The 144,179-nt window shown below is 32.1% G+C and overlaps 1 protein-coding gene across 4 annotated transcripts; it reads left to right on the forward strand.

The window, feature by feature from the left end:
* The first annotated feature begins 11,125 nt into the window (after nucleotides 1–11,125).
* LOC143225276 (nephrin-like) lies at nucleotides 11,126–101,266 on the forward strand. Of its 4 annotated transcripts, XM_076454375.1 has the most exons (16): nucleotides 11,126–11,370; nucleotides 43,650–43,772; nucleotides 45,956–46,164; nucleotides 52,052–52,175; nucleotides 53,079–53,417; nucleotides 68,954–69,064; nucleotides 69,241–69,444; nucleotides 71,936–72,229; nucleotides 75,673–75,963; nucleotides 79,819–80,106; nucleotides 81,916–82,215; nucleotides 87,840–87,965; nucleotides 91,985–92,012; nucleotides 98,478–98,566; nucleotides 99,625–99,746; nucleotides 100,739–101,266. In XM_076454375.1, the coding sequence occupies exons 4-16, from the start codon at nucleotides 52,091–52,093 to the stop codon at nucleotides 100,787–100,789; spliced, it is 2,328 nt and encodes a 775-aa protein (XP_076310490.1). In that variant the 5' UTR covers nucleotides 11,126–11,370; nucleotides 43,650–43,772; nucleotides 45,956–46,164; nucleotides 52,052–52,090; the 3' UTR covers nucleotides 100,790–101,266. The 4 variants fall into 4 exon arrangements, with proteins under 4 accessions (XP_076310490.1, XP_076310491.1, XP_076310488.1 ...); XM_076454376.1 differs by lacking the exons at nucleotides 43,650–43,772; nucleotides 45,956–46,164 and adding an exon at nucleotides 19,780–19,948 and having other exon boundaries at nucleotides 11,146–11,370; XM_076454373.1 differs by lacking the exon at nucleotides 45,956–46,164 and having other exon boundaries at nucleotides 11,146–11,370.
* The last annotated feature ends 42,913 nt before the right edge of the window (nucleotides 101,267–144,179 follow it).

The following is a 144,179-nucleotide window of genomic DNA, read 5'->3' on the forward strand; positions in this document are numbered from 1 at the left end:
GCTTGTATGAAATAACTTGGAATTGCACCTGTATTTGTGTATATATACATATTACACTATAGTTCCCAGAAATTACATGTTATTATAAACCTAAAAGTTTATTTGTTCTTATTTCAAGAACTTATATGTGCAGTACTGTGCAAAAGTGTTAAGACAGAGCCAAAAATTAGATTTCAGGCTACTCTCAAAGAATAATTGAATGTAAATCACAGGTGAAACACAAAAAAATATTAGCCTTCATATATTGTACAATAGAAACTCAGAAGAAATGCTTGAGTTCAGCAAACAGTTAATTTTTGTGTGTCCTACTTTTGCTTTAATAACTTCATCATTTAACAAAGCATATTTTGGGATTTTTCTCTACATGTCTTTAAGACATTCCCACAAACTTTCTTTGAATGCAACTTTTGATTTGTCAAGTTCTGATCTGTTGAATCCAGATCTGTTCAGTTGAGTTGAGATCGGGGCTCTGTTGGGAACATTGCATTATTTAAATAACCCAAGAAGCTTTTTTCTTAGCTAAGTAATTTTTACATAGGCTGGACGAATGTTTCGGATCATTATGTTTTTGGTAGTAGAGTCCTATACTAATAATAAGAAAATTACTGGGTACGCCATGACGGATTAGTATCTGATGATACTTACTGTATGTCGGTACATCATTCAATCTATTTTGTAAATACTTCCTGTGGTCTCAGTAGAAAAACATCCCCAAACCATTACACTTTCTCCATCATGCTTTATGGTAGGTCTTCTATATTAAAATAAGTATCTTTCATCTTTCTTCTACCAGGATGTACAATATACGCTTTGAACCAAATATTTCAAACTCGGACTCATCCGTCTATAACACTTTTTTTCAGTCATCAACAGCCGAATTTTAAACTTTTTAGCAAATTTCAGTCTCTTGACAATATTTGGATACTGAAATAAAAGTTTTCTAACTGCTACATAACCAAATATTCTATTCTGGTTGAGTCTTCTTGATAGTGTACATGTGGATACTTTTCTGTCATTTCGTACACGGTTATTTATCTCATACTTGAGATCAGTGTCAGTCTTCCTTCTATCCTGAAGGCTGCATAAACAAAGATACTTAATATCAGTATCATTGATTTTAGGTGTTCCGCTCCTTCCTTTTATATCTGACAGTGTTTGGAAAGCACTTTAAATTTGTAACAATTTGTTAGAGAGTACAACCAGCATCACGTAAAGCTTTTATGAAAACTCTTTACTTGACTAACATCACCTTACCAGCATCCGATTTTTTCAAGGTTTATTTGTGGAGTGGTATTAAAATGATTTATTCTTACATGTACTGATACCATATGATAGTTCATTGCTATCTTCTTCTTATATAGTTAAAACACTGCAGCGGTACCAAAACGGTTATTTCATTCCCTAAATTTGATCAGTATGTTTATTCAATCAGAACCTTTATGACATGTTTATAGCACAAATATATGGGAGTTCTAAATAGTGATAAGTATTCTCACCCTGGCTCAATTAATTGTCAACAGGGATCAGTGAAGTATTACCATAGTGTTGAAAATTTTCAATCTGCAATTGCATGGAATAATTAGCCTTATAAAATGGAAAGAATGACAAAAATATTATCTTGTCCTAACAGTACTGGAATGCTACAATATCGGATTAATAACGATTTTGAGAAAATAATGCTTGTGGTTTCGTTATAACATGTTTATCTTAAAATGAAACCTCGAATTGCAGTTTAGATATACATGTAAGTATGCTATATTATGAGTAAGAACAAAACCATTGTAAAAATCTCTATTAATATATAACAAATAACATTAAGGATATATATATATATTCATGCAAATTATACTACAGAAAGTGCAGTCGCAAACGCATTTGTTCATGGTCAGATGTTTACCAGTTTGTTTGTTTTAAGCAGTGTCGAAGGGATAAGTCTCACAAAACGTGCTCTTCTTGCAACATGGTTCATTAAATAACGTCTAAATGATTTAAAATTGAATAGCGAATTTGATACGATTGTACGCAACGCTTTCAACTAAATAAAATACAATGCATTTGTTTCGTTATCTACAGTACCATGTAAAGGAAGGAACTGTTCTTGACATGGTGTGGTATATTATGATGTTTTCCACCTGAAGAAGGTATCTTACGTCAAACATGGACCTAAAGTTCATGCATAGCTATCCCTAATTTCAACTTGCAATTTCCGCCTGCATAGCCGTTTCTAATCGAATAGAGGAATTTTAACTTGCACTTTTCAGTCTGTCCCTTGGTTTTCTAAAAGTCTAGACAACGCCACAAGGGAGATTTTACTAAACGAACTAATAATAATATAAATTGCATTATTGAATCTATGAACTATTCACTTGCATGTTTTTTATAACATCACAATGGTACTTTTCGTATATTGTTATAAATTTCTATTATTGTCTGTTTTATTCCATCAACAATTCAGTAAAACCGAACGACATATATATTCTAATAGGATAAATATAGGCATAAATATTTACCATTAAGGTCTTTAGGTCACACCGAACACTGACATCCACTTTTATAATTGCAATTCGCGGTACACTGTGCTAATTACGGATACACTTACAGAAAGGGCATTTGTGGTTGCTCTAATTTACATGATAATTAATTAAGGAAAATTCATTCAGATGTTGTTACACAGCTAGTGAGGCTTCTCATATAGATATATTCAGTATACACGTGCGAAAGTTCGTTTATGGTGGTTACATTAAGTGACTGTTCTGTTAAAATAGTGTCTAACCTTCAACTCAAGCTCACCAAACACGTATACATCTAACCATCAACTTAAAGCTCACCAAACACGTATATATCTAACCATCAACTTAAAGCAGTATCACAACATTTTACTTCCTGTCATTTTACTGCTGACGTATGACCGCCGCCACATTTCATTGTAGACAAATAATTAAGTTATCAAAATAAAACATTTCCAAAACACAATAAGCGACTTTATTTCCAGAAACGATTGTGACATTTTAAACTATTTCACTAATCTTGATTAAAAATAAAACAGAATGATAAAGTAATTGAATAATTAGCAAGGGGAAAAAAAGGCTATTACTATATATCAGTTACACTTATCATTGTTTATGTTTTCGTGGAAACAAATCTTATGATGTAATTGTTGTGTTCAAGATTTTTGACACAATAATATGTGCTTTTATAATATCCTGTTTTCTAGTGGAAAGCGGTATGTTTGCAGACCCACACCGCTAAAATCCGGGCTTCGATACCTGTAACGCCCCCGTTAGTACAGCGGATTTACAATGCTAAAATCAGGGGTTCGATTCTCCTCGGTGGGCTCAGCAGATAGCCCGATGTGGCTTTGCTATAAGAAAACACACACACACTCGATACCCGTAGTGTAGCTTTGTGCTTAATTCCAAACAAACAAATTATAATATTCCGACAGTATAATTTTTATGCAAGCAGAAATCCTTAAAATGAAATAATTTATTAATTACTGCATCTCTTCATCGTCAGTAACATGACACACAGCGAAGAAGGCGCTTGCACTCTCTAAGTTGGAATGACACTCAGAAATGAAATTCTATTCAAATACCAATATTTCGATAGACCAACTGGGGAAGCTAGTAATTAAGGAAGTATTTTATTCTCCATATAAGGTCCAGAAGATTTAGTCAGCTGTGTAATCATTAACCGGATTAAGTGATATGTCTACTTCCATTTCTATCTTGTTTGTTTCATTTTCTCAAGCTTTCATTTGTCGATATTTATTTTCTTATACATGTAGTTTTTATCCACAGATCACGCTATTGTAATGGGGAAATCCACAATATGGAATATAATAAATCCAATTCACATGATGTTTTACTAAATTTGGATGGCCCTTATATTTTCTTTTAAGAATTTTGTACGGTTCTTTTCAGTTGAACATGAATTTTATTAGTTAATTGAATATTAAAGACTGAGGATCGCGGGTTCGAATCCTCTCACACCAAACATGCCCGTCCTTTCAGCCGTGGGGGCGTTATAATGTTATGGTCAATTTCACTATTCGTTGATAAAAGAGTAGCCTAAGTGTTGGCGGTGAATGGTGATGACTAGATGTTTTCCCTCTAGTCTTAAACTGCTAAATTAGGGACGAAAAGCATAGAGAAACGAGCGTGGCCTAGTATTTAGTTAACTATTTGTTAGTGAACCAAGCGTGGCCTATTGTTTAGTTAACTATTTGTGAGTGAACCAAGCGTGGCCTAGTGTTTAATTAACTATTTGTTAGTGAACCAAGCGTGGCCTAGTGTTTAGTTAACTATTTGTTAGTGAACCAAGCGTGGTCTAGTGTTTAGTTAAATATTTGTTACAGAATCGATTATTGTCTAGCTTTTAGTTAACTATGTTAAAGAACCGATTAGGGCCTACTTTTTAGGTAATTATTTGCTAAAGAACTAATTGTGACCTAGTTTTTAGTTAACTATTTGTTAGAGAACCGATTATGATTTAGTGTTTAGTTAATTATTTGTTAGAGAACCAATTGTAGCCTAGTTCTTAATTCGCTATTTATTAGGGAAGCGGGTGTGGAAAGTGTTTAGGATTTACAATTTACATCCAGTTCCCGCAAAAACACGCTACAAACTTTAGAACTGCAAATGCTGTGTGAGAGCATTGATTCGATCCACCTTTGTCAGACTGAAATAGTCAAGGAGTCTTTGTGGTGTCCATGACCAGCTGTCTTCCCACTAGTGCATCACTTCAAAATTATAAACAGCTATGTGGATGCCTTTCTGCACTTTTTGCACATAAACTGTGAAACACAGAAACTACAGTAACAATTCGTTCGTGAGTAGAGACAATAACATTCTTCAACAAACGTATATACCTCAGTTGTTTCTAAAAGTCACGCGGATAATTTTATTAATTACGAGTTTGTTTGTTTCATGATGAAGCTACAATGGGCTGTCTTAGCTGTGTCCACGTATGAATACAAAACCCGAATTTTAGGGCTATGAGCCCTTTAGCTTATTATCATTGTACCATGAAGGATATATTATAACTATGGTGCGGAACTCTACATATTACACATCAGGATGAATGTTTAGAATAACAGTATCTAAATATTATAATTAATAAATTTACATACATCGTTCCACATATGTCTGTTACTAGAGGTGACCTCTATAAGTTAATTCTAAGAAGAAGAAAAACAGTTTTAGTTTACAACGACAACCGATCATTTGAAAACTTATATTCTCTACGTAGTTTATAAATAAATGTATGAATGTATTTTTTCTCCAGAAATAAATAACTATTAAAAAGTTTTCTATAACAGTATAAATAACCTTAGATTATTTTGTTTTACTTTTATACTTTCACGTAATTATAGATTGAGTTTCCGAATAATCCAATAATATTTTACACAAATATGTTCTCTTGCGCTGTTCCATATGTTTATCTTTTCTCTCGTGAATTCTGATATGAAAGCAAACATTATGCAGAATATTTGAATTTAGTTTTGACATTTGTGGCTGTGAACTCATGCATTTCATTGGCAGGACGTAACGTAGCACAGTTGCGTGACGACTGTCTTCTCTTTTAGATTTCGTAATATATTTTTTTCTTACTTGTAGAGCAGAACACGAAAAACTAATGACACATTGTGAAGTACAAAATGTGGTTTTATTGCAGAAATGAAAACGTCAACACGATTTATCAAATGTTATTTCACAGCTTGCATGAACTGATTTTTCAGATTAGTGTGATGCTAAAGTGTAAGTTACCATAAAAAGGTACGGATTGCTCACAAAAATTGCTATACATCCGATTTTAATATCTGGTGGAGCTCTTTCATTGTATGATTAGAATACCAGATAGGTTTTTTAACATAGAATATAGATGAAATGCATTACATTACTCCTAGTCGTTTTCATACAATTTTTAATAATGGCTGAACAAAATACATATCCGTGTATTTCCGTTTGAAAATTATATGAATAATTTCTACGCATGTATATTTTCGTACGCTTTTATGGTAGCGTCGTAGTTTCCTACTTAGAAGGAGAGAAAATTGTATGAAACATCAGAGTAAAATTTTCTTCTTCTATTATTATTTTTTTATTCACCATTCAGCATTTTTTGATATTTGTTTTAAATTTGTTTCATTTGCTGAGGTCCACAGAAGCCATAGAACCTTCAATTCTATACTCAGTTGGAGACGGAGAAACAGCCCGAGATAGGATATTTTTTTATAGCTCGAAATCCAAACATGTACATATATTTACTATGGCAATGTACTATGTTCCATTGTCATGTTTTTATCAGTGTAATTAAATAAAACAGGATAAAACTAAAGATTTTATTGGTTGATCGTGGTTTGATTGTTTCTTATGAACTATGAATAATTCCTTCATATTATTTTTGCGAATTAGTAAATACATTAATTATACTAAATTAATGACCCCTTATAAATAAAAATAAGTCTTCAGAACTGAATAATTTACGTATATATTGTATATTTCCACTGAATTAACTTATGATTCTTTTGAATTATTATGAAAAAATGCGTGTTATATTTCACGCATAAAATTGTACTGTAATTTATTTTAGTAATATACAATACTGGAGAAATATAGTTCTTAAGGTTTTTTAGTCTATACTTCTGTATACATCTATAGCAAATGAAGGTTTGTTCCTACAAAGGCTTTGGGTCTAGAATCAGAGGTATCATAGCTCTACACTCACTCATAAAGAGATCTAAAATTAGTAAGTATGGAAATGGCAGATATCTGCTTATAAAGCATTACGGATTTCATAATAATAAAAACTCTTGACATATCTTTGGTCATAACATATATTTAATAATGATGAAAACATGATACATCTTTCCTTATAGATATTGAATAGTATGTTGAATTAGTAATGATGGAATATCTCTACTTATATATACTTATTCATTTAAGATAATAGGGATGGTAAGGTATATTAACGTATATTGATTTAGTAATGATAGAGAAGTATGGTAAACTAATGTTCATATATGGATAATGATTTAGTAATGATAGGGAGGTATGGTAAACTAATGTTCATATATGGATAATGATTTAGTAATGATAGGGAGGTATGGTAAACTAATGTTCATAAACTGGATATTGATTTAATAATGATAGGTAGGTATAGTAAACTGCTGTTCATAAATAAATTTTAATCTACATGGCAAATTTTAGTAAAATAAATATAAAGCCTGTCGAGAGTTTTGTTTATTACCTGGGAATACATCAAACTACAATACTTGCTTATCTACAAATCGTTACGAACAACTGGCGAAAGAATTTATCTTAATATTGTTTAACATATTATCAAATTATGCAGTGCCTTTAGGGCCGGCATGACCAGGTTGTTAGGGCGCTCGACTCGTAATTTGAGGGTCGCGGGGTCAAATCCCTGTCACACTAAACATGCTTACCATTTCAGCCATAGGGGCGTCATAATTGTACGGTCAATCCCACTATTCGTTGGTAAAAGAGTACACCAAGAGTTAGCAGTGGGTCGTGATGACTAGCTACCTTACATCTAGTCTTGCACTGCTAAATTAGGGACGACTATTGTAAATAGCTCTCGTGTAGCTTTAGGCGAAATTTAAAAAAATAAACAAACAAACATGCACTACTCCACTCTCTTTACGGAACATTCTTGGGATTCTTCAGTTTCGAGAGTAACATGAATTTTTTTGGCAGATTCCATTACGTTATGTACATATTACGTATTGGCTGCACATTATAAACGACAATTTGTATTCGAAATCATGAATTTCACCGTAACTAAGTAATTCAATCTTAACACAGCTTCAGAAATGTTACAAAGTTATGGACTTTACTTGTGCTAATATAAAAAAAGTTTAATAAGTTGTTGGGTTTTTTGTATTATCCATATCTTAAGTTTTCAGCTGTAGTAATTTTAATAGTCTCGTCTTTTATCTGTATGAAATGTTGTGATAATGATTTAAACATATCGACTTGTGTAAGTTTGAACGAAAGTTGATTTTCTTTATGTATGATGTATTTAGTTAATTCTTCGTTTCGTTTGTTCAAGCAGAACTTGACACAGAAACGTTTCAATAAGAAAACATTAAAAACCAAAAGTGATTTGCATTAACTCAGCTTTTGAAAACTAATTATATTTACCAACGCATGTAGTGTTTTAAAACAAGTGGCATTTTTTGTCTTGGTTGTTTTCAAGCTCAGAACTGCATGATGGGTCATCTATACTCTGTCCAGCACAGATATTAAAACCCTTTTTGAACGCCGTAAGCCTATAGATTTATCACTACGCCGATGAAGGACAGGTGCACTCTAAAATAGAAGTAAAACTCATTTCTGACTGTTTGTACCTCAAAACTCACTAAAAATCGATAAATTATTGAAAAAAATTCACGATTTTCGTAAGTAAACTTCTAAACATCTCCATCTTTTATGCAATGGTAGAATCAAACAAAAATATTGTAAAAAAATGAAGAAAATGCCTTTCTTGAAGTATCAGTTTCATACACGCCTTTATAGAGTTCAAAACCTCTAGATTCACAAATGTTTGTGGCGTCGCAATTTTAAGTTTGTATATATATATATTTTTATTATTTTCAGTTACTTATTTTTTCTTTTACTTTCTTATGATTCTGAGAAGGCAACTCTATTGGTTGCTTTTGGGAAATATTTATTGTAAATAATTTTGTTCTCTGAAAACCTAAATAATATTAAACAAATAAAAAAATTATTACTCATAAAATTAAAATATTATATTTAAGTTCTAAATTGTGCTACAACTATCTATCTGTTTTATTTTATTAACATTTTAACATATTATGTGATGTGAGGCGTGGTAAAGGTCACGAATTATTTCTAAGTAATTCTCTAATCTTCTTCAAATACTCCATAAAATATTTAATTCCTTATTTCGTGGTTCAAACTCAAAGTATAAACTTTACATCTTATAAGCCTTAATTTGAACCTACATGAAATAAGCTCACGTCCTATTGTTCACTTACTTTCTATAGTGCGTCAAATTAAATTTCAAACTTCTCTGTAGGCAAATAGTTTGAATATTTCAATGGTGGATTATTGTTTAAAAAGGAACGGCATTACACATTTTATAACTGTAAACGAAGGTTCCATCAGGGTATGAAAAATTGGTTACTATGAAATAAGAAGGTATACAAGAATTGCAATATTGTTTCCCCGTGTATATCGTTATATTTTCCTAAATTAAAGACAATTTATTTCAGTTTCCAGGACGTACGAAACGATTTTCTACTTTAATATTGAAAAGAGATACAACGTTTGTAAGGACAAAGAATCTTTCATTCAATTTGTATTTGTACCTTTTGGAAAATACGAACAAAGTAATAAGTCATCTCGGTTGTTTAAGTACTACATTCAGTTTAATAAATAATAAAAACTAACGTTTTATATTTATACAATTTTAGAAATGTCATTAAAGCCGTCAATAGCTTCCAGTTTAGAAATAAACTCTACGTGTACAATGTTTGCACGTTGTCTGCAAGATTTATTTATATATATATATATTTTTTGTCACATGATACTACATAATATTTTCTTGTATTTACATAATTCCTTAGTCAGTTTCTTACAACACGCCAAATATCAATGCTTTGACTTGATCGCTATTCACTTCTGTTTAATACTTCAATTTATTTCTAAATAATATTATTTCTAGTGTTTTTTTAACATTTAAAACTGTAATATTACGAGGTTGAGCTAAAATTGCAGTTTGACAACCAAGAGGTTTTGTGATATGTTGCTTTGACATGTTCTTGTAATCTGTAGTTTAAATTCTTTTTAGTTTGACCAATAGAAATATTCCCACATTAACATTCCTTTCTATAAATCTCAGTTTTATCTTCTAATTTTATTTTATCTTTAATAATCCCAACGTTTCTTTAATGTTATTCACAGCTCTAAACTATGCATTAATAGGATGAAAGTTTTAAAAACTGAGTAAATATGAAACGTTGACTTTAATAATTTATTAACTTTTAGACGATACCCAAGTGCCGATCATTCCTATTTAATACAGTTAGTGTTTCTTTCTCAAAGACTAATCAATTTCATTTTCATGGTCTGAAAGTAATTTGGAACATAAAATTATAAAATGTACATATACATTTTTTTTCATGTATCGAATGTATAAATCTTTAATATTACCACGCGTACAATTCACTAATCAGCCAAAGTTCCAAGAAAGTTACGGTCTCGCAATTCACGAGTCAATACCACGTACTAAAGCTTTGGTGTTGGTGGAATTCCTAGAAACAAGACATAAAGCATGCTTTCTACATGTAACACAACTATGTATAGAATACTCATAACCGATATACTTTAATTTTGTATTATAACAATTTAACTTAATAATAATAAAGTTGCTGTGGTTTTTTCATCTAAATTGTATGATTTTGTAGGCGTAGCAGGTAAAATTTTTACATATATATATATGTGTGTGTTTGTATGTGTAAGTCATGTACTAGAAGAGAAAACACAGTTAAAACACAGACACATTATTTTGTATTATAATTAGGATAATACAACTTTATCAGCCTATCATGAAACGGAAATTACCGTGTTTCTATTATCGTTCGCTATAACATGGTTTCATTGTTGTTAAGCACAAAACTACTCAACAGATCATATGTGTTCTGCCAATCCGCTGTTTTCCTTTTAACAAAGAAGCTGTGACTCTTCTAAAGCGCTTATGATTTAGGATTATTGTTTCATTCAAGTATTCTACTGGTTGAAATGGTTGTAGATATACAAAATTATAGGTTTGTTGTGTCTTTGATATAAATAATATTCTAAAACTATTTTTCATTTCTAAATGACTCTATATACCTTATCCTTCTTAAAACATTTGAAAGACGAATTAATATTTTTTTCATATAAGCATTTAAACAACTTTTATTTTGCTTGTGATTTAAAGTACATATAGATGTAACCAAACCGTTAATAAGTTTCCACGTATCTGGGTATATTTCTTTCCCCGCCTTATTCCCCAAACCTGGAATATGACTAACATTATATGGCTGCGCCACCTACTGGTCACTACAATGAATGACGTACTCAAGGATCTGTAAGAAACAGGCTTCCATTCTGCCTCCGTACAGTCGATACAGCGCGTCGCTTCATGCAGGACGACCGGGACTTGATTAATTCAAAGAGGAAAATGTCAGCGTTATGTTTCTTTTTATCTGCTTCTTTTTTTAATATGATAAAATTGTGAATCAACTTCTACAGAATCGCAAAAGCACCTACCAACGATTTCATTGAATCACACAGTGTGAGTTTTTCGTTGATATCCAGTTTTTGCCAAATCTTTCAAGTAAGTTTTATGCCATGTTATTTTCAATCTCAATCTTGTAAAATGTGAAAGTTGAGTTTTCATTCAGTGACTTCGCGATATTATTAATTTCAACCGATAAATTAAGATAACTAAAGCTACGTTTCTGCTTGATTAATCTAATGAGATTGAGGTCAAGTCAAAAATATTATTACAAAAAACACCAACAACTGAAAATTACTTTGCTTGATTGAAACATGCTCACACTTTTGATGTGATAAAAATATATGCATTTTAAGGGTGAGCACTGTACTCAGTCAATATTTTTCAAGGATCTGCTATGTTGTCCGTCTCTGTGTAATATATCCAATACATTTTAAACACTTAACTTTAGATCTCAGCAATCAAGTCTTGGGTTTATTACGCTTATCAGACGTTAATGAGAAAATCTATACACGTGTTGGGGGGTATATTTAAACCAAGAATATACCGCTGAATTCTCGAATGATTAGCTATTAAAAGTCTTGGATGATGGTTACACTTGACGAAATTTCTTAATTCATATCTTTCTGTGTTGTATACTTAGACTTTCTTACGTCAGAAAGTGTCGCACTCTAAAGCAGTCACATTTTCACACTCACGTATGTACATATACAAACTGAGTCGAATACACAAGAACCATAAGTATTATGAATATCAGTTAACCATTCTCATAAAACTAAAAGAAGTGTTAGAATATTCATCACTAAATACATGCACGTCGACGGGAATTATTTTCAGAATATGAATTGAAGCAAACAACAGAAGACCTGTAAAATTAAACTACAGTAAATGATACAAAAACATATTCAATCAGAAAGGTTGAAACATGCCACTAATCCCTCGCTTTGGTGACACAAGTAGAATAAAAATTACAAATTTTATTGAACTGGATGTTTCGCATTATTAGTTGGAAATATCAGTTGGTGTTTAAGACTGTCAGTGAAGATGTGTGAATAATTACTATACAATACCTCTTAATGTGTATTAGATTGTATGCTTCTCATTAGCTCTATATATTGGTAGTTCTTCATGATTGGCAGTGAAGATGTACATACCAATGCATATAGTGAGAGGTAGCAGTTTCTACGAGTTAAATAATAATGATGATTTGAGCAGCTAACTTGGAAACATGAATTACAAGTAACGACGTGTGAATAGCTGCAGCGAAACATTGATGTATTGAAAGAAATTATTTCAAAGGAATTTTGCTGAGTTTGCTTTAAAATATTCACAATAACCGTTTTAGTTTGAAAAACGAAACGTACAGATACAGTTTCGTTGCCGATTTCATGGCATATTTTTCAAGTTTGAAGTGACTTTTTTGTTGATATATCCTTGTTATACGTTTACTATTTCCTGTTGATAGACGTTCGTATATATGCATGTACTAGATATTATACTTAGTTAGTCAAAGCCTTTTCTCTCAAATGCTAAGTGTAGTAAAGTAATTACACTTAGCCTAAGTTTATAAACCTAGTGCTACAGCTTTTCTTTTTTAGAATTTTTTTTTTACCTTACTCATGAGAGCGTAACAAAAATCTTAACTCTCTCTCATGTAAGAAGGTTCTGATGGTAAACAAACTCAGAATATTTTACAGATATTCAGTAACGTTGTCGCTAGTTGCTACACTGGTAATAAACTGTTTTTCAACACACTGTTAGGGAAGAGTTATTTTTACTGTTTTTTCTAATGTTTTCTTTGATCCTCGATTTGAAAACTTTCAGTATTCAGTTATTGTAGTGTTTTAGTTATTTGGTACAATGTTTCAAGTATAATGTATAATCTAGCTTACATTTATAAAAGACTAGTGATGCACATTGGTTTAAAATTCTTTGACCCCTTACTGGTTTAAAATTCGGTTATACTGGTTATTGGTATAAAATAATTTTCACTTTACTAACTGTATTCTTTGCCTTGCTGCAACCTATTGGAAAGACCATGCAAATTTAGTTTTACTTCATTACATGCAATGCCATTAAACTAGAAGTTGTTTGAATAATGTACTTTATACACGTATTACAATCGTATATTTCTTTGGAATTTCTAATGATCTAAATTCGCCATAATATGTGAGTCGTACAAAGTTTCAGTCTCTGGGCTGAAGATTTTTCATCAAGGTAGAACCAGTTCATTAGAAATTCTAGTGCTATAATATTCACGTTTCCTAAAACTTCAATGAAATATAAAAAAAAATATCTCTTATATGGGAAAATATAAAGAAATAGATCTTCCCTTCCTGTCCGCACTAATATGCAAACCGAGCATATTTAGTTCACTTCTATTTAATTCATTTCGTTTTTATCTGGTATGACTTAAATTATTATTCAACCACAGTAAAAATTATACTCACTTCATTTTACAAAGTTTGATCAATATATTAATTTCCCTTTTTAAAGAAAAACTAGTCCATTTCATTAACCGAAGAGTTTGATTTAAAAAAGGCCCATATAACCATAAGGTTCAATCCCCAGTTCTACACTTGTGGTTGACGTGAGAACGATTTTTTTTTCTGACCTTATTTGTCTTCATGCGAGTAATTCTCTTCTGTCTTCTTCCAGTTACCACTGTAATTGTCCCCAAAGGCGACCACCTACATGCACGGAAACCAATTCTCGAAATTTGCTTTTTTTACAGCAGATAATTACGGTTTGCCGTAGTTTCCTTGATTTTGGGAGAGAAAACAACAACAACAAAACAAACCTATGTTGTTTTAGTCAATAGAAATGCTTTTGGACAAGGTAAAGAAATATTTCAGTTGTTTACACAGCTTTCACGAAATCGGAGTTTAATTGTGGCTCTGACCAAAATCCCCGATTATGGAACATTGTTTATACCATATGGTAATTAAGAGTGTAGATATGTTTCGAGAAACAGATTCTGGTTTGTAATTATACGTTAAGTTTGAGTTCTCACTACTATTTGCCTTGAAGAAAGTTTTTTTTTTTCGTAGATGGTGATGATGATAAGAGAGAAATAAATCGCCTGAAGGCCAAAACTTCATATTTCTAAGTTAAACGTAGATCAGTGAATAATACACATTTAGTGAAGATTCAGAATCTATGCTTAACATCTAACAAGCTTAATTTATGTAGAAAAAACTATACGTAGCGCTCTAAACAAATCTTGAAGGAATAATTATGTTTTCCAAAGTAACCACTAATCGATCAATGGTGCGTATATACACCTCTTACCTTTATATTGGAATTAGAAGGAAGGAAAGAAATACAAATACAATTTGATGAACATACAGCTTTGTTATTTTCTGGTTCGTTTTTTATGTATATGATTTCTTCCATTTTGTTTTGCAAATTTCTAGTAGCTTTCAAGCGTCAATATTAAAATATGTATATATTTTTGAAATACGAAGAAAATTATTCAGATTTATGCAAAAGTATGCCATAAAAATTCTGCAGCGTTAAATATGAGATCTTTAATTAGAGAAAAGCACATTGTGCCCCTTGTTCATGCACTGCGAGAGATATTTATCTTACACACCTTGTACCTAGAGTTCCCTTTTTAAAACTTGATGTTGTTAGGTTTTTGGCATTTATAACGCATTTATACACTGAGTGCTAGCACGTTATCTATAAATGCAAGTTTTTACGACTTTTTTAAAAAGCGAAACTAACATTTTTTGTTTCACCATAAATATACAGACTTGGAAAGTAGAATATGACTCGTGTTGGAGCGGAATTATCAGCTGAAGTTGCTGTTATGACGCTCAAGTCTCAAAAATATGCTACATACATCTCAGAGAGATATTTCTTTTCTCACAAAACCAGTGGTTCTTTATTTTTCCAAGTACATTTGGTTTTAATCTCACTATTGAGCAAAGTCTATTATTAGCAGATAATTGGAAAATGAAATGCGTGATTTTGTGAAAAACTAAAATAAAAAACAGAGGTCTCTCTGTTATAAAACGATCAATCATTCGCAAAGTAAAATTCCTTTCCCTTATAACTATAGCTCGGAATATCTTAAATGAGGCCATCTAAAGTTATATTTCAGCGAGATATCATTCATTCCTCCTCTAATATGGAAAGCAGAGTAATCTATCTGTTGCTCCTAGAAACTTGGAAATGTTTCTTACAATTTAGCGAAGTTGAAATCTGTTACGAAATAATATCACATCGCTCTTAATGTGTAGATTCATATAACCTCGAAAACATTAAAATTCAAGGCGTCTAAAAATGTCAAATAATTCATACTTTCAATTGTATTAATTATTATATTACTTATTACCTAAAATGCGTATAATAGGTTGTAATAAATCTGTTACTAACAATCATTTTTTTATAGTTTTGTTTTAGTATAAACGTGATAAGAAGAACTAATAGAAACGAAACGTGTAAAAATGTTAAGACGATTGCGTTCCTCAATTCATAATTTTAATATCTAAAGGAAGCTAAAAGACATTTTATATTTCCCTGTACATTTAATACAGGAATTTACTACACCCCGCATAAGTTAGAGGTAAGTTTACGAATTTGTAAGTGAAAACCCGAGATTGGAGTCCTCGCTGTAGAAAAAGTGCAGGTGGCCTATTGTGCATTTTTATCACTAAGAAAACAACATTTGCACTATCCACTACTTAGTGTTTTTTTCCAGTTATTTCATGTTTCAAAATATTTATATGGAAAGAATAGAAAAAATCATTTGCTTGATTCATTTGGCATTACTTCTTAATATGTTGAGTAACATTGAACTATATTTTTAAGTTTTATATTATCCTACAAACTATACCAAAAATTATCCTTATCTACGACCAGAAGTCGTACATACACACAAACATGTATATATGTGTGTTATAATTTAATTAAAACAAAAGCACTCGGAAAAATACCTTTTAATTATTTATTCTCTCATTTACCACTTCATTATATTGGTATCTGCTTTCAGTATTAATTAAGATATTGTTTTTCTATGTTCTTAGAAGTGTTATGCTACCCATAACTAATCAACAATGATATCTAGATATATCAGGTTTTCGTTATAACAACAGTTCTTAATGAGAAGTTGAGTCATAGTCTACAATGTTCCAACAAGTTTGGGATATTTTACCCATTTCTTATTCTGGAATATATTTCAGAACGTTTTTTATTATTAATGTGTTTACCTACACTGAATAAAACACCTTTCATGTTCAAATAATTAACATATTTTACTACATTTTCCTATTCTTAACAGCAGGAACAAAACAAAAGCTCCAGGTGTAAGATATCTATATTCTACTTAATTTTTTTATGTAAGCCACCCTCGTGCACCTTTAACGTGTTTTGTGACCAAACTTGGTACCTATGAAGACTTCAAGCAAAGGGTGGAATAATAGTTTTACCTTTTAGACGTTTGTCGTTTCTTTTCAGTAAGGTGAGTCACAAAATAACAGCTTCCGCCTTGTAACCCCGAAAAGATAGCTTCTTTATTCTACTTGTATCATGTTACAAAACCCATTATTTCGTGAAAACGCTGTGAATTTTCAGTAAAATAAAACTTAAGGTAAAAATATATGTGTGTGTGTAATACTTACGTATGTTTTTCTAAGATTATATACAAGTAGAAAACATGAGATATTAAAGCAACTGGATGTAATTAATCATTCATAATATTATAAACAGAATAAACTTGTTTTCATTTTGTCATTGATTCGTTTTAATTATAATTCAGTAAGTTACACTTTTTAAAATTATTTTTATAAGTTATTCTTGATACAAAAATAACACAGAAATTGCATTTATTTTAGCATATAAGAAAATAGAGGCGTGTACAGAGTTGGGACTAACTCGACAGTGAATATACACCGTATAACTATCATATAATTGTAACCCTATTTGATTTGAACTAGTTATGAATGAAATTAATATGGTTTAATTAATACCAATTAAACATTATTTTACACTTAAATATTTGTATACCGAACTAGTTATATCTTTCATTACATCACTATAATTTTATATTGGCTGTAGTTAAGCGCACAGCTACACACTGGGCTTCCTTTACTTTGCCCACCATAGGTATTAAACCCTGGTTTTAAGCGTCATAAGCCACCAGACTTAAAATTGAACTGCTAGGGAGGAACATTTGATTTTTTATCTTCCGAAAAGAGAAAATATGCATATATTACTAACAATCTGCTTATAGTTACTTTTCTATACATTTCTATCGTATAGATCTTCTTAAGAATATCTTAATTGTTATCATTATTAAGTGTACGTTAGGGTACAAAATGCAAAATTAAAGATACATGTTCCTTCTATGTAGTAAAATTCTTATTTAAAACAGTTTTGAAGATGCTGGTTCCTACTATATACCTAAATCTTTGTTTTGGCTAGTAAATAACTGAAAATTTGAATTACATCATTTCAGCAAATTCAGTTCTAAGAAATTACAACAGCAGAAGTTTGTTCATCATTCCTACTATGGAATAGAATAATAAAATCTCGGTCAACGTATCTTTTAAACCTGATGATAAATAGAGCACATCTAAGCTACAGCTGAGTTGGACGCTGCCTAGACAAGTAGCAGTTGATGAATTAAGTTAGTTCTAATAAGTATAACAGGTACGAGATATGTCTAAATGTTTATTTTTCAGGTTGTTTAGTGTTTTTTTTGCATAAAGCAACTGGGCTATCTGCGCTAAAAGTTGATAAGCATGTCTATATACAAGTATAACCATGAATAAATAGAGAAGTAAGGAGTTAGGTATATTTAAAAAAAAATCACAGAAATTGCACTTATTTTAGCATATAAGAAAATAGAGGCGTGTATAGAGTTGGGACTAACTCGACAGTGAATATACACCGTATAACTATCATAAAATTGTAACCCTCTTTCATTTGAACTAGTTATGAATGAAATTAATGTGGTTTAATTAATACCAATTAAAACAATAAAACATTTATAAGGTTGAGGAAGGCCATGGTTAGGGCACTCGGGTTTGAATCTCCTTCAAACCTAAAAATACTTGCTCTTTCAGCTGCAGGGACGCTATAATGCGTTTCCATGTAAATCATCTTGGAAAGAAAAGAATCGATTCGTTTCGCTCAACAACATAAACTAAGCGTTTATATCACAAATCATTTTGCTATATTTTTCTTTAATGTTTCCAGCTATAGAAATATATAAAACAATGAAACAAGCGAAAAATGTTTTAAACAGTAAATTATTTTCAAAAAAATATTAATGTTTTTTAAAGTGATACCATATCTTAAGAAAAAAACGTGAACAGGACAGAGCTCTGACTGAAGAAAATATTCAAAATACTAGTTCGAATTCCTGTCGCACCAAACATATTCCCCCTTTCAGCCGTAAGGACTGTATAATGTTCAGTTAATATCACTACATGTTGATAAAAAAGAGCAACCTAAGAGTTGGAAGTGGGTGGTGATGACTAGCTGCCTTCTTTCTAATATTACACTGCAAAATTAAGGTAGGCTAGTGTAGATAACACTGGTGTAACTTAGCGCGAAAATAAAAAAAAAAAAAAACAAAACTGAGGTTGAAGTTTAAGTTGCAAATCATTACGAATAGTTTGTTAGTTTTTTGAATTTCGCAAAAAGCTACACGAGAGCTATCTGTGCTAGCCTTCTCTAATTTAACAATGTAATACTAAAGGAAAGGCAGCTAGCCATCACCACGCGCTGCCAGCTATTTTACCAACGAATAGCGGGATTTATCGATAACATCATAACGCCCATACGGCTGAAAAGGCGAATATGTTTGGTGCAACAGGAATTCGAACTAGTATTTTGAATATTTTCTTCAGTCAGAGCTCTGTCCTGTTCACGTTTTTTTCTTAAGCTATGGTATCACTTTACAAAAACATTACTATTTTTTTAAAAATAATTTACTGTTTAAAACATTTTTCGTTTGTTTCATTTTTTATATATTTATATAGCTGGCTACATTAAAGAAAAATATATCAAAATAATTTGTGATATAAACGCTCAGTGTATGTTGTTGAGCGAAACGAATCGATTCTTTTATTTCCAGGGTGATTTACATGGAAACGCATAAAGAATAAAAATTAGCACAATAAAACTTTTCTGCACGTTTTAAAAATTCAGCAGAACAACAAGTCTGGATTTTTCTAGCTTTAAAGGTACTATTGCTTCAATTTTGAATTTTATGTCTAATATAAATAAATATAGGTGTATTTGAAATAAAAATATTACCTTCTTGCATGTTGAAATATGGTCTACTAATAAAAACTGCGATTCATGAACCTTATAAAGTTAACGTGTGATGTCCTTATCATCTGAACTTCAAGCACATTTATTAAATCATAAATTCCAACGTGTTCTCTCACTGACAAAAAACGGTAAATTTAATTATTCCTGCTTTGTTTGTTTGCTTTTGAATTTTGCGCAAAGCTACACGAGGGATATCTACACTAGCTCTCTCTAATTTAGCAGTGTAATACAAGAGAGAAGGCAGCTAGTCATCACCACCCATTGTCTACTATTGGACTACTTATTTACCAACGAGTAGTGGGATTGTCCGTACTATTATTACGCTCCTTCGGCTGAGAAGGCGGGTATACTTGGTGTGACGGGGATTCGATCCTGTGACCCTAAGCTGGTAAGTCGAGCGCCCTAAACACCTGGCCATGCCGGGCCATTTTTTCCAACACTAGTAGGTAAACTTTATGACATTTCAATGTTAATTTCAACACATGGGTTGATTTTCAAAATAGAAATACTAGTACACATTTTGTTTCATGTTCGTTTATCTTCGTTTTTAGGTAAGAGTTAAAGATGATTTTATTTAGCACTAATGCCCGAAACAATTTCAAAGTTTCATTGCTAAAAAGTAATAGTAAAACGATTAACATTAGTCCCAAGGCAATTTCTTATAAATATAATCAAAACTTATGACTTTGAGATGGAAAACCATTCATTACATCTGGTAGATGTATATATTGATGTGCTTCTGGTTCAAAAGTAAATGTATGGCCTATAACGGTAAAATTGTGGCTTTCATACCCACAATAGGCAGGTAGTCCATTGTGTAGGTTTGTATTAAAATTAACCTTCATGAATTACAAGCTAAGGTGTAATTTTAGTTTAGTTGTTTGCGTATCTTTGTTACTAGTGAGGATATTTATTTAAAAGTAGATACCTTCTTTCTAAGAGCAAGCAAATTTTGAAAAAGAAAAGTTAAATGTTGATGTTGTCTGAGAAAAAGCTATGCACCTAATTATAAATGTTCACTTACGTTCACATAAACAATTCTCTGAACGTTCTCGAGTTAAGAAATTTCAATAGAAGCATATTAAGATACTTGATAAGTTTTATAAATCATTGATAAATACATTTACGACAAAATAATGAACATGAAATGACCTCTAACCCCGGGAATTCAAAGGTAAACATGAAGGCTTATCTATAATCCTAAATATCGATTTTCAATATCCGTGGTGAGCAAAAGAAAGATAGTCCATTGTGTAGCTTTGTACTTAATTTAAAGCAAAGGTACCTCTAACACAACTAACTTTAATCATAAGGAGAGACAATTTTACCCTGTGTATAGTTCACAGTTGAGCTTTAGCAATAACATAGTGAATAAAAATCCTACCATTCAACATAAATTAAAATATAAATAAATGTACTAAAATCATTGTATATATATATATTTTTTTTTTCCCAAAGGAACACTCGACACCTTGTCAGTTAATGTTCTAAGAATCTAAGCGCCTGCTTTTATGTGTTTATCATAGTATTACTATGATTCAGCGCTCATGAGCATTTTTCGTTGTTTTTATTCTTGTCTTGGTGATGCTTGTCTCTATGATTTGCCAAGGCAGTTAGTAACACAAGATTGCTGGATACTGAACACTGCATTACCTCTTATAACTTTGGTTGTTTAGTATCAAACAGACCATACTCTTAAAGTGCATATTTCCTGTTCCACAAAACCGGTTTTCTACAGGTGTTTTGATTTTAATATCCTTAATTTAACACACGTTTCCTTCATTATTTTTTTTCGTATTTGTGAAAAACCACGTTTTACGCACCTAATAATTCTCACCTGAACCAAACTGTTTTTTTTTTCCTAGAAACAAAACATCCAAAACTGAACGTGTCCGAGCGTTTCTTTTGTGTATATGTTTGTATGTGTGCGCGTATGTAACTGTGTGATTTTATACATGTGTGTGTTTTACTTATAACAAAGCCACATAAGACTATCTACTGTCCACCGAGGGGAATTAAACCTCTGATTTTATACATATGGAATTAATAAGAATAAGAAGATACAGAGTGTTCACCAGTTTTGTTATGTGTGCAATTTTATCTTGGTGCAACTTATGACCGGCACTTATAACGCCTCCATGGCTAAAAAGCCAAGCATGTTCAGTGCGACGATGATTTGAACCTGCGACCCTTAGATTAGGAGTCGAGCACCATACCCACCTGGCCATAACGGGCCGTTGTAAAAAGATAATTTTCAATCAATAAGTGTATATGCATATAGCATTATCGCATCTGTAGGTTAACTAAAACGTTCAATACTGAATTTCCTTGTGTTATGAAAAAAATGCCCAATGGCACAAATGTTTATCTTCGAACTTACAATGCTAGAATTTGGCTTTCGATACCCGTGGTAGTCAATCCACAGATAGCCCATTGTGTTACTTTGTGATTTACTTCAGACAAACAAAGAGTGTTGCGAAAAATGAAATTTTAAGATCCTACGTATCATAATTTTACGTAAATAACAGCACGAAAATTAGATTGAAGGTATCAAAAAATCCAAAATAACAGATAGTTGTAGACAAAACTCCATTTCCACCTCTTACTTAATATGCATTTCCGCTAAAAACAAAGGTGACTAAAACCTAATTTATTAGGGTCCTTTGGGAATTGAAGAACAAGAAAATTTTATGTGGTCATTGGAGGAAGGAACAGTTTAAGAAGCATATTTGAATGATGTGGCCACTTACGTATCATTTGTTGCTTCACAACAGTAACAAATATTATATAAACAATGCAAAAGATTATCCCGTATGATTTTTCTACGAAATGTCAATAGTGTTGGTTCATATATTTCGTTTGTTAAGGATCAGAAAGCTTAAACAAGGTTTCATTTTTAACAGCTTTACTATGTTTTATTTCTTTATCATTTAATTTAAGTATTATTCTGATGAAACGTAGCTTTGGGTGTGAGAGGGATTCATAGTTCCAGGGAAGTGTGGTTTGTTTTGAATTTCGCAAAAAACTATACGAGGGCTATCTGGTCTAGGTTTGGTTTACTTTGTTTTGAATTTCGCGCAAAGCTACACGAGAGCTATCTCCGCGAGCCGTCCATAATTTAGCAGTGTAAGACTAGAGAGAAGGCATCTAGTCATCATCACCCACCGCCAACTCTTGGGCTACTCTTTCACCAAATAATAGTGGGATTGACCGTCACATTATAATACCTACAAAGGTGAACGGACGACACTTTTGTAGGAATAATGTTCTGAAATCTAATGAGATTCTACGGCTTTTCTTCAATTTTTATCTTCTCGAGCAAGTTTCAACTGGATTTTGATCGTTTTGCTCTTATGTTAAGAGAGCTATGTTGATTAGGTTCCCGATGGACGTTCCTAATTTTGTTCGTGATTTCTCATTTCATTTTGAACCATTGAAACGAAAACAGTCTTTAGTTTTTGTTTACTAACACTGGTTTTCAGTGTTAACTTAGACGTCAATCCCAATGTTAATAACTTAAATTTATTATTTAAAGTTAATCGCAGATGAGATTATAGAATTTTAGGATCTATAATTATTGTAACTATATACAGTGTGTACTTTATTATCAGTGTATAATTAACATCTGTTTCATTTTCCTTTTTATAATAAAAGAAAGATTTATTGTTGTAAAGATAAGAGTAAGACTGGAGAATCACTTTCAGCTTTGGTTATCTGTAATAAGGAACGACAGTTTATGTTTTAATATTGTGTTTTCCTTAAAGCTGTTGCTTTTTGTTTATTTGTTTTCTGAAATTCGCGCAAAATAAACGAGGGTTAGCCGTCCCTAATTTAGCAGTGTAGGACAAAAGGGAAGGCAACTAGTCGTCACCACCCACTGTCAACTTTTGGGCTACTCTTTTACCAACTAATAATGGGATTAATGGAAACATTATATCGCCTCCACGGCTTAAAGAGCGAACATGTTTAGTGTAACGGGAATTCAAACCAGCGACTATCAGAATGCGAGTCGAGCGCTCTGACCACCCAGCCATGCTAGGCACTCCAGAGAAGAGAATCTATATTTTTAGGAGGCACTAAAATTCTCTAACATTTAAATAATATTCAAGACAAACAATTGAACAGAGGTAAATATTTTGCATGCTGTAATCTTAAAGCAAAGAATAATAACAATAATTTATTGCAATTTTGGTAGCTTTTAAAGATCGGAATTTTCAAATTTCGTCTCTTTGATTCTCTTAATTCATTTTCATGAAGAAGGTTTAAAAATGTTGGTCGTTAAGTCTTCAAACGTAGTATTTGTCTAGCCCTAAGAAACAAAGATTTCACCAACATATTTCGAATGGGACTAACTGCGATACTTTTAGTTTAAATGGAAGATTTTCTTTGTTTGTCTATCATACATGTTCGACTTTGGTGGTGATGTATTTTTTACTTATAATAAATCCTGTTGATTGAATTTGTTATTTTTTGTTTCACTTTTCATTACCCTCTTTTCAAGAGGCATACATATCTAAATTGACAAAAAAAGTTGACAAAGCACCGACTTTCACTGTTTCTATTCAATATCTCTCTTCTGAAACTTATTATCTTTCACTGATGTACTCTTTCACTCTTAAAATAATATCCTTATTTTTAAGTATATGTGTAGTAATAATTTATAAAGAAGTTTTTCATATAAATATGTCAGTTTCTCTCCAGACTGGTTTTGAAAAGTTTGAGATCAACGTGATTGTGTTCATTGTTCATAGTTTTCAAAGAACAAGAAATGATATTCAAAGACTGTTCAGGTGTGATAAATCGATAAGTTACTATTCGTTAGTACATTTTGAAGTAAAGGCAAAGTAGCCTTTTGATTACTTTCTTAATAAGAATATAATTAACAAATATCATTAAAGCTACGGGCAATACGTATAAATAACAGCCTGACTGCAGTAATGTTGTTATAAGTTATAAACGTATGGCTTATTTGGTCGTTGGTTAAGCACACAGCTACCTAATAGGCGATTTATCCAGTACCCACCACAATACCATTTTCTTGTATGTTACTAATTTACATTCAAAATGGTGCGAAAGCGGAACATATAGTTTATAAGGTATAGCAAATTACTTTTCCTTAGTTAAGGATAACTTGTTTCACCGTTTCTAATTATCAAGTTATGTGTTTAGCTTACATAAAACAGTTAAAAATACTTGGAATTTATAAATCAAGATGAGAAACAATGTTGCAAAATAATACATGTTACCTGCGAACGAGGGTTTTCTCAGGATACTCCTGTTCTCCCTTCCCCTACCACTGAAGCTTATTTTGAGGCACTGGATTTATAGATTTCGCTAATATATTGACCCTAAAGACGGACCATTACCGTATTTTTCGGTGTATAAGACGCACTATTTTCTCAAAAAAACAGGGTCTCAACCCCTCCCCCCCTGCATCCTATAAACCGAAGGTCAAAAATTTTATGCCTCCCTTTATGGAGGGTAATCAGATTTTTGTTTCCTTAATGCTTAAAAGTACCAAACCTTTTATATTCCCAAAGTGTGGAAACTGTAATAAAGGTGCTTAAAAATGTGATGTTAACAATTGCATTAATGACACCAAAGATAATATTGATTGACGACAAGTGACATCAAACTTTCAGAACTTGTTTCCAGTGAATTCAGTGATGCAAAAAAGATTTTGAAAGTTTTTATAATGAATGAACAATCTTTTGATGTAAACGTATGAAACAGCCATATGATATTTTATTATGGACACTACTTTTAAAGTATTCTAAAGAATAATAAAACCTTATGCTGATGTTGAACAACTAAATAAATGATAACTGCGAATAATATTTTACCCTGAAGATAGCCTTGAAAATATGGGTGAGTCTTATACACCGAAAAATAAGGTACTTTATAGTCGAATATCGTTATCTGTCAAACTTTGCCTTCTTGCTACCAACCATTCGGCTCGGCATGGCCAGGTGGGTTAAGGCGTGCGACTCGTAATCTGAGGGTCGCGAGTTCGCATCCCCATTGCACCAAACATACTCGCCTTTTCAGCCGTGGGGTGTTATAATGTTACGGTCAATCTCACTATTTGTTGGTAAACAAGTAGTCTAAGAGTACACTGCTAAATTAGGGACGGCTAGCGCAGATAGCCCTCGAGTAGCTTTGCGCGAAATTCAAAGACAAAAAAACAAACCACCAACCAATTCTTTTTTCTGACTCCATTTCCAAAATTCTAAAATTAACTTGCATTCCAAAGTAAGTAACTTAATACAAAACTTAAAGTTCCATGATAATATTATTATACTCATTCGCGAGTGTAGCTGTATCAACAATCTATGTCGATTGAAAATGTTTAAACACATATTACTGTTTTTATCCAAATCAAAATGTGATATGAGAAGATTTTTTTTTTACCTTTAATCGAGATGTAGTGACCACAAATCTTTCTAAGGTCTGCAGGTTTTTGCATAACCTTTTTCTTATATCATTGTCGAATAAATTTTATTAACTTCTAAAATTAGGCTTGAAGCTAAGAATCTTGAGCATCAAAACCCGGTTTCTTGCAGTATAAGTTCACAGATATATTGCTGTGTCACTGGGGAAGAGGACTTGAGAAAGGGAACATATTATACGAATATAATAAGAGGTAGGTAGGCACATCTGAAAAAAGCAGGCCAATGTTTGTGGAAACTTTTGGGTATGTTCCACCATAAATAAAACTTATTTGTACTTGTAAATCATTGTTTATCTACCGGTTACTATTTCCTCTTTCTATTATGGATATCAGAACTCAATTTTAGCATTATAAGCTCTCAAACATACAAGTATGCTACTGGAAAGCAATATCAAAAATACGAACCTAATTCTAATTGTAGTCGCATATTTCTGGAAAGATACCACAGACGAATTTCTTGTAATAAGTATGTTTTCATGAGTATAAATAAAAATACGTATACGAGGATATAATTCTGAGTTACGTGAATGCTATGAGAATGTTTGAAGTATTTTTGGTCATATATATATATATATGCTTAATATTTATGAAGATAGGAACGTACTATATCAAAGTTATCAAAGTTCGATGTGTTGCAGAGTATGAACATTGATTTGTCTTAAGTTTTCTAAATTTTTTTATCGATCTGACATGTTATTTCGGCAGGGCCAGTTATGAACAACTAAGTGAATCTCTAAGGTACTAATATAACATAAAACCCCCAATGGTTTTCTATCAGTTTCGTATAAAAAGTTTGTTTGTCGTGCAACTCTGCACGGCTCGTTCTTACTGAGAGATGATTAATGGGAAAGATAAAATCAAAAGTCACATGTGAAACGAAAACACCCAATTCAAAGTCACAGACTCGACAGTAACGAAGCAGGAATCTACTGGAGTCAGAAGGTTTCTCATATATAGCAGTTAGAGCTTGCAATGAACTGAGTTCGAATGCGTAATGTGCACTAATTTTACCCTAGAAGTATAGAATAATTTAAATTTAGTCATCATTTTACCTTACATCATTTACACAAAGAAAATAATTTTTCTAGTCATCATCACATCTAACATTTCACAAACAAAATAATTTGTTTATTCATTATTATTTCTAACATTGCACAAAAAATAATTTATTTTGTCATTTTTACACTTAATATTACACACACAAAACAAATAACTTGTTACCATTACAGCCTAGTATTACAAACACAAAAAAATAACTTGTTACCATTATCCCCTAATATTACACAAATACAATAACTTATCCAATTATTATTACACTTAACATTCCATCAACTAAATAATTTATCTTGTCACCATTCACCTGGCATTACACAAACAAAATAATTCATCTTGTCATCATTACAGCTAATATTACAAAAAAAAGTAATTTATCTAGTCATCAGTGCACCTAACGTTGCACCAACACAACGGTTCACTAGCCAGCGTTCTACCTAACATTATATCAAAACACAATTTACCCAGCAATCATTCCACTTAACACTCCACCAAGAAAATACTTTAGTCATCAGTGCACCTAATATTACACAAACAAATTATTTTATCTTACCATCGTCACGCCAACATAATAGCTTATCTGTATATCGCAAAAATATAACAACATCCATCCTAAATATGTGACGAAATATTTTTTCTTCTGTGCTCAGTTTTTTTCGAAGAAAGATCGACACTGGAAACGTTTGGAAATCGGTTTCTTTATGAAAGTTTATAAGATTTTTGTAAACATTTTCAAAAAGACGTTGACTTAAATAGCTTGGCAGCGAATGTTGTTTCATGTGACATTAAGTTTCATTTTGTGTCTTGTTTAATTACATTTAGTACATCACTGCCGAGGAATATCCAAGTTAAAATATATCGTAAATCATATTTCATTCGTTAACAAACCTGAAGATCATTTATTTCGCAACTACTTGGACTCGGAGTTTATTGAAATATTTACATTGCACAAAAAATTAAAGAATGAATGAAATCTATAGCAAGTCAAAAGCACCTTGTGTAATAATGTTAAAAATTTCCTAGTTCCGTTTTATGCAAATAAAGCATATAACGTGAGCTGCAAATCATTGGTCGTACGGCCAATGTATAAGTAGCTTACTTATTGATATCATCATAACAAAATTGCTTTAGGGACAAATGACATTGTATTCAGCCATTATCACGTTTGAAATTATTAGAGAAAGGTCATTATTTTAAACAAAACTATTTCAGTTTTATCGAAATATCTTAATTAGCTTACGAAACCTGACGCTAAACCTCTGTACATAAAAACAACACTTCTTGACACAGAAAAAAATGTATTTTGATTTATAACCAAATCTAAACACATACAGTTCAGATATGTTATTATTTTTTAACGACAGCTACAAAGGATGTGCCAAATAAATAGAATTGTGAAAATAACTTGGTTAAAAATTACTATGTGACATATTTTTGTATACATGTATAAAGGTTGGCTAACTGTAGTATAGAAAGGGAAAGTATTTACAAATCAACGTTATAAAAAATATTAATACCTTTTCTTTCCCAACAAATTATATATTATTATGCAGATTCTGTTGTTCTTACCAAGTTCCTTGAAAACCTTTGTGTGTAAGAATTTCGATCAAACAGGTAATATTTTTTCGTCAATTTTTTAGAGGGGAAATTGCGCAAAGTACCCGCGCTAGCTAGTTTACCCGGTTCCCAGTGATTATGTGGTGGTGACATTTCAAGCAATTCCTTGTGAATCTGAAGTGCTTGTGCCTGATTACAGATATGTCACACTCAGACCTATTATTTGATGAGGATCCAGACATGACTCTGGGAAAATAACTGCTTGTGTGCTCAAGTACTTAAATTATTTTTGTTTAGTTTCCAGTGTGATTGTGTTATTTTCGAGAAACTTTTTGATTGTAACTAATTACTTCTCAATGTTACTTAAAGGTGAAATAAAAACTATTTTTTATGTGTATTAATTCAGGATAAATGTTCCAGGTTTAAGTTACAGTACCTGAAATAATTCGCAGCACTAATGAATTTGATGTCCGTTATTGTATGTACTACTAAATTCCTAGTTCTCTTGTATAACGATGAAGTTAAAACTCGCTAACACACATAACCATATGCTGTCCATCAGCTTTAAACAAATCGATAAATGTAAGGTACCAGAATAAAACTGTTTAGTTTAATGCTTTTTCAAACCGAACTAGATAACACTAAGTTCTAAATTTCTTTACCAACAAGAAATACTTACATCTTTGATTTTCGTAATTTTAGGTAATTATTTCGTTAAAAGATACAATCATGTTTCGTCATGTTCAACTTTGGGCTGAAGTTTAAAATATTGATTGTGACAAACATTGTTATACCTTCTCTTGTTTCGTTTAAATGATCACTTCATTTTGAATGTCACTTTTGGATCAAAATTATATTTGATATGTTTAACAATTACGTCTTCCTGTAGTCATTAATTAATTAATGACTTTAATCGGTTTTCAATTCTTCAATGGATTAAGTAAGAAAAACGTTCTTATGTTTCCACTAATCAATGTTCAATAATGAAGCACAAAATCAAATAACTAATATAGATTTGTTTTAATGCCTGAAGCTTCACAAGTACTTTTTTTGTGCTAATTGTCCCTAATATTAAACTGACAGATGAGAGGATACCTACTGCCAACTCTACTGAAATAATTGGAGCTGACATATTCTTTTACAACTCAGTCATGGCTTTAAATAACAACACGAGGTTTATAGCAGTAAAGGGATTTGAATTATGAACTAATGTATTCACACTCTGTAACCCTAACCACCAATATACGGCCTGTCTGTTGATGTAATAGGCAACAAATGACTGAAGCTAAAACAGTACGTTCTTATCAAAATTTTATAAAAAGGAAATCGTACCCAAGCCACGATCAGAACGTCAGAGATCGAAGAATTGCTACGAATATCAACAAACAATGACGTATATAGTCTATCGGACTAGCCAGATAACGATAGTACGAAAGAATTTGGTGTTTGGGACGACGAGAAAATGTATTTGATTCTTTTAGTGTATTTATTATCCAAAACCATTCCACCAAAGGGTAATTGATAAAGTCACGGAAATATCCAATATTTGGTTCTTTGCAATGGATAGAATACTTAATTCATTATATGGCTTTGCACTAAAATCAAATGAAAAGTCAAGTACGTAATGGCAAAAAAAATTTAAGAACCGAAATAGCTAGTCCTGGCCCAACAGTAAAATACACAAACCAGAACATATGAATCGGCAGGTCTTCAGACTACTGAGTCAACATTCTTAATAAATCAGTACTAGTTAAATTTAAAATTAATTTAAGCTTGTTGATATTTAAATATAAAAGCGATCGATCAAAATATGTCAAACATTTCTAAACCGTTTAGAATTCATGAAAAATATATCGAGTGGGTCCTCGTATTTTGCAACATCTAGACATGTTTTTGGTATGAAAACACTATTGTTCGATAATTTAGGTAACTTTATACGATGGAAATAGGAAATCAAGTGGGTAACCTTTTACTTTGAACATTTATTTATAAACTTACGCTTTTCCACTATTGTGTGTGTGTGTGTGTGTATTCGATGTTTTTTTATAGCAAAACCACATGGGGCTCTCTGCTGAGTGTACCGAGGAGAAATGAACCCCTGATTTTAACGTTGTAAGTCCGTAGACTTACTGCTGTACCAGTGGGGAACTCTAATGTTGTGTGTTGTGACCGCTTGATACATTGTTTGAAGAACAAAGAGCGACATGTTTTTTTTTTTTTTCAAGATATATAATTGAAACAGTTGTGATTAAGTTAAAATTCATTTTCTTTTCATTTCAACCTTTCCTGTAGTAAATTATTATATGGAATCAAGCGAGTCATATAATATGAAATAACTGTTTTCCTGATTCCAGTGTAATGTGAGATAAATAAAATTGATAACATTTTTCACCATATAAATTGAATCCAAATCATGACTGTTATCAGGAAAGCCGATTTTTAGAGTCGTGGCATTTGCGAAAAACCGCTTTGGCACTGGATGGAATAGTTATAGTGTGGGTGATATATTATTATAGATGTTTATGTAATTTCAGGTACCAATTCTTAGTAATGATATAAAATAAAATTCTGAATTAAGTAGTAATACAGTGTATAATAATACAATCAACGAGTTTCGAACCGGTATATTATTTCAGTTAAATAGAAAGCATGTTTTCGAGATTATGAAAAGTTTACCATTTTCAGACATCTCTTTAAATATTTTGTCTATTTTTGACAGTCTGCTTATTTGTTGAATTTCGCGCAAAGCTACACGATAGCTATCTGCGCTAGCCGTCTCTAATTTAACAGTGTAAGACTAGAGGAAAACCATATAATCATCACCACCCACCGACAACTCTTGGGCTACTTTTTTACCAAGTAATAGTGGGATTGACCGTAACATTATATCGCCCTCACGGCTTAAAGAGCGAGCATGTTTGGTGTGACGGGGATTTGAGCCAGGGACCATCAGATTACGAGTCGAGTGCTTTAACCACTTGGTCCTTTTTTATCTGACAGTCTTCCAATTCATTATTTCTTTATCACTGCATTGTAATATTCAAAACAATTTTATATAAAGTACATTTTTGCAGGAAAGTCTATGCTATAGATTTACTAACTAATATATTACCATGTTTCCTATGAGAATGTTGAATGCTGAAAAAGACTAAAGACCTTAAATAATTTGTCAACTATGTTGAGGTAAAAAGAACCTCCTAGTTTCAGGATAAACAACACAGTTGGATTAATTATTATATATCACGTCAAAAATCATGTGGTATTTATTTAAAAAAATAATCATATCCAAAGCACGAGACTGATTTTCATCATACCATTTTAGCGATATTTCAAGTGTATTGACAGTTTGGAGTTTATGAAATATATTTTACAGTGAGACAGCCAACAATTTATAATTCTCAATGGTAATAATATTATCATAGCTCGTCAGAGGGTAAGTAACTATATAATAAGTTGTATTTACGTTTTCACATTAATAGAGTGAATATTGTATCTGACGGTTTTCATAGCGACTAGATGGGATCAGACGAATGAGAAAGTAAAGTATTACATTCTGAATAGTTATATAGTGTTGATTTTATTCAATAAATCTTATAATATTTATCTCACTGAATATATTTCAGGTTTTTTTTTAAATAAAGCACGGTTTTATTATTCGTAGATACTAAATAATGTAAGGCTAATGATACTAATGATCTAGATGTCTTTGTTCTTACCTGTTGTTTTTCCAATTTAATTATGTCTGTACATGACTTCAGCAAACTCGACAAATAATCTATAAATAATTGTAAAGTCTCAACAATTAATTATTTCTTCTTGATTTAAAAAGCTTTTTTTTTACATACTTACGTGGAATTAGGCCCATGAGAGGTAATCACAAACACTTTTAATCAGTACCATTTACATTTTTCATGACGTGTTAACTTGAAACCTGTTTGTTCGTCGAAGATATATAACACTAAACACCACATGTAAAAGACAGGGAATCTATGAGTATGAAAAATTTAAATACGATTCCATCAACCTTATACAAAAACTGTTATCTTTTCAGAAAGTTTTTTTTTTCTGATTAACTAAGCTGAGCATCATGTTTCTTGTAGCTGAGAGTTAAGCTCAGAATCACGCTTCATGTGGTGGAATATTAATCTGGGCATTATATTTCTTGAGGTAGAATTTGAGTTAGATGTATAAGATATCTTAGCAAATGAGTCATCGACAGTAGAGATAAATGTATGATTGTTTGTTTTTGAATTTTGCACAAAGCTAATCGAGGGCTATCTGTGCTAGCCGTCCCTAATTTAGCAGTGTAAGACTAGAGGGAAGGCAGCTAGTCATCACCACCCACCGCCAACTCTTGGGATACTTTTTTACCAAAGAATAATGAGATTGACCGTCACATTATAACGCCCCCACGGCTGGGAGGGCGAGCATGTTTGGCGCGACGGGGATGCGAACGACCCTCAGATTACGAGTCGCACGCCTTAACACGCTTGGCCATGCCGGGCCTTAAACGTATGAAAAACTGTTGATAAAATAACACTTAATAATTTCGAAGGTATCAGAACAAGAAATTATCGGCTTTATGATCTAGCATTACAAGACACATTATAGAACATTGTCGAAAATGTTCACCTCATGTTCTGAATTTAATATGGATACAGCGAGAGAGGGAGGGAAATGTTTTATTTCCAGGTATAAATTTAATGACACACAAGATTTGGTAACAAAAAATCATAACTTTTTGCATCTAGGAGTGTTTAAAGTGAAAGAGATCTCTAACTCGGTCTTTAAGATGCATGTTTCCAAACAGTGTAATATTGGTAAATTCGTGTCTTTAGAGAGAAAGCTTAGTGATTATTAGAAGATGGTATACTCTGTACCACATATAGTGCTGCATGTAATGGGATTGTATCGTGTTCTAGTTCATTAAAGTGGAACGGATATGTAATTTACTAAGTAACAAACGATAGAGTAACTTTAAGTTCGCTTCAAACGTACGAAACGATATGTTAAGAAACAAAAATCTTTATCCAATGGTTATGAACCTAAACCGTAAAGTACGTTCACATAATGTGAAAACCTTTTCATCATCAAACACTTTGATCCACGTTTAAGAGTGTAATGCAAATCGTCCCAAGGTATGTAATTTTATCTTGTATAAACCAAAGGCTTCACTGTACTTCTTGTGCATTAAACAGAGAAATGTTAATAACGTGACAGATTTTTCTGTGTTTAATAAATTAAAGCGTGGATTTTATTTGCCTATGAATATTTCAGCAACTTCACGCAAAAATATTAGTACTAATCAGTAAGGAACTCAGAAAATAAGTGTAAGAGATACTCCTATTTAAAATCCTGAATGTGACAAAACATATTCGATGTTTTAGTTGCTCAGAAAACAAATCCAGTGGAAAATTATTTCCGATGTTTTAATTTTTTTTAGAAAAGAAAATCAAACACAAATATGATTTTGATGTTTTGGTTATTTAGAAAAGAATTACAATAAAAATACTTTTTTATGTCTTTTATTAATTAGAAAAGGAAAACCGGAAGTTTTAGTTGTCCAGAAAAGAAAAATCTATTGATCAAAATATTTCCAATGTTTGGATTATTTCAAAAAGAAAAACTGTCATAAAATACTTCAGATGTTTTGGTTTCTTGGAAAAAAAAATCCAATAACGAGAATACTTTCGACGTTTTTGCTACTTATAAGCCCCCCGCTAGTACAGCGGTATGTCTCCGGATTTACAACGCTAAAATCAGGTGTTCGATTCCCCGTGGTGGGCTGAGCAGATAGCCTTTGTGGCTTTGCTAACAGAAAACACACACACAGAGCTACGTATAAAAGGAAATCCAGTGATAGAAGTACTTCTTATAAGGTTATTCAATAAAATGGAATATGTGGTAAAAAATACTCCTGATTGTTTAGTTAATATAAAAAGTAGAACCTACGCCACAATATACAGATATTTTGGTTAATTATAAAACTAAAATCTTAATATAAATAAAATTTATTTGATCAATACTTGAATAAATAAAAGATATAACAAAAATCCTACCGATGTTATTCAATAAAATGGAATATGTGGTAAAAAATACTCCTGATTGTTTAGTTAATATAAAAAGTAGAACCTACGCCACAATATACAGATATTTTGGTTAATTATAAAACTAAAATCTTAATATAAATACAGTTTATTTGATCAATACTTGAATAAATAAAAGATATAACAAAAATCCTACCGATGTTTTAGTTAATTAGAGAACTAAAGTCTGTAACACGCATATTCTCAATGTTTTGTTTACTTATAAGGCTAAAAGGTACAACAGGAATACTATTAGTATATTGCTTTTTAAGAGAATAAATCAAGTTATCGGATAGCAACAATGATTAAGTTCGACCACTATTAGATAAAATCATTACCTAAGAAAATGAGTAATAATTGTTAGTAATCACAGTCAACAAATCCAAAGATTTTAATACAAATCATATTGCGAAATTGTTACTTTAGAAAGGCAAAAAAAACTTCTGAAAAGGTTTAATTTACTTCGCGAACGTTTTGGGCACACAATTCTCTCCAAATAAATAACAACATAAAACGTTCTAAAGATAACACAAAATTGTGTTAAATGCCTAAAAGAAGCTAATATTCGTTGTATACTTATAACTCAGAGTTAGAAAAAATTATTATTTATGAATAGTATCCACAAAAACCATATTTACTTATCTCATTATAAATCTGAATTAACGAATTCAGCGGGTTAAATGGAGATATAAAATATCATTCTCACAAACTTATAACTAATTTACTCAGTATTATAAAAAAACCACGAAAAACGATGCCTCAAGTAAACACCAGACAATACTTTCCAGAGGTGCAAATTACTGTTAATGGAATGTCAGTTTAAGCAACGTATCAAATGTAGAGTTATAAACTTGCCATCCTTTCCTAAAAATACACTGCCATCAATAGGTAAAAATTGAAACCCATGTAGCACAGGATATCTGGAAACGCTGGGATTACTTTTCCATCTTAACGTTATAATGAAAATTTTCGTTATGTAATGATGATTATATACGTCGCCTGCAGCCTTTACGGATCTGGAAAGACATTTTGTGACACAACTTTCCTGTTGTATGGAGATAAAAAAAACCTCAGTAAGCATTAAAACGTTTTTGATGCGCCGTTCCATTAAAATATTAATAGAGCGGAGGTACAGTTTAATAGAATATCGATTAAATAGTGCTAATATTACAAAGGAGAGAATTAATGGCGGCTTTATACATTCACGAGACAGTTTTTGTTATAGAATGTTTCTGATATCTATTTACCTTTAAATAAAATCCATATGAAGTGTTGTTTTCCTAATATCCAAGCCTTACATTTTTACAGGAATGACTACCAAAGAAGTATTTTAGCAGAATTTCTCGTCTCTAATTTTGAAATGATAGAAGGAATGCAGTTAACTCATGAACTGCAGGGTTATTTGTGCTACTCGTCCCTAGTTTTGAAGTAATAGAACGAATCTAGTTAACCCAAGAACTATACTATTCGTTCCTAATTTTAGACTGTGGGTTTATCTGTGCTATTCGTCCCTAATGTTGAATTGATAGAGAAAGAGAAGCTAGTCAACAGTCTACCTTTATCGTGACTGATTTTACGCACCCAGGCCTTAAAATCCGGAGCGTAATTATTATAATTATTAAGGCACTGTAATGTGAACAAGGGGTTTGCGTTCCATAATTTGGCATGCTAACCATAAGACCATCTCAGATCAAAATGACAAGAAATAATGCTGTATAGCTTACATATGACTTCAAGGAATTCCTAGTTAAAGATTCATTACGCATTTTAGATTTAATAGTTCAAAGTTATATCTACTATACTTCTTAGTCTAATAATTTATAAAATCGGGTAAATTTCTATCATTCCCTGAGAGAGTATGTCAAGCACTTTTCACTGTGACTGAATATTGTTTTCTGTTACTTGTTTTCCAAAAGTTCTATTTTAGAGACACTCCGAACTAAAGAGAAGATTGTTGATCATGATCAAATAAAAAAAAAAAAAAAAACTAAAAGCAATTGGAAGATAAAATTTCTGAGTAAATAAAAGTTGAAAAAAGTACCAGACTTAATGATAGCTGTTATCAATAACGAATAGAGAGCGTTAAGTAAGTTGAATGAAAGGACTAGGCCTAAAGCAAGACGTCATCAATGATGATAATAGAGTTGAGAAAAAGGACTAGGCTTAATGATAGTACCAGTGGTAGTTTGACCTGTTTTTGAACGTTATTACTTAGGCAAATTGAAATGTAGGATGGTTTTATTTATCTTAAAAAATTAATCTACCTTGATAAACAGTAGATTCCTTATACCTTTCCGCCTATCAATTAATTTAATTATTTAACAAAAAAAACTAGGTTTAATTTTGTTGTTGTTTCATAGTAACCGAAACATTTCTATTGCATTGAGAAATAGAACGAATTTATTTTGCAAAAAAAATATTTTCTTTACAATGAAGAAAAATAACTATTATCTTATTTTTTGAGCTTCAAAGAAATAGGTTAAACATTCCATCACTTTAAAATCTAGCTCATTGATCGGTATTTATAATTATATATTATATTCTGACATATAAACCCAAGAAACTGCCGGGTTTAGCATTTGTTCCTATTGTACTTTTAATTGATATATGTGAAATAATGCAGAGGTTTCATTATCGTTTGTACAAATGTAACATTTTAAGAAGTTCTCAGCGTACATAATGCAGTGTAATCCGAAGATAATTAAACAGATAAATGTGCTCCCTATTATTGAAACTTACAAGTGAGGAAACATAAACAAAAAGAAATACTTCAGAGAACTTAATCAACGTAATAAATAGATTCGCATAATATGTAGAGTCAATTAAGGAGTTGCGTCTTATTGTGTGTATAAATGTCTGAACTAAACTCTCCTTCGAATAGATTTGTTTTGGACTGAAAAAAATGACGTTAATGATATATCAGAGTAAAGTGACGACATGCTCTAAAATATATGGTACTCAGGTGAATACGGGAAAACATTACAGTGAAGCAAATCTAATATCCCTATAACATGTGTCAGTTATAATTGATAACCCGGATCTCATCACATAGATAGTCATTGCCTTGGAGATTTCATCCAGTTAACAACTTAATTCCAGATTTAATTAGAAGTTTGAACATTTTTCTTGGAAGTATGAAAATAAAGTTGGAGACATGATGAAATCATTCAAAACGTTCTTTTTTTTTCTTACAAACTATTTTCATTTTCTGTGTGTAAGCTTGTTTCGTAATCATGATGGCAGTATACCTTCACTAAAGTTACATTCACAAGGTAATATATATATATATATATATAAGAAAAGTGGCACATCATCTATATGTAACACCAACAAAGTAAAACAATTTCATGAGTTTTTGCTCGAAATGTTCTTAACGTCCATACCACGCTACTTATGTTTAGTTATTTTTAAGTTTTGCTTGAAACTGTGGTAAAAGAACTATTCTACTAAACGTGCAGGACCTATACTTTGTTGCAAAATAATTTGATACAGTAAATTTGCACGATGGGCTATCTATCTGTTCTGTATCCACCACAGACATCGACAACCAGATTTTAGAAATAGAAGTATGCGTAATCACCGCTGAACCATACACGATTTTATTTGCCTTTAATATTACTTTTAAAATATAAGATACGACTACACAACTTTCTCTTTGAAGATGATCTTGGAAGGTCGAAACGTTATTCTCTGCTATATTAGTAAAATTTTTAATACCCATAGCAATCGTTCTGAGATACATTTTTACTTCCAGAAGGTTTTTTGTCATTAAGAATAGAAGCTATCGATATTTCCAGTATACCAGTATTAACTTTCACATCTGATGATAAGGAACACTCCGGGGAAAATTAAATCTTTGTGTCTATGTTTTTATTGGAATGCTAAGTAATTTGTGAAAATGTCAAAATCTAATAGCTTTTCTAGTTATTCTTCTTACTTTGTTACATTTGAAACAAATACAACGTTTATTAATGCAGAAAACGTTTATGGAATCGATAGAAATGTAATCACTGCTTACGTTTCCACAGCAATACTTTGTGTATTTCACTCAACTGATAATTAGCAAAAACAGTTTTACTTCTTGTTCATTAAAGTTTGATGACGAAGTTAATTTACTACAGAAACTACACTTGTTTACGAATAAAATGTTTATGCACATGTATACAGTAATATAGTTTTATATAAAATATGCAGTTCAGTGTTTAAATTTTAAAGTAAAGGACATTCTTATAGTTTTAACTTTGAAAAACATCAACACTTTCTATGATATTGCTTGTATATTATGCACCTTTTTTTTCTACAAATGTGAATGACATTTTGCATTTAACATAAAATAGCATTAACACTTTGAAAGAGTTTGCCTCTTGGTAAGTTACAAACCAGGTCTTAGAAAATAGAAAACCTAAAATATCAATTTATTTCTGTTGACCTGCTCGTATAATATGATTTGTGAAATACAATCGCCTAATTCGTTGCTTGTACAGGTGACCACGTTTAGTTAACTGTTTTAGAGGAACAAGCACATGATGTATGAAGTTGCTGTGTATCAAAGCATGGTTATTTAATTATTCAAACTTGAGATAATATACACACTTGTCGTTTATAAAAATAAAATAGAATAATCTACTTGTAAATAGAGAGGTCAATATTCTACCTCTAGAACAGTACGAAACGAAATTACTTCAAAGATACGTAGCTGCTCAGAAATCACTAGTTTGGGGAAATATCCAAACTAAACAACTGATAGATGTTAAAAAGTAGGCTGAATGAAGCTGAAGGTGATTGATTTTTACAGAAGAATCAAAACTGTTTGTTAAAATCAACGATAGTTTATTCTATGGCAGAGAGGAGTAATACCTGTCAAATAACAGATACTATGAATCCTGCTAGGTATCTAATATAAGAGTGTGCTGAACCTGAGTCAATGGTGTTGTAGTTCCACACAAAATTGATGGAACCCTAATGCTAACAGGTGAAACCAGTTTATTTTTTATTCATCATGTGATTCCATCAGAAATAAAATTTGTTATGCATCATGTGAAAATACATTGATCCAAAACATACAAGCAAATTGTAAAACGATATCTGACAGAATAAGAAAGACAGATGGAACATTTACTACCATGGTTTGGCCTAAAATGTTCTGATGATAATATTGAGAGTGTGTGTATTGATATGGATTATTAATAGGTCTAGCATTAGCTAAACACCTTAGTTAAGCTATGAGGAATAACACAAGATTTTTAGAGCTATATTTCTAAACTTTACGTTTACGAACTTGTGAAGGAAGGAAAGCAAATTTGATAGTTTCCTTATACGGAGACTAGAGAGATAGCAGATTTTGAGCTATCCTTGTGTGATCAATGAGAAGGATTTGACCCCATAAGAATAATCCCGAAGATCGATAGTACGATACGCTGACATTTCACCCTGAAGTAATCTGTTATATTTTTAAAGATAAACAACTGTACAATTTATTCGCTTCTATTATGTAATTTCTGTAACAATACATTAAACGAAAGGTAGGTTAATCGTATACTTGCAATTATTCATTGTTTGCACCTCATTTGTAAATATTATCTGTTTGTTTCTATAAGTATTTACAAAAACTCGATAGATATATAATTGAGAAAAAGAATTTGTACATTCTTTGGTCGCGTGGAAGTAATATTATAATTAAATGTTATAATACACTAAGACTAATACTATGCTAGTCTTTTAAATTAAATCACGATTATATAATATTAAATATAAACTTATTTTCTAAATAAATTGCAATAATCTAAGACTAAACTACATTAATCTTGTAAAGGAAAGTTACAAAGTTACAATAAACTAAAACTAACACAACACTAGTCTGTACATATAAAGTACAATAATTTGTGTTTCTGTTTGTTTGTCAGGTATTTAATCACTCCTGGGCAGCTAGGTAAATCTCAACCAAACTTTATAGAATAATAGTTTGATACAGGGGGCGTGTTACTGGGGGCTTACAACACCCTCTAAACTCCATAATTGCTATTATTGAGTACTTATTAATCTTGGCAGAAGCTAACTTTAATTACATTCATATATAACGCCACATCTTTAGAGAAAATCAAGAAAAACATATATTTTAAATAACACAGCAAACACACACACACACACACACACATACAATGTGGATGATAGCATACAAACATCTTATATATCTCAGAGAATGTGTTAGCCCTCTCTGGAAAAGTGGAATAAAAATGGTCGCCGCTATTGCAATGTCACATAAACTCAGCTAAAGTTTCTACTCCAACAAACACCATAAGGTTGATAAGAAGAATCGTTATTGTGTTATACCAACTTTCTACTCTGACCCACGACCTTTTAACTTTGGCCTAGGAAAACACTTCTGCAGCCAATAACCGTCAATTATATAATTAGGTGAAAAAATCTGGAAGGACATCAAAGGGTAGGAATTGAAAGTCGGTACCAGAAAGCACATCTACCACCTCTATTTTAGTCGATACTTCTTCCTGCAAGGTCACCCTAATCATCGCACAATGTGTACCATGCTTCAAGTATATTTCATATATATTGAGTTATTAAAGATTGTACAAAACTTTGGTTGTGGTAATACTTAATAGTTTAATAATATGCTATGTTATAAATAAATTGTTTGATAGTTAGAATTCTTATGTTGTGTATTATAGTACCTTTTTTAAAGTTCAGTATCTGGACAAAGAAGAGTTTTCTCAGTTTGTTATTCTAAGTAAAACTCATAATAAAGTAAAAACAAAAACTGTATTAATCTTGTAAATGAATGTTACAATAGACTAAAAATAACACTACACTAATTTTCTAAATAAAAGTTTAAATAACTTGAAACCAACACTACACTAATTTATAAATTAATTATACAAAATTAAAGACAATGGTGATGGTACGTTTTCGTACACTTTGGTAGTATATGTCTTTTTACGGTCATTTTCATCAATAAAACTCACGAAACCACAAAGAAAACTAATATAAGAGCTGAAAAACCAGATATTGTATCAATCAAAATTGGCTAGCACATTGTGGTATTGTTTTACTCTAGCAAAACCTGAAAACTTGAATGAATTTGACTATGGTTGAGCAATTCGGATTTTAGATGTTGTGAGAAGTTCAAATCGCTATTATGAATTCAAGTTAACGAAAGTACCAAAAAACTTATTTATGTGTGCTCATTTGATCAATTAAATATGTTGTGTATCAAAACCTTACCAGTAGGTAGTGCTGATAAGTAAAAATGCCATAATATAAACGATTGGTTTGTTTTGAATTTCGCGCAAAGCTACACGAGGGCTAACTGCGCTATCCGTTCCTAATTTAGCAATGTAAGACTAGAGGAAAAGCAACTAGTTATCACCACCCACCGCCAACTCTTGGGCTACTCTTTTTACCAATGAATAGTGGGATTGACCGTCACATTATAACGTCTTCATGGCTGAAAAGGCGATCATGTTAGGTGCGACGGGGATTCAAACTCGCGCCCTTCACATTGCGAGTCGAGTGCCTTATCCACCTGGCAATGACGGGCCTTAATATAAAAAAAAATGCATTTGTTCACACATTCATTAGTGTGTGGAATATGCGTATTTTCATGAATTATACCCGAAACATATTAATACTTATTGCGAAATTAGTAACAACAATAAAAACCTATAATATTTTTATAATTCCATTCCTTTGATCTGTGGTTATATTAGATATATTTCTTTAAACGAATATATCAAAGTCAGGGACCTCTATTAGAGAAAATATAATTAGAAATGTCATCCAACCATCGATTTTTAAAGAGTCCACTTTGATCATCTTTACGAAATTAACACTTATTCTTTGAATTAAAAAGTTTACTTTGGTTGTATAAAAAAAGAATGGAAGCCGTGTTCCATTACTTCTTTTATTATTAATTAACACGTATTGTGTTTTCTAATTTAAAAGAGGATTTACTTTATTAACAACGTGAAGAAAAATTTTTTATGCAGGTTATTGGGGCCTGGCATGGCCTAGCGCGTTAAGGCGTGCGCTTCGTAACTGAGGGTCGCGGGTTCGCGCCCGAGTTCGCGACAAACATGCTCGCCCTCCCAGCCGTGGGGCCGTTATAATGTTTCGGTTAATCCCACTATTCGTTGGTGAAAGAGTAGCCCAAGAGATGGCGGTGGGTGGTGATGACTAGCTGCCTTCCCTCTAGTCTTACACTGCTAAATTAGGGACGGCTAGCACAGATAGCCCTCGAATAGCTTTGTGCGAAATTTCAAAATAAACAAACAAAATGCAGGTGATTTTAATATTTTATGTGAATAGCTTCAACACATGTGAGTTAAATGCTTTCAAGTATCTTCTGTGTTAACTTCAATTCAGTGTTTTACACTGTAATTATGTATATATATATATATATATATAATAACGTATTTTAAATGAATATACTATTTCAAAACTCAGAAACAATCTTCAGTTTCACTGGTTACAGAGATAAGTCAAAGCGACCACGTTTGTAAACTAAGTTTAGCTATGTTTAAGTAATTCATTCTTGTTGTTGTTTTTGAAATTCGCGCAAAACTACTCGAGGGTTATCTGCGATAGCCATTCCTAATTTAGCAGTGTAAAGCTAGAGGGAAGGCAGTTAGTCATCACCACCCACCGCCAACTCTTTGGGCTACCTTTCATCAACGAATAGTGGAATTGACCGTCACATTATAACGCCCCCACAGCTGAAAAGGCGAGCATGTTTGATGCAACGGATCTGCGCACCCATGATGCTCAGATTACGAGTCGCATGCCTTAACCAACCTGACCATGCCGGGCCCTATGTTTAAGAAACATGATGTAAGCTGACACGTTGTATGAACGAACTATAATTTATTTAGATCATATGAAGTCTTCTAACAAACTCTGACACTGCTTATGCTTTTATGTTTTACTTTCAGATGTATTCAACAAAAGAATAAAATGGGATTTTTCTAAAACAGAAAATAAACTATTAATGTGTTAAGATACACATAAACAGATGCCGGAAGAAACACATCGATCCTTTGACTCCTCTTCTGAAGGTAAACAAAAGTTCAACGTTAAATAAATCGTATATACATTTTAAGATTTACATTCAATTTTTTTCTTTTATATTCTGGATATAAAAGATCTGGATGCAAAGCTAACGCACGCGATTCATCGTCAACTGCTGCTTCAGTAATGTATTTTATCACGTGCTTTTCAGCTGTTTTTATTTTTGTGTTTTTCCATTAGATTCGATCACACGTATATCAGTCAGCTGCTGTATGGTAATGTATCTTTTGGTGATTGAGGCATTGAGATGAAAAAAAAAAAAAATCGTACTAAAATGACAACAAAGCAGTAGTTAGTTTGTTTGTTTTTTTTCCATAGGAAAAACACAAGTTTCATTAAAACCATGGTATTTTTTTAAAACACTTGAAATACTTTATACCGAGGTTTAAAATGTCGCCATAATTTATACTCAAGGAAGCAAAACATATTACAATATCTGATACCAGTATTAATAATTTAGTAGTATGTCGGTTTAATCTCACTCTATACTCTCAGAAGACACAGTGTACATAACCAATTATGTAGTTTGAAACTTACCAGAAAAAATAAAACTACACCTTACAGCGATAGTGTAGCATATCGAAGCGACAACATAGAATAGCAATACACTTAGACTAAGTTACTTGCTGTTAGATAATAGGTGTTTAAATAAATAAACAATTTTTTTATTAATTTATAACCGAATCCTGTAAGTATATCACATATTTAAAATAGACAAAAGTAACACTTGACCACTTAAATTTACTTTACACAGTAACAGTTGTTCTTCATGCTGTTTCATACTATATCTGTCTCAACCATAAGTATGACTGTCATATCATTGACGACTCTGCTAATTTATGACATTTAAGGATACATCGGTACAGGATATAACAAATATAATATGGCTGACGTGTTGTTATACGGACTTCTTTATTTTTTGCAGAACATCTTATAATTTTTATAACATTTACAAAGTATAATTTTGGTATGTTATTTTAATCATATAATATACTGCCCTCGGTGGGAAACTAATTAAAAACCTGAGAACTTACAATTTGAAAAAAAAAATCGGTGGGCAAACAACAAATAGCTAGTTATTGTTAAAACTAGTTAAAAACGAACATCTATGTAATATATGACGTTTAATAAAATAAACTTGATCATTAAGACATCTTAGAATGAACTAAGATCTATCTAAAAGTCTGTCATTAAATTTTATAATTTATATTTAAATTATAGTTTACATTTTATCAATATATTTTGTCACATAAGCCCAAGTATTGAGTTTTCCGAGGTCATCAATGTAGTAAAACTATATGGATATGAATTTCGCTCTTATGATGTGGTTGAACTGAATGCTATAATATAATAATGTTTCTTAAGTGGGTCAGAAACGTTTTTAGGATGTTATTGTATTTTCAAGACCTATTCAAGTTAATCAAGCTTCAAATATAATTTTAGAATACGACTGAATTGTGATTGGTTCGAGAATAAGTAGTTATAATAAATCTCCATATTTTAAACATAATATGTCAAGGTATTAAATAGAATGGGAGAAAACATCAATCATAAAGAAAAATATTCAATTGAAATTTTATCGATGCACATTAATTTAATTAATTTATATCATTAAACGACTACCTCTTCTTAAGTAAACTGAAATATAAAAATTTCAGTTTGGGAAACCAGCCATAAACATTTGAAGCCATCGTTTCCTGTTTCATAGAAGCTACCAATTGTGAACAGTTATTATTTCTCGAATGACTTTATTGTTCAAGGTTTGGACAGTATGATCTATACAAGTACGTTTTAGTATTGTAAGGCAAGGAAAGCTTGGCTGGAAAAAAAAAATTCTTTTGTAATGATATTGTGCTATTTGTTCTTCCACCAGTGGCTCAGTCTGAAGACTTATAATGCTACAAATCAGGGTTTGATACCCGTTGTAGGCAGAGCACAGGTAATGCATTTTGTGGTTTTGCGATTAACAACAAATAAACAGATAAATTCTTTTCTTACTAAGGAAGCTTAGTTTCAAAATCACAACTTGTATGTGTGAAACAATAGCACCAGTTGTGTGTAATGTGTTTTGCAAAAATTATATTAGAATCGTGCCTAGTTATATTTGAAGGTATGTATGTTATATAAAGATATCTTCCTGGTTTATCGTTTTTATTTATTTATTTATCAGGTTACGAGAGTGAACACGTTACGGACTCCATACAGAAAAGTTTTATTATTCTCTAAAGTGACTCTTCATACGTATTGTAGGCTAAATGCCCTAGTCAAGAACACTTATCATTTATGTACATCTATTCCTAATTTTGAGCTGCGGCCAGAGATAAGGCAATCAGTTAACAACTACACCACATAAAGTGGGTATTCGTTACCACAACCAAGGTAAAAATCTGAAGCAATGTATTTAGTATTATGTATCAGACCCTGTATTATAGTGGTAGTGTCTTATGTCAGTTTCAGATTAGCGATTCACCACTCCAAATTCCAAGTCACTAGTCCACTGCCTGATCATTAGAGGGCGTATTGTTAACATTCTTGCATAAAACATGGATAATGAAGGTTTTATTTTCTCGCAATTAAATTAAAGAAAATCTAATTACACGATTCAGATAATAAGATATATTTTGAGTAGTTGGAACGTAAAACAAGTATAAAATATCTTAACAGAGCTAAGCAGTAAAAATATTTCAGTTTATGGTTAGTAATAAATGCTAATTGCTACAAACCTCGTTAGCAAGAGACATGCATTAGAATATTGAGAACAATAATTTTGTAAGCGCTCAGTATGGGAATCTTATTGTGAGAAAACTAAATATGATAGGAAAGGTCTTATCACTCTAATTATGAGCTACCTACAGCTATTTAATTTTTGAAAAAGTATTCAACTCAGAGATATCAAACTTACTGGGAACAATGAACATGAACTGCATAAATGTTAAAATTGATAATATATTATTTTTATATATTATTTAGGCAAACGATGTTACAATATCTTCTATTCGAGTTAAGGAACTTTTGTATCAGCAAAATAATGTGTGATGTTTCTTTTTTCTATTTTGTATAGGTATAGATTATTTTAACATGAGAAGAAATCCTAAACGCTGAATTGATTTATCTGCCTTTAGGTATGAGCTTAAGATTCCGAGATAATTAACAATAAATATGAAATACATTCGAGACGTAAATATAACAATTTGAAACGTCTGTTGATATACTTAGTTGGATAATTGTAATCTGTCATACGTATAAGTATTAAGAAATGTTGGCTGTTTTCAAATTGAAAAGAAAGCAGAAAATATTTTGACATCTCTCACTTCAGAATACAAGATAAAAGAATCACATTAAGAAGTGATTGTTTACATCAGGTAAGGTAATTTTTGAACGATGAATGATGCAATTACTACTTTCTTAAGAACTAAAGGTTACGGACCCGGCCTGGTCAGGTTGTTAAGTTACTCGACTCGTAAGCTGAGGGGCGCGGGTTCGAATACCCGTCACACGACACATGCTCACCATTTTAGCCTTGGGGGTGATATTACTGGACGGTCAATCCCACTATTCGTTAGTAAAAGAGTAGCCCGACAGTTGACAGTGGATGATGATGACGAGCTGCCTTCCCTCTAGTCTTACGCTGCTAAATTAGGGACGGCTAGCACAGATAGCCCTCGTGTAGCTTTGCGCGAAATTATAAAGAACCAAATCAAACTAAAGGTTATACCATCTTTGTTGATAGCTGAACGTAGGTAAGGTTATGCAAGATTGTTTTTTTTTTTCCTTGAGCGTAAAGTTGCACAGTGCTGTGACCACCACGGGTATTGGGCTCCGATTGTTAGCGTATGAGCTTTTAAGTTTCTGGGGTAGGGGAGAGATAAATAAGATAAAGTACTTTTAATGTCTGTGACAGGTGAGTACGAGTACAGTGTTGTTTATTCAAACAACTGTGAGTTAGGTTTAACTCAAACTCAAAATATATGACTTTATGCTGTTTGTTAGACACGTTTTCTAGCTTGTCCAGAAATAATTATTTTAGTATCAAGCTTATAAACGTTATTAACAGGGTATAAAAATAAATTAGAATACAATCTGTATACGAACATACTGGTATTTGAAAATGACTAAGTTGCATAAATTATGTATATATTACAGTATCTTCTCCTTAAGCATTAAAACTAGAATACATAGCATTGTTGTTTATCGCGATAATAGTAAATTCTATTTAAGACAAGTTAAGGAGTTTTACCCAGATTAATATAATATGGATGTGTTCAATGCTTGCACATATAGACAATCATATGCATGAGCTGAAAAACAATTAAAAGTGTAAGATCCCGCCCGGCCAATACTGATCAGCGCGTTCTTGCAACTCGACTGACCACCCGTCAAAATATTGTATCGTAATTGTTTCATTGTAAATTACTTTATTATCAGAATTGATTGTAAAATTTTATCAGTTTGGATAAGTTCTGAATAAAATACAAAAATACAGAAATACTATAATTTAAAATATGGATTATTGACAAACATAGAACAGTAATAAAGTTAGTATTCGACATTTCAATATATCCTCAGAGACATGTACCACTGAAGTGCTGTATAGTTCCACTTTAAAGCATTATTTGTCATCACAGTTGTACATTGTATGGATTAATCTATTTATCCACAGTTGTATATTGTATAGATTAATCATTTTATTGACAATTGTACATTGTATGAATTAGTCTATTTATCGAGGCTTTAATGAGTTCCTAAGTACCAGGTCATCCCATAAGTAATGTCTGAAAATTTAATACATAAAGGGCATCATCATTTCTATCTTTGTAGAAGACTTTAATGACTGAAATATGTAGTAAGACGTGTATAAAAATGTTCAGACAAATAAAAGAAACAAACACAACTTCACTTTTTCAGATCAGTAATCAAATGAACACTTATGTAGATGGATGTGTATGAGGAACACATTAGGCATATAATGCTTTATGAGTATAAGAAAGGCAATAGTGCAGCAGAAACTACACGAAACATTCAAGGTGTTTATGGACGGAGTCTCTCAATAAAAAAAAATGTCGAATGTGGTTTCAAAAGATCAGACCAGGTGACTACACCTTAAGTGATACGACAAGTTTAGGTCGTCCTGTTGAGTTTAATAATGACTTGCTGCTGGCTGCACTTGATGAAGATTGTTCTGTAATGGTTAAAGAACTAGCGCAGAAGCTTAATTCAATCCATTCAACAGTTCATCGTCATCTGCAACAGCTTAGAAAGGTGTCAAAACACGGAATATGTGGTCCCCCATGACAGACACAAGCCAACCTTAGAGTAAAAGTGGACATTTGCACTTCTCTTCACTCTAGTGAACGTAACTCATCTTTTTTTGAACAGGTTAGTGACTAGAGATTAAAAATGGATATTTTATAAGAATGGTAAGCGCTGCAGACAATGGCTTAGTGCGAGTAAAGTGGCTAAAGCACAGCTCAAAATTGACCTCCACCCTAGGAAATTCTAGCATTTGGTGTGGATATTGTTGGTGTGGTCCACTTTGAGTTGCTGCCACTCAATGTAATGATTACGTCAGACTTCCATTGCCAACAGTTAGAGCTCTTGAATGTTGCCCTGAAAGAAAAGAGGCCTGCTTTGATCAATTGTAAAGATGTTGTGTTACATCAGGGTAATGTATGGCCCCATACAGCAAGAATCACATCTACAAAGATTGAAGAGCTAGACTGGAAGAACCTTCCACATCCCCCTTATTTTCCAGACCTTGCCCCATCTGATTATCATCTATTCTAAAGTTTGCAGAACTATCTTGATGGGAAAGAGCCTGAACCTGGAACACATGAAGATGTCAAAACTACCCTCTCTACATTCTTTTCCTTTAAACCCTAATAATTTTATAGAAGTGGCATTCAAAAACTTGTGAATCGTTGGCAGGAAGTAATTAATAATAAAGGAACATACGTTATTAATTAAATAACATTAAAATTGTTTTAAATAATTTCTCTTTTTCTGAACCTGGTACTTTATTTTTTTTTACTGAATACATATTTTATCAATTCTCTCACGATAGAGAAAGGATTTTGTTTCTTAGAAACCACCAATTCTTCTAAAATAATTTATATGTTGTTTTTATCATCAGTAGCATGAAATAAAGAATAGAAGCATACTGTTTAATTAGAGATATTGGTTAAAATGTTTAGCATAAGGTATTTATTTCGTTGGTTCTCGTTTCTAATTATATATATATATTTATTATGATAATTACTTTACATTGTTAGTTTAGTATATGGATATAAGACCAACCTAGATTCCTTAAACTTTTAAAAAATTGTGATATTATTGGAATTATAGCTGGAAATTATGATAGCGGAAAGAGTAACCAACCTATAAATCAATACATTTTAATCGTTGCAAGTAAGGGCGATATACTGACTTAGCTATTTCCATTACTGGCTTAATTTTTATGTCAGGTTACGGAGCTAGCTTGCTTTAATCAGACATTTGATTAACACGTTTCTATCTTACTTTAATCAGAAGTTAATATAAACATGTATATATCTTACTTCAACCAGAAGTTAGATTAACACTTTTCTAGCTTACCTTAATCAAAAGTTAATATTAATCTTTTGTCATTATGTACATTAACATAAATATTGGTTTCTTCCATAAGTTCCAAAGAAGTTCAAATGACCCGCTCAAGCTCTTGTATAATTTTTAATCACTTCTCTAGCTACCATAGACGGAGAAAGGAGTATTAATGGTTGAATATAAACCCTCTTAACTGATGCATGAGAACTTGTGCTGTATTTGTTTACTCTTACCTGTAAGTTATGAGTAGAGATATAAACATATTTTAAAACATTTCGCCATCGGGATTAAGCTCTCACGAATATTTTCTCCTAGACTCCATCATGTCTAAGTATCCTTCCAGGCAGGTTTTACTGCTATCTAGTGCCTCTTAATGATGGGCTATAGCTACCCAAAGAAGATCTTTAACCTCAAAAGAAACAAGTCAGGATACCTGTCTAAGAAAACTCTGTATGGGTAACAAATTTGGTTTAGCTAGCATGTGAGAGGGGATAGGAAAAACACAGTAGCAACATCAAAATTCTAAGGGAATCCAGGAATGCAAATTTCGATCGATATTTAAGCTCAGCAACCTTAATATCTTTTCATTTCGCGCCATCATGCCTGGATGACTTTCAAGGTGCGTTTTAGCACCATTGATAGAAGTTAACACCAAATAAATAAGGAAAATTGCCGGGCGACATCAGATTCATCCGCCGCCTTTGATCATACTAAATCCAAAATTAAAGGGATGAGTTTGCGAAAAACAAAAACAAATTCACACAAAACGTGAAATAATATAGAATGTGTATACCTCATGAACATGAAATTTTTGAAGTGAGTAGTGTTATAGTTGACTGAAGTAAGAAGAGTGACCATTAGTAATTAAATAGTTTACAAAAGTAGTCAATGTCGTAATGTCATAAATGGTAATGAAAGGTACAGATGTACAACAGGACATCAAGGTGTGATAAAAATATTAATTTTAGTATCGTAGTATTATATGAAGAAGTGATGTTTGGATTAATTTCCTTAAATTTAGTGTAGAATGTTTGTAAAAGAAAAAAGTTCTATTGTTTACTTTCCTTCAGTAATTAGTGCATAAATATTCAGAAACACGATCTAAAGTTATATAAAATATTACAATCATATAGCTTGGCCGCCATATACGTTTGAGTTATAAATTACTTTTCACAATGACACAGGGGATCACCTGAAAATAATCTTACATGCAGGAGGGACCGCTGTAATCTTTGATATATCATAGTAGGTGATCTATGTCAGCAAAGGGAAAAGAAAAAAAAATAACAGAAAAGACCAGTGATGTGTTTGCTTCTCTTGTTTTGGTGAGAATACTTGATGACTAGGCTTACAGACCTTAAGTACAAAACAGCATTAATGCAATGTGTATTCTGAACTAGAACAGCAAGAATATATATATATATATAAGTATAAAAAAAAAACAAGTTTGAACCGTGTCTGGAATGAAATGGATCCTGTTAGAATAATTACGCTATCCTTCAACAGAGTGTATTATATGTCCAAGCAGAAATATCCATTCATTATGTAGATTATTTTTCAAGTATTTTCTAATAAATTACATTATATGCAATATTCCAGTAACGTAATGCATGAGAACAGTATAACAAGGATGTCTGAATGGGTATTAGTAAAGAATGGTGTATATATATTATTTTTTCCACATTAGATTGCTGATTAGGACGTCTTCCTACATCTACGTTTAATAATGGACATCTTCGAAATGAAATTTATGGCTACAACATCTGTCTTTTGTGCTTTAACAAGTATTCTTAGTACTTTCTGTGCAGAAGGTGAGTTTTGTAAGTCATATACATATATTAATATATATTACTGAATCAATACCTATAAAACACGCGCTGTGTGGATAATTCACCGGATAATAGAAATTTAAATATTTCAATTAAGATGGCGAGTGTCTATCACTAAGATTTAGTGCGAATTTTTCTGATATAATACGTTTTATAGTATACTGTTGTAACGAGTTATATATTGTTAATTCCCTACTGCATTTAAAATATGATGTCCAAGATTCAATAATGTTGGATTCAGTTAAAAGTAAATAATACACTTGGTAATTATGGTTTGAGGCCTATAAAAATTTATGGTTAATGCAAACCACTATTAACTTAACAACAAAACGAACATATTTTATTTCCATAATCATTTCGCCCATTCATTGAATAAGATACATCTACATATAGAAATGTCATTAATAACTTAATCATAGACATAAATAGTTTCCTTTGCACAAAAGCTTAAATGTAATTGGTTTCTTTAGGCATTATTCACCTCTGCAGCGCCCCTTCATTCCCTATATTTTTGCTCTCACAAAAATAGTTTTATAAATATTATGTAACAGTTAGTTTTCCGTCAACTATCTGTGATGTAAAATCAGATTTTAGATATTACCTAATCTACAACGCTTTAATTTGTTTGCAATGTCAACAGTTCGACAAAAATAAAGTTGAATGTCAGAGTTTGCGGTTATTTAAATAGATGCATTTTATTAAATGCACCTCAAACTAATTACTTTCACTACCTCGCATTCTTTGTAATTGTCACTTTAAATTTATAATGAATGATCAAGGTACTGTAACGTAAGAAAATTCGTCGACTCACTTCAAATAATCAAAACGTTGTCGACTCTGCATTTACTCCTATAAGTGAAATTATCATGAACGATATATTTTCAGAATTTGGAGGAGAGTTTACAGCAATGCTAGGCGGCCAAGCCGTTCTTCCCTGTAACATAACAATTCCAAGATTTCAAGAGGATATTTCTCTGATCATGTGGTACAAAGGAGAGTCCGAAGTTCCTATTTACACCATGGATGCAAGAAAAGGTACATTGCGTAATGCCGTACACATAGTAGGAGATGAGCTTCGCCCTCGTGCTCACTTTCACGTGGCTGAGCACCCACCGCTACTAAAAATTGAACCTGTTCGTGACATCGACGCCGGAATATACAAATGCCGTGTAGACTTTCGTTGGTCACGGACCATGTATCAGGAAGCCTTACTGAACGTCATTGGTGAGTAGTAAATATCTGAAAATCACACACAAATCATGCACTTAGGTACGTAAAAGTATTTTGATGTGTTTATAAGGAACCTTTTAACATATAATTTTCTATAGATGTAGAAAATAGTTACCTGTAGTTTTAGAATATTTGTACACTTTGAGTAAAAGTAAACAAGTATATAAATATTCCTAATTTTTAACGGAAGGAATAAAGAAACTGACCGTAAAAAAATCATGAAAATGGTAACTTACACTGTGGATTCGTTGACAACTAGACCATACCAAGTACGCATTTTAAAGCGAAAACAATTTATGATTTATTCATATACTAACATTTACTTTGAAATATTAGTTATAAATCTACTTTATCAAATAAAAATAATACATTTACGTCAAAACTCGCAGAAAACTAAGGAAAAAAATTGGAAATGTATTATATCGCTAATTAAGTTCAACCTAACACCGAAAATTGAATATAGTGCGCAAAGATGAAGATAAACAGTTTTCAGCCAAAATCGCAGCAACATAGCTTGATCAAAATTTTCGCTATTAAAATTCAGTCAATTATTAAGATTTTGTAGTTTCATATTTGACGTCTCATTGAAGGAATAAATACATCTGTAAATATATTTAACGAAAAAATATATTTTTAAAGTTTTCTAAGGTTATACATTCATTTCCAAGTTGTCGTTGTTTTTTAATTTCTCCCAAAGCTACACAAGGGCTATCTTCACTAGTCGTTCCTAATTTAGCAATGTGAGACTAGAGGAAAGGCAGCTAGTCATCACGACCCACCGCCAACTATTGCGCTACTCTTTTACCAACGAATAGTGGGATTGACCGTCCCATTATAACGTACCCACGGCTGAAATGGCGAGCATGTTTGATGCGACGGGGATTCGAACCCGCGACCCTCAGATTACGAGTCAAACGCCTTAACCCACCTCACATAGCCCTTAAAGTTTATAAAAGCCGAGCTATTTTCAGTGTGTTCCGTATTTACTATTTTATTTTGCAATATAGTTTGTTATTCTCGAGCAAACTGTTCCTACTTACGTGTTGGTGTAATTATCTGACAATCTATTGTTCAGGGAATTTGTTTTGTAAGACACTTCGTGGGCTAAGCATTGTGCATGAACACATGATTTGTGTCACGCTCACCACCCCTCCCGTATTATTCCGTTAAATTAGCCACAAGCTGGCGGTGGACGGTGTTGAGTAGCTCCTCTCCCTCTACTCTACCATTTAAAATTAAATAGTGACTGACACAGATAGTCTTTGGATACTTTTATATTAAATTCAACAATCACAAACAATAAGAAACTTCATGAAATAAGCGACTTATTTTAAAAGCGACTTGACATGTTATAACTAGCGTAGGGACTATATTTTGAGGATTATATTACAAAAAGTGGCATTACTCATAACAGGAATTTGTAATGCAGTAGAAAAGAATGTTAACTACGAATTTTTAGTTGCAACATTCTAACGCAGTTTACGGAATGAAGCCCTCAAATTCCTTTAATGTGAACAAATATTTATTGGAGATTGTTGTCAATATACATACCACGTCAACGAATAATGGAGCATCTTTTCACCAATGTACTTACCATGTGAACAAATAATGGAGGTTGTATTGTATAATACCAATATATACGTACCACTTCAACGAGTAATGGAGACAGCCGTTACAATTAAACATTCAAAGATAAATTTTTGATTATAATGTGTCAATTCTTCTATTTCTATCAAATATCACAAATTCATAATGCGTTGAAACAGTATTTTAACTGTATTTGTGCGTTTTTCTTACAGTAAAGCCACATCGGGTTATCCACTGTGTTCTCTAAAGAGAATCGATCCCCTGATTTTAGAATAGTAAAATCTATACACTTACCACTGTCTCAGCGGGGTACCATAGTCTTTTAATGAAGAATGATATTTAAAATGAAATGTAATTGACTCTATGTAAAAATCACTGAAACTAGTTTTTCACTAAAATAGTAACTGTTTTCTCAGGAAGTGTTACGTAACTTTTTGAAAGACATTCACTATAATATATCTAATCTTGAGATGACATTGAGTGTGGAAAAGCCAAAAGTAGAAAGAAATAGTGAAACCTGTTTTTTCGAAATATTATTTAATCGTTTAACTAAAATGTCTACTCCAATAACTGAAAATTCGTTTAAAAGATGTGACCAGTATACAATTTTTATTTTATAATTTCTGTTCCTAAGAGGTTTGCAGATTGCGCCACACTATAACATTAAGCGTGAAAATTCAAAGTTTAAATATAAAAAGAACTGATATAAATTACAAATTGATACAAAACGTGGTCCTTATATCACATGCATTAAAGTTTATATCGAGTTTTCCCTACATCTTGCTCTTTTTTTGTGCTTCTGGGTTTGTTACTTGTATTGTTATCATCATGTTGGTCGACATGACATTCACATTGGAGGACTAACTGTCGTTATCAAGGTTTATGTGATTCTGAGAGACGCAGGCATTAAAGATGGTGTTGACATAAGAGTCAGTTATCAAGAAAAGTTTTAAACTGGATGCAGTTGTGGAAATACATATCCTCGGTTTCCATTTCTGTGTTGATGTTTTATCGATATCAAAACGTATCGTTATCTCACTGGAATTCTCGGTTGTTCCAAACTTCACTTTTGATTTTATTTAATGTGCTAGTCCTATTTCGTTTGTTCTTTTGGACATTATTTGGTCCAAATAGCGATAATATTTCATTTCTTCTTTTTAAACTGAAATGCGTTTCCTCTCCTTCCCCATCGTATTTTATGCCATCATTATAAAATTCACGACCAAAATTCTCTAGCTCACCCAAGTGTTGAAATATTTTCTGGAATAGCGCAAACATAATTGCCACAACTCCAATGATTTTAGTAAAATTATTACAGTAAATATTCATTTTTTAATACAAAAATACACGTGTATATCTATGTGTTCTTAAAGTCCCCAACACGTATTCATATTAAGTTCTGCCAAAATGTAGAACTTACATTCCTACCCGTCAATGTAAGCACTCACAGCTGTCGGGCAAGCTGTGTCTTCTATATAAATCCACAATGGAACGCTTAAGAATATAAATATTTACTCATTTCCTCACATCTACGAAGCTTTACATGTTACAAAAATAGATGATTATTGTTGGGTTTTTTTTCGAATAGATCGAAACGTCCCAAAGTTCTCTGAATACCGTATTAAACGAATAACTTGAGATTTCATTTAAACCCAATATTATTATTATGAGTACAAGTTGTAGAATGATTACATATATTTAAAAAATATATATCTAAAGCAATTAACATCACTTCCCTTAAGTTAGCAAAGTTTACCAAACGAAAAATGTGAGATTTCTTCATGGATAAATGTTACAAACCAACACACATATATATATATATATCAAGTGCATGTTTAAATCTCTCTTCCATCAAAGTTCCATTTCTTTTGTTTCTCTTATTTCTTCCTCTTTGAACAATAAGGAATGGTTATTTGAATACATTTAATGTCAGCACATAAGAAATGCCAGAATCAATGAAGACAGTTCAGAACAGATGATGTTTTCAGTAGATTCGTTCAAGGTTAGATTTAATATGCTAATTGAGAAAGATGGAAAGCATATTAAACAGTTTCTGAGATACCTTGCATCATGCAAAGCTTTTCTGAATAAAATGTATGATTTCCAATGGATTTTCTTTCTAGTCACCCGTCACAATTCACTGTAGAGACCATGATAACTTAGCTCAATAGATCATTTTGCTTTTCAAATTTTACATTAAACACATCTAAGCAATGAGCTACTTTTGCTATTTTCACAGCAAGTATCGTAACCTGATTTTAGCGTTATAATTGAGTGAAGTAACAACAACAATATGGTATGACCACAACTAGAAAGTAACCAGAGAGTTGTTTAGCTTGTATTATAATTTCTTTCAAACTTATAAAAGACTACATTATCATAGTCATCTCTTAATTTGTACAAATATAATAGAATAAAAGCTACTCAACACTCATTGTCTACCTTCCTGACTTGAAAGGGAAATTTAACCGTATAGCCTAGCTACTTAGCAGGAGCTAAGACTAGAATAATAATATATGTACAAAACCTGTTATGTCATACTTTTTCTGGTGAAAAGTAAAGCTCAGGAGTTATTTCATTGTGGAGACTTCCTACCATACAGGAGATAATACAATAAAGTTTATTTACTGATGCAGTAGCATAGCGATATGTCTGTAGAATTACAACGCTAGAATTCAGGCTTCAATACCCGAGGTAGGCAGAACGTAAATAACCCTTTGTGTAGCTTTGTACTTCGTTACAAACAAACACATCTTTGGCGATGTTACTGTCTTCTGGTTGCATGCTGTCCCGTTGATTTCTCTTATAATTCTCTTTTCTTAGCTAAGTCATAAGATTTTTGTTTTCTGTCTTCTTATTAAAGCAGAGGTGTTTGGTATCCTGCCGATAGTCTTGTACTGGATTTAATAAATTAACGTTACATGGCTTCCATCTTTATGCTTTTGCTGGTTGTGGGAAGTTAATATGTTCTTCCAGGGTCATATAAAATGTTGCTGCTCTGTGAACCAACGGATTCCTAACTGGTTATTTGTGAAATAGTAACCATATTTAACCACGATAACATACTACTGTTCACCAGGATCTGTACATCGTACTATATATGGTTATTCTCTTTCATTCTCTGCCCAATATCTGTTTCCTGTTTAGGTTAATTTCCCAGGTCCCACCCTTACCGGATGTATTTTACACATGAGGTAGATGTTGGTTACTAATTCTTTCAGCGGTGACTGTCTTCTGAGTCAACTTTTAGATATTCATCTGCTTATATGGTGTCTGTGAAGTGGCTGTAGAAGTGAAATGTCCCAATTCAAAAAAAGCAATAGTTCGATAACGAAATACATGTTCTTATCAGTGTGAAGTGAATAATTTTAATTCTAAATGCTAGTTGTGCTTTGAAATACTATTGGCTTAAGCTCATCCCAAGATCGTTGTCAAATAGATCTTTTTTTTTTATCTTTACAATATTATTTAGCTGACGAGCATTCATACTGATCGTCAGTGTGAATCCAGAACGAAGTGGGTTAAGATTTGGTATAGGATAATTTACTGTTTCTAGTGTTAAGAACTTTGTGTTTTATTACCTGTCATTACACATTTGTGATTTAGATATGTGCAAATGAATTTGGGTGAGCTAAGTGGATCGTATGTAACTAGTAGTTGTACCTATAACGGTTTTCTTTGAACAATGTTCATGGTAGATATTGCTGAAATATTGAACTGCGGTGATTATTGGGTCAATATGTTAAAGCTAGTGACAGTGAACTCCTCAAATTAAGAGTTTAATTTCCTTAAAGATGATAATGTTTCACAGAGTTACCCCTCCTGGCATTGTAATAATGAATCATATTGTGAGATGAACAAAATTTGGGTCACATTTGTTACGCATGCTTTGTTGTCACCTTGGTGTTTAAAACTCTGTTTTCCTGTTCTTCTCTTTCAAAATGATCAGTCAAAGTCCACTGTTGAGTGTACGAGATTCGTTTCTCTCGAGGACGCCTAACTAATAAATATTTTTCAATATATAACTGTTTCTAGGCAATACATTAAAAACTTGTTATTTAGGACCTCTGAACTTAGCTCTCTCTGTTCTAACAAGGCAAACGAATATTAGTATATAACGAGCCTAATAAGCTGCTGCTGAGACTCTTGAGGTCAGAGCATTCCAGAATATAAATACTTTTCTACCATCGAGAAACCTTACGCTGATCAGATAAGCAGGGTTCTTTGTACTGTTTCCATTATTTAGTAACATATTACGTTAAAGTTTCCCTTTCACTTAGTGATCTTCAAGGTTAACCAATGTACGTGATGCCATATAGCTTATCTTGAAGACTTGTATTGGTCGTTAATCCCGTATTTCACAGATTCATCTGTCTTGATGTCATACACAACTAGACCACAGGTAGTTCATCGCTGGGACTAATCTACCTAATATATTAGTCTCAGACTCGACTTTGATTCCTTGTACATATGCCTAAAGTAAACTTACGTTAATTTATATTAGATCTAGAATTAAAGAAAGAACCTTTCAAAAAAGAGAAGTAAATCTAAAGATGACCAATATCAGTCCTCGAAAATAATGTAAACAAGATAGCAGAGATAACATTTGTATCACTCTTACACAGTATGTTAATGTACAAAAATAGGATAAACTCAGTTGTCATTGAAGAGTCATATATGTATTGCTATATGTTAGTTTTTGCCTATGGCATTATATAGGGATTATTCTGTTTACATTGTTTTGGAAGTATTGATATTAGCCATCCATACATTTACTTCATTTATTTCAAAGTTTTCCTTTACTTGTTTTTATTGCTGTATTTTAATAGACAAAGATAGATTGTATTTATAACCAATTTCTAAATACAATGAGGTTCCAACTGTAACATTTATTGGTTATCTATTATTTGCTAGTAATTCCTGTTTCACCCTGTACTTAAGCTTTTTTAATGGAACACCACATTTCTGTAAAAACGCTAACTTCAAGATATGAAGATAGCATCTTTACACTAGAATTATGATATTTTTAAAATTACTACTAGTTATTAATAATACTTATAAAAAATGGACAATTCATTTAACCTACATCACCTCAGCAAAATTGGTTAACATCATTGTTTTGGATTTTAAAATATCATTTAATAATAAAAAACAAGAAATTCGAACTTTGTACTGTGATATTACAAACATTTCCATAACTTATAACTCAGTCATTACAAAAATATTCTTATAAAAATGAAATACTGTATAGTATTGAAAACATCTCAGATATTTAAAATAAACTTTCGATGAACAATTTAAGTAATCCCTACATACACAGTGCTACTGTCTGCACAATAAATAATTAAATGATAATTTTGTACTTTTATTTATAATTCAAATAACGGGAGTGCTACGTGTAACTATAAAACTAAACACTAGATCTATAAATTATAGTAACTCTGTACTTATGAAAATGAATGTAACGAAAACAGAACACTACTTTGCTCTCGTTTTGAAACTAAATCTTACTAACTCGTATCAATTCCACATAGTTGGTGATTATACAACGTATCGAAAGAAACATATGACACATTTGTACTTATAACTGTATGGTAACAATTAGTAAGTATGTAATTACATCTATACCTAATCATGTGGTAAGTTAGTGATTATTAGACCATGAGTGAGATATTTATATTTTTTTCATTTTCTCTCCTTTTTTTCTCTCTTCCTTGTTGTTTTTAAAGTATCTTTCATATTCTAAACGATTTTAAATAATTCGTTAACATGAATCATTGAGCATTGTTCATTATTTATTTTAAAACAGACCTAGATCTCTCAATTTTAAGTGAACTAATGAAAAAATTATTACGTATCGTTGACCAACGTGGGAAAAGCACAGCTTACAATCTTTTGAAACGACTTGTAGACGCTATAAAGAGATTGCATCAATTTTTTCCCTGTTTCCGTTTTATCTTCTAAAAGTAAAGAACAGGAAAGAACAGGACACCTTGTTTTTAATATGAACAAATGGAAATTAAGAACTGGTTCTCACTGCATAACATGAAAAAAACAACAACGACAGTGTAACTACAGCAACGATATAAACAATTGCTAAGCTCAGCTAACTAATAATAGGTTAGTAAAATTACATAAACTATACAAATGAACTGAACGTAGATATTGTGGTCTGTCGTGTATTTATGTCTAAGGCGCTTTAATCTTTATCTGCGGGTCGTGGGATCTAAACCTTCCTTCAAAATGCTAACCTTCTTAGCCATTGAAACATTAGGGTGGGACATTCAACTCTACTATTGGTTAAAAAAGACTTGGTATTGACGGTGGATAGTGTTCACTAACTGCCTTCCAATTAGCTTATCACATCAAAATTAGTTCTTGTATAAATTCACGTGAAAACTCGATAAAAAGGAATATTTATGGCATTGGATAAATTAAACGAAATATTTGTAACAAAAATTGTTTGCTTTTGTTATTTTGAAACTCGCGCAGAAACTACACGAGAGCTATATTCACTTGTCGTTCCTAATTTGGCAATGTAAGACTAGAGGTAGGGCAGCTAGTCATCACTACCCACCACCAACTATTGCGCTACTCTTTTACCAAAGAATAGTGGGGTTGACCGTCACATTATAACGCCCCTACGGCTGAAAGGGCAAGCATGTTTAGTGTTACGGGGATTCGAATCCGCGACCCTCAGATTACGAGTCGAGTGCCTTAACCATTTGGCCGTGCCTGAGCTTGTAACAAAAATAAATTATTTGGCGATATGCACATTGGTGTTTTAACTTGTGAAGCTAAACCAAATATAGCTGTGACAAAACTATACTTGAAACATCAGTCCATCAGTTTAGGAGTAGTACTCTTACTTAATATAGAATTCATATTTAAAATTACAGTGGCTTACATCTTTTTTTTTTAGACTGGACATAATACCACCATCTTCAACAGTTTTCTTTCTAATTCCACATCAATACATTATTTATGAACGTTCTTCCTTCAAAAACCATACCAGTATTCCATATGTCAGCGATTTTGTTTCTGTCATCACACCAGTACAACTTTTCGTCAATGTTTTTCTTTATAAAACCACATAAAATTCACTATCAGTGAATAATTTTTTGTAAAGCAATACCAATATTAAAATTCATCAATAGATTTCTTTCCAAAGATATATCAAAGGCTAGAAATATCTCACTTTTAAAGTTTCAAAATTAATTTTCTAAATAAACTTGGTAAATAAACCGTTACACTGCTTTGGAAGACACGAAAGAGTTACAACAATGAGTGAATTTAGCGCCTTCGGTAACTGCGCGCTGAGTGTGTAGTCTATCAACACATATTGTACATCAGTTGAAATGATTGTGCAAAGTAAAACATATCCATTTTATACTTATTTTTTTTATCTTGAATTTTGAGGAAGATTATACACGACTCAGACTATAATGGAAATATATTTCCAAATTTATCAAATATAAGTCATGTTTTCATCTACTTTAGGACAGAGGTCAAACTTTTATTCTATCATTGCTCAAAATTTAGAAGCAAAGGTGATTCGAAATCAATATAACGCAATGCAACTGAAATTAGGGCCTAGATGAAAAGTTTGGTATAAATACAATGTCAATGTAACTCGATGTTTCACGTAGCGATGAAAAAGTTGAAGATCTTAGGTTAACACTGGCGAAATGTCGCCACCATCAAGTTCACCTGATTTTCAATTTATAGTAAAAAAAAAAAGAAACAAGACGTAGAAGAAACTACGTATAATTGGTTTTATTTTATTTCTTTCTGCGAAGATTTAATATGTCACTTATCACACCATTTGCAAAATCACACCAAACACAAACGTCTAAGTTCTTGACCTGCTTTGTTTGTTTCGATAATATATTGTTAGAGGTCTCATATAATTGGGCATAATATTAATTAACTGAATCTCGTCTTAAATTGCATATTGGTTAAGTCAGAGTTCCTTAAAAAGTAATATTTATTTATCTAGGTATTCAGAAATTGAGTGGTGACATAACTGTACACAATACTTATCACACCAGTAAACGTTTATATCATGATTGACCATTTTAGGCTTAACCACTCAGTAACATCAGGCAAGGCATAACTCGTCCTCGTAACTGAAATAGACCAAAAATGTGTAGAAAATAGCAAAGTTTATAATTTACCTTTGATTTGAATAGTCTATTTATGAACCTGATATAACTATATTTTGAGCTGTTCTACTTTGTATTATGATTATGTTCGCGTTATATTTACACCTATAGCTTTATCTGATTGTTTTAGAAGTTTCGCACCAAGCTTCTAAAGGGCCATGTACGATCGCATCTATTCCCAGTCCTTGAATGTGAAACACCTTGGTCACGCACGGTTTGCCTTAGTTTTGATACCACAGGTGCAACCCTAGTAGAGTATGTAGCGTTACTCCGTTCGCTCAAAGCAAAAATTATTTTTATGGAAATTTCGCTAAATATTGGTTTCGGTAAAAATCTTGAGATCATACACTTAGTTTCGTTTTCGTTTACTAGAACACATGTTGACGCTATTTCATAGGCTAATTACTTTATAAATTTTGTTTGGCTTTAATTTCCTCTCAAAGCTACACGAAGGCTATCTGCGCTGGCTCTAATTTAGCAGTGTAAGAAGACTAGAGAGAAAACAATCATCACCACCCACCGTCAACTCTTGGGCTAGTCTTTTTACCAGTGAATAGTGAGGACTGACACTCCCACTGTAATGCCCTCACAGCTGAAAGGGCGATGATGTTTAGCATGACGGGTATTCGAACCGCGACCCTCAAAATCCGACACTAGTCTTTTAATAACGTAGCCATGCCGAGTCTCGATCTTAATTATATATAAATTTATGCATCTCAGTTTCTCTAAGACTAGACCTAAATGCGTACTTTTCTAATTTTTTCATGATTATACTTGTATATAGACACGCAAATAGTGGGATTGACCGTAACATTATAACGCTCCCACAGATTAATGGTCGATCATGATTGATGTGACTGGGATTCGAATTCGGAACCTACTGATTGTGAGTTAAGCGCCCTAATCACCTAGTCATGCAGGGCCTTTTATAAATTTATGCAAGGCCGATGGTGAACCAATCTGCTAATTAACAGATTGTATCCATAGTAAATAATTTCACATCTCTCTCTGTGTGTGAATTTCAAAATATTGAACATCAGATTCAACAGTATAAATTTTCTACAAAATTGCAACATAATTCAAAACACGTGGAAAAATGACATATAAAACATTCAACATAACAGTTACCTGTTCATTATTTAAAGATTAATGGTTTGAATTTCTTGAATGTCTTCTAATCTGATATTCGTTTTTCATTATCATGATTATTCTTAAAAAAAACTACAGTCAAGTTGTTTCTCAACACTAGTGTTTGTTTTCTTTATCAATAAGCTTAATATGTATTATTTTACCCATTAATTTAAATTACGTTCGTATGAATGTTTAGTAGTTAAATCGATGTCTACGTGAAACAAAGTTCATATTTTATATATATATATATATATTTTGGTTTTCGATTCTTAAGCGCGAAACTGTAGTACGGGGTAAAAGTGTTGATATGCCACTGCAAAGATTGCATCCTGGATTTTTACAGATATAAGCAAGCAAGTTTACGGCTGAGCACTTGTTTGTTTAAAGTTAAGCAAAAAGCAACACAATTGGCTGTCTCTGCTCTGCTCACCATAGGTATCGAAATCCGGAATATAGCGTTATAAGTACGCAAACATACCGCTGTGCCACTGGTGGTGTTACAACGGCTGAGTGACTTTTATAAATGTTTTGATATACTTTTTGTTTGTTCATTTGTTGAATTTTACGCAAAAATATTCGACGGATATCAACTCTAGACGTCCTTAATTAAAGTGTTTGTTTTTAAATTTCGCACAAAGCTACACAAGCGTGAAACCTCTTTTGTGTTTGAAGCTTCAAACTAGGCTGGATAAAATTTGCAATTTATATTTAGTTGAAGATATGATATCTAGTATTGACATTTCGTTTTTGATTAAACAACCTTTGTTTTTGTTTTTTGGAATTTTGCACAAAGCTACTTGAGGGCTATCTGCGCTAACCGTCCGTAATTTAGTAGTGTAAGACTAGAGGAAAGGCAGTTATTCATCACCACCCACCGCCAACTCTTTTACTAACGAATAGTGTGATTCACCGTAAGATTATAACGCCCCCACGGCTGAAAGAGCGAGCATGTTTGGTGCTACGGGGATTCGAACCCACGACCCTCAGATTACGAATCGAACGTCTTAACCACCTGGCCATGCCGGATCTTTGATTAAAAGTCGAGCTTCCCCAAATGATTGACAAGAAAGAGGAGAGTTAGTCAACAAAATCCACCTTAAGTTCTTGATGTTACTTTTTGTTGACTGAATAGTGAGATTTGGCCTAGATATTACGACACACTCACTGGTAAGAAGCACGACTTTTTTGCTTTTGTTGTAGTACTAACAAGATATAAACTACTGATTTTCAAGTAAATATTAAGCCATGCTTAAATTGCGTTAAAGTATCTCAGAATTAGAGTTAGTTTTATATTTTTCAGTTTGGCGTTTAATTATGATATAGAAATATAAAAATTAACTGTATAAAGTCTAAGTACGAAATAATATAAGCACTTGGAAATGATAAGTAATAGTACCCATACTAAGTGGACCTTGAGGGTGTGCTCCTGGGTATTTTACTTATCCATGTGCGCGCACATCTTTTTAGTTAGGCAAGTTGGCAAAAAACACATAGGAAAAAAACGTAGTTTCTTATATTACAGATAGAGAAGCATGTACGTGTCTGTTATGTGTGACCGCCATCAGCTACGTTTGATATTATAATTCATTTAATAATAGTGTAACAAAATCTTTACTAGACGTTTTAAGCGGTATATTTATTGTTCTAAACTTCGTAGTAAGAAGTTGACGTGACATTATGTACTTTCCGATCTCTTCTTATTTCAAATATCTTTAGGTTGGTATACAACGGTTTCTTTTTAAACTCAACTCGCTTCCCATAATATGCATTCTAAAAAAAAGAAGAACTTCAATGGCCAAAGATAAATATTATTAGTTTTAAAATTATTAATATTGAACTTATTAATCGATGTAACTTGCTTTATGAAAATACGTACAGGTTATAAAATGTAATGTAGATTAATACAACTCAGATCGAGATAATTAAGAAAAAATATCCAGGAAATGTTTGATATTATAGCGGTGTTGGCCTTCCTTTGATATATTTCAATTTATGTGGAAAATGCCTTTGTTTTTCTTAACAGGATAATGTCCCCAGCTGGTGCAGCAATGAGTCTACGGATTTACAACGCTAAAAGCAGGGGTTTGATTCCCCTCGGTGAATTTAGCAGGTAGCCCAATGTGGCTTTGCTATAAAATCACACACACACACACTTAATAGGGTAACTGTTATTATTGTATTTATATTTCACTGAAAATATACCTTTGAAACTTCGAAATAAATGAAACTTGATTGTCGATGTATTTTCGTCCGCCACAGTTCCTTAAGTTATTTTGCAAACATGTTCAGTTGAGCGCCTTTAAGCCGCGGACCAGTAAACCGCGAAATTGCTTAAGCCGCTGTAGCATGTCTTGTGAGCGATGTGAGCGAGGATTATCGCGGCTCACCGCTAATTTAAGAATGTGTAAAAACGCGGCTTACGAATTTATTCCTGGCTTTATAACTTCAATGATATATTTAAAAAGGATTTGCTTTAATTTGGAAAATAAATAAAATTTATTACAATAGAAATCGACCGTTAGTCTACCTTATCTGCTCTCTATGTCACACCTCACCATACATTAAAGTTAATCCGCGGTAAATCCGTGAAAAAAGTGATCAATAATTAAAGTATTATTTTTAATAATACTCCTTGGCGGAACTGTTGGCGAGTTCGGCTTTTCAGTCACAAAGGTTTAAGCCGCGGACCACTTAAGCCGCGGTTAAGCAGGTTGACCCCCCAAATACCGTGGCTTAACGGCGCTCTACTGTATAAGTTTGCTCTCTTAAGCGGCCTTTTTAGTGGCTCAGCGTTAAATCTGCGATCTCATAACGTTATTAATTAAATTGCGACACCTATAGTAGGCACGATACATTATGTATTTAGTTTTTACTTACAATCATCGCAACCCCTTACTTTAAACACACAGATGCACAGTGAGCTAAATATATACGTCGCATTCATCGCTTTTATGGAACGACAAATTGTAGAGTTATAAGTATTCACGTTGACGACTAAAACCACACGAGTCACATTCTTGATTTATGATTAGCCAGGTTCATAAAGCACACTGTGTTCTCGAATAAAATATATTTACAATGTTCATATAAGCAATTTTAGTTACTCGTTTCCGTAATGTTTTGTTATGCTAAATCCAGAGAAAAATCCATACGCCCGCATGAACAACGTCATTTACAGTTTTGATAGTATTAATAGAAATTCACGTTATGTGTATTTTCGCGATAAGTTAACTTTATATATATTATTCTGCCTATTCCCTGTTTCTATTGCTATAAATACCGAGAAACATTATCTACAGTGCAGCTGCACTAAAACCATATATTGATGTTAAAATTAATTAGTTTATCCAGTTCCTGAAGGGATCGATAAACCACTCAGTGTTACAGTGTATTTTGGAAATACATATGTGCTATGTTTCCTATCTAGATGCCTCACTCTTCATGTTTTCTGTTGTAAAATAAAATGTATCACAGTTGTATGTAACCTGGAGCGTAACTCATTTTTGTGTGTGTAAATAGTGACGACAAGTGATTAAATGGCAAGCTATGTACCTCACACCTACATTCAGTTGAGGCATAATTTTTCTCTTTCAAACAGTTATTTTGTTGTCAACCAGAATTTCTACTACTGTTACTGCCTACCAAACATATCTTCAACATTGTAACATATCACACTACCTATGTTTTTTTGTATTTTTCTTCCTCTGTGCTCCGTGTATATACAGCGTACTGACAACGCACTTCAACGTTTTGAAAAAAGCTAAGCCTATTTTAAATTAGAGACTAATAGCTTTTCTCTTTGTTTTTTTTTCTTTTTTGAAATGCGACAATACTGTATATTATAATTAATGCTAAGTTTATTTTGGTGGATATTGTAAGGAATGGATATATTTCCAACTTAATGTTTTCATAGCTAAGGAAAAGATATATATACACATTGATAATATTATATATTTTCAAACTCGTGTTCTTTCTTATACGAGAAGTTTTTGAATCTAAATAGTACGACTTGTGAATCCATTTTATCGTTTGTTTCATTTAAAGATTTTATTTCTTTAGTTAAAATATGACGTATACAAGCAATGTAATTGAGACGTGTTTTGTGGCCTTCTGCAAGTACGTTCCGCATGTTCCTTTGCGGGGTCCCTGCATACGAGAAGCATATGCATAAGCAATAATATTCAATAGAATGCACCTACTAGCACTCCAACCACAAACGTATATTTTAATTATTTGATTGCACCTACTCTGAAAGTTCTGGATACTTTTTATTCCACTGCATTACATTATTACATCACTTCCCTTTGCAGGCGTAACTGAGAGCGTAGTGGAAAAAAGAGCAACATGTCTCTTTCTGTAAACACTTCGCAAAATCAGTAAAATGATGTTTTGTATATACGCTACAAACACGAAAATGTAATAACGTAAGTGCCAATCTAGACAGTTTCGGAACTATGTTGTTCGTCTAACAGTATATGCTGGTATAATTAATTACACCACGTTCTAATATACTTTATTAAACTTGTTTTATTGATAGCATGAGTTTTTATAACTAATTGGTTTAATAGCCTCCATTTCCGTTTATCTATTTTTAGATTAATTGCAAACTAAATTTTTTTTATTTCTTTTTTCTTCGTCCTTTTTCAGTGCCACCTCGAAGAATATTTATTTTAAACGAAAAAGAAGAACGGATCCAAGGTAGCATTGGACCATTCCAAGAAGGTTACTCGCTTACCCTCGTGTGTGTGGCCCAGGGTGGTAAGAGAAGGCAGTTTTTGCTCTAGCTGAACTCATATGATCTGATATTTCATAAAGTGTGATGTGGTTTGTTGCTAATTAATCCCATTCTGTTTTATTTGTCCATAAAGTTTTCTAAAATATTTCGACAGATTAAAAATTAATTTAAAATGTTCTATTTGATGTTCCGGTTGTAGGAAAGCCCAGACCGGTAGTATTGTGGTGGAATGACACAAACTTAGTAGATGACACGTTTACAATTGCAAACCACGACACGGTTCGTAACGAATATGTCATCAAGAACTTGAAAAGAGAGAACCTTTTCTCCGAGTTGAGCTGTCAGGCGTCAAATTCTAATCTCACAGACCCCGTCACCAGCTCTGTAATCTTGGATTTGTACTGTAAGTAAGTTTATGATTTAATATAATTAATGTTACTTAAATACATATTAGAAAATTTAATCATCTCGACGCACACACAGATTACTTTTAGATTTTGCAAGTTACATTTCATTACAATTTAGTATTGAAGTTTGATGGAAATTTATTTAATGTTTTCTACTTTAATAACTGGAAGAGACTCTTTCTATCTCTTTGAATAACTTGAATTTATTTGATCATATGGTAAACAGTATTTTTAAAACTGTGTTTTTTTGTTATTTATAAACTTTATGTGCATTAGGCAAAGCAAAATCAAAGAATATACTTTTCTATAAACATATTCTGCGAATATGTGTAGTACAGAGACAAAATATATTTTTTTGAAATAAGACAATTGGAAGTGCGCTTAGACTCTAAGTTAGGATAAGAAAATAATTAATAGAGAAACAACTCTGTATTTTCTTTCTAAGTAAACAGATATTGATTATAAAAAGTAACTAAATTATACTTGGACGTTATGAAAAGGCACTAAAAGAAACAAGATCGAGTGAAATCGTTTTTATAAGCAACATAAACTTGAAATGTTTGTAACTTGAAAAACTTGAAACATAGCTCCTACTTAACCGAACGATGAAATATTAAGCAAACATTGTGGTTTATTCTGGATGTTCCAAGTGTAATAAAAACTCGTTATTTAAACGACATGAGGAAGAGGGAGGAAGGCTTGCTGGTATTTCCACTAGAAAACGAAGAACGAAATATTATATAAAAAATACGCGAAGTTCTATAGAGAAGTAACAGTGAAAATACTATTTGTAAAGACTATAAAACATAAACACATGTAGTAACTGTTCAAGTTGAACATGCATATTTCTTCTAAAATATATGTGGTTTGTCATTCACGTAAAATAATGGTATAAAATTTAGTTGTGGAATCTTTCTTTAGCAAAGTAACTGTCTAGTAAATCTGTAAACTAGACAGAAAAATTATTGAGTAAAGATAAGCGTAATGACACTAATTTTAGTGTCATTCTAATTCTTTTTGTGTTTATGATTTAAAGAAAACGTACTTACAATGTATTGTACTTTAGTAGTTACGTTTTTCATTTAATTGTACCTTTCTGTTCATGAACATTCAATAAATCAAAGATATTGAGTTTATGTTTCGTTGAATTAAACATTAAAACGTTTGATTGATGATTCAAAGCTAAGTAATTTTCGTAAAGGCTTTGAAATAATAGTAAATATATAGTACATAAACAATAATAATTATTCATAAAAGCATCGTCAGTTGGTCTAAGAGAACATAAATCATGTTTGAAAGAATGAAGCCTTCTTACACAATATTTTAGATAAATCAAATCCAGTAAAAATAAATACATATTCAAATATACGGCCAAATCACAACAAACTTTTCTGTGCTTGATTTACGTTTTAGTATATTTACAAGTAAAAAATAATTACGAAGCTCTTTTAGGAAATTAAAGTCACGTATAATTTAAAATATTTACCTTCTTATTTTGATCGTTTTAGTAAACACCATATTCTATTCTAATGCAATATTACATTATCACAAACCAATCTAGTTAGTTTCCTGTATATGTTAGTTTAGTGTGAAAATGAGCTGAAACAATGATGCATAAATCAAGGTGAGATAATTTATTGGAAGTAGCTTTAAATTGCTTACTGATTTAAATGGTTAAATCGACGTTATATCTATTCATGGTCGATGGTGTTGAACAGTGTCTTTCCTCTAGTCAATCACGTCAAAAATTCGGGACAGCTAGCACAGATATCCTTCGAGTAGTTATTGCTTGGAATTTCACACACAAAAATAACTTGCTATTTATATAATCTGGTTTCTTTTTTATATATCACATCCATACATGGCTGACTCTGTTATTGCAACTGATGTTTATGTATTGAACAGATATCAAATTGAATGAAGAATACATCTTGCATATTCATATCGAAATAAAATATGATGTGATGAGTAAAAAAAAATTAGATCTATTTAAAAATCTTTTGAGAACGACAACATCATATGTTTTCATTTGTCTTACAAATTCATTACTACTTAGCGTTACTACTGTTTGTATTCTATTTAGAAGTAAAAAATTACAAATATTTCCTACATACTTCAGAAATTTGACTATAAAGTATTTTGGGTTACACTGTTGATTAACAGTGTAAGCAGTGTGTATTTAATGTGGAAAAACATTAAAAGTTTAATTCATCAAACTGTTGCTAAGTAGCTGACCATATCAAGGTTATTTTAGATCACTTGTGATGAAATATGCAATATTAGGTAACATTACTTTCTATACATCATATTTCTTTAGTACAAATGAAGAAAAACTTATTGTCTAACGGATTGTCGTAATCCTGAAACATATATTTTTGAGAGAAAATATTAATAACATTTTGAAATAAAACACACCAAAATTAAATTCGAAAAGCATGATAATTAACATTACAAAACATTTAAATAAAGCGTATAATTATTTTTCAGTAAAACCTATTGTGGTAGAAATATTATCACCACAACGCCCCCTCTCGGTGGGGAAAAAAACACAGATTCTTTGTCGTTCTATTGGATCACGACCAGCAGCAAATATTCACTGGTGGAAAGATCGAAAAAAATTGACATCGTTTGCAACCATTGCCAGAGAAGGAAATTACACCATCAGTAAGTTGTCATTCACACCTGAAGTAGGAGATAATGGCCGCTATTTGTCGTGTCGAACTGATAACCCTTTAATCCCTAACAGTGGATTAGAAGATGGTTGGATTCTGAACGTTCACTGTAAGTTTCTTTACAAACTAGACACGTTTTTTTTATATTATTCATTTATTTGTAAATAATCAACGGATATCAGTTCTCACTTATTTAGAAACATCTAAATCTCTATTTTTAACTTCCTACAAATAAAAGGTGCATACTACATACCAATATTATTGGAGAAACCGTGACGAAATCGGTAATATAAGCTGTATAATCCTGTACTTTGGATTTGCAAATCGTCGTTTAATATACCGTAAGACTATACAGTATTCCTGTCTTTATACACAACTTTATCGTAAGTAAATGGAGAAAGTACGCTATTTATAGGCATTAATATATGTGTGTTAGAATGTGTCTGTAGGGGTTGATCGTGAGACGTTATACATCTATGTTTATCAGTCCCTTTACCCAAGTTTAGATCAAAATTTGATTTTATATTTAAGTTTCTAATTCTCTCTAAATACCAACCATCTCTAGTTATTTTTTGAGGTAACGCGATGGCGTGAAAGGGAAACCAGTAGAGACAAATATCATGTTTGTTAATTGAAACTAACCATCCCAGAACAGAAAAGTTTGAAAACGAAAACCACGATGAAACGTGAGAGATGCACAATTGACCATCACAATGTTGAGTAAGACTCAAGACATTATCAGAATGTTCACTCGTCCGAAAGAAAATAGCATTCATGTCCATAGATTCCACAGAATTACACGAGGGGAGGAGTTGGTATAATTTTATAATTATTAGAATGGCTGAATATCTGGAAAGAGAAAATTAGCGGTTCTATAGAATTTTATAAGCGAGACGTATCTCTGAATTTACTTATTTATGTCTAAGCTTAGTACTTCCCTAACAGTGGGGGCCCGGCATGGCCAAGCGTGTTAAGGCGTGCGACCATAATCTGAGGGTCGCGGGTTCGCATCCCCGTCGCGCCAAGCATGCTCACCCTTTCAGCCATGGGGACGTTATAATGTTACGGTCAATCCAAGTATTCGTTGGTAAAAGAGTAGCTCAAGAGTTGGCGGTGGGTGGTGATGACTAGCTGCCTTTCCTTTAGTCTTACACTGCTAAATTAGGGACGGCTAGCACAGATAGCCCTCGAGTAGCTTGGTGCGAAATTCAAAACAAACAAACCCTAACAGTGTTTGCCGGATTACGGGTTCTAAGTTCCGTGGATTGCATACAACTACCACAAAAAAAGGGGAGGGCATTGCTCACTCTTTACCCGTTGAGGCATTATTTTAATGGAGCGATCAATCCCACTTTTTATCGTTAAAAAATGTTCAACGATTTAGCCTGGAGCGACTTGACTAATTGCCTTCAAGAACTGGTGTTTATCACTTATAAACTAGGGACGACTAATGCAGATAGCCTTCAAGTAACTTTGCGCAAAATGTAACAAACAACAACTTACGCAGAGAAGTATACCATTTATATATATAGACACAACTATACACGCAAAATGCTGCTAGTTGGTTGGAACTATTTTAATAGTTTGTTAAACCGTTGGCAAAGTGTCTTATAATCATAGTTTTCCGATAGGTCAGCGATGTATTTATCGAAGTACAACGCTAAAATCCATTGCGGTAGACAGAATGCTATAAAAATAAACCAAACATTACCATTGTATGTATTAACACATGAAAATCGTTATTCCTTCACCAAAACTAAATGTTCAGACGAAGGTCGAAGTTTCTTAGGACCAATTATATATTTTGGAAAAAAATATGCTTTTATTTTCAGATCAATATAAAAATTAGTATCACATACACATGTGTTTGTAGGCTTAGCCTTAGGTCTACCCCAAGAATACTTTATTACCTCTAAATATACATTCGACGTATACATAGACATAAGAACATACACATGGTCATCATTAGAGTTATATTAAATAGAAATAACGAAATTTTATCAGTCAAGATATGTTTAAGTTCACAGACACCATAAATATTGTAATCTACTGCGGTGGTAGATAGTTAGCTAGTTTCTTTAACATTTGGGGGTGGGAGAGTGGGATACTGGGTAATTCATGAGAAACGCACGTGTTTGATAAACAGCTTTTTTTCAGAATTATTACAATATGTACCTATTCGGTCCTTGATATTCAATACGTTGTTAAAACAACATAACTCTATTGAAATGAGAGTAGACGTGAAGCATTGTAACTGCAATGATGTCTTGTTTCACCCGAGTCTACTTTCATTTTCTCTCCAATTTTCTGTATTCGATTTCATAATTAAATTACAATTACCATAAAATATCTAACATTCTAAATCAATACACAATATGGTGCTTGCAAGTCTTCTCGGTTAACATAGTTTTATTTGTGTTTTGTATATAATTGCTTTAGCTAATATCTGTAATATGTATTCGAATTGGAATCTGTGCTAAATTACGGGAATGTATTAATTTGAATATTTGGAAATTTCGCTATATATGCATTTTATATTGTGAAATTTTCTACTAAGCACTCAGTAGGTTTTTTATTCAATACACTTCATATTTCATCATTTCAAACCAAACGAAAATTATTTGTCACTTTGTTTTTAAGCACAAAGTTAGACGTGGGCTCTGTTTTGTCCCACCACGAGAACTGAAGCCAGGATTTTAGCGTGTGACTTCTCAGTCTTATCGATGAACAACTGAGAAGCAGCCATAAATAAAACCTAGCATGAGATAACAGTTTAGTAAGCATTTCGTTATTTGATTGCAGCCTTACCAAATGTTAATAGAACGAATGTTTACTTTAGAAATTCTTCCAGGGCCACACTTCTCTAAATATCTAATTAATCTTCCTGGTGGGTAAGTGAATAGTTTTCATAGTTATAAACGTTAAAATTTAGAATTTGATTCATTATGGCCTGCAGGATATATAGTACTCTATCTGATTCATAAATATTCATATTAGGCTTTAGTTTTATTCCACATAAAAGTACCGAAACAGCAACCAAAGTATTTGGACTAACAACTTCACGTATGTCTGTTTTAATTTTCGTTATCAGTAGCAGTTATTATAATACAAGGAACAAAAGGTCGTGTTTAGTTAATAAACTGTCATGCACATATGAAAGATTTACTGGCTTACATTTTAAGAATATTCTGGATGGCCACATCCAAAAAAGGAAGAAAGCAAATTGAAAAAGAAAACTATTGTTCTCGTAAAACTCTAAATAATAAATGATTAGATGGAGAAAATAAATAATGAAAGTGCTAAATAACTGAACTCATAACTTAACCGAAATGTTTAAACTGTTGTTTAAAATAAATAATATTTTCTTGTTGTTTCATGTACAAACAGTAGTAATGCTAAAGTTGTTACTGATGTAAGTTTATTTTATTACTCTGTGTATAAAACAGCCCTCTTTCTACCAATCACAGAATCCCGACTAGTTTTATTAATTTATAATTAATGACAGTAAAAAATGATTTTTGCTGACGTAAATATTCGTTGTTTTATTCGGAGATGTTCCAGAGGTTACTTTAAAACTGGGTTCAAACATACAACTGGATACGATCATGGAGGGGAACGACGTGTATTTCGAGTGTCACATCCACGCAAACCCGTGGGTTGATGACATTGTGTGGCTGCACGAAGGAATTCCCATCACGAACAAACAGGAAGAAGGAATAATTATTACAAACCAGAGTTTAGTTTTACAGCATATCAAGATATCATCACGTGGAAAATATCAGTGCTTAGCGTATAACACTGAAGGCTCAGGAAGGAGTAACGAAGTCAAAATCAATCTAAAATGTAAGTTTACTGGATTGTATGTTTTAACTTACAGGACTTCATCGTTGATTCATTAATTTTCAAATGTTGAACATAATGTTACTCGACAATTGCTTTTCCCGTTTACTGAAATTTTAAACATTATGACTTCCCACACATGATGAAGCCAATCGATTTGGGTAGGTAATTATTTCTATTTTTGTTTAATATCCTACTGACCTATGAAAATAAATTCTATAACAAAAGTAGAAACGTGTTTCTACTATATTTTAAGGAACACAACGAGTATTATTAATAGTCTACTGAAACATGAAAGTAACTAATTTTACTGGTTCAATCCTTCAAGAGTGATTTAAAATGTGCTTTTATTTAAAAATAAGACATCCAGGTTTTTTAAAAAAATTGCAAACTAAACCTGAAACATATTCCATTATTTATTATATCTAGTTTTAATTCGTATATAAATTATAATTTATTATTATTTATCTATTTTTACTTCATATACCGTTATTCTTAGGTATAAAGTTATAACATATCCTAAAGATTACTGTTCCAATTCCGGTTAATTTTTTTGTTTTTCTTATAATAATGGATTTAAAGCCATATCTTAAAATAGCTAACAATAATTAACTATTATTGAATGTTATAAAGGCTAAGATACTTACAAGCCTTTCATTGAAATATATAAACGTCTTTATAGTTGTATTCACCAACACACTAGTCAATTTATTTAAATTATAAAAATTTCAAACACAATTGTCGAAATAGCTTTTTCTATAAAACAACAAGCCATTTAGTACCTGCAAACATCTTTGTTATCTTAAATTTATATTTCTTAGATAATTTAACTTCCATTTTTGTAAGCAAACGAACAAACAAAATCTAGGACAAACGTATCAATACATAAAACGATAACACTGTGAAAGGTTGAAGCCCAAAGCTAATCAAGCTTCTATGTCATTTTGATACAGTACGAGGGTTGTTCAAAAAATATGCGGACTGTTTGAATTGCGCGGCTCCAGTTGGTTCCAGGGGAATCCGCTTGGTGTCGCTAGGTTCGCACAGATCAGCTGATTACGACACCATTTCCCGATTGCAGATATCTTCATTTGTGTATTAGCTACGCGGTTTTAAGTGAAGTGCGATTTTTTCGTTTGGCGGATTTCAGAATGAATGACCTGAAGGAGCAACGACTTGCTGTGAAATTTTGTGTTAAACTTGGAAAATCTGCGACTGAAACTTTTGCTATGCTTAACACGGCTTACGGTGATGTTGCTATGAAGCGTACGGCATGTCTCAAGTAGCATGAACGTTTTAAGGATGGTCGACAGTCCATTGAAGATGATGAGCGTCCTGAACGCCCTTCCACGTCAACTGACGACCCACACGTCGACAAAATCAACACCCTGGTGCGGGCAACTCGACGTCTGACTATCAGGGAACTTGTTGAAGAGTGTGGGATATCAGTTGGATCTTGTAACGAGATTTTGACCGAAAAATTGAAGATGCACCGCGTTGCTGCGAAATTCAGCCCTCAGAACTCGTGAGTTTTTGGCCAAACACTCGATCACTGTTCTTCCCCACCCCCCTACTCACCTGACCTTGCTCTTGCGATTGTTTCTTGTTCCCCAAACTCAAAAGACCCTTGAAAGGAAGAAGATTTGAGACGATTCCCGAGATTAAGGCAAATGCGACGAAGGAGCTGGAGGGCATTACAAAAGAAGCGTACCAGGACTGTTTCAATAAGTGAAAACACCGTTGGGATACGTGTGTGCGTTGGGGAGGAGAGTACTTTGAAGGGGTCCCAGACCTGTAACTTCTAAATAAAGTACATTTTGTTTTATGACGTCAGTCTGCGTATTTTTTGAACAGACCTCGTATACTAAAGACAAAATTAACCCAAGTTTGTTTTCTTAATGATTGTCAAAAATAAATGCTTATTTTTTTGTAAACTGCTGAAAGGCTTCTTAATATAAAATAGCAAAGATTAGCGCGACCTTGCTCCTAAAAACATCATCTTTTTCGTTTGATTTTTTGATATTCAAGAAAACAAGGGAGAAAGGAGCGAAGTAAGACCATAATTTAATTTTTAAATTAAAAAGGAAAATTTGAATTACTTTGAAAAGCACTTTGTGGGAAAATTATTTTATCAGTACACAGTATATAAAAAAAACAACTTTTCCTCGTTAATCATTGATAAAGGCAGTGTCTGTCAACTGTCGTATTTTATCGTATATTTATTATCAAGCGCTATCGAATTTTTCTTTCGGGAAAGAAAAGAAAAACCAGATGTAAAAAGAAAATTACCAATTACTATCAACTTAAATAATAAATGATTTTCACTTTTGACTAAACATGAATATTTAGTTCCAATTATAATTTTTTTTTTATTTAACGTCATCATTGAAATGACCTTCAACACGTTTCAAAGCTTTACGTAAACAAATCAATCATAACTGGTTATCATATTCTCCATTCTTATATTGGGTCTGGCAAATGTTAGGATTTCGAGTTCAAATCCCTGTCCCACCAAATATGATCGTTCCTTCTGTCATGGGAGCGTTATAATAGGGCGATCAATTCCATTATTCTCTTATGAAAGAGTTAATAAGTGGTGATAACGAGCTGATTTTTTCTTGTTTTTTTCATTTATAAAACAGACTTATAGATAGCCCTCGTGTGATTTTGTTCGAAATTCAGAAAACAAAAACCATAATTAGATCAAAGCCAAAGAAAATTCATTACAAAAATTAAGTTCTGTTTAAATTTTCACATTCAAAGTCGTTTCTATAAATCTAGAAAAAATATTTTAAGATATACATTCCCACACTGTTTGAACCACTTCTATTCCTGTCAATTAATTTAATAACATCTATTCTCATAAGCTCATTTCAATAATTTCTATTCTTACCAGTTAACGATAACAGGAGGAATAAAATGGAGCAAATTTTGAAAATAAAGAAGTAAAAAAGTATTTGGTGAAAAAAATCATTTGTCTTGTGAAGTAGTTTTAATAAATGCAAACTATTCTCAATCAGTGCCATATGAATTAATTTTTACTTATTCTTGAAACAGCAAGAACATTAAAAGTGAATAAAAATTAGTTCAAGATCGTAAATATAATTATTAATTTCTTAAATAGGAGGGCGCGATGATAAAAATGAAATTTCCAGCTCATATTTCTTAGTTGTACTTTATATATATTTTGTAATAACCCCTTATAAATGAAGCCTCGTAAACTAAACAGTTACTTATAACTTTGCTTTATATGAAAAAAAAAATTATAACATCTAACAAATAAAGAATAGTCTGAAAGCTTTAATTTGCTATATTTTCTTTATTAATTGAATACAGCTTATCACGTTTCGTAATAAAATCATTCAAACAGTTGTTTACCAACAGCAATGGTGTTATTTGTTCAACTGAAGTTAATAGTTATATAAAAAAAACTCGCATCTTAACCATAATTAATCTTTGTGACTTGTAATTTGTCAAACCTTAAACAATCAGAAATTAACTAAAAACGTAGTTTATCTGTCAAATGTTTGATTTTGACAAATACCAATAATTTCTTTTTTTGAAGCGTAGTATTGTATAAATACCTTTTAGTTGTCCAATTAACTATTAGTAAGCAAATTATAAGGTAGGTGGGTACATTTTTTTTTTAAACCAGGCCTCACAAGGCCATCAATAAATGGTAGATTTAAACAAAGCGATAGGTTATAAATGTGCATATGCAAGAAATAATCGTTATAGGCGTTTCTGTATTATTCAAGAGATAGTTTTAGCTGAGGTACTTTACTTTTAGGATAAATGTTGTGTGAAATGCGAAAATAATTTAAATATAATTAACAGGTCATCTGTTTCTTTATTCAGTTATTCCAGTGTGTAGCAATACCCTAGAAAAAAACTATCGACTTGCAAGAAATGAAAGCGCCACAATTCTTTGTCAGGTTGATGCGAATCCATCGGACGTTGAATTTTACTGGAATCTAAATAATTCGCTAGAAATGGTTGAAATCCATTCGTTTTCTATCAACGGCTCCACAAGTGAACTGGTATACAGACCGAGAAGTGACATTGATTACGGAACGTTGCACTGTTGGGCAAAGAACATCGTTGGTGAACAAAAGAAACCTTGCATTTATAATGTCATATCTGTAGGTGTGTACATATTTCATTTCGATTTTCAAGAACATTGGGTTTTTAATTTACACTAAGCAGTAATTATTATTTTTGCTAACTGCGATTTAACTTATTCAAATCTTCCGTTTGGACAGCAGTAAGTCTACGGGCTTGCAATGCTAAACTTCGAGGTATGATTCCACCGTGATTGACACAGTAGATAGTCCTACAGACAAACAATACATATTTAAAAGTTTTTGATTTCTTGAAGGTAGAATATTTTGAAGAAATTTTACCAGTTGTCACTACGTACACCCCAGAATTAAAAGTCAAAATCAAAGACTATAAAAATTTAAATATATTATTGTATATCTATAGAGCTTCCAAACAACTGAAGATAATAAGAAATCCATCATTTTTAACCATGTTTCTTCGTATTTTTTCTTTCATTTTCTAGATTTTGTTCTTGGTAAGATAACTGTCACAACCTCAGTTGTTCGTTTATGTGTAGTTCATTTTCTCTGTGTAATATAATGCTACGTCATCTAAGTTTCATTAGTTTTCGATAAGGACCTACTTTATAATGTTGTAACTTTCATTCCTATTATTAATTATCGAACTTTCTCAAGGCTTATCTCGTCTACATGTCAGATTTTACAGAATACTTGACGTTAATTATTTTATCCTTATTATTTCCTCCATGTGTGTTATAAGTGATAAAACTAAGTTAAAATTGGAGTAGTTTTATTACATAAAAGTCGCAGTATGTTTAACATTTTGCTATATTTTTTATTACCTAACCAATATTCTTGTTATATAATATTTGATTCCACTATAAATTTGGTATATTATTTTGTATTTTCAAAAATGTTTAATTTTGGCTGTACTATTACTTATGTCCTACTAAACTCCGTATGTAAAAGAACTAACTGCTGTCGAAGTAGTTTACCTCATATGATATGCTCCACTAAAGTTACACTGTTAAATTTGTTTAAATGAACTTTCATTGCAAAACCTCATATATTTCTCTTATGAGTGAGTATATTGTTCAACAAACATTAATTAAATTGGTAACATTTCTTGAAACCAGTATCTAGTATTTGCGTGTTTCGTAATTGAGGTATAATCTATTATTTAGTTTTTAACAATTTCATTAACAGTATTGGCTAGAATATTTAATGTATCTATTGTTTTTTGTTTTTACATTTTCGTTTTTTTTCTTTCATTATACTTTTAGTATAGATAGTGTTTTGTACTGTTAACTTATTATATAAATTTAGGACTAAATCTCCCAAACTGACCGACCTTCCTAGTTATTATTGTACCCACTTGATGAAACAATGCATTTTAAGTTTCATAAGTAAGAACATAACAATATATTCAATTACTAGGTTCATTACCAAGTTGATTTTTAGTTTGTTCTAAGTAAATAGCTTGCTATAATCAGAAGTAAATGTTACACCTATTGTTTTAAATTGATTTTTTTTGTTATTTAAAGTATATCATGTTTTAGATAAACGAATTTCGAAGAATCGGACTTGCAAATTATGATTAATTTTCCAATATACAAGGATTAGTTTTGAAAAAAAATAATTTAAGGAGCTTGGAGGAAATTTTTTTTTCATTAAACCCTAAGCTTGTTTGTTGTTAGGCAAAAGGCTGCACAATGATCTATTTGTGCTGCGCCCACAACGTGTAACAAAACTTGTTTTTGTAGCGTTATAATCCTTCAGATTTATTGTTGGGACCAAGAAATGAAATATCTTATTTAAAACAATGAAATCCAAACAGTATTCCAAAGAATGGATTTACTGAATCATCTAATATGTAAACTGAAACAATTTACAGGACGACCTAGTTCCTTGAAGAACTGTATCCTGTTCAATATCACAGCAACAGGATTTTCTGTGCGCTGTAAAGAAGGCTACGATGGAGGACTGAACCAGTCGTTTCATTTGGAAGTCTACAGCTCATTAAAAGAAAAGGTTTTCTCAAACATGACTAAAACCAGATCACCAACATTTCTTGCAACGAACCTACCTCCTTCTACGTCATTTATCATAGTGATCTACGCTTCGAATGCAAAAGGAAGAAGCGCCACTATTATACTTACAGCGTCTACAACTCCTGTTACTCAAGAGCTTAGAGGTAAGTCTTTTTTTATTTACTTGTTCCGTTATATAGATTTCTCAAATGATATTTACGAATGCGAAACATATATAAGCAATGTCAATGAAATGAAAACCGGAGCTAATAAACTATTCAATGACCATTGTAACAATGTATTCGATGTAAGCTTCCACGTCAAATAGAGATTGTTATATATATAAGTGGACGAGGGCTAGTCGAACAAGCCTTTATATACCCACGAGATTCACTTATAGCTGTTCTTAATTGTGAACTACTGAAGAGATGGTGGGGAGTGGTCATGCAGCTTCACTGTCGTTGAACTGAATAACGAAATTGAGTTCCATGGCTAAAAAGCAGGATATGTTTCGGCAGCATTACATATTGAAACTTAAACCTCTTATAATGCATCCCATAAAGCTAAAAACTTAGCCAAACTCGGATTCACATACGATTTTCATGAAATTACAAAATATACAAGGGGTAGTGGACAACAAAGTGCCCACCCTCGAAATGTTTTTAGAACACACTCGACAAGATTTGTTCAAATATGATCTTAAATCATAATTTTAACACAGGCTTTCGTAAATACTTAAACTTTTCATAGTTTTAGTTACATTTTCTCATAAAAAGTGTCGTGCATTTGCTTTAGTTTCTTAGATCTCGTTATTCCAATTAGTCTATAAATGATCAAACAAATTTCTCCGAAATTGTGGAGTCGTTAAAAGATATCTTAAAAATAAGATAACTGATGTTATAAAATGGCCAGGTGAATCACCTGATATCAATACAACTGAAAGATTATGGGCCGAGTGAAACTTATTGACAAAAGATCACAAGTCAAACATGGAAAATGAACTTTTTGAATTACTCAAAGAAGAATGCCAGTCGATCATTCAGGAATATTTGCACAAACTGAACTCCAAGAGAATGCCAACTAAATATTAACTTGTGAAACTGGTTTATATTAATTTGAGTTTCAAATTTAAGTTCAATTATTACAGAGAAACTTTATTGATCATTTTGTAGGCTAATTGAAATAAGAAAATGTATTAAACTACAGCAAATACTTTTCATTAAAAATAACTAAAATCATGAAAAGCTCAGATGTTTATAAAAGCCAGCGATAAAATTAAGATTTGAGATCATATTTCAACAAATCTCATCTAGTGAGTTCTTAAAACATAGAGTTTTAGATGTTTTTTGTAATCTAAAAAAAATACAACAAATTAACAACATTTTCTAGGGAGGAACACTTATACTTATTGAACTTTGATATAGACAAAGACTAGTATTTATACAAAACAAATATTGACGTCGATAATTATATATTTTTACGTTGAAAATACTGAAAACTTTTGCTATATGATTGGGTGTCATATAAAATTTCTTTTTACCACAACGCTCTCATCTCTTATAGACCCCTATCAGGTAATAGCAGACATTTAATTATAGTACAATTAAAACCTGGTACTGTATTTAAAGTTCACTGAAAACTCAAGATGCGGTAAGCTTTACGACTGTCGTTGTAGGCTTGTAATAAATGTCATTAGATATCGTGTCAAGAACGTAGTTGTATTTTTATGATGATAACCTAATTAGTTAAAGTATACTTCCTCTCTTCAAAAGTATTATAACTTTATTAATAACATTTAATCGATAAATGAAAAAACAGTGTGTAAAGAATTGCTACACATAAAGTGCAATTTTTAAATTGTTTGTTTGTTTGAATTTCGCACAAAGCTGCTACAGAAACAACTGTGTTTACTGTTCCTCATTTAAAAGTAACAGGCCAGGAGGAAGGTAGCTAGTCAACAATACTTACCACCAACTCTTTGGTTACTCTTTCACCAACAAAATTTGGGATTGACCTTTACATAAGAATTTCCTCAAGGATGAAAAGAGTGAATATTTTCGGTGACAGGAATTGAACTCGCGATCCGCAGATTGCGAGTCAAACGTCCTAAACACCAAGTTAAAACACATATTCCTTGAAATAGAAACTGATAATTAAAACTGACGTTTGCTACAAAGACAAATGCGTCGTTCAGTCGAACAGAGTTTCTCTGGTATCACGTGATATATCTAAGTCGTCGATAAAGAGATAGACTAGCCAGCAGCAATAAAAACGGAATGAAAGGAATCTCTCACTAGTGTGAAGCTAAACTTCGAGGAAAATTTGTACACAGGGAAAAGAACTATAGATTACTGAGGAAAAATAGAGATACTTGCTAGTTAATGTTCCAATAATTTAATATAAATTGAGTTCAGCTATTTAGACGTTACCTTCTCGTCCAAAGTAGTCTTATGTTTCCAAATATAATCGATAACGCTGTATTAATCTGCAATTTGCTTCTTCTAACGGTGAACAAAGTAACTGGTATTAGATAGTTTTCTTTATGGTTCAGTAGGTAGTACGAGAAATGTTTTTAAGTTTTCATTTCAAATCGGTTTTGAACGCTTTTACATTGTTCAGTTTGAAAGGATAAGACATAAAATACTAAGATGTCTAATAACAATCAATATATGGATGTATCACTTCGATAGAAACGATTCTACTACATTTCCAGATAAATAAGTGATTCGACGAAACGGAAGGATAAGCTTAACAAGTAACTTTTTGTCTTTAACTCTTCGTACACTGAAAACTAGTTAATGAAACTAACTGTATCTTCTAATATATTAACTAATAATGCAAAATATTTCCTGCATTTACGAAAAATACGATACTCTTTTAAGCTTAGATCATTTAAAACGTCGTGAAGAAAAACGAGACAGAGACGTGAGTCAACTATTCACTAGCTGCTGCCTCATAATTCTCATTTGATCACCATTACTTAAGCGATAGGCATATATATTACCTTAAATAAATTGAAAAAAATTAGTCAAATATGTGGAAGAAAGTCCTACACAATTACATCTTAAAGTTCTTTTTCATATGGTAAAACATACCTGTTAAGCATCTTCTTAGAAAATAAAATAACAATTTATTCTCTCTTAAGTGAGAAGCCTCTTCTGTCTTTAGATAAGATTCAGAAATAGTAGAAACTAATTACTTCTATTGCAAGTATTACCCTGATGTCCTTAATTTGGATTTTAATGTCTGTTAAATGTAGTCAATCTACATATAACTTTTTTTTTCATTTTAAGCTTCTTTTCATGATTAGGCTTAAAATATATATCTAAATTAGTTGAAAGAAAAAATACATCATAAAATTGTTTAAACAAATATTTTGATAACGGACGCTGTTGTGAAAAAATCAACAAAACACCATCAACTTATAACAACGTAAAGTTCATTGTTAGATTTCCTGTCAACAGGAAAAGAAATAAATTGTTTAAAAACTGCTACTTTCAATATGAATTAATAAATAAACCCCCAGCAAGTCGTCAGGTTCAGATACGGAAGCCATTTTGTGTTTCTAACTACTGTGGCAGTAACCTAAATATGCCGAAATCAAATTGTTTAAATGACTAAATCCGCCAAAGTTTCGAAGATTATTAAGTTTCAGAGGTCAGATGTCACAGCAGAAGTTGTTTCTTCTGTTAATGTTAGCCGGTTATGATGAGATACTTTGTTGTTGTTTTTTTGTTTGTTTGAACAAAGTCACATAAAGGCTATACGTGTTAGCCTTATCTATTTTTGAACTGATAAACTGGAATAACACTCCTCGTCAAATCGTGGTCTACTTCTCTATCCAAACAATGGAACTTTTACTGTCATTCCTTTAAAGTAGTAGTGTGTTATGCGATAACGATCCGTTACGATAATTCTTAGGTCCCTTCTCGCGCTTAGATATTATATTTAGTAACTTTTAATGTTTTTTATCACTTATTTTAAACCAAAGTTTTTCATTAGTCTTTATTTTTCACAACGTACACTGGTGAATAACAGAGATTGAAAAACTATAACAAATAGGACCAGTCAACAGAAAAAAAGAGTATATTTATTGGCAATGTTTCATTGTATAAGCTTTAATAAGGCTTAGCTGTATCATTGTAACATTTCTATAACTGAAAGAAAAGGCACGGAGAATCAAAGAACACATTTGAAAAAACAAAAGTAACAACGTTATAACATATAACTAACAATGTGAATTGTCTACTTTTTTAATTACTGGGTAAAACAAACTATATGTTGCATAACTTATTTACTTTTTATCTTTGCGACAAGGAGTAATATGCCATAAGTTATACAGAAGGTTGATTACGTTATATGAAAACAAATTTGCATATGAATGTCAGAAAGTCACAACCACACGCAATATAATGTGTGATGGTACCTCATGCATCAGGACTATATTTTGACATTCCATAGTGTTTTTTTACGTAGCATAATACCACTGAAAATTGATTTCTCTTGGAAGGCTATGTAACAGCCATTTCTGGCATTAACCATTCCTATACTCAGATCATAAGGATGCTTTCAGATCAGGTATTTAGAATTTTATAGACAAATGTATATATATGTATATCCCTTGTACAAAATAATGTGGATCGAGTTAGGGACCATAGACCATCCAATACAAGACTTTCGACAAGTCATATTCCATGCGTGGTAAGTAAAATACGGCGTTTCGTAACAGGTATAAATAAACAAATACAATGGTCAGTGACTAAAATCCTTCATATGCCCGAAACAACAGTATTCAATACAAACACGAAAAAATTTCCGTCGAAAAGCGACACAAGTGAAGTGTACACAGTGTCTTCAAACGACATAACTGTTTAACCATCGTATACCTCAAGCAACTTTAGAATAAAACAATTATTCATTATTTATCATATATAAACATAAATATAAAATCAGAAGATGTAGCACCTGCGGATTTATATGCAATCTGATTGTTAAAAGTAGCGCTCGGAAACCATCATCGTCAGACACCAGATGGTTATGGGAAGTAAAGTTCTTTTGACATGACAGTCTTAGAGTGTAGCAATTTGTATTGAAAACTATACCTAAGAATATTGTGAGAAAGCGCATGACTTAACGTAGCGAAAAGGATTTGTGCGATATGGGGAAGCTAGAAGGTCGTTTGATATAATATATTAAAACTCTTCGAATATAATTATATTGTTATTACCTTCTCTTCTATTATTTAACCCTGTTTTCTGTTCTAATTGCATATTTTAGTTAACCTTGGTTGTTATGTATAATATAGCTATCCATTGTAAAACTGCTACAGTGAAACGTTGGTAATAAAACTAATTTTTCTGGTGATTTGTCGTAATTTTTACACCGGACTGAAATATCCAAGTCTATTTTTAGGCTTCAAAGAGAACCAGATAATCTGTTTTGGCAATATAATAAATGTCCACGATTAAATTACCAGCTATCACATAATAAACATTGTTGATGGGTACGTTCTAGTAGAGTTTATTAGAACATTTTAATGCATTTTATGAATACATTCTCGTACAGTTTATGAATACCTTCTTGTAAACTTAATCAGACTTTCTAGTACAGCTTATTACTGTTCTTTAGTAGAGTGGTTAGTACCCTTTAGTATAGTTTGTCTTTTATAAACAATTCGTTAGTACCTTATAGTACAATTTGCTAGTTTTAATTTTAGTTTTAAATTTATTGATATTTTAAGTACAATTTGTTAGTAAATTTTCATCACAAAACAATATTTTTTCCCTAGGGAATCCAAAAGGTTCTCCCATTAGTCCAACTCTTGCAATAGTAATTGGTGTTATAGGAACTCTTGTGGTGTTAGCTATTGCTGTGTTGATTTTGTCAAGATGCCGTAGAAGGAGAAACAACACTGGTATGGTATATGTGTTGATAGCAAATTTGAACGTAATTTCGATCCATCTGTTGAGAATTCGTTCTGTGATAAAATTAAATTGCATTCAAAAGTAATTTCAGGAGATACCGTCTCTCAAGGTTTATATACGGTAGTTTTTTAAGTCTTAATATGTATTCATATTAGGAACGAATTTTAATTGAAACATGTTCTTATAACCAAAAATTTAGTTTAGCTTGAGGTGGAAACAGCAATTAAACTCTCATTAAATTCCATAGGATATAAAACAAAGAATTTAATTAATTATTATTCTAATCGAGAAAAAGAGTTGTCGAGTGTGATTTTGTTTTACGTAATAGTTTATAATTACTTATTCTTTAGAATAAACGCTTTTAATTTTTTGATATTTATTGTAGCATTTAAGTATCTTTATATCTGCTGTTATGGATTATGGATTGATATGAATATATATATAATGAGCATAGCTGTATGCAACAATACCACCTCAGATACTAGACAACACACACCAACGTACTGACATCTATTGGATATCCGAAGCCTGCCGTTACTTCGTTATATATGATAAAGTTTTTAAGCTTTAAGATATGGTAGATTTTCAGTCTTTATTTTACCAGATCATACAGATAAAAATCGATCCACAAAGATCACTTCACATTACCTAACTTTCATGATTGAACAGTATGAGTACCAACGGGTAATTTTACTAAAGGAAACACGAGATTGTTGTACAACTGACAGTTGCTAATAGAAAAAAGTTGTTTTTTTTATTTGTGTGTGACATAAGCAACGCAGGTTTAACTTGATTTATTGAAGTTAAGCTCATTCATGTTTAAAATATTTTCTCACGAGGAAAGGAAAAGAGTAGACGCTTTTTGCCTTACAGATTATGCCATGTACCAATTTATTTGAAACGTAATGAAATTGTAGTTTCTCACAGTTAGGTTTTCAATTCATTGGAAAGTTACATTTGACAACTATTCCATCTGAACATGAAAATTTCTATTTTAAATTTAAATATTTTTGTACTGTTTCATACTTTATACGAAATTTTTCTCGTTCAACATAGGAGACTAAATTAGACTTATTGGAAAAGTGAAGTTCTTAAGTTTATAATTGAACGGAACAATCATATATAGCCAATTGTGGCGTAGTCTAGATGGAGATAAAACTTTTACAATCCGAATGAATGTTGTTTCTTATATTTTTCTTGAGCAGTACGAGCAAACGAACAACTTTGTTAGATCGATAATAAGGCAATCTGCAACCGTAAACGCATCCGATTCGAAAATAATTTTTTCTGTGAAAAACAGAAAAAACAGAAAATGCGTAAGCTCTGGCTTAAGTAATATATGTGTAATATACATATATTAGTGAAATTAAATAATTACATCGAAATAAAGCCAAATACGTAAATAAAATAATAATGAAGGACTGCGTTAAAAACAGCAAATCCTAACCTATGATTATTTATATTATAACCATAATTTTTTAAGCCATAAACAAAATACGTTTCATATTAAAAAAAAAATATCCTAGCGTAGAAGCTACAACGTTGGACTATAAAATGTGTCTTAGGTCTTATAGGTAACTGAGAAGTAGGACCCACATTGCGGTGAGAATACACCGTCTACACTGCACAACAACACTTTTGCTTCCTGAAAAGTTTTTGCTGATTGTGACAGGTACCCGGTGGGTGTGCACAAATATAGTTTTGGTTTTGCTTCATCACTTAGGAACACTGAGCAACAGACAGTTAACTGTTTACCGGCAATAACGTATTTAATTGTGTTTATGTTTCTAATACGCTATTTAGTTCAACATAATTAAAAGTGTTTTGTTCCTTAATTTCGCTTGTGTTCAATGTGTGGTGCATCACGTTGCAGTGTCCAACAGTAGTCAGCAGGTATTGACGGATTCCAGTTGCCCTGATATCGTTTTCTCCATTGTAGTAAAACTGAAGATTTCGATGAAACGGTACGTGATGGGCAAATCTGGATGTGATTTTCGTGATCAACAGCCAAAAACCTATAAGGAACAACCAACAGTGTTCAAGAAGCAAAAACATTGTTGTACAGTGCTATCAGTCTTAACCCTCAATTCGTTACTCTCACATAACAAGATTAGAAGTTTAGAAATTAGGAGAGTGAGATATGGGTGTTCAAGCCCACAACGTCCCACATCTATATTACCCTTCACTGCCTGCAGACATTTGTGGGAAGGTGACTACTTTCAAGTTAATATTAAAATTAGAAAAAGATAAAAATAAAAAATAAAAAGATGAAAACTAAATAGATAAAATAAAAATATGGAAAATGAGGTACTACTATTTGGGGTCGTAAGATAGAACTTACCTCTTGAAGTTAATATTCCTGTCCAGTATGGTGGAGGCAATAATTAACACGACATCAGTAAAGTGATAGTTTTCTGTGACTGTTGTGTTTTTATATGCGGTTCAAGGTGCACATCCGCATAATATAGTGCCAAGTTTTTAAGTGACCTTATTTGAACACAAAATAATTATTAGTAATTTTAGTAAAATATCTCCGATTTTACTTTCTTTGTATTTTTTACAGAATAATTAATAATGTTATCTAAAATTTCTTTATTCAATCCATTAACTATTAACTTACGTATCAGTATCTTAACATTGTTAATAAAATATTGTTATTTATTACAAATTTTACAATTTCTGAATAACTGCGAAGTTATAATATTTATAATAGGAGAGTAACTCATAAATATTTTCAAAATATGCAGCGTATTTTGTTTAATTTTAATGTGTTTTGTTTATGGCTTAAACATTTATGGTTATAATAAATATAAATAGCTCAGCGGTATGTCTGCGGACTTACAACGCTAAAAACCAGGTTTCGATACCCGTGATGGGAAGAGCACAGATAGCCCATTGTGTAGTTTTGTACTTCATTCAAAACAACAAATATATATATATGAATTTCACTGCTACAGCTTCAAAGGATATACACAGACAAAGTGCAAATTTCTATGGCGGTCAATAAAAGTTAAACGTTAAACTCCAGAAGATATACTTCTGGCTTTCTTTAGCTCAAAAACGTTTGTCCACGATCACATACGTTCTCGTCTTATTCCGAAGTTTTTAATCATGACACTCCAGAAGATATTGTTTTGAATTAAGCTCAAAGTTACACAATGGGCTATCTATTCTCTGCCCAGTATCGAAACCCGAATTTTAACGTTGTAAGTCCGCAGACATACCACTGAGCCACTAGGGGGCTGCTCTAGAAGAAGAAAAATTCAATTTTAAAACTTGCGTTAAATATTATTAATCATAAGACGTTGAGTTAATTTTTCTATCAATCTTCAGTCAATTATGTTCGAACTTTTAGTTACTTTGATTTTTTTACTTTATGAATAATGATTTTAGTTGTTATGGTATTAAATTTCAAATGATGTATGCTGTTGTATAAAACGATAATAGTCAGTGGACAATAAATTGCATACACTGACTTATATTTCTAATTTGGCAGAAATATCTGGCGACTTAAACCTAATATGATATAAAAAGGATCGTATATATTAATCAAATGACCTTATAATGAAGTTCAATAGGACGTGATACTGTTTCGTGAAACAACATTCAGATCTCTTATACGTTGAAAGAAATGACAATTTTGGTAAATTTGCTTTAAATAACCTCCTATACATTTTGATGAGGCCTCAATAGCTGTTCTTGCCTTTCAATACTTGTAGTAAAACTTATTGTTACACAGGGCTTTCAAAAACTAAGTTATGGACTTACGTTGTACATTCCCCATATGCTTTAAGTATTTATTATAAGACAATGTCAATTTATGACCTATATCAAGTTTCTCTAGTTAGTTCCCAATTACACGAAAAATTCTAAGCCTAACGTGTTTTTTTTTTCAACTCTTTACTTAATGTACAATGCTGGTTCCATTATGGACCACATTTCCTTATGTGATGTTATTCTCAATATATTTACTAAACTCCTTTCATTTTCGTTTATATCTTTACTTTAGGTGAACGAAACGAAGAAAAAAAAGAAACGTAAGTATCCAATTATGATTCGTAGTGATTCTACTAACTTGGGTGTGTACGATTTTCACACGACACGTTGTTTAATCTGTCGTTTTTGTTTGCGCTGTCTTCTTCTATTCGATTTGTATTTGTTCTGTCAACCGACCAGGAGATAAAAAGTAGGATGATGATGAATTGGTGCTATTTAGAAAATCCCTTATGTGTTGAAGTTGTCAAGAAGGAAGTTTAGCTGGGTCTATTAGAAAGCTTTACACGTATTGTAAATACCCATGGGAAAAGACGTTTTGGCGACTCAAAAAAATATCCTTATAAAATTTCTTGCAACTTTCAGGTATGAAGTTTCAGTTTATTCATTGTTTGTTAAGAAAGTAAATTGTTTAATATTATCAACGTAAACTGCAAAAAAGCTTTCACAACATAGTTTATTCACTGGTTGTAGCTAACACTTGAATGTTTATACAATTATATATATTTGTATTTTAAATTTATGGCAACGCTACCAAGGCTATCTAACGTTGGCTATAATTTTGAGCTACTAACCAAGAGACAATATACAAGACAGTCAGTTAAAAGCATAGCCCTACTAAGAAGTTTATTGTTAATTTTATAATGCACCCAAAACTGAAAATGCGGGAATAGTTTGCATTATCGCACGAATTTGAACCCGGGTTGCAAACTCCGTAAACCAGAATCGAAAACAGGACCAACCACGCTCTTTTTATGATATAAATATCACGAAGAGAGTGATAAAACTGAAATCATAAGTGTCAGTAACAATATACTCACGAAATAAAAATATTTATTTTCTATTTTGTGTGACTAATTACATGAGGAAATGTACGTGGGTGATGTATGCTATTGTCTGATAGGGCGTTACAAAACATAATTGTATACATGGTCAAAGAATACGCTCATATGCTTTTGACTTCAACTAACCTAGTTAAACATTTATGCTTCGTCAAAATGCATTATATGCTCACGTGTACAGAGTTACGCTGCAATGCGTATTTGCTCACCGAACAAATTTCAAGAGCACAATTACTCAATAATAAACGTGAAGATACACTTTCAGACAGAATATAGGATGGGAGAAATATTTTTGTTATTTTTTTTCATTTGCGTAGAGTGCATCTTATATGAAATCGGTAAAAACCTAACATAAATCATAACAAGGGAAATAATATTATCGTTATAATTTGAGGCAGATGAAGCGAACTACATAAATTTCCATTCGTCAAATAATCCACTTTCCTTAGACGGTAACTTTTATAATGTCATCATCGTAAGTGGTTGACGTAAAAAAACATTCATTTCTGTTCGATATTTCTTAAAGCTGAACAAATGCAAGTGCAAAAAATATAATATCCGTTCATCATAATCACTATACCATTAATTTTGTTGTATGTATGAATAAATGAACCGCTTTTGTCAATTTCATGTTAATACGACCTTAGGTAGCGACAAAGTATGCGTAACTGGCCTGTCACAATTGTAAATTCAAAACTATAATCAATGTTGAAAGTTACCAACTCGTAAAAATATAATTTATACATTTTCAATAGGCTCGATTTCTTTCTTGTAACTAAACTTTTGTAGAACTCGTCAAACTGCACCCAGTCCTCATATCCTATGGAAATATAGTTTGAAATATAATCACAGATTTCTTTGTGGATCGGTTCATTCTCGAAGAATTTATTACCAACATAAAAGCAACGTTTATCACACATATACTTCAATCCAAAATTCAAGCATAGTAGTTTTGAAACATATATCTGAGAGATTTTAAATATGTATCTTATTTATCGTGTTTTAAACCAAAGCCAATAGCACTTTCTTACACGCACACACACACCCACACACAAACACATCTAGTAGGACCAGCACAGATTGTAAACATTATCGCTATTACCCCTGCTTCAAATATATGTATGTGTAAAACTGGGTTGGTTACTTTGAAGAGATACTCTCAAACACACGTGTTCCAAACAAACACGTGCAATACAGAGTGATTTATTTATTTCAAGCATACGCAATTTAAGGTAAGTTTTGTTCTCTGAAAGTAGGTTCTGAAATAAAGATGTAATAGGATATGATATAATTTAGTTTGCTGGGTATTTATTTATGTATGTGTGTTTATATATATATGTCTTTATGTGTGTGTATATATAATATTATAAATGATTTTCCTTATACCTGGCTAATTTTTGACCACATGCTCCTCCTTAACGATAAAGACTTCTATAAATAACTGTGTTTGTGTACTATCATATTGATACCACTTTTAATATTCCTAATTTTTTAATTAAAAATAAAGCACTAATATCAGTTACGAGAAACTGACAAAATGTTAGCCTCACATCTGATATTTGAAATGTACAACTGGCAAAATATTAACCTTAAAACTGACATCCGTCATGACAAGCTTACAAAATGTTAACCTCACGTCTTATATCAGCTACGTACAACTAAAAAATATTAACCTCAGGACTGATACTAGCTACGAGCAACTGACAAAATGTTAACCTTATGTCTGATATCTGCTATGTACAACTGAAAAATATTAACCTCACGACTGATATCCGCTTCGTATAACTGCAAAGTCGTTAAAACGTCCAACAAGTAAGATTTTGTTTCTTTAAGACAATACTTCTCAACATTTTCCAATACGATTTATTTCCAAAAGTTTTTCACAACCGTGCACTCACCCCAAATCGAAAGAAGACAATAAAACAATAAATTAATATATCAAAATCCTTATTGTGTCTTAAATACACATCATAGTACAACTAGAATAAATACAACATAAAATAAATGTATTTATGAAACTACAACTAGGAAAGGTGAAAACACGTATTTTTCAAACTAAGCATATCGAACGTCATGATAAGTATATATTATTTACCTTTCGTTGCAGTTAATGTTACTTTACTATCCGAAAATATAATATGTATACTCGAGAAAAATAGTACCAGATTATTTCCAGTTGATTCATTACCTTTATAACCACAGTTGAATAACAAATTTTGTTTTATTTTGGATTACTATGAGCTTATTTAAGTTATTTTACAAATTAACGTAAAATCAATAAAAGATAAATAATTTCATTGAAAAATATTTTATCGTTAATCATTCTGAGACAGACTTTCTTCTTGTTTAACGTTTTATGCTCAAAGCTAAAGAAGAGCCAGTTTAGTATAGCCGTCCACAGTTTAGAAATCACACTCTTGTACATATGAATAACTGTCACTCTTACAGTACATACTCAGTTCACAAGAATGGAGAGGTTAGTGTTGTTGTTTTTTTCCACAACGAGATGCGACCAGTGAACCTTCGAATTCAAAAAAACTTGCAAATTAAGAAATAAAAATGTGTATGCCTGCTGGTTTAACGTTGGAATGTTGTCGTGGTAACCAAAAAGAAAAAAAAGAAAACCTACTCGCCCTACAGTTGATCAGATAAATGTAAACATTTCTTAATGGTCAGAGATCTCTAATGCACCTTTGACATAAAGATCCTGCTTATTATACTGATATCTTCCTGGACGAAAGCCAATATATAGCTCGTGATTGAACTGAAATATCCATGTTGTCCAAAAGAGGGCAAGTAGTTCGTTTTAAATATCAAGGAAACACCTCTCGGTTAAAAAGAAAGAAAAACTTCCCAGTCTCACCAGTAGATTGAAAACAGGTTTTACTTGAAGCTAGGCATGTTCGCTAAGTTATTAAACCAAATTCCCTAAACATGAAAAATTCCAGCGTAATTACTTTGATTCTGGTTGTAAGTCTAAGCCATACTGATCATCTATTTGATAAATATAATAAAATTATCAAATTAAATTAAAATTGTTAAAAATTACTGAATGATAATGGAAAATAGATCTGAAAAATGTTACAGAAAAAATAACGAAAAAGAGAACCTCTGATTCTTAAAATGTTAATTATTTTTGAGCTGGAAAAAATATGTAATTATTTTTATACTGACTTTCTATATTAAAACAACAAAATAATTTTACCTTTGTTTAACCTGAATAGTGTTCTGCACAATATTTTAACATAAGCCAGTTAAGCTATCCAAAAGAATATTTGCAATACAAATCAACAGTACATTTAATATTAAATATTACTGGATATTGTACATATCAAATAAAAAGTGTTTGTATGTTTGTTTTTAATTAGGTATAGATACAAAGTTACACAATTAGCTATTTGTGTAGTTACAACGAAAGGTATCGAAACCTGATTTCTAACGTTACAAGTACGCAGACTTACAACTGGGGATCATAGCTAATAGCAAGATATTTGCAACTACCAGCTAGATAAGGTAATTTTAAAACAACGACAAATAAAATTAAAGTTTTGATCAAGGTATGATTCAACACTGGGAAGATAGAAATAAAAGCAATTTAATTCATTAGCCAAGTTTCCATCCTGTTATGGTGTTTTGGCCAAAATTCAGTAAGTAGTGGTCCACCGATGAATCAGCAGTGCAACGCAATACTCCTGGCTTAAGTTGTTCGCTGAGACAAAATGCAGATAGTCTATTGTGTAAACAGAGGCCGAATGTAGGCCAATGGTTAGCGTGCCGAATTTTGGATCTGAGGTTTCATCGATTTTGACCCTTTATATTTCCTTACCCCTAAAAAGGAAAAAAATCTCTGTGCACTTTGTGAACAAAGATAGATTGACTGACGGTGAAGTCATACTATTTGATATAGAGTATATCGCTCAAGAGGTAGCGTTTGAGTAGTGTTTGGTGTTGACTAGATAGATGCCTTCTCTCTAGTCTCTCACTTTAAAATTATGGAGGACTAACGCATACAGCCCTCGAGTAGTTTTACGCGAAAATTCAATAAAGAACAAAAGTAATCAGTAAGTAACTCAGGAGTCGGACTGGAATGTTTCGCTTAGGAATAAAACAAACTCTAAACAAAACAATAAAATGAAAGGTAATTCTAAGTGAGAAACTTAATGAATTCCATAGTGCTTGTTAGTGTCTTTTCAGATCTTTGTTTTTCAGATTCACAGACAAGAACATTTGCATTATTAATCTTCCTTTCGGTTAAACTGAGAAAATCCGAATATGGATATTAATTATCCATTCGTAGTTGTTACATTCAAATGTACCCAACTGTTCTTATGTAGAAATTGTTTTACTACTTTTTCCTGGAACACAGGGTATTTAATATAATACATTGATTAATTTCAATAAACGTGGAGCAAATGCTGTTCTTTGTTCTTCCATTTTCTCGTAATTTTATATGGCGAAATCAAAATTCATATTTATCTTGGATAATTTATTGTTGAATATTAAGCATAAGGATTATCTCTAATGTTAGTTACAGAAGTTTGAAAACATTATTTAGAAGTACAATATTATAGAACGTCTTTTATATTTTACTTCGAAACAAGTTTTATGGTGAAAAACAATATGAACGTAACACGCGTTTTTCTGTGTATTTTGTAAAAAAAGAAAGTTTTTCAACAACTAAATTTGTTAACAATAACTTTCCGGAGAAACTATATGTCAGTTTTATATCATTCGTTCAGTACTTACACCTGAATTATATTTTATGAACACGACATATAGATTTTTATAAAATGTTGTAATAAAGTTTACATTTAAAATTTCGATGAACTCGACAATATATCATAGCGTAGAGACAATTTAGCAGCTCATAAAACAGTAGACAAAAGCCTAGCTATGACAGTCGACAGTGTGGCTATCCTGGCTTGATTCTAAGAACAAGTGAAAATCAATTGAAGTTAACTGAACCACGAAAGAAGACCGACTCCGATACGACGGCGCGCAGAGTTCTATTTATCTCCCTGCGTCTTCGGCACCAGAACTTGATGCGGGCTACTTGAAGCAAGTAAAAATCACTTTATCTATAGCAACACTTAACTGAATCTATATGGTACATTTCTATAATAGAAACGCAAGTACGCGAATCAAGGTTATAAGAAGAACAATTACAAGACTGGTTGAGACTGGCAACGCTTTATTTTTCAAACTTTTACTTATTTCAAAATAATGTTATATAATGTGCGAAAAAGCAACACGTCAACAATTTTTTGCTTTCTATTTTCTATAACTAATATATCGCCCTCCAGTGGCTCTACGGTATGTCTGCGGACTTCCAACACTAAAATCCGTATTTCGATACCTGTGGTAGACAGAGCACAGATAGCCTATTCTGTAGCTTTGTGCTTAATTCAAAACAACAATTAATATATTTGTCCTTCTAAAACATATGAAATTTAAATTTTGGCCTCATTTGTCGTGTAGTATAAAAGCATATATATTTGAAGATAATATGTATTGATTTCTAAATATTTTGAGGTTCACATATCACCATTTATTTGCTTCTATGTGATAGTATCTTATGAGTTGTGTATTTGGTCTGTTTTTGAGTGTCATCAAGAGGTCTTTTACTATAACTTAAATGCAATGTCATTCATTACGACCTTTCACCAGGCACACGCCTTTACAACACCACATCGACCCTAATTTTTCCAGTAAACCCAAGCCAGATGATCTATCCACTCCCACCGAGCTATCTGTAGGTAAGAGGACGTTAGTTTCAAGTAATAGTTTTAACAATGTTTTATACAGTGAAGTAAATTGCTGGTTCTGAAATACTCATAATAAATTATATTTATATGTTATCAAAATTAGCATCACGTATAGGAGGTAAATTGCACTTTATATAAACAATTTAAATACACTATTACTGTGAAGTGTTACTACAATGGCTCTACGAGCGATATTCTTAACGACCATACATATGATTGACGAATAATAATCCGCCATTTAATTTGCAGTGCAATCACAGGTAAGCTTATGGATGAAGGGATCTGGCATAACTCTTTAGTACTTGAGGATATTTGTATGGTGCAACGTTAACTGATGCAAAGTCAATAAAAAGTCTTCATCGTGCTGCATGAGAGCAAATAAGTGAAAGCTATGGTTACAAAGTGGTATTCACTTCTCTTTTATAAGAGGAAAATTAACGATGAGCTGTGGATATTACTTGGTACCCTTAACGAAATATGTGAATTTAACGAATACAAATTATCACAGATTTTCAGCGGTTTTCATGAGAAATAAAGCTGAATAGTAAATGTTTACAACATTTTACTGCATATTTGTTAACTCTTCAATTTTGCTCGAATGAACATTCGTATCTTTGATCTTGGCTGAAACATGAAACTACTGTAGGAACGTTTAATTATACTTTATCAAAGTATTTGGTCTAAGATTGTTCCTGACGTAATTTTCAGAAGTTTATGGAAACCATAAGCAAGAATAATGGTTGAAGATGTATGTCAAAGGTCACCTCGAGGTCTGAAGTGTCGCTCTCATAAAGTAACCACAGAAGACAAGTAATGTACGACAAGCTAGAAACCTTTATCGTATTGAATATATCACGATGTTCCTCCAAATTAATTACATATTTTAGACTAGTAATGAAAATGTTCTTTTTGACTCCTTCCATTGTTCAAGTTAATTAAATAGGTATATACTTTGGATACTAATAGGTTGATTCTAAAACTATAATGCATTAAAAAGTAGTACTTATGCATTTTTAGAACATTTTTTTATGTACGATTTGAAAACACAGGGAATGGAAAACTACCTCGAAGAAGAGAGCTTACTCGATATTATGGGCTTCAGATGGAAGATCAATCAACACACAATATCAAACCAATCTTCAAAGGAGGAAACAGAAACATAGAGTACCCTGTAAGTCAATTGAATATTAACTCTGAATAAACAAGCCTCGAATGAGGAAATTATTATGGTAATGAAAACAAGCAATCCAAAGTCACGATGCTAACCCTAATCACCATTGATATGCATATAAGGCCTGGATTACTTTTAAAACGTCGTAGGTTTAATAAATGTTTTTAAACATCTGCTGTCGTTTCAGCTACAGTCAACTGTATTAATTCATTTTAAATTGTTTCGAAAAAAAAGCGCTGATGATAGGTAACGTGTTATTTTTAATAATATACGTTAATCTTCACGAATCTTTTAGGATAGCAAGTGTTTTAAATACTTCCTATACCATAAAAGGAAATGACGGGACAGGAATATGATTCTTAATTGCTATTTGTTCTTTTTACAGTATATGCATATATTTAGTCATTTCTGTACCGGTTATTTAGATTAATTTGTTAAAGCGTTTGTGTTTTATACAGTTTAATGGATTAAAAATGATAATTAAGAAAATATGAAACAGAATAAGGATTATGCTAAATATTTGATAAAATAACCTATTTATACTGAAGCAAAGTTTTCAACCCTCATTCTGTGTACTTAACGGCTCAAAAGAAACTAATGGTAAGTAGCTTATCTTACACAAGAAAAGAAACTCTTTTTATAACCAAAAGAACTGTTAAACTCTTATATATAAGTTTAAGTTAAACGTACTTTAAAACCTGTTTTTGGACATAAGAAATGAAGAATGTAGCTCGCTAATATAAACGGTCAGTTATCAGCTCAAAGTTTAAAAATGTATCTCAAAACGTCTGGTATGGGTATTAACACTTTCATTGATAAGCAGAGAATAACGTTTTGACCTTCCTAGGTCATCTTCAGGTTACCAAAGAAGCTTAATTCCCAGTCTTAAACTAGATTTTAATTATTAAAATTCAGTTATTTTTTTGCTTATTTTTGAGTTTCTTAAATTAGAATTGTGTGATATTGTATTCGATTCTTTTTTTTTCTTTCAGTTGGATATGTGTGATCCATCCGGATGGGGAAGCGCAATGTCTTCCGTTTGACAAAGTGGAGAAACTAGGAGCTATGGTCTCATGAATCACGTCAAATTTAAGTAACTGTACTGTACTCGTGATATTTCTGCTTGGATTGTAAACTCTGAAGTGCCTCTGTTACAAAAGACCGAGACGTAAAAAAATAAATCGTTCTAATATTTAATTTCAAAGTTGAACGTTTGCGGAAATTATAGAAGATCGTAATTTGTGTCCATAAAAAAAACAAAAAAACATGAGGCCAGTATCTTCTTATTTTTAACTGCTGGCTATAGAAAAACAACACAAGCTATGAAATTATTATAGTGAAGCTAATGCTTTCTAGTAATTGTTGTTGTTTTGAATATTATTTATTACATTCAGCTTCCATTGTATAACAATAACCAATCCATCTTTGTCTACTCTAGTCTATAATAATTTAAAGGAAAAACATAATATGTATTCCTTCCTTGAACATAGATCTTAAATAAAAACATCCATTATTATTATAACATTGTCTTCTTTTACTGAAGTGACAAGCATTTATTTTAAGCTCAGATTATTTTGTGAAATAAAATTAGTTTAAGTGTATTTTCTGAACAGCCATCCCATTAATAGGATCGTTCCGCACAAAGCTAAGATAACACATTGAAGAGTATGAAATTTATTAAATGTTCAAGGTAGTGAGGATATATCAGCTACAACTCAAATTATCTTAAGTTTCAACACTGAAAGTAATTTTATTCACATTATTATTTACTTGCGTAATAGAAAATCGCAGTAAATATAATATGTTTTTTTATGTTGTTAAAAAGTGTATCGTTTCTAGATTATCAGTTCTGCTGGGGCATTTTTTGTTGTTGTTATTTATATCGGCCATTTTGTTTCTTGGTGGATAAGTCAAAGTTTATTGCCTTACGTTGCTTAAATATGAGGTTTGAGTCTGCTTGGTAGAGGGAGCGCAGATAGCCCTTTCCATTAAAGCAATACTGTGTGTTTTGTGTTTGTGTTTTTCTTATAGCAAAGCCACATGGTGGTTATCTGCTCAGCCCACCGAGGGGAATCGAACCCCTGATTTTAGCGTTGTAAATCCGGAGACATACCGCTGTACTAGTGGGGGGCTAAAGCAATGCTAAAAAATAACAACAATGGTTCGTGAGACAACATTCAATGTAAATCTTTCTTGATGACAGAACATGTAAGTTAGTAGTACTATTTGCGCAATAACAAATCGCGACAACACCGATAATAAATTACACTACGTTGGTTTTTGAGCTCAGTAATAGATTCTAAGAGCTGTATACTGCATTTATGTTATATTTAGAGTCCAAACCTTTAGATATTAATTATACAAAAATTAAATCTAAAGTATAAAAACTTTCCAGTAAGCTAGAGCTAAACCGTTCAACGACAAAAATTTCGTTATTCTGCTCTTATATGACATGACACAGGTTCATGGTTAAAGAAGTCGACTTGTGACTGAATATAGTGTTTCATGAGTTTGGGGGACAATATGTCAGAGTCAATCTTAAATCACGTTAGTAAAGTGTAGCCTAAGAGTTAGCGGTGGGTAGTTTTTACTAGCTGCCCTACCTTTACTATATCATTCTAAACGAACGACGGCCAATGGAGATAGTCTTCACGCTGTTTTGCACAAAATACAATAAAACAGATAAATTACACTACACTTATCAAATCAACTGTAATTTAGTTAATAATAATTACGACTAAATAATAATTATTACCTTTACGACTAAATAATAATTATTACCTTTACGACTAAATAATAATTATTACTTTTACGACTAAAATTTCTTATTCTAACCTTCAACAATACAACTCCTTAAACTTTGATTACAAAGCATTAGAACGTTCAATCTACTTCATATTTCAAATTACTTTTGTAGAAAATTGTTATCGTTATTTCTCGACATTTAAGACCCTGTGATTAGTGTCCGATCAGCATATAATATTGTATCACTTTAAATATTTTAATTTTAGGATTTTTTTGTTAGGTTGAGTAATTCATTTTCTAATAAATTAAGAATTTTAATTAGAAAATTTTATTAGTCGTAAAATAGCAGTGCGCGTACCAATGTGATGAAGAAAAAGCAATATCAGAAGCAAAGGAAAGATATTAAATTGGAATTTCAACAAAAGTTTAGTTTGTTGAGAGTAAACATTAACGAAAATTACTCATTGCAACATCATACTAAAAGGGGGAACGTTTTGTAACGGCGTTAAAATATTTTGATCCGACTGAAAAATTTGCTTTTCGATAACAGTTTGGTATTTATATGCTATTTTTGTTCTTTACTATAACGCAGTTGGTCATTAGCAGAAATATTTAACACTATTATGTAACACCTAGCAGGGGATAAATTATGTTTTCTTGAAACAACACAATAACATCATTTACGAATGAATCACTCTGGTTTACGTAAAATACTTGTACATTCCTGACCCAAACATGTAAGAAGTATTGCGTTGTTAATTTGTTTACGTCAGGGCTTTATTTTTCTGTTATTTCGTTACGTTTTATAACTGATCTCTGACGAGTTTTCGTTTTATTATGTTATGTATCACATTTCAAATAACCTGAAAATTTAATATTAACGTAGAAGTTAATTGGATGTTTATATGTATCAAATTTATGATATTTGGCAACAAGCTTGATACATATGCTATTTTTTTTACATAAATAACAAACAACAATACAATTTATAATAAGGGTTATTACCAATAAGGATTTATTTGCAAGAGTTTTACAAACATACAAACTATACTAAGACTTCTATCTGGAGTGGAACTAAATATTTTATCGACGGTTCACGGTGAGCAAATTAATTCTTTGTTGATACATAGGTACATTTCTCTTGACGGCTAGCTAGCTTGTAGCACCAGTCAGTTTTTACCAGAGACAATATTAAGGTTCTCTTAAAAATACTAACGTCAAAAGTTAATTTTTTGAAGTTGAAGTCTTTAAATGTTCGAAATAAATACCTTACATAAGCTGAGAGAAGACTTTTTAGAAATTTCAGCCAAGGCAACAATAGTAATATTTTACATACCCCCATAATACATTGTTGTTTTTTTTTACTTTCGATAATATTCTACAAATTTTGTGAATAGGCGGGACTTTCACAATAAACATTTAACAATAAAAGTTACACACATTTCTAAATATATATATTAAACTGAAACTAAAATTTATATTACACTGTCCACTAAATAACTAGTTTAATCGTACGATAAGTTGTAGAAAAATTGAAAACATATAAAGTCTTGTGTGGTTTAAAAAACAAAATAATTAAAAAAACAACTGGACGACACCAGTGTATTATTAACGGGAATGAAAACTTTGGGTTTTCAGTCAATCTTACTATCTAACCCATTGAACAAAGCTCTCCAATTTTTGTTTATTATGTCTCCCAATTCTTTTTACCTTACACACTATATTAAAAAAAAAAAGTCCGTTTAATTTTTATTATTCTAAAATAGGCGAAAGTTAGCCTGAAATTCTTCGTTTTCTTCCTTTTCACAACATTAGAAACAAACTTCCTCTGAATCGATTTATTTCAAATTTGATATATAGCTTACATACATATTTCTATAGCTTGACAGCAAATTTAGTTTTAGTAGCTTAAGTATTCGTGTGGATATTGGAAAAATAAGTAAAATATTTATCCTAAAATTTCATGCACTTTAGCGCTCGACTAGAAAAAATTAGATAACTCAACTGTGCTAAAATTTATACCACACGTTAGAAAAGTTTTAGAAGTGAATCATTTTTAATTGTATAAAAATTGAAGCAAAATCTGGAAGAATTGATCCCTAACTCACCATCTGTAAATATATTCACATGATATTTGCCTACTTCTTTGCATCAGACTTCAAAATAATAAAAATTCTTTCCGGAACTTGATTGCCATTGCTTTTGATATATAGCTAACATATTTTATAATGTCACTTTATGTACACTATAAATCTATACAAGGATCGTGATATCTATTGAAAAAAATGGCTGAAAAGGTGTGGAGAAATATTAAAGCAACTGAAAGATATGTTTGCTTTTAGAATTTCGCGTAAAGTTACACGAGGGACGTCTGAGCTAGCCGTCCCTAATTTAGCAGTGTAAGACTGGATGGATGACAAATAGTCATCATAACGAACCGCCACCTTTTGGATAACTCTTTTACCAACAAATAATAGGATCGACTGTCACTTTATAACGTCACCAGCACTGAAAGGGCGATCATGTTTGGTGTGACGCGTATTCGAGGTGAGCGCGCGAACACCTGATCATACCGAACATGAAATATATAAACTCAAAGTTAGTAAATTTAGTATGATGCTAGTTATTCCAAACTCTATCTGTGTATCAAGTTTATGTCCTTTGTAAATATTTTTAGCTAATGTACCACAAAAAAAAGATTTCCAATCGAAAACAAAATAGCTATAAAAAAGTGCGGTAATTAAATGTTGTGACAGAAAGATGTAAAGTCAAAGTTTATGGCTAAAATAATAATATTTTGATGATTAAAATGTTATGACGACTTTTGTGATTAATCGTTCCAAATCTTACAAACTATGTAGAGTACAAAAATTCAACAGGTTAGCGTTTTCTGTCGTTACGTAAGTAAACATAAAACAGCAGCGCATGTGATTACTTGTACCAGATATCCATACTCAACAAACTATGCAAAATTTGGATGCTTAGTTACAAGAATTGGAATAAATTTTAAGCTTTAACATTTTCTAAGTTTGGCCATAAACTTTGATTTCGCACTTTTTTGTCTCAATTATTTTTCTTATTACTGCATCCTTTTTTTCTGTTTTTACAGCTATACTATTCTTGGTTAGTTGGATAGACACAGTTCAGAATTTTCTAGATTTAATTCTCAAAATACGATAGAGAGTAAATTTTTATGCTAACCTTAGATTTAACCACACTACACATAACTTCCTGTCCAAGAAGAGTAACTTTGTCAAAACACTATAGAGCTTATTTGACATTAAGGTGATTTTACGCTAACCAGTTTACTACGACACTTAGTGGCTGTTCACTTGTGATGTGTGAGTTTTTCAACAACATATATATATATATTTAACGTTAGTACCAGGTCAAGGCAAGTGAATCCACGTGAAGATGACACTTCTTTTTCTGCTAATTGTAGGTACGAAATAAAATATGATAATGGAACATATTGTGTCCAAAATGAGCATTCTGGTTCGGGTGATACGACCATTTTCGTCTGATATATAACGATAGGTGCTAAAGACTTGTTTTCATTTAAGAACAGTAAGTAATGAAACCGTACATTATCGACCTGCTGGTTTGAAATGATAGCATTTCAACAGACCCATATCTTGTTATAGTGAGAAGCGTGACAATCTACCTTGTCTTTGTACTTCAATCAAAGTTTCAAAATAAGTCTTTCTTCTGGGGCATTCTTCTAACTTGACACACATAATGGAGCTCAGCCACATTCTTATGATAGAAAAAGCCCTAGATGACATAGCAGAACATTCATGTATCTTATGTTTCGCCTGCTGAGACATTTCATTTCTTAAGAATCATCGTCTCAAAAATTACCGATACATATTTTGTTTGTTTGTTTTGATACAAAGCTACAAATGGACTTTCTACGTCCTGTCTACCGAACCACGAATTTTAACACTGAAAGTCCACCAAAAAACTGCTGATTTATCAAATTGCAATGAGAATAATATCTTTTCAACTAAGTATGTTTGTTTATGCAGAAATTTGTACAAAGATACAAAAAGGGGTCACCTATGAATAGTAGTCAATAATTTTAAATTGATAGACTAGAAGGAAAGCAGCTAATTAACAGCACCTAATGCAACTTTAGGCTATTCTTAACTAATAAACACTGTAATAGAATATCACTCTTATATCTCAGGATTCCAAATTACAGAGTAAAATTATAAAGTATGGCGTTTCTAACCATAAATCCTTAGTCACATGTTCCACTAATCAGTGAGCCATACCCGGTTAGTTTCAACTAAGATTTTGTGTGTTGTAACCCAGCTGGCCTGATAGATTTTGGAAAGTAACGAAATATCTAAATAATTTCGACATATAAACATAAAGTGTTGTTGAAATCGGCCATCTTCCTGTATGAGTGTTACGGGTCAGTAAAAGATATTTGATGTAAACTGTTACCAGTTTTACTGTTGTATTTTGTGTTTCTACTAAATCCTGTCTCCTCTGATTATATAATAAGATTTTATTATTAGAGTCGGAGCCAAATTTTGCCTTCAAAAACAAAATTTAATTTTTACTGCAAAGTTTGTAAAACAAACATTTACCAAATTTATAAATTAATTAATTATTACCAGCACTAATATAGTTTTATTTATTAGAGCGTATATTTTCACAACTATTTATTCAGAATTTCCAGTCTTTATTTAGTTTTTGGATTAATAATAGGAACATTGGAAGTTTATGTAAGTGTGTATATGTATCCATGATTGACATACTTTCCAAACAGGAATTAATATAAAACATGAAAATATTTCAAGACACCAAAACCATCCAAGGTTTGTGTTATTTTTCGAGTTGATTTTTGTTTCGTGTCCGGTTGAACAATTAATGAAATGAACTAGTGTGGTTGAGAGGTGTCTGTCGTGATATTTAATTGAAACAGTTTGATTTGTTTTCAGTTTCAAGTAATGAAAGACTGGAGATATCTGCTAGCTTCCCCTATTATATTAATCATAGACATAAGCGGAGGCAACTAGTCAACACTACCCACCGCCAACTTTTGGGCTACGCTTTCACCAACTGCCATATTATAACCTGCCTACGGCTGAATGAGGCGAGCGTGCTCAGTAACAGGGATTCGAACCGTGACCCTCAGTCAACCGTCCTAAATGCCATGTCACGCCCGGCCATTTCCTCATTTGTGTGTTTGCTTTGAATTTTACGCAAAGCTACTCGAGAGATGTCTGCGCTAGACGTCCCTAATTTAGCTGTGAAATACTAAAGGGAAGGCAGCTTATCATCACCACTCAACGCCATCTCTTGAACTACTCTTTTATCATCCCGTAGTGAGATTGTCGGTGGTATTATAACGCTTCCAAGGCTGAAATGACGATTACGCTTGATCGTATAGGGATTCAAACCTGCGACCCTAACCACTCTTCCATGACGGGCACCATTGAAACATACAGCTAACTTTAAAATATTAAACAACAATGTTAGTTTATGAAGATTTTGTTCAAGTCTGGCAAAGCAACTGTCACACGAACTAGTATAGCTGAGAAATGTTTTTTGTGGTATTTTATTGAAACATATAGCTACATTTTGTAATATTAAACAACATTAGTCTTTGGAAGTAAAACTATTTGGTAAAAGTCCTTTGAATTACTATTAAATAAACATTAATAGTCGATCTCGAGAAATTGAGCCTCTTAAACTCACTGCACACCCACCAAAGAACGTTATACGTTGTAACTTGTAAAATATTGGTGATCCTGTGGAATTAGATAGTGTCATTTTCTGAGGAGAATCATTTTCTAATCCTCTTAACAGAATTTTTTGTCCAGTCTCTTTTTACACTGCGCTAACTTCTGATTATTACATTTCGCAGATTACTCTCTCTTGCTTTCTGGTACGTACTTACTGTTCATAAGTGTCTTCAATTTCACTTCTTTAATGAAAGACGAGCGCTCACAGCGTGGAATACTTTTCTTTATTTTTTGTATTGGGAAATATTTAATTTCTAAATTCAAAAACTGTTGCACATTCATAACAGAGAGTTTTACCCTAAGTATTTACCCAATATATCTCACCCGTGTTCGATATTTAATATCTGGCTATACACCTAATACAATGTAACAGAACGTTTCAATATATAGAAAGTTAATTTCTTCACAGCCATCAGGAAAAAAAAACAACTTATTTTGTAAAATGAAAACAAAAGCTATTATGGCAGCCAGTACTTCAGTTTTTTTCCACGTTTGATACCCAATCACTATGTTTGTAATTCAAGAAAAGAAAAGAAAAAAAAACTACTCGGTAAAGATATTCCAATAAAACAGTAAATTGCTCAATCAAAGAAAAAATAAAATTAGAACATTAGAAATTCCCTCATAATCATTGGTTAAACTAAACCTAAAAAAAAACAGAAATTCACGTTTTTTTTAGATCAGAAAACTGAAATCAAAAGTTTGGAATATAAAGAGCCGTAACAAAAAGTCTCAAGTCAAACTTAATATCCATTATTTCAGCTTTTCTGAGTTTCAGAAAAAAGAAGAAAAAGTATGGGTACACACTAAACAATGTGGTGAAGATGGGATTGTAAACACGTGCTTTCAAAATGGCTGAGAGAAAAAGGCTGAAACATCAGGACAACTGAGTGGTATATGGTACGATTCGTGCTATGTTCACTGTGTTTACACATCTGTTTGTTTCTTTCTGATATTTGCTGAAGCTGCTTAAGAGAGCCGTCTGTAATTTTGAACTGATATATCATAGTCGACTTCTAGTTAATAGCATCTACTGCCAACATTCTTCTGACCGAATAGTGGGATTTTACCATCACACCCATAACGCATACATAGCTCTAAAGTGTAGAGTTTTTATTATTATTTTTAAACGGGACTCGAACGCTCATCACCAATGACTGTTGCACATTTGCGACATGGCTGAATTCTAGAATTCGAACGTGGATTCAATGCCACGTTCGACTTTCCAAAGGAGGCAGAGCTTAGATCGCCCATTGTATTTTTTAATACAAAAATTAGTTGTCAGTTCACTAATATTTAGGTTACACTTGTTCTAATTATACGAGTATAAAGTGATGACGTCAAATTTGGCGTCATTCCACATTCACAATTCCAGATTAATGAAAACAGGATTATAAAAAAAAATGTATTAATAGACGTGTAGATTAAGATTTCCTTTTGAGCCGAAAAGAACTCTAAACAATAGTTATGAATTTCTTATATAAAAGAAAAGGCTTTCAAAATGTGTTTTTTTTTTCAATGTATGTGAAATAAGGTTCAATCAGGAAACATGCTATGATCTGACTTTTTAATATTTGGAAAACAGAAAAGAAGAAATAAAAAACTTTAATCCTAATCTATAAAGACTATTTTTCTTTCCGATATATACATATGTAAGTAAAAGATGTCGTGAATCCACCGTTTCAATTTCATATATAACTCAAATACTTAAAGATGTATTTCTATCTTTTTGTGTCGGACACACAACTGCTTGCATTTAATATACAGAGAGATTATGAAAACAAGATTTCCATAACCGTTAAGAGAACAAAAACTACTTCAAAGTCACATTTGGAAACACGTTTTATTCAGAAAATTTTGAACTCATAATGTTACAAACTGATATCACTTGTAGTTTTCGTTTCTTCTCTATGGTGATTTAAATAAGATACAGGATATTGTATGGAATAATTAATGTTGTCCAGACAGATGGTACTTTCACTAACTTGATTTGAGGACAGCTTTAATATGCAAATTAAGAATAACGAAAATTGTAGCATTGTACATTTTCCAAAATGTATTTTATTAGAGCCATCATTTGGTATGTATGAGCTCTGTGATTGTGAATAGCGCTTAAGGCCAAAGATCTAAACTTCGCAGAAATATATTTAAAATAAAACTAATGTCTTCGGGTTACTATTTTTGAGTTTGTTTTACAAATTCCGAGCATATTTATTCTCTTAAAAGTTAAGCCTTGCTTTACAGTGTGTTAGATATGCTGTCTATATAAATGCTATCTTCAGTTTTATCTTAGTATGTCAATTTCACGTAACTCCCTATGAATTTCAACATTTAGTAAGTCATGTTTATCCCAATGCTTCTATGTATGATTCAGTACTTTTAATTTACATCGTTTTTAAAGTATAACATTAACGTCTCTGTTAAATTCAATTTTAACTGACGTTAGAGTAAAATATAGAAACAAATAAAACAAAAATAATTTACTGAGTTTGGTTAATCATAGTGCATCTTGTAAGTTATTCTACCTATTTCACGGCTGAGCACAAAATGATGCGTTTTACAAAGTTCAGCATTAATCACGCACCGGAAGTTCAATGACGCAATACTGGGGATAATCGACACGTTAAAAGCGAAAATGTTTATTTTATAACTTAATTGCAATGGCCAGATGTTTAAGACGCTCCACTCGCAATCTGAGAGTCACGGGTTCGAATCCCCGTCACATTGAACATGCTCGCCCTTTTTAGCCGTGGGAGTGTTATAATTTTACTATCAATTCTACTATTCGTTGATAAAAGAATAGCCCGCGAAGAGATGGTGATGACTAGCTGTCTTCCCTCTAGTCTTACACTGCTAAAATAGTGACGGCTAACGTAGATAACTCTCTTGTAGCTTTGCGTAAATTCAAAAACAAGCAAACTTAATTAAAATGTGAAATACTTAAAAAAGTTAAAAGTTGCTTAAAACTCTAAAACAACAAACAAACTGGCATTCGATTTTCCAAAGTGGGCAGAGGTTAGATAGCCCACTGTACTTTTTAATACAAAAATCAGTTAGTAATTTTAATAAATCAAATGTTAAACCAGCAAACTGCAGCATACCCGCAGAAATCCCCCCCCCCAAAAAAAACAAACAAGGCAAAGGACAAGAATGTGATAATTAGCCCTCCGTGCTCTGCCTACCACGGGTATCAAACCCAGGTTTCTAACGTTATAATTATGCGTATAAGAATGTAGGTAAAAAAGACAGGTCAGATTTGTTGTGCCTATTTAATACTTCTGTTATTTTCCTTTTTATTGTATAACAGGTTCAGTAGATGTAAGAAACGTTTTACTAATACAATCATCTTATTTTTTGAAATTTTGGGGCTACGAGAAAACTCTAATAGTTCTTCTATCAGATGGTGTTGGACGGGAATAGAACCAGTTTTTTTTTCTCTTTATTCATCCTACCTCAAAGAGGGGGGTATAAACATAAATACATGAAATAAAACACTAGTTAAATAATTAGCATATGGAAAGAAAACATTACAAGATATCACCTTGTTAAAAAATTACAACAAAAGGTATAAAATGAATTAGAAAATATAAAAGAAGTAATAGTTAGCGGTAAGTATCAAATAGAACCAGTGTGTGTGTGTGTGCCACATACTAAACGATCATATGTATCTCAAAGTTTACTTTAAAATGTATTTGAGTGTTTGCTACGTATAAACAGTTCACATGTGGCTTTAAACGGATCAAACTTCGGTGCATATTCAGAGAAATCCATAAAAGGTTTTTGTTGTTGTTTTGGTATACACCTAATTTACTTTAGTTACAAAGTTTTCCTCCACTCTTGATCTAATTATAATAATTCATCCAACCTTTCGTAATGCAAATTTTGCTCTATACTGACTGTGGTTTCTGAACCAGTACTTCTTTTAATTCAATGAGTTAGAGCTGTACTACAGTTGCTCTATATACAATTCAATGATTATGTATCTGAAGATGGTGTAGCGTATGGCAAACCTCCATGAACATTCGAACATTTTTACTATATATATGTGTATTACTATCAGCTCTCCAGATAATATGATTACACGTGTACTTCAGTATTTGCCTGGAGAGTCTCCACTATGCTTCTATGGCCATGGTATTTGGATCACCCAGCCCAAGCTGGCCTACGTAATATCACTAAATATGACTGTATTACAACAACCTCAGTTAACGTTCAGTGTGAATTTTTTTACATTTTTACTTAATCACGAAGTACTAGTTTTTTTTTTTTTCAATCTGATGAAAATGAACGAAAATTATCTTGCTTAATTGATAAACAACTTAAGTTAGAACAGTTGACAATAACCTCGTTTCAATTACGTTAATTATATTTTTTTATTATAATCGAGAAACGGTATTTTATGAATTAAATATTTAATGTTTGTATAAAATATTGCTCCTTTAAATAAAAGGAACATTTCGTTGTACGCAAAATATTTATAGATGCATTTAAATATACTAATATGTGTCATAAATAAATAAGGCTACCGAAAACGCATGTTCCAGAAATATAACGCAGTGCATTAAACTGACCAAGAGAACATCAGAAACAAATAACTATTAAACAGATAAAGTATTGATTTTATTCGCAGTTGTGCGTGTGTGTATGTGCATTTTTTTACTGGCTGATTTGTGTATTGCTTAGAACTAAAATATTTTCCAAAAACGACAGGATAGGACAGGGATAAAGGCAAGATGAAGTAATAATACATTTTCAAGTCATAAGAGGGTCTTAAAGCGATATCTCAATATCCTCAGATTACATACCTGAAATATTATTCCAAAAATTATATACAAAGGAAGTAACTTACTTATTCAAAGCCAACTTTGTGTCACTCCTGAAAACAGATTAATCTGAATATTTAGTATGGTGATTAATATATGTTTAGGTGTTATATACATCTGTTTTACTTAGACAGATTACATTAATATAACTATTTAAGATATGTACTAGTTACAGCAGGATAAATTATGACGATATTAATACAATTACAAGTAGCTTGTGTGTTTTAGTTGAAGTGGTGTTATACAGCTGATATTCAAATACGTCATCAGAAATATATACATAAATATGCTAGCAAAAGTAAACGCCTGTTATACTTTAGATGACTAAGTCAGTGTGTGTTATGAACCTGTTTACCATCAAGCAGGTGGACATAGTCTACAATTCGGACATAAAACTATTGCTGTAAAGCATTGTCACCAAAACACACTGTTTTTTTTTTTCTATGTATTAAAAGATTTTAATCTAACTCATATGCTACAGGATATATTGTGGAATGGAAATATTTGCCTTATCATTCTAGACGGGATATATGTCTATAATAAAAGGACGTGTCTCCTGTATGTGATTTTATTTGTAATATAAGAAACCATTTTATGTGGTTTATCACTAGCTCGCCTCATTAAAAGGATGTGGACGATGTTTTAATGATAGGAATGAAAGGGGACCGTGAAATCTTACATGTGTTGTGAATGTTGGTATTGATTAAATAAATTAATAAATAAGCCTGAAGTTAAGATATAATTTGTGATAACTAAGCGTAGAGCCAAGTGCATAAAATGCATCATGAAGTAAAATTATCAATCTAATTTTAAACTATAATCATTACTGAATTAAGATATTTCTGTTATATCGCCAAGGTTTTAATAAAAAAACAATATTCTATAATCAACAGAACTTTTAAATTAAGAAATTAAGAGATATTTTTTCAAGTTTGATGTTTATACAGTTCATTTTGTGCTTTCAGTACATTAGCTCTTAACAACAATATTACGTTATACTTTTATTGCTAAGCAACATCATATAAGAGACATTGCTGGAACGCATTTTATCAAAATACGCCAGCTTTTCTATATATTAGACGTTATTATATAAAGCACCACGTCTTTTCTATGTGTTTTGTCGCTAGGTTGCCTCATTAAACAGATGTGCACACTCTCACGTTCGTGTCTGTTTGTCTCTAATTTATATGTATCCATAATTTATAATATAATGAACAGTTTCTTTTCTATGTTGTTTTTCAATAGATTGCCTCATTAAAAAGAGTTGCATGCACGTGAATAAGACGAATAATAATACCCAAGTGCACACCCTCAAGGTACACATAATATGAGTGTAAAATATCAGGTTTCTAGATTCTTGGAGCTATAGCAGTCACAGAAACGCAGACATGCCCTTTAATTATTATATGAACAGATTACAACACGATAATTAACAGTGCATTATGAATGAAATAATATTCTTATTTTAACTGTTTTTTATGCCGCATAACTTAAATATATAAAATCATGCGAGAGGTTAAAATAATACTAATTTAGATAGACAAGTTGAATGAGCTTCACTTTGTTATTTAGGACTGTTTTCCCCTTTCATTCAGTCACATACTCATCTTTTTAATTTAAAGGTAACTGTATTGCTTTTCCTACATACATAATTAGCAATATTTTAATTAAATACTGTTCGGTTTTCTCACTTATCTAGTCTGTCATCTCTTAATCTTGATTTGCTTCTAAATCAATTATTTCTTTATTATTCATTTAGTCAGAAAGTGCTTTACTTGAAGAATATCTTTAGTATTTATTAATATTTCAAAGAAACAAGTTTCCTTACCCTAAATCTTTGTTTTATTGTATGGTACAAAAATATGCAAAATTAAATATTTTGGTTTTATTTCGAGAGATCTCTTTAAAAAACATCATTACAATAAAATTAAAAGCTTCGCTATTACCACACGTTGTTCCACCGTTGCGTATTAGATACGGTGGGAGCGTTTTTATAAGAAGCAGAAGTTCATTTGTAATTATTCGTAAAATGTGCTCATGAATTGATTTTAGAAACTTTGAATAAAAACATAAGTAGCAATACTCAATTCTAGAGCGTTATCCGCCTACACTGGAGAGCATGATAGTAAGGAAAAAATAACTTTTTGTTTTCTTTTCATTTTCCTCAAAATAGGACATAAAACAAATATTGTTTAAAGAGTTAGCTGTCCTTCATTTAGTACTGTAAGACAAGAGGGAAGGCAGCCAGTCATCACCACCCACCGCCAACTCTTAAGGTACTCTTTTACTAGCAAATAGTGGACGTGACCCTCACATTATAACGCCCCCACGAATGAAAGAGGCGAGCATGTTGGGTACAACCTGGATTCGAACCCGCGCCTCTCGGATTACGAGTCGAACGCCTCAACACGTTTGACCATGCCGGACCCTTTAAGTACTACCCCTCATTTAAAAATATTAGGACTGCAGTTTCTCACTTAACAAAAAATGACTTATTTACGTTTAATTTTATTCCTGTAAGTGAAATAAAAAATTGCAATGGTTGCTTATTATTATTAATGAACAAACTCTGTTTTCATGCAACAGGGTGTTATGAACTTTTACATAAAATTACAAATATTCATATTTGCTTCTCTAAAAGGCAATCACTTTAATAACGTAACTAATTTAAAACATTTAAAAGGATTATCTGACATGATGATATAATACGAGTATAGAAAGTATTTCTTTAAACTTATTATCGTGAAATGCAAAATATTTTCAAAACATTCAATATTTTGTGTACAACTAAATTTTCAGCAAAACTCCAATATCCTTCTTTACTCTGCCGTTAAAAACAGTAGTCTAACAAAAATACGCCAGGGATTTTCTTTTTCCGTATTAGATGATATTTCGCTTAGCTTGTATATCTGGGCACGTGCGCGAAAGTGTACATTACCAAGTTATTTTAAGTTTACATGCGTGTTGCTGAATGTGTTTGTTTTGTTGTTGTTGAATATAAAACTAAACAAAATTCGAAAATTACATTTTGTTGTTCAACTTTGAGCAACTTACGTAATACACAAAAAGGCTCGGACAGTTTGTTTTTTCTGCTCATTTTAGTCCAATATCATGCATATTTACTGGAAAAGTATTTGCGATAGCCTACTCTAATTTTGAAATTTTTATTTCTTGTAAAATACAAAGCTACGCAATGGGGTTTCTATGCTATATAAATCACGGATATCGAAACCCCCGCTTTTAACATTATAAACTCTCATAGTCGGGGTTAAGCAGCAGGATGTAATCTACATTTTCAAGTTATTGACTAAAGAAAAGGCAGGTAATCAGCACCACATATTGCCAGCTCTTGGCTAACTCTTTGTCAAAAGAATGTGGGATTGGCTGTTACATTATAAAGGCCTCACGGATAAAAGGATAAGCATGTTCGGTTAACAGGTTGCGCTTTGAGTGCGCTAAGCACCCGAGTCTTTTATTAGATAATTGTTTTAAAAAGTTATCAAAATTGAGACTGTGCAGAATTTTAGTCAAAGAGTAAAGTCCATTGACTTTTCCAATGGAGACTTTTAAAACTTATTTAGAAGAATAATCACTAGCATTCCGGAAAATATTGAGGTGTTTAAAACAATGGCCATTAACAATATATCATTGTAACCACATAACAACAATAACTGTGAGAAAAGTAATTGCGTGATATAGTTACCTTCGTGTAATATTATATCATAGTAACAAAGATGATGACAGAAATCATATATTTCTCTACTTGTCTAAACAGATTTTCAATAGTAAGAATGTATATAAAAGCAAATTACTGTTAAATGAAATGCTTTAAAGCTAGGACATTAAATATGGTAAAAGTTATTGTATCTTTACATCATAAAACTAATATGATATCACTAGAAATCCCGATTTAACAATCAAAATAATGTTCCTAGTCACAATGTGATGAGATATAAAAACAATATTGGTGTGTAACTTTATCCAACGTGATAACTGACAATGAAATAAAGCATCAACACGAAACGTCTCACGATTTTTGTCACCGCTCTTCTGTCTAGAAATGTTTCTCTTGTTCGATTTCTAATTCTAATCTGTTGCCTTATACGTATATAGACGTTATTACTGTGAGTTTAAAACGTTAAAACCGATACCAAGTTCCCTGCAGACCATTAGTCAACTCGTAGTTCTTTAACACGTCAAACTCAGTGTAGAAACCATGTGAAGGCTGACATAAAAATAGATTGTGATAAATCTCTTCCAACGTTTTTTTTTCTTACTGTCAGTAGAAAACTCGAATATCCGTCAAAAGCTTTTGAAAGCCATACAATATCAACATTCAGCGTGTTGTTTTAAAAAAAATGTTTTATATAATTTTTTGTACTGGATCAAACAAACATTACTTTTTATGTCATACGATAGGTGTTCTGCTACGAACAGGTGTGGATATACGCTAAAATGCATGACTCAAACCATAAAGTTATAGGACAATAATTATATGTGTTTATATATATACATGTAAATGTATTAGGGAAGTTAAACGCATGGTAAAACGTAAAATTATGAAACCTTGGCTTCTTTCACATACTGTATTCTTGTTTTTGTTATTCAATTAGTGAAAAATTAATACCCACAAAAATTTCATCAAAATTGGATTGTATTTAAAGATGTCTCACAGACCTCTTAGATTTTTTTTTACTTAGCATACGCGTTTTCCTTGCAACTGTTTATGTGATTACGCATAAATAATGTGGGCCTCTAACATCTATTTCTAAAATGTTGTGACACTAACATAAATATTATCTTGAATTTAATTTTTTCGGAATAGAAAATGAAAAAGAGGCTGCCTTCATTAGCGTGACAGTACTTAAGTACTGTCCTCAAGAAAGCTTTATTCTCAACTTGTAACATCTTCTGGGCCAAACATTCAACTCTTAAAGTATTTGTAGGGCAAGGTTCATACAGTATTGGATGACTTAAAAAATGGAAGACGTGTGAATGAAGAAGTTCTAGCCGTTGCCCAGGAGTAGCTTGAAGAAACACAACCAAGAGAAGATAACCGAGAGCTGCTATATGAATGGAGAGAACGTTAGAAAGCTAAATTCTTAATGCCATTTGATTTCATTATTATTATTTTTAAAAGCTAGGGTTGAATAACAAAATAAAATACTAAATTTAGTAAGACTGAGGACTAAAATAAAGGGTATAAGCTTTTAATTTTAGATTTTATTAGTATCACCTGTAATACAACGATAGATTAAGCTTAGAATGCGTAACGATTTTTTAGGCTTAGTTATAATGGTTTGTTTGTAATTAAGCACAAAGTTACACAAACTGTGCTCTGCCTACCACTTGTATCCAAACCCGATTTGTAACGTTGAAATTCCACAGACATACTGCTGTGCCACTGTTATAATTAAACCTACAGTGATATTATAACATAATCTAAATACATTGTTTCATGTCGTAAATACAATATAAAACCAATTAAATGTTAAATTTCGGCTTAACAATGTTAATAACAGGCTACTTGTATCTAATCACAGCATCGAGTGTTTATTTTAATTTTAGAAATAAAACATAGGTTAAAATTAGTTTGGGCGTTAAGCATTCCCAGATTATTAGATCCGATAAGTGTAATAAATGGGTTTTATTTGAGAACTCTAGACTACTATATAGCTATTAGTGAGGATGTTCAATTTATATGTAGAGTTTGCAAGTTGGAATAACAGTTGGAGGCTATCTTAACTAAGTACAAGAAAATAGATAAAAAGAATAAAAAAAAACTGTTGGAAATGACAGCAGGACTTCAACAGGAGCTTAATATTTTACATGAAATGTATGTATCAGCTAAGATTAACAATAGCATTCAGGAAGTTAGAAAGGGTAGTATTAGGTTTAAGGGCAGTGGCTTGGCTTATGTAGAAGAGGAACTATTGGAAGGAGAGAAATCAAAAGGAATAGACAAGGATATCGATTGTGAACTTTAAGATGTTATAGTTATAGATGATTCCTTGACATGGCATATGTTTAGAATAGTGTTTAGGGTAAATAGAAAGAAAAGAGTTAAATTATACTACTCTGGGGCATAGGTGGAAGACATATCTGAGAGAGCAAGATATATCATGAAAAGGCGACAATGTTGTCTTTGTTGAGCAAGTAGGGGCTAAATAAATTAAAATTTCAACTGCTAATTAAGTCGTAATTATGAATGATTTTGATTCCAACATTTCCAACATAGTAATTGGAATTGTTAGAGTCAAAATATGAGAGAGAAAGATTTATGGAAACTGTTTATTATTAGAAATAATGTTATTTTAGATTTATTGTTAACTTCTAATATAGAAATCTTTCCATATTACATGGCCCGACATGGACTCGTAATCCGAGGGTCGCAAGTTCGAATCCTGGTCGCACCAAACATGCTCGCCCTTTCAGCCCTGTGGGCGTTATAATGTGATGGTCAATCCCACTATTCGTTGGTAAAAGAGTAGCCCAAGAATTGGTGGTGGGTGGTGATGATTAGCTGTCTTCCCCCTAGTCTTACACTGCAAAATTAGGGACGGCTAGCGCAGATAACCTTCGTGTAGCTTTGCGCGACATTCAAAACAAACAAACCGTATTATGTTTGATATTTTACTGCACATTAAAACCAGGAATAATGATATTTTTATTCAAAATTTCAAAGAGAAAAATTTGAGGGAATTCAACATTAATTAACATTGTTGTGAATTGGGTAGCTGAGTTCTTTGGAGACACTGAGAAAATATAGACATTTCAGTTTTAAAAGAAAATTTTCAATATTCAAACAAATATAATCCTTACAATAAAAATGTAGCTGTAAGCAAAAATTAGGTTGGCTTATAAAGTGTATAAGAGACATAATTAAAGAAAATCATCACAACGTTAAGAAATTTAAATTAACTGGTATTATAGAAAAGCTGAAGACTATAGAAAATAAAGACGAAACAGAACACTAGGACACCGAAAAGGACATATAAAATAAATTTGTCCGAAAACATAAATATTAGCAGTAAAAAAATTTAAAAGTATATTATCGATATAGAAAACGTTATGATGGGGAGAGAACACTTGAGAGATGACAAAAGAAGGCTTTTATCCGATTATTACGAAATAGCTAGGTTATTACATTTTGCTTTTTCTTCAGTTTTTAACCAGTAAAGATTTAAGCAATATTTCACTTCTTGACCAATAGATATTTAAAAACAAAGTTGAACAAGACATTTACATAAATTTCGAGCTTATTAAAATAAAATTGGAAAGCTTAAAGCTCTTAGGCCAGATATTTTTTGACCAAAAGTTTTAAAGGAGGTCAAGGACTGGATATGTGAACCTTGAATATTAGATAAGAACCAACAGAACATAAATTAACTAATATCACTTACATATTCAAGGTAGGTAATTGACGTTGTCCAAGTAATTATTGGCCTATTAGTCTTACACCAGTTGTCGGAAAAGTTTTGAAAAGTTTTATAAAAGCTTCGCATTTAATCGGATAGACAACATAGTTTCACTAAGGGAACATCTTCTCATTAAATATATTTTGACATGCTTTGAAAATGTTACTGCTTATGTAGATTAGGGTGAAGGTTTAGATTTGGTGTATCTGGATTTTCAGAAAGCATTTGACAAAGTGCCACATAAAAGGTTTGTAAAAAAACTCATCTATGTAGTTGATGGGGATAAGGTAATTAAATGGATTGTATAGTGATTTGTTAGAAAAAATAGGGGGTTGTTATAAATGGAGCTCAGTCAAACTGGATTAATGTTGCAAATGGTGTACCTCAAGGCTTGGTGTTAGGACCATTGCTCTTTTTAATTTACATCACTGACATAGATAAAGAAATAGTGAATAAGATACTTAAATTTGCTGATGATATCAAGGTCTTATGTACTGATGGCTGTCAAGAGGATGCTGTTGCTTTACAAAAGTGAGTTGGGCAAATAAATGGCAGATGGAATTTAATTACGACAAATGCAAGCTATTACATGTTGATTATCATAATTTGAATTATAATTATATTATGGAAGAAAATAACCTTAAGAGTGTCATAACTAAAAACAATATGATGCTGTTAGTGGTAAGTCAAATAGGATTTTTGGCTGTATCTACATAAATATTAACTACAAATGTAAAGAAGTAACAGTTTTATTGTATAGGTTACTGGTTAGGCCACATGTGGAGTATTGTATTCCGTCTTGGGTTCTTTACCTTAGAAAATACATTGAATTGTTGGAAATGGTGACTAAAGTAGTATCTTGGATGAAGGGGTTGTCATATAAGGAAATATTAAGATAACTAAAATTGTTTTTTCTTGAAAAAAGAAGTGTTAGAGGGATCTGATCAAAGTGTTGAGTATTGTAAAAGGAATTAATATTAATCATGCATCAATATTTTTCATACTCAAAAGCGAGAATTCTAGGACTAGTAGACACAGATATAGATTTGACAAAGTAGAGATGTCTTCAGCTAATACAACATTATGTTTCAAATAGGATATTTAGCCTATAGAATGGGTTGCCTTCGGATGTTGTGGAGGCAGTAAATGTGAATGTTTTTTTGTAAATAAACTCTGATAGATATACCAATGATAAAGGCTGGCTTTAATTGTTATAGTTTTACTTTGGCTCAGAGATATTTGTTCTTAAACATTATATCATGCTATGTTTATCTAATCATCACTTCATGTTGAATGGTGTGCCTGCTGGAAGAGTACGCTTACAAGCATCAACAGAAAGGACTTTATAGAGCATAGTAAATAGCAGCCTTGCTGTTGGGTTCAAGATATCCACTCTCTTTCAGTGAAAAGAGAATTATTCATGTTTACAGCAAAATACAATAATTGACTTCATAAATTCCTTTGCTGGGACAAGGATCAAGCCTTGATCTTCCCACTGAGTAATTTAAGTTTCTTAATTGGCCACAGATTGTAAAATAAAGAAGGGCCTTACTGATGGCAACCATAGACAAACTGTTTGAGAAACTTATTTGCCTAACATTCTTTACCAAGTTATCCTTTCTGATGAATAAGAAGCCGTACTACAAACACCAGAAGGAATCACAAGAACAAATGATTAGTGTACACCTTTCTGAAGTTGCAGTGACCAGGACCTTCTTCAATACCTTCAATGCCCCTTGAGACTTTCTTTAGATTCTGGAGCTGCCCATAAAATTGAACATTAATTATCCTACAGAAAGAGGAATAGAGCTGACTCAAGAATTTTCTGACCATCTGATCCAATACAAAAAAAAAAAAATAAAATCCGTGCAGTTCATGCTGCATTTTACTTTTACAATCAGTAGTTGTGTCCTGATTCCACGAAGCCGACTGTGATTTCAGTTCTTTAAGTTCAGTACTCATTCGTTTTCTAAAAATCTGTTCGTTCACAAATTCAGGACTCATTTGAGTGTCATTAAAGTCAAATATTGACCTTTGTTTTATTTATTTTATATTGTTCTAAAAACTGTCTCTTCAAATAATAAAATATTTATTTTCTGTGTGTTTTGAGTTTTACTCTATTTGACACATCAGTAAATAAATTTTAATTTTCTCGAAGTTTGATAAGTATTGATTTCTAGAGACGTGTGATAGATTGAGAGAAGGATATTTGGGATTTTTAAATTTTGAATCGTTACGATTATATACTTTTTCTCTTTTTTTGATGACAAGAAACCCACTTGTAATAAAAATGTATCTCAGAACAGCTGGTATGGGTATTAACACTTTTACTATAAAAGCAGAGAACAACGTTTTGACCTTCCGAGGCCATCTTCAAGTTAACAAAGAGAGAGTTTGCAGCTCACCGTTGCCAACACATGTTTCAGGGACGAAAGTACAAATGGAGACGGAATTATAGGGGGCGTTGCAACTGGATGTTAGATTATTAATTAGTCGAGGTATGAAAGTGTTCCTTTATATTGGTTTTAGATTTTATAATAAATATATATTTTTGTTTATATTTGTTTCTCTACTTAGTATCTGGGTGTTTGCTATAGTTATGTGGTGTTTATCTGATTTGCAGTGTTCATAAACGTGTGAAGGTGTTTTTTTGGATTCTTCCAATCGTTTTTTTCTGCTTATTTCTCCAATATAGAAGTTGAGGCAGTTGTGACATTGCATTTTGTAAGTTATGTTGGTGTTTTATTTGTCAGTGTATTTTTACATAGTAAAATAGTCTCACGTTAGCATCTTCAACTGAGTTGAAATGATGACAATGATAAAGTCAGAGCCAAAGAATAAAATAAAGCATGGTTTGTTTGTATTGTTGTGTATTCCCCACAAGTTACGCAAACTGACTCTATTTATAAATAATAGTTTGTTTGTTTTTTAATTTTGCGCAAAGCTACTCGAGAGCTATCTGTGTTAGCCGTCCCTAATTTAGTAGTGTAAGACTAGAGGGAAAGCAGCTAGTTTCACCACCCACCTCCAACTCTTGGACTACTCTTTAACCAACGAATAGTGGGATTGACCGTCACATTATAACGCTCCCACGGCTGGGAGGGCGAGCATGTTTGGTGCGACTGGGCTTCGAACCCGCGACCTTCGGATTACGAGTCTAACGCCTTAACACGTTTGACCATGCCGGACTCTTATAAATAATAGAGTAGCAAATATTTGTTTGACCGAAAGTTGGATTTTTAGTCATTTTTTAGGTTAAGACTAAACTACTTTTAGCTTAAAGCTAAATTACTATTATATTACTTCTAGCCTAAGACTAAATTACTGTTAAATTGTTCCTAGCTTGAGATTAAATTACTGTTATACTATTTCTGGCTCAAGGCTGAATTACTATTATATTAATTCTAGCTTAAGATTAAATTTCTGTTAAACTGTTCCTAGCATAAGCTAAATTACTGTTAAACTGTTTCTAGCTTAAGACTAACTTACTGTTAAACTATTTCTAGCTTAAGGCTAAATTACTATTATATTACTTCTAGCTTAATTCTAAATTACTGTTAACTGTTCCTAGCTTAAGACTAAATTACTGTTACACTATTTCTAGCTTAACGCTAAATTACTGTTATATTACTTCTAGTTTAAGACTAAATTACTGTTATACTATTTCTAACTTAAAATTAAATTACTGTCATACAACTTCTAGTTTCTTAAGATTACATTATTAATATAAACGGCCTTCCATGGCCAGATGGTTAAGGCACTCAACTCGTACTTTGAGGGTCGCAGGTTCAAATCTTCCTCTCACCAAATATGCTTGCCGTTTAAGTCGTGGGGGCGTTATAACGTAACAGTCAATCCCACCATTCGTTGGTAAAAGAGTATTTCAAAAGTTGATTGTGGATAGTGATAACTAGTTGCCTTCCGTCTAGTTTTACACTGATAAATTAAGGATTGCTGGCGCAAGTATCACTCGTGTCGTTTTGCCCGAAATTTAAAACAAACTAAGGATTAATGTAAACGAAAGCTGTTTTGGCTCGGGTAAGATACAGTCAATTTTAAAACTCAATCATAACGTATAAGATGTCAGTCACAATCTCATATACATATATATATATATATATAACTTTTTTCTAAATTTTCTTTATTAAAATCTATGATTGACAAAACCCAGCACTAATATGTCGTTTTCTCTGAAGAAATTTTATTGTACATTTATTTGTGCAATTATTGAGAGCAAAAGAGAAGTATGAATGATCCACATTACGCTATATTTCATTATAATATTTACAAGTAAATGCATGACACCTAAAACTAAATATGTAATATTATAACAAAAAATACAGTTTCAATATAACATACTTAACTCCTTCCACTTTTGTTTTGTTTTCATTTTAACTACTTACAGTATAGTAGTTCTTTAACATTGATATCCTTTGCAGAAAACTCCAATGCCATACTATGGCTCTTTAAAACAATTCCACGTGAATAACGTTTCTGTGTGTAACAAATTATCGTGTAAATATTTTCCACTAAACTTTCCATCTAGCGGCAGCCTCGCGAACTATCGTCCTCGTGACACTACCTCCTGGTTTCGAGAGCTTAAATTATTGATTACTGTCTTGTAACCAGATTCTCTTGTGACAGATGGACTCAGTTATATTTGGCGTCATTAGGACGGTTATGTTTAACGTGATTAAATGATCGTTATTTGCACTGAACCTAAGAATCAATGGTTAAAAAAAAATCGGCTCTAGTTTTGGATTGGATTAAGCCTTCTGCTTAGCTTCGAGAAGTCGGGACGTCTCTACTTTTCTTGTTGTTTGTTTGTTTTTTGAATTTCGCACAAAGCTATTCGAGGGCTATCTGTGCTAGCCGTCCCTAATTTAGTACTGTAAGACTAGAGGGAAGGCAGCTAGTCATCACTACCCACCGCTAACTCTTGGGCTACTCTTTTACCAACGAATAGTGGGATTGACCGTCACATTATAGCGCCCGTACGGCTGAAAGGGCGAGCACGTTTGGCGCGACGGGGATGCGAACCCGCGACACTCAGATTACGAGTCGCATGCCTTAACACGCTTAGCCATGCTGGGCTTTCTACTTTTCTTAAGACTGGCTCTAAAGTCCAATAAGCTGGAAGCATAAACGAAAATGAAAGCAAAAACAAAATAATATTTAATTGTGCAACACAGGTAAAATAAATTAAAAAAAAAACATGAGTTCGAAATTAGTGTGGTTGTATGTTATTTTATCAAGTGGGTGTGATATATTATTGTTTCATCATTGGTTTATATTTAGTGTACAGTTGTATGTCTTCATTTATTTTGAACGATCGATTGAATATGAATCAATCAAAACTATTATTTTACTAATAATGCGCTTAGCTAGAGAAAAACATTTTGGAAATGCATAAAAGTTATTATTAATTTTTCTTACTAAATTTACTATTATACAAAAATAGAATAGTTTAATGGTTATATAGCAGTCAAAGATAGTTTTTTCTGTCGTAAATTACTCTGTAATTTATTTGTGTATAAAAAAATCTTATATATTCAGTAAAATAGAGTCATCAGTGTTTTTCACTGAAACTAAGGCACAGAAACGCACGTATTTATATAACTCTTAACTGAGTATTCCTCAAACTATCTTGTAAAATTATAACATTAGTTTTATCAATACGTTACGATTGTAATATAAATTTAATGCATGCTTAATTAAAAAAAAAAATGTTTGTAAAGCAACACACCTGAACTGGAGAGCATACGTTAGGTAAGAAAATAAGTAATGTGACTTAAGAGAACTGATAACATGAAACGATTGCTATGTGTTTGTGATGTGATATAGCCTTTTGATAACAGCGTCTGATATGAGCTGAATTATAATACCAATCAAATTCCCTAATACATATTCCATTTACTGTAATGGGATAATGAATAATTAAACTAGACAAAGACAATTATTGAATCGGTATAATAAAAATCAGTCATATATTTTGGAACATCTCTGTGATAGCTGACATGTAAGACTACGCTAACAAACGCTTACGCAAGTTTCAAATTAATATTGAGTTATAAACACAAAGAACATATAGCACGCTGCATACAATCCTAAGGAGTCTAAGCTTATATGTTCAATATATTGGATTTCAGAGCCAACCAGCTGTGCTAATGTTTAGTTGTGGAAATGTCACAGGTTTACTTCCCTCGTAAGCAGAATTCACAAAAACGAACCATTTTAACGTACTATACAATTAATTATCAATTTTAACAAATAATTACGATAACGGAATTTTGTTAGTAGTATTTTTATCGTGTCTCGTTTTTCCAGTAAACTGCATACTTTGATAACGTATTGGAATTTATAGGTAATTACTGTCGGAATCGGCTGTGCCTAGACACCGCTGACGCATGCGCTCGTAACATGATGCTTGACACTTAACTGTCCACATACTTCGAAAAACGCGTGTTTCTGTACATTATACTACGTACGTTACGCATCACACCCATAACTGAAACTGCCTTCACTTTCGAGCTTCCTAATTTAAAACATAATGTTATGAAGTTGAAGTTTTGGATAAAGTTATATATAACTTATCATGCTCTACGTTTCTTCAGTTATCCTTGTTTTCTACGTCATTCTTTCTGCTTATTATTATTAATACAGTGAAGAGATACAGTTTTATAACTGTCAAGATATCTCATTCCTCGTAGAGAAATGAATGTAGGTTGTATGATAGCAATAAACTTTGCAAATTTTCACCACCCCTTATTCTTGCGCATTTTATGTGTTTTCACAGAGAATATGACTTTTTTACACGAGTAGAATCATAATAAGAAATAATATGTCTATAAGAAATGGCACTCTATTTTGTTATCTTCACTATACATATACGACTTAATGTCGTTAAAGAATTTATGTTCTTAATTTTCCACAGTCATCTTGGATAACCGAATGTTTCCATGATGTTTTTTTTTATGTTTTTTAGAAAATACCTTTGTTTTTGGTTTTATCCATTTATACTAGTTGACTGACTTTACTGTAACACATCAGTAAAAACAATGATATATATATATATATATATATACACCTGAAAGTCTTAGCTATTATCTTAGGATATTAAAGCTGTATCTAAAAGAAATAACATTTTTTTTTTACAGAAAAGATATACAATATAGCAGAGATTGTTAAGATCGTTCCATATTCTCACTTCGCTTCTCTTTCTTATTTTCATCAACTTTATTTAGGCCACACTTATTCTTTATAGGAACTGACTCGCATCTGTTTAAAAACAAACTTTGCTGTTTATTTCCAATAATAAATAACACATAGACTAAGAACTACGTGTAGTTATTACTGCTGATATAATACATTCTTCGTTTACCTCTCTCATTTTATTCGATCTTTATTTCACTATCGTAGCGCCCTCTCTTTCTTTAATTTAATTTTTCTTTATTTGATATTCCATTCTCAAACATACGACAAACTGATTCCTTTTTTTATTTCTGACATTGCAACGATTTCCCTTATATCGGATTGTTTCTATACTCTCTAGACCGCTTAAACGCAAAAAGGATACCGCTATATTTGATAACTCCAATTATCTTTTAATAACTTAGATTATTGTAATCCTATTCAAAGGGTGGTTCTCTCAATTTGAAACGATTCATCTTGTACCAAACGTTATAACATGTGATTTAAACTGTTTTCTCTATTCATACATGATGACTCTTTTGACTAATGCCGATAAATTTCTGTTGTAATATCATAAGGGAATTCATCAAGTTCATTCCGAACTGACTGATGCATTAAGAACATCGGTCTTTGTGACAATTGGAGACCATATATGTATAATGATTTATATATAAATTAAAGTTGCTCACCATTCCAAATCTGTTGATTTCTTTCTTATTTATTTATTTTTACTTCTTTTCTTCTGAGAGGTCACCTTTCCACAGATATCTGCGGACAGTGAAGGGTAATATTGATGAGGGACGTTGTTAGTACCCATATCTGTCTCTTAATCTGTTTCATATTTTATCATGTCATGTTTATATCATTATATTTCTTTAACATTTAAGGTTTTCTAATTGGAGTTCATTAATGGCTCAGCGGTATGTCTGCGGACTTGGAACGCTAAAAACCGGGTTTCGATACCCGTGGTAAGCAGAACACAGATAGCCCATTGAGTAGCTTTGTGCTTAATTCAAAACAACAACAACAGCTATGTGCGTCCTACTTCTTCAGTCACTTTCAAAAACCAGAACACGTTTTATGTCCCAGGTTATAGCGTGTACTATGGTGACTGTGATTTATTGTGCAGGGCTTTATTTAAGGATTACTTTATATTATAAATATGTTATATATTTGAAACAAGTATAGAGGTGGAGAATGCCGAATACATTTTTAAAACTCCCCTCGCTAGTTCAGCCGTATGTCTACGGATTTACAACGCTAAAATCAGGGGTTCGATTTTCCTTGATGGGCTCGGCAGATAGCCCGACGAGGCTTTGCTATAAGAAAACACATACATACGTTTTTAAGAAACCTTATACATGTTACCCCCGTTAGAATCCCTAATATTCCTATGTGTAGTACATCTGCAAGTAGATGTTAACTGTAATAACTGATGACGTCATAAAGAACAATGCTTACAAGGGGCTTTGATTCGTTGATTCTGATAACTGATGACATCACAAAATATTTAGTACTCATTCTGTCTTACACTGCAATAGTTCTGTAATGCTTGGTTAGTTAAGTATTCACATAATTAATCTTCCTCTAAAACAAGATAAGATTATTCATTCAAATGAACCCGAAATTTCGAAACTTTTCACTTATTTAGAGCAGTTTTTTTCAATGCATATTTATGTTGTTTATGACAGTCTTTATTTAGCCAATCAGATATATAAGTTGAAAACTAACACCCAACACGCATTCTAAGAAAAGGAGAAGAAAATTATGTAAATGGTTTAAGATCAGACATTAAATACATGTGGCAAATAAATCGACTCCCACAACATATGTAAATTTTGTACATAAAATAACAGTACAGCTACATTTACACCCAGGGCTAAAACCATAAACCTACTAACTAAAGCGAAAAATGTACTCCCTTGCAAGTTAATGACCTAGCTTGTATCTTCCACGACACGTTATTTTCGTAAGCCTATACAAGTACGCTATTTATTTTGTCATATTTTATGAGTAAGTTTATGTATTCCATTTTGAAGAGTTGTTTAATTTACTTTGTTTAGTTCAGTGGTTCACAAATAGAATTCAACGTGTATATATGTTTTCCTGTGCGCATGAGCATCGTTTATCAAACTTTCCTATCTGCACGTGCAGTTTTGAGATTTACTGCAAGACATGGATGGCGCAACAATCTATTTCAGTGAAAACAGTGTTTTTTTGTTGTTTGCTTTTTTCGAGACAAGGAAATTTCTACAATAAAAGTGCACAAAGCTGAATAATATATAACGTCAACATGTATCTGTGAATGGTAACTGCACAATATTGTTCTCATTTTAAATTCACTCTTATGGAAAAGTATTTACGAATGGTTAAAATGTTGCAATCAACGAAGGAAATATAAACACACGTAGACAATGCCAAATATTAATGTTCCTCAAAAAACATGGGCATAAGAAATTATTGAGTACTAATTGTTTTGTTAAGCGCAAAGCTACACAATGGGCTATCTGTGTTGTGCCCGTCACAAGTATCAAAACCTGGTTTTCAGCAGTGTGAACCATCAGGCTTATCTCTGAGACACTGGATAGGAGTTGTGGCAATAAATTATGTTAGATTTTTTTCTTCTTTGTTTTGGCCCATTTTTCTTTCGGAATTATTTGAACTCACGTTGCAATCCAAGTTACAGGTTCTTGTGAAGGTGAACATATGAAAGATGCAATATATATACGTATATATACAATTACGTTTATTGGGTCCAGGCTTAAAATTTGAATTTAAGAAAAAACACCTAGTTTAGAAATACTATGGTGTATTATATACATTTTCTTTTACCTTCGAAGTAATCCATAATAAAATAATTAAATTGGATACTTGTATACATCTGTAATCTCCAGTGCGTTATGTATTTGCACGGCATGGCCAGGCGGTTAGGGCGCTTGATTTGTAATCTGAGGATCGCGGTTTCGAATCCTCGTCACACCAAACATCTTCGCCCTTTTAGCCCTGGAGACGTTATACAGTTATGATCAATCTCACTATTCGTTGATAAACAGAGTAACCAAAGAGTTGGCGGTGGGTGATGATGACTAGCTGCCTTCCCTCTAGTCTTACACTGCTAAATTAGGGATGGATAGCGCAGATAACCCTCGTGTAACTTTGCGAGAATTTAGAAAAAAAATGAAGTATTAAGTATTCTTTAAAAAAACAACAACAACTAGAAATTATATTTTATCCATTTAATTGCATTCAAAGCTGATCCGATGATTGGGTTGAGAAAATTCGATAGTTGCTGCATACAAATAGCAGAACTGAGTTTCCTTTTAATATTTTCCTTTCTTTACCCAACAGTATCTGTTAATATTGGAGCTGCAATTAATTGTTTGCTTATGACAAAGCGAAAAAAGTTATCTATCACAGTCTCTAATTCGGAACTGCAATCTACTACTACCTTCCACAGTCATCCCTAAGGCTACTCTTTACCAATAAATAAATAGATTGACATCCAACACTTAAGTGGCTGAAGTGGCGTGTGTGTTTGGCGCCAAGTTTTGATTCCATGATCCATCAGGCTGCAGTTGAAAAAAAGAATGTAGTTGTAAGTATCATGAAGGCTATCGCCTGTATTAAAATAGAATAAGAGATCTGAAATACTCCAGTATTGTCTGTTTTTAATATATTTAAGAATTTCGAGTTAAGTAATCATGAAATATACGTGGTAAGTACATATCTAATATATTTTAATAACAATGTTATAAATCGAGTAATTTAACTTATGTTTCATTCATTTTTTTTATAAAGAAACTCTTCTATTCTATAACATAAGTAAGGCCCTTAGTTATTGTGCTCATTCTATAACTGTACATTCTTTTGGTCAATACCGAAGAGATAGATAAAGGTATGGTATGGTCTAAATTGACATAACTGTCGAGAGACAAACTTTTCTCCAAGGCTCCTTGATATTTTTGGAACCATTTATCAAGTATTTTTGTCAGAAATACTGTAACAGCAATAGAACAGAGAACAAAAAAATAAACATGAAAACACGAGGTCTTTACAAGAACTGGAGGGTTGACGTTGTTGAGATAAAAAGTAAAATCAAATCATTCGTTACTAATGACCAAACAATCACAAAATTAAATGGTATTTTTTATATAAAATACGTCTATTATTCAAGACATTTTCTGGTTTGGAAAATAACTAACCGATCTCAAGTCTGTTAACCATTTCTCCGAGCTGTAGAATTAACTTGACATTAAAATTACTATCAAAGAATAAAATCATTCTTTTGCTTCATAATATAATTTCAATAAACAAAAATTCTTATTTCTAGAACAATATTTCAATGGTTATTAAAACACGAGTTTAAGTCATTAAACGTTTTATTCCTTCAGGTTTTGTAATTAAAACTGCTATTGGTTCAAATTTATAAACTTATTTTTAATACGTAATTTCAAGTTAATTCCCACACATCCAGCTAGCATAAGGGAACGTATAGAAAGAGTCCTAACGGTTATGTGACTGTAATGTGAATCTGTGGTTTTCTGTTATGCATAATCGTGCACAGCACTTTATTGGCCGTGGATGTGTTATAATAGTGAACGAATCTAATCCCACTGAAGTAGCCCATGAGTTTTTGCGGAGTGTTATCTATTGGTTGTCTTCCTTCTTGTATGTAAATTCAATATTAGAGACAACATTAAAATCGATAGTAAGACGACCTTTTTTATAATTTTTTTTTAGGTAGGCATGAAGCTACATAATGAGCTATCTGTGCTCTATGCACCACAGGTATCGAAGCTCGATTTCGAATGTAATTCCGCAGATATACAGTTGTGTCACTGAGAGGCCTTTTCTAGAATTAGACTTCACATACAAACCAAGTGAGGTTACAAATAACTTCTAACTGCTAAAAAACAATACTTGTAGTTCTCACATATTTAGCAAATCCCTCTTGTTTCAACAACGCCAACAGGAAAGCTCTAGGATAATACAGTAACTGAAAGAAGGATTGGGAAAACTCGCAAGTAAGGAAACAATGTAAAAATGGGCGGGAGAGCATTACATTAGTAGTTTTTAACACAGTGCAAATTCAAAGTGGGCTTTGTGTATTTTATCGTAAATTGGTAATTGTCCGAACACAACAAAAGGTGAATATAACTACATTTCTCTTATGTAAATTTTGTTTCTACAATCGACTATAGATGCACACATATAATCAAATTATGTGGTCCTAAAGAAATACATGACCTTGTAAAGGGATATTTGACGTTGAAAGTGACAAAGGAAGCTCCAATAGTCATACTTTGCATATGGGACACATTATAGCTATCTGAGTGACAAAGAATGTGCCAGAAATAGTATCAAAACCTTGAGTACTTAGAAAGGATTAACTACAATATACCCCAATACAAGTCTTTTATTGAATCAAAGAATAAAGTAAAATAAAAAGTTGGAATGCGTGGAACATGGAAGCAACCATTTCGAGATTGCACCATGTCAAAAACCACCAGGTATTGTAATATTATTCCGCCCATTCCTACATTGTTGGGTTCGGCATGGTCAGGTGGGTTAAGACGTTCGGTTCGTAATCTGAGGGTCGCGGGTTCGAATCCCCGTCGCACCAAACATGTTCGCCCTTTCAGCCGTGGGTGCGTTATAATTCCTATTCGTTGGTAAATGTGGGTGTAGATGGCTTGCCTTTCCTCTAGTCTTACATTGCTAAATTAGGGACGGATAGCACAGATAGCTCTTGAGTAGCTTTGCGCGAACTTCAAAACCAAACAAACTTACATTGTTATCTTACTTTTAGATGCCTCATTACTAATTCCTAAATTTTTAATTTAAAATTCTTTACATCTTTGATGTTAAGTCTCAAGAGTGACTAGGCTCTAGGCCTATCCTTTTCATAGCTTTTCCTAGGGGTTATTTCTTGATATTTCCTGGTTTTTCCTGATATATAGTCTATAGAATATCTTTAGTTTCGACAGGGTGGCAGCAATTTGTTTATGGCTAGATTAATGTTTAATGCGTGTTTCACATATTCAGCATTACTGTTTCTAAAGTTATTTATATTCTTTCAGTAGTTTTCTTTTCACTGGAAAAACAACAATAACAAACTTTTCAAGGTTATCAACATAATATTTTTTTATTTTTTTCTCGTTTTGTTTCCTAGAAGGGCATATTTTAGAAATTGCACTCTTTCCAACTACAACCTTAGATATCAATGTGTATCACTTAGTTAGGAAACAGTACTAAGGTAAATCATAGAAACTATTATTCATGCTTGCAGACTTTGTGTGATTTGTAGGTAATGGTAGTGTTCGTTCATACATAAGAGACTCGTGTTAGGCACTGACTGCTCTGATAGTTTTGCTTTGTAAAGCATATAACCCTCTAATCAGATGTATATAATTAAAAATTTCACTTTAAAAGGTTTGATCGTAGTTAGACCCTACATCTATAGAATGCATATAGTCCGTGTTTTTTATCTTGCTAATACAGTTACAGGCTGATCACATAAAGCATAAACATAAACAATCGTGTACCCGTATGTGATGTGAGAGCGAGTAGTTACTTGGCAATTCACAGAACGTGTTCGTAATCATATAATATGGCTATAATTGCATTGTTAGTTCATTAGTAGTGCTGGAAAATAGTTATTGTTATTACTCGTTGTTACAAATATTATAAGTAAAATAAAAATAAACGATTTTAATCAAAGTAGCATAATTCAAACCAGTGTATTAAAAAGCTATGCCTTTCGAACAATGTTATTCCGTCAGACATCAAGACTGACAAATTTTTGGTTTTGTGAAATCTTTGTTTTTACTCTACTAGTGCTTGGATGCCTTGTTACTTTGTAGTTCGTTTCACTTATACTGAACTGTGTATGTGTAAAATGGTTATACAGTTTTGTTTACGAGCTGCTTGCAGTATGTGTGACATTTTAATTTGTATTGTACATATTGCACATCTGACCCATTTTTACTGTTAGTGCTACCGTATTTATGATATGTATTATGTCGCTTTATTGCTCAAATAATAATTGGAATTAGCAACCTTAGCTATACTTTATACAACATGTGGGTTGAACCAGAGGGAAAGAAAACACTGAGAAACATCCACTGCCACAAGGAATATTTGACCCTGATAACTGGATGAAATGTAACTTTTGCAAAATGCTCTCGAACACTAGAAACTTTGATCTACAGCGCAGCAGGTTAACTACTAATCGAATGCCTGATACCTGTTCCAATATAAAACGTGAATAGGGACCTAATCTTTAAATTAAAGAAATAGAATTTTTATAAGAGAGGCATGGTGATCCTACGAAAATTATAGTAATGCTAAACGGTAAGAGGATTGAGAAAATCCTAAACCTAATTGCCTAACGAAATGATTATCTTGCATCAAGCCACAACCGGAAATGCATGAGGGTTAAAGCAAATAAAGTTGTATAATGGTCATTGTAAGATAAATGATTTTCTAAAAAATAAAGAAACAGCTAGAAGGAAAATCATTTTATGGAGTTACAAAATTCTATAGATTGAGCTTTGTTTGTTTGATGTTAAGCACAAAACTACAGAATGGGCTCTCTGTGTTCTGCCCACCAAGAGTATGTGATAAAATGTAGTCAAAATTACTTGTACGGAAAATGTTCATTTTGTTCTTTTATTTTCAAGAGATCAGCAAAAAAAAAAGCCTATTAACATTGACAAAGAAAAGTGTATGTGACTAAATTAAGTATGTTTTCATTATCATAGCACTTTGCTTGTGTATTTATTTTTTATTGTAATTCTCTTTATAGCTCGAATGTGTTTTGAGTTTGGTTCGTTTTCTTTGTTCCTGTGATAATTATATTCGTCAGTTCCCTTTTTGTTATTCGACTAAACACATAACATATAATGAAATCTTAACACGAAAATTTATAATTTTCTGCAATTTTCAAACCAACGAATTGTATGAAAAAAAAAACTTGACAGTGTGATAAAACTGTTGTGAAAATCTGTCAGTTTCGGAGCTGATGATCGTAGTTCGAATCTGTGAGATACCACTAAACATTTTCAACACTTTAAGCCATGAAAGCTTTATAAAAATAAACGTCAATCCTTTATCGTTGATAACGGATTGTTGGGTGTTGTTGGCTTATTGCCTTACTTCTAGTCAATAGAGTTCAAAATTAAGAACAGCGAAATATAGCCTTAATAACTTTACCATAAATAAAATAGAAAATACAAATGTGCTTGTGTCAAGAATATTTGTTATGCATACAAAATATTAATTAATATGATAAATTCTTGTTTTCATATAAAGATAGATAGAAAACTTAAGATCATCAATTCACTGAAAATCGTTTTAGCTCAGAGGATTAATATGTCTCCCATAGCAACAGTTACAGATATCAAAGGGTTAATATGTCTCTCATAGCAATAGTTATAGATATCAAAAAGTTAATATATATCCTATAATAACAGTTAGGGATATCAAAATGTTAATATATATCCTATAATAACAGTTAGGGATATCAAAATGTTAATATGTCGCCCATAACAACAGCTATAGATATCAAAGGGTTAATGTCTCCCATAACAACAGTTAAAGATATGAAAGGGTGAATATTTTCCTTATAGCAATTGTTAGGGATATCAAAGGGTTAATAAATCTTCTATAGCAGCAGTTAGGGTTACCAGAGGCAGAAAGTTCCTATTGAGAAAGATCAAATGATACGGACTTTTCACATTTTAAACTCTTAACCGACACAAATGCTTTTTGAGTGTTTTTGATAGGCCTTTAAACGCGTTATTTTTAAACAGATTCATTTATTTCCAGCCACTATTATACAAACCTGACGAAAAGGAGTATAAGAGAGTTTTATAAAGAAGCAATAACGATAATAACATGTTTTTATAACACTTTCTTAAGATTAAAATGAAGTAAAAACGTATATGTAAACTTATTAGATGCAACTATGATGAAACGGCAATTCTTAAATGCCAATTTTAGCTTACTGTAATCTGAGCGAAGAATAAACTTCAGAGCATTTAGCGTGAATCAGTACCACTGTACAGATTGCAAAATAGATGCCCAATATATTTATAATTGTAATTTATGGAAAGATTCGTAAACTGTCAGTTTCTATCTAGTTTTCTTCCTTTACAAATCAAAAGTAAAGCAAACAAAATGATCCAACTTTAGTCCTAATAAATGACATACGTATGTTATCTTTGTATCCGCTGTTTATTGAATACGAAATGCATACATTGTTAGCATGCTTCCGTAGTAATTTAACTAGGAGTAGTAGCTGTTGCAGTGTAGCTTAAGCAAACAAATTAAAAGATAAATCTTTATTTAAGCCTAAACGAAAGCGGTCGATATAATAAAAGTTTTTTTTTTTTTTTTTCTAATGGGGAAAGTTTTGTTTTTTCTTCTGAAGAACTAAATAAACCATGAGATGTGATTTTAAACTGTCACACATTTTTCTGAAATTCGAATGGTATAACCTAACCTGCGCTTCTAAAGAACAAATAAAATTTATTTTGGGCTTATATGTATTCTGAACCATTCTAATACTATAAATGCTAGGTAAAACCACGATTTAAAGAACTTTTAGTTATTTGCGAATAAACTCATTAGGGATAAAATAATCCAACCTTCTAAAACCTTTGATTAAAAATTTGGTTTTATCTACTTTCCAACAACGTTCTACAAGCTGTCTCATTTATTCAAGAAGCAGTGCCCTAACGACAGTTACTAGGCACATTGCGAATTCTTAGAGTGATTTAAAGCATGGTTTGTATTAGTATGAGAAGCAAAAGAGCCAATAGCTATACCCGGGAATACGGTTGATAGTTTTGGACCGCTATTATAATGCTGTGATTAATCTTCATTTACTGCCAGGTCATAATTCCTTAGTGTCATTACCAAGTGGATAATAGTGCTAACTTCCCGTAAATAATTGTATCAACATTATATCCTTCTTTCGTGTGTCTGCAAACTGCTAAGGACACTTTCGTCTTTATTTTTAGGTCAGTAGAGATTTAGAACATTTTCTCGACAGGACTGCCCTAAAATGCAGTTGTTTTGTAAGATTGATTAATTAAATATAAACCTTCTCCTGCAACGTGTAATTGGTTTTAATAATTCGTTATATCATCTGAAATTCCGTTATTTTTCTTTAAGCGATAACTTTTTCTCGTGTTTTAAACTCCATCCAGTTAAAGACTATGTACCTGCGATTTACTGTGAATAATAGGTTTCACAATCTCAGTATACTTCAAAAGATGTGTGTGTTTCTGTTAGAATAAAGCCATATTGGACTACTTTTGTGAGTCGACCTCCGGGAATCAAACGTTGGATTTTATCATTCTAATTACGTAGACTTACGGCTCTTTCCACTCGGCGCTGCTACAAAAAGGCCAGTTTTATGAAGTTATTAAAATGTGTCAAATAAAACACATACACCATTCTATTAACAGGCAAAGAAAAATGGACTGAAATTAAACATTGCGTTTTACGACCTTTGAAAATTCAATCATTTTTTATCAAATAGTTAAAACCCTTTAACGGTACCACATGGTACTGAAAGTTAATATGAAAAGAAAAGCTTCCAAAGCGACTTAAAACATGCTATTTTATCACAAAGAAAATGATAAATAATTTTAATTATCGTGTTCATGGAACAGTTAAAATTAATTACTATTCAATAAAGTGTGTTATTACAACAATAACATTTTAACTATGTAGTTACTGTTCTAGTCTTACGCAAATTGTTTTACTGTTATCATTATTCTAAAGCACATTCATTAACATATATTCTTTGTACTAATATTCTACCGGCATTTTTTGTATCACGAATTAAATATACACTTGGTTTACAAAATACATGTGAAGTTGTAGCATGTATCATTTAATGAAACAGAAAAGCTCAATCAATGTTTATTTGTAAGTTATACAGAATGATAAGAGATTAGATTTAAGTTTCATAAGTAAACTAAAGAACCATATTACACACTAGTTATCGATACTTTAATATTAACACAATTCACTATATTTATATCAAGTATGAACGTAGCTTGAAATTGAAGTCGAATATCTTATCAAATTCATACTAGCCTTAACATAATTAATTTGTAAATACTTTGTGCACTGTATTATTACATAACAGTACAACTATTACAGAGTTGCTTCTCTGCTTTAACAGGGTAATAACGTTGGTAAGCGCAAACAGAATATCGAGCCTGGTGTAACATCAGTAGCTTACATCAGTTACAATCCAGCGTAATAATAACCAAAATATACGAACATTTAAGTCAAACTTAAAAATTCAAATCTAAGCGATCTTTGAAAATATATTTCTAAATAAAACAGTTCAACGACTTAATAGTTAATGGGGTTCAATGGATGACATGCACGAGAACGTGGATCACAGAGAAGAATAGTTGAAATTATTATTTTTGACGCAAAAACAGTATTCCATGAACAAACATGTTTTAAATAGTCATACAGATATATAACCACAAATTTCTCTTACACTACAAAGTAATACATTTCAAACGACATTTTCAAACTTCTCTGAAAACAAACACCACGAGTTTATTATTCACAGTTGTAACGTTCATAGTCCAGTAAGTAATATATTACTTAAAATAATAAAATAACTTGTTATAATTGTGCATCTTTATTCTAAATATGGCAACCCTACATTTCGGGCACGGCATGGACAGGTGGTTAAAGCGTTCGTCTTGTAATCTGACGGTGGCAAGCTAGAATACCTATCACACCGAACATGCTCGGCCTTTCAGCCGTGGGGGCGAAATATTGTGACGGTCAATCCACTATTTCTTGGTAAAAGAGCAGCCCAAATGTTGGCGATAGATGGTGATGGCTATCTGCCTTCCCTCTAGTCTTAAACTGGTAATTTAGGGACGGTTAGCGGAGATAGCCTTCGTGTAGCTTTGCGCGAAATTAAAAAAAAAAACAACCTAAATTTCTTCAACATTATTGACGTCTCTATCAAATAATTTTAAACTACAAAACTCCGTCTAATGTCTCTAATTACTTTACAAACTCAACTTTTATTATTCTAAATCATTATTGCTGACACAACGAACTTCTATATTAAATTTCGTTTATAGTGTACAACTTAAGTTTTTGTCATCCTTTTTTGCAAACCATTTGGTCGATACTGGTTCAACACATTTTACAAGTTCCTTTACAGAAATAACCTAGTTTTATTCAGCTTAACGGAATTGAACAACTATTAAAATATATATATTTCATCGTGAAATGTTTTCTATTTAAAAAAGAATGCAGTATGTTTGCGTGTGTTTAAACCTTTGTAACTAAGTTATAGATGGAATTTTCCAATGAGCTGATATCGATATTACCGAGTCCATGACGTAATGACGAGTAATGAAAAATAAATAAACACACGAACACACACATACTCGTATGAAAATACATTTTACTGTCTGAAGAAAAATACGTATTTGAAGATTCAGTTAGAGAACTTTTATTCAGAAAGGAAAAAATCAATATGTCAGTATAATTACTGGTAACATAAATGTTGTGTAACACAATGTAACATAAATTTTGTTCCTGGATAGTATGTGTTATTTCTTAATCCCTTGTTTTGTAAAAGTACAGAAAATAGTCATTATTCCCTTCAAACTTTTGTGACCTGGATAATGAAATTTAAAAATTAACCTATTTTCTATGTGAAAACGGGAAAATTTGCACATTTTAATTTACATAAGGTCTGAATATAACAACATATGAATCAAGATATACATGTATTTATACTAAAGTTATACAAAAATTAACAAAAATGTTTAGAAGTAAGTAGTTTTTCGAGATTCACGACTGTAATGTAAATCACTTTCACGAATCAGCTCTCAAATCTTTTCATTTTTTCATGTTTTCGTTATACGCTCCTTGGTAGTGGCGTTCAAAGTGCAGTATATCTTGGTGGAAGCGTTCGCATTGCATCTATGAGTATGTTCCCATGTTTTTCCTTGAACTTATCAAAATGAGCGTCAAGGATATGGACTTTCAGGGATATCCTGCAGCCCATTTTGCCGTAGTTCTTCACCAGAGCCTCAACCAGTTCCACATAATTTTCGGCCTTGTGATTGCCCAAGAAGCCCCAAACCACTGCAAAAAAGGTGTTCCAAGCTTTTTTTCCTTCCTTATGAGCTTCTTGGGGAATTCTGTGCACTCCAGGATCTTCTTTATTTGTGGTCCAAAGAAGACACCAGCTTTGATCTATGCCTCAGACAGTTTAGAGAAGAAGTCTCGTAGGTATTTGAAGGATGCAGACTCCTTATCAAGAGCTTGACATATTGTTTCATAAGATTCAATTTTATGTGCAATGGTGGGAAAAACATCTTCAAGATGTCCACTTGTGACTCACACTTGACATTGTGCCTCCCCAAGGAGAACTTTGTCCGATGCGGCCAGTGCTTCCTGTTGCAGTGCGTTGCGGTGTTCCTGCTGTCCCGAAGAAAAAGATAACAGAGAAACTTGGCAAAGCTTCCTTGGAGACCCATCAGGAATACAGCAATCATACTTCAATGCTTCTAGCGAAATCTTGATGCTGTTGTATTCCTTTTTCACAGTGTACTGTATCGCTCCGAATGAGTCAGGGGAAGAGACGGATACTTATCCCCGTTATGGAGCAGGACAGTTTTGAGGCTTCTGTATGAGATATCAATGAAGATGCGCCACTCGTTCAGGTTACAGGCAATTGCAATTGCCTCGCACAGATCGGATACATTGTGGCAGAAGTAGAGCCCATCTTGACGTGTGAAGAAGCTTGAAAAATGTCGGTGACACATCCTCTGACTTGTGACTTGCATACCTTCATCTAACAAATTCCACTCCTTGAGTCTAGACGTCAAAAGCTCGACATTCGACTCTGTTAGACCAAGATCTCTGATCAAGTCATTGCCTCTCTTTGATTGAGGTAGTATGGATTACTCTCTTCAGCTGCACCATTAAAATTGTAACCTCTATCTTCAACGTCTACCTCCTCTTCTGATTTGCTGCTTTCTCTCTGGCGGAGTGGGTACAGGGAGCTCAGGGAGCGTGGCACTGAGGCAATGGATGATACTTGATACATGATGGCAGATGCATTCTTGCTAGCCCGACGTTTGGAAGGGTGCACCATGCAAAAGTAGCAATTACTTGAATGGTCAGTGGATTCACGCCAAATTCTTGGAATATCGAACTTGATGGCTCTCTTTTCCCCTCTGTAACATCCTGCAAAAGAGCAAAATAAAACTGTTATTAAGAAGAATAAATTTATTTTATCCACGACTAATGTGTAAGAGGTTCATGCAAAATATTTTATACGGAATATTTTTTCTATACTATTGGAAATTCAAAAACAAAAGATATTTAAATTTTAAAATGTCTAAAATTTGTATAATATAAAATATTATTATTGAAGCAAGTAAAAATTGTCCGTTTTACCTTCTAGACTTTTTCTGCAGCGCTCGCAGGTAAAATGAGGTGCCCAGGGTTTGTCTTGATCCCCGATAGACATGCCGAAGTATGCCTTGTAGGCTTCACGCATTTTAGCAGATGCTGTCGCAGAGTACGTTCTCTCTCTTGTCTTGATAAATTGGTCACATACATAGTAGAATACGTCTGGAGAATGCTTGCAGCTTCTTGTTGCAATATCTGATAAAATCAGATAGGCCCATGTTTTCACCTGGTGGCTAGAATTATACTGAAGTGGTGAGCGGTGAGCCCTTGTATATATATTATATGGAAAGTTCTAGAAAATTCTAAAAGGTTTTTCAAAATTATAAAAGGTTCTTAAAAATTCTCATAAATTCTATAAAATTCTTGTAAGTTGGAGAAAAGATTTACTCAGCACTAAATCTACCTAGAATGTTCTGGAAAATGGGTAAATTTGAACATTTCATTTTGCAGGTCAAAAAAGCAAAGTTTGAAAAGAAAAATATGTCTTTTCCAATTACTTTAGACATAAACAATTGGGAAATAACACTTTCTGCCCAGGAAAAAAAAATGTAACATAGTCTAATTTTTAATTTTTGTATAAATCCACATCATGAACAAACATTAGCTCCATGGCTGGTTTCAAGTTGGAGAGTGTTTAATTTAAATAGACGATGGTGTATTTTTGTTATTGTTGACGAGTCAGACGTTCTCATTCAGGCTACTTATCGAACATTCGAGATATAATAATTCTAAATACAATGCACAATATTATATTCACAAATCCTGAAATTTTTGTTAATTAATGGGCACTCTTGGAAATATTCACGCCCTCCAGTCAGACGTTAAAACTATAGATGTCTGGAACTGAGCCTTGAGGTATATCACATGCATAAAGAGCTATGCAAGTTTAAAATTCCAATTATTTCTTGCTGTTCATGGATTAAGTAAATGCTCAAGAAGCAAGTTTATTTGAATTTTAGAAAAGAACTTAATTTTACCGTCATTTACATAAAATCAGCACTCTTTCCGTCAAGAAACATTTCTTTTATACAGTTGTCTAATGCTGACTTCCATTATCTCGCTTAGTTAAAGAGGTATCGAAACACATTTAACAACTCGTCAGTAAAAACACCGTCTATGATAGTGATAAACGTATTAGTTTATACACTATATTATTTTTTTATTACCTCTCTCTCTATATATATATACTTATCTACGTTTCCTTAGATACACCTAGAAGCTAGCAGAAACTGAAATATATAATTCTCTGAATTATAACACCACATACAAAAAATAAAAATAAATGAAAAACAGAAAATTTTCTGAAGATTTCAACAACAAATATTTTCAGTTGTTATTTTCAATTTAATACCTTGTGAAAATAAGCTAACATGTTCTATCAGACTTGAAATATACATATCTTTTTTCCAGCAAAAAACGAAATAAATCATTCATTCAAAGCTTTTAAAACGAAATTGTTACAATTTGTATCTCATTTTATTTTCGTCCATTTTTTGTTTTATTTATATTACACTGTTTATTTATGATTTATAATGTTCTTGAATATCAACAGCTATTGTTATGGGTATTGAACGCGAATCTTTTCAACGTTACATTTACTATCTTAAGGATAACAATTTGCAGTCTCCTCATTTGATGTCTTTCTCTTCGCACAAAACTGTCGAAACAAATAACACCCATAACGTTGAATATCGATCTGAAGGAATATCGTAGTTTCCAGCGACTTACACCTCATTGAATATACATATACAATAAGATGTTGCTGTTTGTAATAAAGCACAAGGTTACACAATGGGCTGTCTGTGCTCTGCCCATCATGAGTATTGAAACCGAGTTTTTCGCGATGTAAGTCCGCAGACATACCGCTGTGCCACTGGGGCCATAATAAAATATAATATAGCAAATGCTAGTTGTATAAACATAAATACATAAACATCTGTTCTGATGAAACAATTATTTATCAATGTACACGTATTTTAGTACACAAGAATGATGAAAACTTTTGAGTAG

This window comes from Tachypleus tridentatus, chromosome 9 (genome assembly GCF_004210375.1).
Source record: "Tachypleus tridentatus isolate NWPU-2018 chromosome 9, ASM421037v1, whole genome shotgun sequence".
Lineage (NCBI taxonomy): Eukaryota > Metazoa > Arthropoda > Merostomata > Xiphosura > Limulidae > Tachypleus > Tachypleus tridentatus.

Bases quoted from the DNA above. Each gene is read 5' to 3' on its own strand.
- LOC143225276 (XM_076454375.1), top strand. From the start codon at position 52,091: ATGGACATCTTCGAAATGAAATTTATGGCTACAACATCTGTCTTTTGT. The intron at 53,418-68,953 runs GTGAGTAGTAAA...GTCCTTTTTCAG, and splicing joins AGCCTTACTGAACGTCATTG to TGCCACCTCGAAGAATATTT. The intron at 75,964-79,818 runs GTAAGTTTACTG...TTCTTTATTCAG, and splicing joins AGTCAAAATCAATCTAAAAT to TTATTCCAGTGTGTAGCAAT.